The 144,179-nt window shown below is 38.3% G+C and overlaps 1 protein-coding gene and 1 pseudogene across 2 annotated transcripts; one reads left to right on the top strand and one right to left on the bottom strand.

The window, feature by feature from the left end:
• Window positions 1-54,086: 54,086 nt before the first annotated feature.
• LOC102280795 (large ribosomal subunit protein eL32-like) lies at window positions 54,087-54,521 on the bottom strand (annotated as a pseudogene).
• A 30,569-nt stretch (window positions 54,522-85,090) lies between these two features.
• SPPL2A (signal peptide peptidase like 2A) lies at window positions 85,091-141,189 on the top strand. Of its 2 annotated transcripts, XM_070377892.1 has the most exons (16): window positions 85,091-85,384; window positions 104,471-104,586; window positions 104,889-105,071; window positions 105,988-106,077; window positions 106,537-106,670; window positions 110,750-110,901; window positions 114,845-114,941; window positions 115,372-115,473; window positions 117,348-117,429; window positions 117,966-118,040; window positions 121,540-121,596; window positions 121,792-121,845; window positions 122,282-122,384; window positions 125,962-126,036; window positions 127,469-127,629; window positions 137,339-141,189. In XM_070377892.1, exons 2-16 carry the CDS (start codon window positions 104,536-104,538, stop codon window positions 137,411-137,413), a joined length of 1,491 nt encoding a protein of 496 aa, XP_070233993.1. In that variant the 5' UTR covers window positions 85,091-85,384; window positions 104,471-104,535; the 3' UTR covers window positions 137,414-141,189. The 2 variants fall into 2 exon arrangements, with proteins under 2 accessions (XP_070233993.1, XP_070233992.1); XM_070377891.1 differs by lacking the exon at window positions 121,792-121,845 and having other exon boundaries at window positions 85,094-85,384; window positions 104,467-104,586.
• The last annotated feature ends 2,990 nt before the right edge of the window (window positions 141,190-144,179 follow it).

Genomic DNA, 144,179 nt, shown 5'->3' with positions numbered 1-144,179 from the left:
GGTAAAATATTGTACAAGTCCATCTATTTTTATGATTTACTCCCAAACGCTCCATGTTAGCTTGTTTGGGGTCCTCCCAGGACCCCTCTCCTTCCCTCTTCTTTCTTTGCCCACCCCTTCGCCTCTCCTTTCCCTAGTGTCCAGCTGTCCTCCATGAATGTTGCTGTAGCAGAAATCTCAGAGACTACAGAAAAACTAAAAATCCAGTCAAAGAAGAAATTGATACCAGAGAACAGAAACTTTCCTGTTAATCATATTTCTTAGAGGGCACAGTAAGACTGGGCAAAGGAGGAAAGAGAGAGGAAAAAACAGACTGGTAACAAGAGCAGGAAAGGAGTGAAGAAGAGAAGAAGCAGAAAAGAATCCACCAGAAGTGGGGAAGCATAGAATTCAACATCCCCCCAACCCTCTGAACCCTGCTGGGAAAAGAAGGTAGAAGGACAGAATTATTCCAACAAACCATGAGACTATAACAAGGGAATTTGAACAGAAAAGAGAAAAGGAAGCCCAAAAGAAGAAAATTATTCTCAGGGAGAAGAGTATCAGGTAGCATTGCAGTAGGCACTGTGATAAACTAAAGTTATGATACAGTATAAACTGCTGAAATAGATTAGTAAGAGTATGTGATTCGTACCAATTACTGGAAAGTAATATAAATCACTGTTATAGATTGTACTGCCAATAAATACTCTATGGCCAATAAAATATAGAAAAGATATTTGTTTAAAATGTAGTTGACTTCTGTACAGCAAAGGAAACCGTAAACAAAATGAAAAGACAACCCACAGGATGAGAGAACATATTTCCAAATGAAGCAACCAACAAGGGATTGATCTCCAAAATATACAAACAGTTCATGCAGCTCTATGTCAAAGAAATAAAAATAACAACCCAATCAAAAAAAAAAAAAAATGGGCAGAAGCTCTAAATAGACATTTCTCTGAAGAAGACATACAAATGGCCAAAAAGCACATCAAAATTACAGAGATCACTTCATGCCAGTCAGGATGGCCATCATCAAAAAACACGTACAAATAATAAATGCTGGAGAGGGTGTGAAGAAGGACACCCTACTACACTGTTGGTGGGAATGTAAATTGGTATAGCCACTATGCAGAATAGTGTGGAGGTTCCTTTAAAAACCAAAAATAGAGCTTCCATATGATCCAGAAATTCCACTCCTGGGCTTATAGCCAGAGAAAAACATGGTTCAAAAGAATATCAGTTCAGTTCAGTCACTCAGTCATGTCCAACTCTTTGTGACCCCATGGACTGCAGCATACCAGGCCTCCCTGTCCATCACCAACTCCCGGAATTTACCCAAACTCATGTGCTGAGTTTGGGTAAATTGAGTTGGTGATGCCATCCAACCACCTCATCTTCTGTTGTCCCCTTCTCCTCCTGCTCTCAATCTTTCCCAGAATCAGGGTCTTTTCACATGAGTCAGCTCTTCAAATCAGGTGGCCAAAGTATTGGAGTTTCAACTTCAACATCAGTCCCTCCAATGAACACGCAGGACTGATCTCCTTTAGGATGGACTGGTTGGATCTCCTTGCAGTCCAAGGGACTCTCAAGAGTCTTCTCCAACACCACAGTTCAAAAGCATCAATTCTTTAGCGCTCAGGTTTCTTTATAGTCCAACTCTCACATCCATACATGACCACTGGAAAAACCATAGCCTTGACTAGACGGACCTTTGTTGACAAAGTAATGTCTCTACTTTTTAATATGCTGTCTAGGTTGGTCATAACTTTCCTTCCAAGGAGCAAGCGTCTTTTAATTACATGGCTGCAGTCACCATCTACAATGATTTTTTGATATATGCACCCCAATATTCATTGCAGCACTGTTTACAATAGCCAAGACATGGAAGCAGTCTAAATGTCCATCAACAGAAGAATGGATAAAGATTATGTGGGACATATATATAATGGAATATTACTTAGGCTTAAAACGAATGAAATAATGCCATTTGTACCAATTGGATGAACCTAGAGATTATCATACTAAGTGAAGTAAGTCAGACAGAGAAAGACAAATATCATAAAATACCACTCATATGTGGAATCTGATTTTTTTAAATGATACAATACAAATGAACTTATTCAAAAAACTAAAACATACTTACTGATACTGAAAACAAACTTATGGTACCAAAGGGGAAACGTTGGGGGGTGAGATAAATCAAGAGCTTGAGATGAACATATACTACAATATATAAGACAGATAATCAACAAGGACCTACTGTATAGCACAGGGAACTCTACTCAGTATTCTGTGATAACTTACATAAGAAAAGAATCTTAAAAAAGAATGAATATATGTATGTGTATGTGTATATATATATATAATTGAATCATCTTGATGTATATCTGAAACTAACACAACATTGTTAAATCAACTATACTTCAATACAAAAATTTTAATGTGGTTGGGTCTCATGCTTTTACACTCTATCCATGTTGTAGAAAGAATGAAAGTAGGAGATGAAGAAACACACATTACAATCTGCCTGTTCCCACCTCTAAGGAATCAAATGGCACTCTGCAATCACTTGTAAGTAGGAAGACAGGCTTTTGATGGACACCAGGTATGGGAGTTGGAAAAATGAAGGAATTGGAGGAGGAATCACAACTAAAAGGTATGGACTGGGATTCACAGAGGGAGAAGAGTAGCCTAGATGGAGCAGCAATCCTATAAGGGACCAGACTTTTTCTAGTGGAATTTCTTTAGCAGTAAAACTGCTAATTCCTAGTCTAACTTGTAATCTACACAAGCCCATTTGCCGACCTAAATTCCTATGGAAATATCACCACCCAAATCCTCAGTCTCTTCTGACACACATATAAGATGTCTTTCTCTGAACCTGGCTAACAACAGTAGCAGGCTACCTTATGTCTTGATCTCCCATCCCCACCAAGACTATTTCAGAAACTAACACAAGGGCTAGCAACCAGGATAGTGAGCTAAGTTTGAGAGAGTTATATTCTGCATCTTCAAACTCCCCAGAAAACCACAGAGGTAAACTATTTCTGTTTCATATTCCAAAAGTACCCTATGACTCATTCCATTCTTCTTTCCTGATGGGTCCTCTTTCTGCTTACATCCATCTCAAGCAAATTGAACCTTTGTTACCCCACTGTAAGCATGAATATAGGTTTCTCATGTAGTACTGTTTTGAGATTCATCAAGATAATTTCACTCCTGTCTTGCTGCTCTGAAATTATCCATCTTATGGAAAATTGAATGTAGGTGCATTATCTAAAGGTTGAATAAGGTGCCAGTGAAAAGTGAGGCCATCTTTTGTTGGCTGGGGAGACTGGGCTTTTTTCTCATATGATTCAGGTAAATACCTCTGTCACCAGGCTTCTAGGCAGCTTTTATGGCCATAGGTTATCTGCTTATGCCCTGTCCAAACATGTTATTTGTTCAGTTGGGTCCAAATCTCTGTGACCCCATGGACTATAGCCCGCAAGTCTCCTCTCTTCATGGAATTCTCCAGGCAGAAATACTGGATTGGGTGGCTGCCAACAAAAGAGAAAACACACACACCCCCCCCCAAAAAAAATTCTAGGCTCCTCCATTGACCTCAAAACTGGCACTTGATGACTTCTGGGTTCTGACCTCACCTGCAAGTTCAGAATCCTAAAGCTGTAGATTCTACCTTCACATCCCATTCAAACAGTGAAGCAACATTCAAGTCTCCATTTTTCTAGATTATTGTGTAAAGCAACTACAGAGAGAGAATTTTTGCCTACAGGGCAAAACCCTTCAACTTTCACTGTGAATAGAGCCAGTGAGACTGAGCAGAGAACATCTTCCTCTGCTACTTGCTAGATTTTATAACAAGAAGGTGAACAAGGAGAGCCACAGGGACAGTTACTTTGTATAAATCAGGAGCATCTGGTTTCTTGAGATTGGAAAGCAAACTTGGGAGAGCCAATATTACACTTACAAATACTCAAATTCAGAATAACTAGTACACAGTGAACCTCTATGTTGTGAGGTTAAGAGGGATTTATCCTTTTGTTTGTATGTGAAAATTAAATAATAACAAATTCTATTTTGTGCACATGTATGAGTGCATGCTAAGTTTTTTCAGTCATGTCCTACTCTTTGCAACCCTGTTGACTGTAGCCTGCCAGGCTCCTCTGTCCTTGGGATTCTCCTAACAGGAATTCTAGAGTAGGTTGCCATGCCCTACTCTAGGGGATCTGTCCCACCCAGGGATAGAACCCGCATCTCCTGTGGCTCCTGTATTGCAGGTGGATTCTTTACCTCTGAGCCACCAGGGAAACCCTTTGTGTACATATTACCAAATAATATGTCCTAAATCCAGCCCACTATATTTCCCTTGAATTTTTAAATAGGCAGCTAGGTTTCATTTCAGTAGCTTCCCTTAGTATAAATATGCTCACAGCATTACATCCACATTTCATTACTGGACACTTTATCATTTTGCTCTTGATTTAATAGATTAGAATTTAACTGTTCATGTTTCTTTATTATAATCCTCTCCCCCTCTAAATTTGGAACAATAAAGTGTATACAGAGAAATGCATTATTTTAAAATAACAACAAAGATTGTAACTTCCAGTCAATGAAAACACCTTTCCTCCCATCCCAAACATATAGGAATAAAACATGCATAGCAATACAAAAATATGAAGTATAATACATCAGTTCAGTTCAGTTCAGTCACTCAATCATGTCTGACTCTTTGTGACCCCATGGACTGCAGCACACCAGGCTTACCTGTCCATCACCAACTCCCGGAGCCTACTCAAACTGATGTCCATAACATTGGTGATGCCATCCACCATCTCATCCTCTGTCATCCCCTTCTCAACACACCTTCAATCTTTCCGAGAATCAGGGTCTTTTCCAATGAGTCTGTTCTTTGTATCAGGTGGCCAAAGTATTGAAGTTTCAACTTCAACATCAGTCCTTCCAATGAGTATTCAGGACTGATTTCCTTTGTGATGAACTGGCTGATCTTGCAGTCCAAGGGACTCTCAAGAGTCTTCTCCAATACCACAGTTCAAAAGCATCAATTCTTCAGCATTCAGCTTTTTTATAGTCCAACTCTCACATCCATACATGACTACTGGAAAAACCATAGCTTTGACTAGATGGACCTTTGTTGGTAAAGTAAGGTCTCTGCCTTTTTTTTTTTTAATATGCTGTCAAGGTTGCTCATAGTTTCTCTTCCAAAGAGCAAGCATATTTTAATTTCATGGCTGAAGTCACCATCTGCAGTGATTTTGGAGCCCAAAAAAGTAAAGTCTCTCACTGTTTCCATTGTTTCACCATCTATTTGCCATGAAATGATGAGACCGGATGCCATGACCTTAGTTTTCCGAATGTTGACCTTTAAGTCAACTTTTTCACTCTCCTCTTTCACTTTCATTAAGAGGCTCTTTAGTTTTTTTTTTTTTTGGCTTTCTGCCATAAGGGTGGTGTCATCTGCATATCTGAGGTTATTGATATTTCTCCCGGCAGTCTTGATTCCAGCTTATGCTTCATCTAGCCTGGCATTTCTCATGATATACTCTGCATAGAAGTTAAATAAGCAGGGTGACAATATACAGCCTTCACTTCCTCCTTTCCCGATTTGGAACAAGTCTGTTGTTTCATGTACAAGTTCTATCTGTTGCTTCTTGACCTGCCTAGGTTTCTCAGGAGGCAGGTAAGGTGGTCTGGTATTCCCATCTCTTTAAGAATTTTCCACAGTTTGTGGTGATCCACACAGTCAAAGGCTTTGACATAGTCAATCAAACAAAAGTAGATGTTTTTTCTGGAACTGTCTTGCTTTTTTGATGATCTAATAAATGTTGGCAATTTGATCGCTGGTTCCTCTGCCTTTTCTAAATCCAGCTTGAATATCTGGAAGTTCACAGTTCACATACTGTTGAAGCCTGGCTTGGAGAATTATGAATATTACTTTGGTAGCGTGTGAGATGAGTGCAATTGTGCAGTAGTTTGAGCATTCTTTGGCATTGCCTTTCTTTGGGATTGGAATGAAAACTGACCTTTTCCAGTCCTGTTGCCACTGCTGAGTTTTCCAAATTTGCTGGAATATAGAGTGCAGCACTTTCACAGCATCATCTTTTAGGATTTGAAATACCTCAACTGGAATTCCATCACCTCTACTAGCTTTGTTCACAGCAATGCTTTCTAAATCCCACTTGACTTCGCATTCCAGGATGTCTGGCTCTAGGTGAGTGATCACACTATAGTGGTTATCTGGGTCAGGAAGATCTTTTTTGTCTAGTTCTGTGTATTCTTGTGCCTCTTCTTAATATCGTCTGCTTCTATTAGGTCCATACCATTTCTGTCCTTTATTGTGCTCATCTTTGCATGAAATGTTCCCTTGGTATCTCTAATTTTCTTGAAGAGATCTCTAGTCCTTCCCATTCTATTGTTTTCCTCTATTTCTTTGCACTGATAGCTGAGGAAGGCTTTCTTATCTCTCCTTGCTACTCTTTGGAACTCTGCATTCAAATGAGTATATCTTTCCTTTTCTCCTTTGCCTTTAGTTTGTCTTCTTTTCTCAGCTATTTGTAAGGCCTCCTCAGACAACCATTTTGCCTTTTTGCATTTCTGTTTCTTAAGGATGGTCTTGATCACTACCTCCTATATAATGTCATGAACCTCCGTCCATAGTTCTTCAGGTCTAATCCCTTGAATCTTTGTCACTTTCACTGTATAATTATATAGGATTTGATTTAGGTCATACCTGAATGGTATAGTGGTTTTCTCTACTTTCTTCAATTTAAGTCTGAATTTGGCAATAAGGAGTTCATGATCTGAGCCACAGTCAATTCCTGGTCTTGTTTTTGCTGACTGTATAGAGCTTCTCCATCTTTGGCTGCAAAGAATATAATCAGTCTGATTTCAGTATTGACCATCTGGTGATTTCCATGTGTAGAGTCTTCTCTTGTGTTTTTGGAAGAGGGTGTTTGCTTTGACTAGTGCGTTCTCTTTGCAAAGCTCTGTTAGCCTTTGACCTGCTTTATTCTGTACTCCAAGGCCAAATTGCCTGTTACTCCAGGTATTTCTTTTGGAAATGCAAAAGTATTTCCTACTTTTGCATTCCAGTCCCCTATAATGAAAAGGACATCTTTTGGGGGTGTTAGTTCTAGAAGGTCTTGTAGGTCTTCATAGAACCGTTCAACTTCAGCTTCTTCAACATTACTGGCCAGGGCATAGACTTGGATTACTGTGATATTGAATGGTTTGCATTGGAAATAAACAGAGATCGTTCTGTTGTTTTTGAGATTTCATCCAAGTACTGCATTTCGGACTCTTTCCTTGACTATAATGGCTCCATTTCTTCAAAGGGATTTTTGCTCACAGTAGTAGATATAATGGTCATCTGAGTTAAATTCACCCATTCCAGTCCATTTTAGTTCACTGAATTCCTAAAATGTTGATGTTCACTCTTGCCATCTCCTGTTTAACCACTTCCAATTTGCCTTGATTCATGGACCTAACATTCCAGATTCCTTTGCAGTATTGCTCTTTACAGCATCAGACTTTACTTCCATCACCTGTCACATCCACAACTGGGTGTTGTTTTTGCTTTGCCTCTGTCTCTTCATTCTGGAGTTATTTCTCCACTCTTCTCCAGTAGCATATTGGGCACCTACCGACCTGGGGAGTTCATCTTTCAGTGTCATACCTTTTTGCCTTTTCATACTGTTCATGGGGTTCTCAAGGCAAGAATACTGAAGTGGTTTGTCGTTCCCTTCTCCAGTGGACCATGTTTTGTCAGAACTCTCCTCCATGAGTTCTGCCTTTGCTCTTGGATGGCCATCTTAGGTGGCCCTACATGACATGGCTCATATTTTCATTGAGTTAGACATGTGATCAGTTTGGTTAGTTTTCTGTGATTGTGGTTTTCATTCTGTCTGCCCTCTGATGTATAGGGATAAGAGGTCTATCAAATATCATAAATGCTGCTGCTGCTAAGTCGTTTCAGTAGTGTCTGACTCTGTGCGACCCCATAGACAGCAGCCCACCAGGCTCCCCCGTCCCTGAGATTCTCTAGGCAAGAACACTGGAGTGGGTTGCCATTTCCTTCTCCAATGCATGAAAATGAAAAGTGAAAGTGAAGTCGCTCAGTCATGTCTGACTCTTCACGACCCCACGGACTGCAGCCTACCAGGCTCCTCCGCCCTTGGGAGTTTCCAGGCAAGAGTACTGGAGTGGGGTGCCATTGCCTTCTCCAAAATATCATACCTAGATAAGTTCAAAAGCAAGATAGGGAAGTCTCTGGATGCTAAAACAGAAGCAGAAACTAAAAGCCATGACAAGAGAGAAGTGAGAGCAAAGGCAGTTAACTGTTTAGGTGTCTTTGTATAAATGAGAAAATGGACCACCCTCTGAGTAGATTCACCCACATGGCCGCAGGACTCAAAGCATGGAGCTCAAGCCTGATTTTGCCGCAGTACACCACTTTGCCCAGGTGCCCTCGTGTAGGACATAATCTGTACAGTTTTACTTAGTGGCCCTGATGAGTGGAAGCTGAAGCTAACTCACTTAGAGGGGTTTTGAAACTGGAAATTTCAAAGGGGGAATAGAGGGATAGAATAAGTTCATCTTTGATGAAAGGGCCCTAAATCTTAAGTCATAGAGATCAGGAAGCTGATTGTAAATCAGTGCTCATAGCAGCATTATTCACAATAGCCAAAAGTGGAAGCAACCCAAGTGTCCACTGAGGGAATTCTGGAAAAACAAAATGATATATACATACATAGAATGTTATTCAGCCTTGAAAAGTAAGGAAATTCCTGAAGGAAATGCTGCTACATGAACAAACCTTGAGGACATTATGATAAGTGAAATGAACCAATCACCAAAACACAATACTGTATGATCCCTTAAAATAGTCAAGCTCATGAAAACAAAAAGTAAAATGGTCACTTCCAAGGGCTTAGGGAAGGAAAAATGGGGAGTTATTGTTAATGGGATGGAATTTCACTTTGGGAAGATAAAAGTTTTAGAGATGGAGGTGGTGATGTTAGCATACCAGTGTGAACATAGTTAATGACATTGAACTGTACGCTTAAGTACTGTACACAACTTTAGAACTGTACACAACAGTTAAGAGAGTAAAATTTTGTGTATTTTTGCCACAAGTTCTAATAAAAATTATTTTAATAAATAAATACAAACTTTAAAAATAAGATCATAATATTAATAAAAGAAAAGGAGCTGAAACCTAAGTCCCCACATAATGCCAGGAGCAAAAAAGAGGCTGCCCTTGAAGTAAATCTAAAGTACTATGGACTTTAGCAGAAGTAACAAGGAATCCTGCTGTGAGCCTGTGTGTGCATGCTCAGTCACTCAATTGTGTCTGACTCTTTGTGACCCCATGGACTGCAGCTTGCCAGGAAGGAGGGATAAAGCACAGAGGATTTTAGAAAGTGAAACTATTCTGTATGATACTACAATGGTGGGTACATTTGCCAAAACCAATAGAGTGTTCAACACTGAGAATGACCCCGAATGTAAACTCTGATCTTTGGGTGATAATATTGTCGCTCATCAGTAGTAACAAACATACCACATGGTGTAGGATGTCAACAATAGGAGAAGTTATGGGTGTGTGGGGACAGAGGGTATATGAGAACTCTGGACTTTTCACTATAAATATAAAATAGTTGAAAAAATAAAATGTATTTTATTAAAATAAAAAAACTACCAGAGAGAAAAAAGAAAATACTTATGAGAATGTCATCTGAGAGATAATAGACTCTTCATCAAAACAGTAGATTTTAGAAAACAATGGATTAATATCTTCAAAGTACTGAGGAAAAATAATAGTAATGTAATCTATATACGGAGAAGGAAATGGCAACCCACTCCAGTGTTCTTGCCTGGAGAATCCCAGGGATGGGGAAGCCTGGTGGGTTGCTATCTATGGGATCACACAGAGTTGGACATGACTGAAGCTACTTAGCAGTAGCAGCAATCTATCTATCTATCTATCTATCTATATATATATATATCCTTAATTAATAATGAAGCCAAAATAAAGACTTCTTCAGACATTTAAAGACTAAGGTAATTTACTGCCCAGATCTTCATTGAAAGAACTGCAAAACTTTCTCATTTAGGAAAAATAAAATTAAAACTTTAAGAAGCTCCCATTGGCCAAATACAGGAGAAAAAGTGGGCATCAAATAAAATATTGACTGCATTAGACTAAAACATGCTAAATGTATAAAAAATACCCAAGTTCATAATTTTTCAGAATCAAAATCAAATAAGAGATACAATCACACACAATTTTCATGCATTGGTCATCATAGAAACCTAAGGTACAAATGCTTACTTTGAAAATTGGCAATTAAAAATAATAAGATTTATCCTGCCTTTCCTGAAGGAGCTATGCTTCATGATAACCAAATAGTTGATGAGAGAAATTTCTTCACAAAAAACTTCAGTTAATAAATATAAAGCAAATATAGAATTAGAAATTCTCCAATTTTCAAACTAATCAAATAGTTGATACAAGCAAAGCTAATCAATGGTTGAAACCCTAAATAGAAGGTTGATGGAGAACTTTACAATGAAGGGATCAGACTGTCGCACTCTGAACCGACTGATCAATCTTAGCACCACTGATAATGATACAATCAGACATGTTCAGTTCAGTTCAGTTCAGTCGCTCAGTCATGTCCGACTCTTTGCGACCCCATGAATCATAGCACACCAGGCCTCCCTGTCCATCACCAGCTCCCGAGTTCACTCAAACTCATGTCCATCGAGTCGGTGATGGCATCCAGCCATCTCATCCTCTGTCGTCCCCTTCTCCTCCTCCCCCCAATCCCTCCCAGCATCAGGGTCTTTTCCAATGAGTCAGCTCTTTGCATGAGGTGGCCAAAGTATTGGAGTTTCAGCATCAGTCCTTCCAGTGAACACCCAGGACTGAGCTCCTTTAGGATGGACTGGTTGGATCTCCTTGCTGTCCAAGGGACTCTCAAGAGTCTTATCCAACACCACAGTTCAAAAGCATCAATTCTTCAGCGCTCAGGCAGCCCAGCTTTCTTTATAGTCCAACTCTCACATCCATACATGACCACTGGAAAAACCATAGCCTTGACTAGACGGACCTTTGTTGGCAAAGTAATGTCTCTGCTTTTGAATATGCTATCTACGTTGGTCATAACTTTCCTTCCAAGGAGTAAGCGTCTTTTAATTTCATGGCTATAGTCACCATCTGCAGTGATTTTGGAGCCCCCAAAAATAAAGTCTGATCCTGTTTCCACTGTTTCCCCATCTATTTCCCATGAAGTGATGGGACCAGATGCCATGATCTTCATTTTCTGAATGTTGAGCTTTAAGTCAACTTTTTCACTCTCCTCTTTCACTTTCATCAAGAGGCTTTTTAGTTCCTTTTCACTTTCTGTCATAAGGGTTGTGTCATCTGCATATCTGAGGTTATTGATATTTCTCCCAGCAGTCTTGATTCCAGCTTGTGCTTCTTCCAGCCCAGTGTTTCTCATGATGTACTCTGCATATAAGTTAAATAAGCAGGGTGACAATATACAGCCTTGACGTACTCCTTTTCCTATTTGGATCCAGTCTGTGTTCCATGTCCAGTTCTAACTGTTGCTTCCTGACGTGCATACAGGTTTCTCAAGAGGCAGATCAGGTGGTCTGGTCTTCCCATCTCTTTCAGAATTTTCCACAGTTTATTGTGATCCACACAGTCAAAGGCTTTGGGATAGTCAATAAAGCAGAAATAGATGTTTTTCTGGAACTCTCTTGCTTTTTCGATGATCCAGCAGATGTTGGCAATTTGATCTCTGGTTCCTCTACCTTTTCTAAAACCAGCTTGAACATCTGGAAGTTATCAGACATGTTAGGCCTTCTGATTTGATACAATATGAAGTCCAGTATATGGCACCAACTCTGAAGTATTTTTGCCAGAAGTATTGAGTCTAACTGTGCCTCCCTTGGGCTTCCCTGATGGCTCAGACAGTAAAGAACCTGCCTGCAATGCAGGAGACTTGGATTCCATCCCTGGGTCAGGAAGATTCCCTGGAGAAGGGAATGGCTACCCACTCTTAGAGTCTTACGTGGAGAATTTCATGGATGGAAGAGCCTGGCAGGCTATAGTCCATTTGGTTGCAATGAGTTGGACACAACTGAGAGACTCACACTTTCACTTTTTTTTTTTTGCCTCCCTTAACCTAGTTTCCAGAGACAGGAGTACATGACAGATTAATAAGGTAGATGATCCCAGGTGCCAGCAGACAAATTCAGAATGTGGGACATTGTACAAAACAACTCATCTAATTTATTCTGTAAATTAATGTCATATTGAAAGGAAGGAGAAGAAGGAGGAGATAACTTATTAAATCAGTTTTCTCAACCAAAGATGATTTTGTCCTCAGTGGGGGTAACAATGTCTGGAGAAATTATTGATTGTCACAATGTGAGGGGTGCTACTGGAATCTAGGAAGCAGAGGTCAAGTATGCTGCTGTACATCTTACAATGCACAACACATCCTCCACTCCCATCCCTATAAGAATTATCTGGTCTGAAATATCAATAATGCCACTGTCGAGAAACCCTGAACTAAATGAGATGTTTTAAATTAATTAATTATTTTATTTTGGCTGTGTTGGGTCTTCATTGCTGCTCAAGAGATTTCTCTAGTTGCAGAGAGCAGGGGGCAACTCTCTAGTTGTGGTATGTGCTTCTCCTTGCAGTGGCTTCAGTATTTGAGACATACAGGCTTAGTTCCTCTGCAGCACGTGGGATTCTCCCAGAGGAGGGATTCATCCCGTGTCCCCTGTATTGGCAAGTGGATTCCCAATCACTGGACCACTAAGGAGGTCTCTAAAGAGATTAAAGAGACACCAATCTAATTTAGTGTCTGGGTCTTTTTTGAATCCTGGTTTAAACAAACCAAAATCACAAAGAGACATTTTTTAAGTACTCAGGGAAATTTGAATATAGACTGGGTATTAAATGATACTGAAGAATTACTTTGGTTATGATACTGATATTGTCTGTTGTATATAAGAAACTGTGTCTAATTTTTAGATATCCATACCAAAGTATGTAGGGATAAAATGGTATGATATCGGGTATTTTCTTTAAAATATCTCAGCAAAGAGAGAGAGAATAGCTAGATTATCTATGTATAATAAAATATTGATAATTCTAGAATCTTGGTGATGGCTTTGTGAGAGTTCCCTGTATCTTTGTGTATATTTGACAAAATTTTCACATAAACACAAAGGATATTCTTCAGAAAGAAGGAATTTAGCAAGGAACAATGGTTGTTATTCATGGAGGAATCCTACTGGAGTGTAAGGATTAATAGGATTCCGGTTTAAACCTGAATGAGTAGAGTAAGCAGTTGGTGCCCTTGCAGATCCTCATTTGGCATAACAGTGGCCAGGTGCTTAGAATCGCAATTCAATGAGAAGAAACAAGACCTCCATGCTCACCAAAAATATATCTGAAAAAAATGGATTATGATGGGTTCATTCTAATTCAGAAGCAATGGTTATACATATCTGCTGAAGAATTTTTCTCACTTCACTTCTGTAGTAGAGGCTTTTGAGAAATTTGAATACTCTTAAAAAATTTCAATATTAGGAAAAACCATTGAGCCAGCAAGGAAGGAATCTTCTACTGTGCTTCTTGTTTGTCTCTATTCTCAAAGAAACTGTCATTCTTTACATCTTAGTTTATTTGATGACTGTACCTCTCAGAATATTAAGGACAGATGATTTTCTATTTGTGATTTCCCTTAGCTTGTTACCATGCAAGGTCCAGACACTTAATATGACTTCAATATTGTGGGTGCAGTGTTCCTCATGATTGATGTTAACATGGATATCAAGTCAAAGACATACTTGGACTGGCCAAATAGAATCTTACTGTCTGCTGTAAAGTGCGGAAAAGCTCATTTACCTGCATTGCATAACTCAAGCCTGGACCATAGTATGAGTGATTTTCACTGGTGCAATGTGTTGGATAATAGCCTGCAAAATGAACTTTCCAAGTTCTAATCCCAGTACCTGTGAATACGATTATTGGAGGACGGAGGGAATGAAAAGTACCCACCAAACCGAGAGGATGTCTTGAGACCAGAAAAGGAGGCAGACAGTTCCATATAATGAATAGATCAATATACCATTGGGTAATTTATAGGATGACTTCCCAGGTGGCACCATGGTTAAGAATCCGCCTGCTAATGCAGGAGATGCAAGAGACTTGGGTTTGATCGCTGGGTTGGGAAGACCCCCAGGAGTAGGAAATGGCAACCCACTCCAGTATTCTTGCCTGGGAAATTCCATGGTCAGAGAAACCTGGCTGGGCTACAGTTCATGGGGTTGCAAAACAGTCAGAGATGACGCATCAACTAAACAACAACAATAACAAACTTATAAGATGGGATTTGCTGGACAACGATTTGAAACATTTGCAGCTGCACTCTGCACTGTGGAGAGGGCACTGGGACATTTTATAGTTAACCTAGGGAATGGGGATGCCTGCTTGGAAACAGGAAATGCATTCCAGGGTCAAGATGACTGAATGAGTAACCAGTCTTAGGCGCACCAGGAATATGTCAACAAGTCTTCATCATTGTTTGGGAACTAATGAAACATAGAAGCCACCTACTCCTGATGATTATTAAACAGTATCTATTAACTACAAAGGTCTTGACAACAGGGCAGTGATTTACCACACAGTACAGTCCTGAGTAGGGTCGGCAGGGAAACAGGAGAAACTGCATGGGCCTCAAGATGCCGTCAGTTATGCTCACACCCATATAGCAACCTTATTTGGAAATATGGTCTTTGCAGATGTAATTAAGTTAAGAATCTTGGGGTAGGATCATCCTAGATTGAGGGTAAGCTCTAAATACAATCGTTGAGTCCTTATAAGAAAAAAGAGAAGGAGATTTGAGACACAAGAGAGACACAGGAAAAGCCATGTGAAGATGCAAGCAGAGATTGGAGTTATACACCTCAGGCGAAGGAATTCCAAAATTTCCAGCCACCATGAAGAGTTGCTAATAAAAGATAGGAATGGGGCACAGAACGGACGCTCCCTCAGAGCTTCCACGGGAAACCAACCCTGCAAATACCTTGATTTTGGACTTTGGGCCCAAGAACTATGAGAGCTAAATTGCTGCTGTTTTAAGCAAACCAGTTTGTGGTAGGTAATTACAGGCAGATTCTCACACAAATACCCTGATGAATGAAAACAAATAACTCTTAGATTCTTAGATGGCCTCCATTTGGTCATGTATTCACTCATTTTCTCATTCATTCATTCATCAAATATCTATTATATACTTGGCTGTAAAATATGACTGAGACTTTCTAGATTCTTTGACACTTTATTATCCAGGGTAAATCTGGTTGCTACTAACTCTGTAGATGGGAGAGAGCTTACTGTAGATATATGTACTTCAAAAGAGCTGTCATCTTCTAAATTCTTCATGAGTTACCTTCATATCCTGCCTAACAGTTGGCTAACAAATGGCAATAACAAGAAATAAAATGAGATTTTTCTGTTTTCTCAGAATGTCCTTTAAGGGCATAAAGTTGAAAACAAGGGGTAATAAATACTCCCACACTGAGAGGAAAGGTGCTAGATACATCTCTGCAGGATTATGAAAAGATAAAACCCTTACCACACATACTCTAAATATGAGGGGAAAATGTTCGTTAGAAAAACATCATTGAAAGGAATTCATAGACTCAAAGGTTTCTGTTCTTGGGAACACTCCCTACAGCTGTGCTAAGTGTATATTGCACAACCACAGGGGGCACCGTTCACCTCACAGTCAATGGAGATTTGTATAGTACTACACCAGTTTACCAGCAGATGGCAGTAAAATATCTTGCGGAGTAAGATATTTTTCCTAATTCTCACAAGGGTGTATGCCCTAGCAAAGGTGCTATTTTTTTTCAGTCTTCTGTATACCCTCCCCCAAGCCAGCTATGTAGAGTTCAAAGAAAATTTCACAGAAATCAGGATAGCCTGCAACAGGAGAGACTAACATATTAGTCAGTCCCTGAATGAATGCTGGCTAAGTTACAGAAACTCTCAGGCCTGCACCAAGCTGTTTACTATCAGAGCAGAGCCTGGGAATCCTGGGAGAGTCTGATAACTGTCCCAGGAGTCTTGGGCTTAATGCTTGCTCTATATCTGGAGAGGTCTGAAGGCAGGAGACTGGCTAGAGCTACCATGATAGAAGTCAAGGGGAGGGGAGTCAGAACTTGTCAAAAACTGCTCTTCTACCACGTGGCATGGCAAGAATACAGGAATTCACCAGGCCAAACGGACACCTGGGTACAGGTAGCCAGGTGTGAGCTATCTGAAAGAACCTTGTCTGAGAGAAGTGACAGATCTCTGAGTGACAGTCCCCACCTCACCAAAAAGAGGGAATGCACAACAAGAAAACAGAAAAGGCGAGGGGAGATCACTAAAGGTCACCCAGAGAGATCACCTTAAGCACAGAAAAGTGTGCGGAGGTCCAACGCAGGTTTGCCAAAGAACCCATAAAGTGCTGAAAAATATTTGCTCACATACTGTTATAGAAGGCATTCCACAGCCAAGAGAAAACTATAAACAGCACCAGCCTTTGCTCACTGACCTGTCATCCATTCATCCCTCCCTGTTCTGGAGAAGTCAGAAACTGCAAAAGAGTAGGGGCAAGAAAAGTGAAAAATAAACCATGTCCCACCTCCCCTTCCTCAGTGTGGGTTCCCATGGCACCAATCAAAGCCTAAGGAACTACTTCCCACTGTATAACCTTTTGTTCTGTCTGAAGAGAATCTAGATTTTTATTTGTTAGTCTCCTTTCCCCATGCAACTCATGTGCATTAGGGGAAGCTAAAGATCTCACTACCAGCAACAACCTACACTCCACCATCCTAGCACTAGTTCTCATACTCTGAAAACTACAAAACACTGTTAAAATTGATTTTTTTTAAAGGTCTGACTAAATGGAAAAGCATCTTATGTTCATGGATAGAAGACTTAATATTGTTATCAGTAAGCAACGCTCAGGACTTCCCTGGTGGTCCAGGATGTCCCAATGCAAGGGGCCTGGGTTTGATCTCTGGTCAGGGAACTAGATTCTACATGCTGCAACTAAGAGTTCATCCCCCATGCCACCATGAAGATTCCGCATGCCACAGCTAAAAGACCCAGTGCAGCCAAATAAATAAATAAATAATTTTTTAAAGAGTAAGCTATTCTCCTCATACTGATCTACAGATGCAACATAATCCCTATCAAATCAAAGTTGGTTTTTTTGCAGAAATTGACAAGTTGATCCTAATTTTCATATAGAAATATAACAACCTGAAATCACTAATCTTTGTTAAAAAAAACAAACTTGGGGGACTTCACTGGTGGTCCAGTAGTTAAGACTTGTCACTTCCACCACAGGGTAGATGTGGGTTTGATCCCTGGTCTGGAACTAAGATTCCCACACGCTGCCAGGTGTGGCCAAAATGTAAAAAAAAAAAAAAAGAAGAAGTTGGAGGACTCATATCCTGATTTCAAAACCTACTACGAAGTTATAGTAATCAGACATTGTGGTACTCGTAAAAGAACAGACATAAAGATGAATGGGATAGACTAGAAAGCCCAGAAATAAATCATCTCATTTACAGTCAGTTGATTTGGTACAAGATGACAAAACAATTCAATGAGGAAAAGATAGTCTCTTCAACAAATGGGGCCAGGACAATTGGATATCCACATGCCAAGAGTTAAATTGGACCTCTTCCTTATACCATACGTAAAAAATAACTGAAGATGAACCATAGACATAATTATAAGAGCCAAAATGATAAAAACTATTAGAAGAAAATAAAAGAATAAATGTTTATGACCTCAGATTTTGCAAAGGTTTCTTTGATATGACACCAAAGCACATGCAGCAGAAGAAATGGATAAAATTGGACTTCATCAAGATTAAAAATCTTTATGTTTCAAAGGATATCAACAAGAAAGTGAAAAGACAACTGACAATATAGGAGAAAATATTTGCAAGTCATATATATGATAAGAGACTTGTATCTAAAATATATAATGAACCTTTACAACTCAATGAAAAGAAAACCACCCAATCTTAAAATGAGAAAAATCTGATGTAAACAGACATTTCTCCAAAGACATAAAAATGGTCTATAAATACATGAAAAGTTGCTCAATATCATTAGCCACCAGGGAAATGCAAATCAAAACCACAAAGAAATATCACTTTACAGCCACTAGGATGACTACAATAAAGAAGACATAATTATTGACAAGGATGTAGAGAAATTCAGAGCACTCATATATTGCTGGTGGAAATATTAAGTGGTTCAGGCACTTTGGAAAACAGTCTGGAAGTTCCTCAAAAGGTTAGGACTAGAGTTATCACATGACCCACCAATTCTACTCCTAGGTATATACCCAAGAGAAATGAAAAATATGTCCACATGAAAGCTCAAACACAAATGTTCATAGAATCATACATAATGACCAAAAAGCATAAACAACCCAACTGTCCATTAACTGATGAATAAATAAAATGTAGCATTCCATACAATGTAATATTATTCAATCATAGAAAGGAATGAAGTACTGATATATGCTACAACATGGATGAATCTTGAAAATGTTATGCTATGTGAAGGAAGCCAATTACAAAAGCCCACATGTTGAATAATTTCATTTTTATGAAATGTCCAGAATAGACAAATCTATAGAGAAAGAAGGAATAGTGATTGCCTAGGACTGACAGCTTAGGGGAAATGGGGAATGACTATTAATGAGAACTTTTGGAGGTGATGAAAATGCTGTAAAACTGACCATGGTGATGGTTGCACAACTCTGTAAATATACTACTAGGAATCACTCAATTGTTCACTTTAAATTGTATATCTCCATAAAGCTACTATGAATATATCTATGTGTGTGTATAAATTGTTGGATCCATCCCCAGAGATTGGAATTTAATTGGATTGGGGCATATTAGAATTTTTTTTTTTTCCAATGTGAGTAGAAATCATACACGATAACTATTTGGAGATACAAACCATGTAACATTTTAAGATGTTTTCTTAATTCTATAATATTAATGGAAGTAAAACTTAGATTACTTTCTTGCTAACCTCCTTCTTAGGATCAGTGAGTGACCATTAATCCAGGATGGTCAGTGTTTAAAAGTTGATTGATTACTTCTGGTATAGATAAAGAGAATACCAAACTTGCTCTAAGGGTCACCATAAGTATAAAGTGACTTCAGCCCACTCAACCTTTATCCTCCAGGGTGCTGGCTCCTGCTGTTGTTCAGTCACTAAGTCATATCTGACTCTTTGCAACGCTATGGACTGGAGCACACCAGACTTCTCTGTCCTGAACTACTGAAGCTGAAGCTGAAGCTCCAATACTTTGGCTACCTGATCCAAAGAGTCTATTCACTGGAAAAGATCCTGATGTTGGGAAAGATTGAGGGCAGAAGAAGGGGGCGACAGAGGATGACATGGTTGGATGGCATCACTAACTCATTTGACAAAAGTTTGAGAAAACTCAGGGAGGTAGTTCAGGACATATTAGAATTTTTTAAAACTTGTTAGGTGATCCAAATGTGCAGTGAAGCTTTATAACAATTGAGCTGAGCTAATCATAGTTAGTTTTCCAGGGACTGGTTTAGGCATGGGCAACTCTGGCCAATAAGATATAAGAAATTTGCCTGGGATTTCTGGGACAGCTTTCTATGAGTTACAGGAAAAGAAACCTCCTCTTCCTCTGAACATTATATCTGGAATTGCAGCAGCTGCCTTGCAATCATGAAAGGAGTTAGTCCAAGGACAAAGTTAACAAACTAAGGATGGCAGAGAAGAAGAAATATGTAAAACAATCTGGGACTTCAGTTACTTAATTGACCCACTAAATTAAGCAACCCTTAAATCACCTGAATTCTGAAACTCCTTATTTTTCAAATTTCTTCATGGGTTTTCTGTTGCTTGTAGTCCAAAGTATCCTCACATACTGAGGCACATTTAAGTGGAAAGTGAAGAAGACCAGCCTATGAAAGAGAATGAGAAGGAATGGACAAGGAAGCAGAGAGAAAACCAGAAGAGTGTAGTATCATGAGAGCCAAATACAAAAGACAGTTTAAGAAAGAAGGAATAGTCAACAGTGTAAAATGTTTCAAAGTAGTTAAGATGAGGTTGAGAGTCCTGTGAAATCTAATTCATTTTGGCTTTTATCCAGCTGCAACAGTACCTTGGCATAGTTGACCTCCACATATAGACCTGCACCATCCAATACAGTCTCTAGAAGCCACAAATATCTCTTTAAGTTTAAATTAATTAGAATTAAATAAAATTTAAAATTAACATACTCAGTAATGTTAGCTAGGATTTCCATTTGGGCAACAATCATGTGTTAATCACTTAGTCGTGTTCAACTCTTTTGTGATCCCATGGACTGTAGCCTGCCAGGTTCCTCTGTCCACAGGATTTCCCAGGCAAGCATACTGGAGTGGGTTACCATTTCCTTCTCCAGGGGATCTTCCTGACCTAGGGACTGAATCCAGGTCTCCTGCATTGCAAGCAGATCCTTTATCATCTAAGCCATCAGAGAAGTAACAGTCATAGTATTGGGCAAATATAAAACATTTCTATCATCACAAAAAACTTTCTTGGATGGCCATGAGCTAAACAGTTTGGAGCTTTTGACTTCTAGCCATTCTGAATCCCCGGAGAAGGCAATGGCACTCCACTCCAGTACTCTTGCCTGGAAAATCCCATGGATGGAGGAGCCTGGTAGGCTGCAGTCCATGGGGTCGCTAGAGTCGGACACGACTGAGTGACTTCACTTTCACTTTTCACTTTCATGCATTGGAGAAGGAAATGGCAACCCACTCCAGTGTTCTTGCCTGGAGAATCCCAGGGACCGGGGAGCCTGGTGGGCTGCTGTCTATGGGGTCGCACAGAGTTGGACACTACTGAAGCGACTTAGCAGCATTCTGAATCCCAAGGTCAAACTTGTTATTCCTTCCATTCACATTTCTCTCTCTAAAGCCTAATCTTTGGAGAGCAACCACTGTACTATCCACCTTAATTTTCAGAGATAAACATAATTATTCATTCTTTCTTTCTGTGTCAGATAGTTTTTATTTTTCCTTCAGTTGTACCCTCCACTCTTTTTCACCCTCCTCTGTACCCCAGGAGGCAGATCAACAGCTTCCTTCCTTCTAATTTCTAGTAGGTTTTGGCCAAATGGGAAGCACCCACAGAAGATCAGGGGGCGGAGGGAGAATGACACCAGGGTATTTACGCCCTGGCCCACTCCCTAAATGATTGTTGTGTATCAGGTATGTCCCTCCATTTAAGGTCTCAGCCTCAGTCAAGTGGCTCTCTTCATTTATCCCTCTATCTCTAGCATCCATCTAGCTCCAGATACTCTCACTCTCTACTTGAAGCCTTCAAGTACTACTGAACAAGTAGTACTGCTGTTATCAGTCCTAAGGTACTACTCTCTCCCTTGTGATTTTCCTGCAACATGCCCACACCTTTTAAAATACTCACTTTATTATACTCTCCTACCATTATTATGGGCTTCCCTTGTGGCTCAGCTGATAAAGAATCCACCTGCAGTGCAGGAGACCTGGGTTTGATCCCTGGCTTGGGAAGATACCCTGGAGAAGGGAAAGGTTATCCACTCCAGTATTCTGGCCTAGAGAATTCCATGGACTGTATAGTCCATGGGGTCACAAAGAGTCGGACACAACTTAGTGACTTTCACTTTCACATTTCAACATTACTATAATTTGAATGTATAGTGGAACCCTGGCTCACAGACTTTCTTATATTCATTAATTCTCCAAGAAGATGGACCTATAGATAATGTGACCTACTCTCTCATTTTTGCTCAGGATTAAGTACTTTGTTAATACAAGAGTTCAGTGTTAAAATCAGGACAGTTAACAGAGATGGCTAATTATTCTACCTGCAAATATCTTTTAATATCATATTTATCCACATACTAGTATTTAAAAATTCCTGGATACAAATAATTATCACTCCTTTATAGAACTACCTGTTTAATTTTTGCTCCTTTCTATCCTGATTTTAAATTGAGATCTATTGGTTACTGTCAGATTTTTTTCCATCTGCTTATATTCAATGCCTTTGTTTCTTGCTGTTTTGTGCTTTGATACCCCAGTGGTATCTTCTTTCCAATGTGAGTAGAAATCATACACGATAACTATTTGGAGATACAAACCATGTAACATTTTAAGATGTTTTCTTAATTCTATAATATTAATGGAAGTAAAACTTAGATTACTTTCTTGCTAACCTCCTTCTTAGGATCAGTGAGTGACCATTAGTCCAGGATGGTCAGTGTTTAAAAGTTGCTTGATTACTTCTGGTATAGATAAAGAGAATACCAAACTTGCTCTAAGGGTCACCATAAGTATAAAGTGACTTCAGCCCACTCAACCTTTATCCTCCAGGGTGCTGGCTCCTGCTGTTGTTCAGTCACTAAGTCATATCTGACTCTTTGCAACGCTATGGACTGGAGCACACCAGACTTCTCTGTCCTGAACTACCTCCCTGAGTTTTCTCAAACTTATGTCAAATGAGTTAGTGATGCCATCCAACCATGTCATCCTCTGTCACCCCCTTCTTCTGCCCTCAATCTTTCCCAACATCAGGATCTTTTCCAGTGAATAGACTCTTTGGATCAGGTAGCCAAAGTATTGGAGCTTCAGCTTCAGCATCAGTTCTTCCAATGAATATTCAGGGTTGATTTCCTTTAGGATTGACTCGTTTGATCTCCTTGCTTTCCAAGGGACTCTCGAGAGTCTTCTCCAACACCACAGTTTGAAAGCATCAATTCTTTGGTGCTCAACCTTCCTTATGGTCCAACTCTCATATCCATACATGTCTACTAGAAAAACCATAGCTTGACTATACAGGCCTTTGTCAGAAAAGTGATGTCTCTGCTTTTTAATATGCTGTCTAGATTGGTTCCTAGTTAGAAGATAAATATCCCCCTAAATGGGTACCATGTTTTCTAGGGACTATTCTCATTTTTTATTATTCTATATTTGACCCCAGAGACCAAGACCCCAGAACTATAAATAGGAACTGAAATGGGATGCATTACTGCTTTAGCCCTGAAGGTGAACCTGCGGTTGAATAGGACTTAGGGAGGCCCTGGGAATGACAAGTTCCCCCTTTTCTGGAAAGATTGCACAACCTTCCTGACTCTTCCTGACACTACTGGGTATTATCTACTCAAAAGATCAAGTAACACTACTTTATGAAATTTCTCTTAGGAGGAAAATCTTGACTTTCCACTCTATGATACTTCCTTTTCATTTTATTTTATTTTTTCCCTTTCCCCAGATAGAGGCTTTGTTTCCTATCTTTTCTCTTTGCTGAGAGCTAGAACTTCTACCTATCAGACCAGTTGATCAACCAAAATCTAAGTATATGCTCCTCTGCTGAAAGAATGTAAAAATTCAAGGAGTTAGAAACCCTTATGGGGTATACTTGCAGGGAAGGAAGAAAAAGTTTCTTCCCAGAAGCTTAGTAAGGCTTAACTCACAATTCAGGCTGCCCTCCCACTCCATGGTTCTTGATTGCATATTTAGAATCACCTGAAAAGATTTCCACTTCCAGACAAGTGAGTCAGACTACCTAGTGTTGATAAACCCAGGGTGGTTATTTTTCAATCACTCTCCAAGTGATTCCAGTGCGCAGACAAGGTGAATAATCCCAGCCTTACATGTAAGACTATAAGTTCATATGCATACTATGACTGTCTCTATGCGTAAGCAGACGTCATTGTTCAACCTAAGAAACACATGGAAAGACTTTAATTCTCTTTGTTTCTCACCATATTAAAAAAAACTCCCCAAACCAACACTGCTCAGCACGGCACCAGGGGACTGACACAGCACATTCCTGACAACCGTATGCTGAGGTCCCTCTGAGTCATGCACAGGTTTTTTTCATCAGTCCTATTTTCTTCCCACAAGCGGGCACAGGAGCAGCTGTCTACGTTTAGATTTAGGAAACAAAAGGTGTGGATTCTAACCTCACTCTGCCCCTAAATAGTTGTGACACCTGAGGCAGGGCATTTAATATTTCTGAGACTTTATTAAATGGCATCATTTAACTATCTGGCCTATCTACTTCACAGACTTGTATGAAGATTAAATGAAATGTCAAAATGATGCATTTTTGCAGTGTTTACAAAGGAATACCATGTACTCATTGCAAAAATGAGATAACTCTGTACAACAAACACAGGATGATGCTAATAATATATTGTTAGGTGAATAAACTAAGTTACAGCACAGTATGCAGGGTATGATCTATCTAAAAAATATATGAGGAGATGTTTGTTAGTGCATAAATAATGTCTAGAAGGATACATTCCAATTTGTTAACACCAGGATTGACTGGGGAGACTTATTTTTCATTTGTACATTTTGGTAATATTAGAGTAGTTTAATGATAAACATATATCATTTCCATAATTTTAAAATACATACTAAAGTGCCAATCAAGGGGAAAAAGAGGTGGTCAGGCTATTACATCCTAAAGTTAGTAAACAGTCAAAGAAAATGTAATTGCCTTAAGGTCATTCTGATGCCTGCACCCAGACAAAACAAGCACCAAAGTGAGGAACAGTCCAAATATGTTTAGTTCTCACTGTCTATTATCAACAACCTTAAGAATTCCCAAAAATAAGAGTTGGCAGAGCTGAAAATAGTCAAGGGCTCTGGTTTCCAGAAAGAAGGAAAGAATAGCTTCTGGAAATTGCAAACCACAAAGCTTCAGACTGATCAGTAAAAGTCTAGAATGGATTGTTAAACAGTTGGTTTGTGAATATTTAAAAAAGTCACGTGGTGATTATCAGCAGCCTACGTGGATTCACTAAGAACACACCATAACAAAATAATTCTTTTTTTTTTTTTTTTTGGTAGAGTAACTAGATTAGTAGCTCAGGGGAATATCACAGATTTCAGCAAAGCTTTCCACATATATTTGGACATTGTATCCAACAGAGAGCCAGATGCATGAAAGAGAATAGGTCATTTCAGGATGTCATAAAGCATGGAAGCAGGACTAACATGGCAATTTCAGAGTCAGAAACTGACTGACGTGGCTAAGGCTTTGGTGAGTAAGAAAAAATAGGTGGAGGTGAGATCACAGAGGATACGAAACCAGGAAAGAAGTCTATATGCTTTGTATGATAGAGAAGGAATCAATCAGGTTCTGCCTGTAAGCATCAGAAACCAACTCTTGCGAACTTCAAGAGAGGGATTCATTGGAAAGATACCAGGATTGCCTAGAATCAATGCGATGGCTAGAAAACAGAATTTGGAAACATTAGAAAGCAGTGTGGCCTCCAAGGGCTAAAAAGCAGGAAATAGAAGAGTGGTCTTAAAGCAGACCAAAAGCAGGCTTCCTTTGTGGCTCATCTGGTAAAGAATCTGTTGGCAATGCGGTAGACCTGGGTTCGATCCCTGGGTTGGGAAGATCCCCTGGAGAAGGGAAAGGCTACCAGCTCCACTTTTCTGGCCTGGAGAATACCATGGACTAAAGTCGGTGGAGTCACAAAGAGTCGAATACGACTGAGCGACTTTCACTTTCTTAAAGTAAGCCAGAGCTACTTGCTGGTGTGAATGAATACCTAACCTTGTTTGATCTCTTTGTCACATTGCTAATGATTCAAACAGAGGGATAGACTGGTCCGAAGCCCTAGTATGTAACTTGGGTCACATACCCTTCTCACAGCTGAAGAAGGTGAGTACTAGATTAACAGTTTTGCCAAATCATAGCCAATGGGAAGAGATAATTCCTCAAAGGGAGTTGAGGTGTGAAAGAGAAATAAATGCTAAGCAGCCAAAAGACAACATATTGGCACCACTGGGGGTTTTAAGCAAGGTAGCAATATGATGAAAACAATGCTACAGAGAGATTTGGCAATTTGCAAATGGACCAGAGGGATGAAAACCTAAAGGTGGTGGGTGGAGGGTGAATAGGTGAAGCACTGAGAATGTTTAAGGTAGTGAAATACTCTTGCATGATACCATAATAATGAATACATGTCATTATGCACTCATCCAAACCTATAAAATGTACACCAACAAGAGTGAACCCTAAACTATGGACTTTCAGTTATTATGATGTGTCAGTGTAGGTTCATTAATTGTAAAAAACATACCACTCTAGTAGGAGATGCTGATAATAGGGGAGGCTATGCATATGTTGGGCAGAGGGTTATATGGGAAATCTCTTACCTTCCTCTCAACTTTGCTTTGAACCTAAAACTACTCTTAAAAAAAAAAAAAATTGTCTTAAAACAACCTAATGAGTTCTCCGGGTGTAGAGTGTTGCAATGAGAAAAAGATAACACTGATAATCAAGGTAAAAGCAGCAAGTGTTGATAACTGCTGAGATATTAAGGAAAAGGAGAGGAGAGAATCGAAGATGACTATAAATGTTCCTCTCAGAGACTGAAGGAATGATGGTGATAGAAGCAAGAAATCTTAGAGCAGTATCTAGGTTGAAGGTGAAGACAATGCTCATGGTGTTAAGTTTAGCTAATAGTAAAAACGTGCAGTGGGAGGTGAGAAGATTAAGTAGTACAAGAGAATCTTGTTGGAGATATAGATGTAGGTAGATTTGGCATAGAGAAGACTATTGAAGCAGATAAGGCTGTCTTAGAGAATAAAGTGGTGAGCAGGAAGGGTGAAAACTCTCCTCCAAATTACAGGAAAAAAAAAGAGAATTTCCCAAAAGGAATCAGTAAAAGAGGTTTGGGGAATTTAAAATGAGGACTTCTATATTGTGAACTTTTTTTTTTTTTGCCATAAGCAGTATTATATTTTTCCATTTTTATTCCTGATCTGTTTTCTCCCCTCTACCCCAGACATCCACTCTCATCATATGTCCTTAAATATGTATATATTCCTGTAAAATGTGTGGGGGTTTGTAGAATTGTGTGTCTGAATGTAAATAAATGGTGTTGTGCTGTAGAACTCATGTTATTTTTTCTCTCACCGCATCATGTTGCTGTAAGCACAAAAATTGACATGTAGTGAAGTGTAAAATATGCACCGAATGTTAAAAATTCATGCAAAAGCAATGTAAAATATCTCCTTGGTTATATGTTGAAATGAAAGTATTTTAGATAAGATATATTGTCAAAATTAATTTTACCTGTTCATTTTTACTTTTCATAATATGGCTATTAGAAAAATTAAAATTTCATAAGTGGCTCACATTTGTGGCTCATATTACTACTGGGCATACTGTTATAAAGATAAATTCTTAGTTGGTTTCAAACACTGGAAATATTGTCTTTCACTCTGTGCTCCATCTTAAGTTTGTTTATAGTGTCTTTTAAGAAATCCATCCATTTTTCACCAGACTACCACATTCTGCAACTCTGGGAGAAGCATTCACATCAAGACCTAGGTAAATGGTCCCCCTGGAGTTGCACAGTGAATAACATATACAGCCATACATAGCCCTGATTTTTTTTTTTTTTTTTTTTTTGTGGATTGTACTTTGTGTATCTTGTTTAAAAAGTCCTTCCCCACAACCAGATCACGATGATATTTTCCTGGTATTATTTTTACAGTTAAAAAAGAAAAACAGGATGATGTTGTACCATAAAGAAACCATCAAGAGAGTGGATTTTTTGGCATCATAAAGATGTCAATGTAGATTTTTTGGCATCATGAAGATGACTATAGCAGAAATCATTTATATTAGATTTTATAATTTGACAGCAATGTTATCTTTCTAATTCTGTTTTGGATAAGCAAATGTTAAAATTTGAATTTCAAAAAGCATGTTAACAGATGATGAGGAAGGAAGGCCACAAGCATGCTGAATGACAGGCTGATTCCAGTTTTTAGTCTAAATATCTACTGAAGTTAATTCTCACGATAGGTAGATAACTTTGATATAGATCATTAAAAAAAAAAACAAAACACTGGCAGTAACTGCAAAGATCCTAAGATAATGTTTGGATTTATACTTATGTCACTCTGAAACATCATTTTGGCACATCACTTGCTTCCTCTGGCAAGTCACAGGTCTCCATTCCCTATCAGATCAAATCCAATTGCTCAAGTCTGTCAGTGGAGACACCTGTAAACTTACCTCATTTGATTTCCCATTTCTCTTATCTCCCCAACAGATTGTATATTCCACATAGATAGGTACCATGTCTTATACCTCCTCACCAATATCCTGGGAGATGTCATGATTAAAAACTGCAGCACCAGGTATTTAGGACACTCTATTTCTTTTCTTTTTTTTATTTTTATTTTTTATTTATTTTTTTTAAAATTTAAATTTATTTATTTTAATTGGAGGCTAATTACTTTACAATATTGTATTGGTTTTGCCATACATCAATATGAATCCACCACAGGTGTACACATGTTCCCCATCCTGAACCCCCTTCCCACATCCCATCCCATACCATCCCTCTGGGTTGTCCCAGTGCACCAGCCCCGAGCATCCTGTATCATGCATCAAACCTGGACTGGAAATTCATTTCACATATGATATTATACGTGTTTCAATGCCATTCTCCCAAATCATCCCACCCTCTCCCTCTCCCACAGAGTCCAAAAGACTGTTCTATACATCTGTGTCTCTTTTGCTGTCTCGTGCACAGGGTTATTGTTACCATCTTTCTAAATTCCATATATATACGTTCGTATACTGTACTGGTGTTTTTCTTTCTGGCTTACTTCACTCTGTATAATAGGCTCCAGTTTCATCCACCTCATTAGAACTGATTCAAATGTATTCTTTTTAATGGCTGAGTAATACTCCATTGTGTATATGTACCACAGCTTTCTTATCCATTCATCTGCTGATGGACATCTAGGTTGCTTCCATGTCCTGGCTATTATAAACAGTACTGTGATGAACATCGGGGTACATGTGTCTCTTTCAATTCTGGTGTCCTCGGTGTGTGTATGCCCAGCAGTGGGATTGCTGGGTCATAAGGCAGTTCTATTTCCAGTTTTTTAAGGAATCTCCACACTGTTCTCCATAGTGGCTGTACTAGTTTGCATTCCCACCAACAGTGTAAGAGAGTTCCCTTTTCTCCACACCCTCTCCAGCATTTATTGCTTGTAGACTTTTGGATCGCAGCCATTCTGACTGGCGTGAAATGGTACCCCATTGTGGTTTTGATTTGCATTTCTCTGATAATGAGTGATGTTGAGCATCTTTTCATGTGTTTGTTAGCCATCTGTATGTCTTCTTTGGAGAAATGTCTGTTTAGTTCTTTGGCCCATTTTTTGATTGGGTCGTTTATTTTTCTGGAATTGAGCTGCAGAAGTTGCTTGTATATTTTTGAGATTAGTTGTTTGTCAGTTGCTTCATTTGCTATTATTTTCTCCCATTCTGAAAGCTGTCTTTTCACCTTGCTTAGCCGAAGAATTGATGCTTTTGAACTGTGGTGTTGGAGAAGACTCTTGAGAGTCCCTTGGACTGCAAGGAGATCCAACCAGTCCATTCTGAAGGAGATCAGCCCTGGGATTTCTTTGGAAGGAATGATGCTAAAGCTGAAACTCCAGTAATTTGGCCACCTCATGCGAAGAGTTGACTCATTGGAAAAGACTCTGATGCTAGGAGGGATTGGGGGCAGGAGGAGAAGGGGACGACAGAGGATGAGATGGCTGGATGGCATCACTGACTTGATGGACGTGAGTCTGAGTGAACTCCCAGAGATGGTGATGGACAGGGAGGCCTGGCGTGCTGCGATTCATGGGGTCGCAAAGAGTTGGACACGACTGAGTGATCTGATCTGATCTGATCTGATAGTTTCCTTTGTTGTGCAGAAGCTTTTAGGTTTAATTAGGTCCCATTTGTTTATTTTTGCTTTTATTTCCAATATCTGGGAGGTGGGTCATAGAGTATCCTGCTGTGATTTATGTCAGAGAGTGTTTTGCCTATGTTCTCCTCTAAGAGTTTTATAGTTTCTGATCTTATGTTTAGATCTTTAATCCATTTTGAGTTTATTTTTGTGTATGGTGTTAGAAAGTGTTCTAGTTTCATTATTTTACAAGTGGTTGACCAGTTTTCCCAGCACTACTTGTTAAAGAGATTTTCTTTTCTCCACTGTATATTCTTGCCTCCTTTGTAGGACACTCTATTTCTTAAGTCAACTAAAATTTACTCAATTATTTGAGTGCTCTATGCTCTATGCTTTGCATGAAATGACTAAATTTCACTTGAGCAACCATTTTCACCTTGAACTAACTCACCTGACCTCATACAAAGAAAAATACTAATGGCAAAAGCAAGTAGAAAATAACATGTTCAAAATGAGATATCAAATGATAAGGTATTTAAAAGTTGAGGTCAACCTCAGAACTGCTAATATGCCCATTACAACCACAGAAATATAGGTTTACAGTAGTAAGTATTGTAGTCTTCTTCAAACCCTTTAATTCAAGAAAGAAGTTGAAAGTTTACAAAAAGTCAAACGTAATGAGGATAGGCTTACCTCGGACCAAGTTTAGGACGTTTAGAGATTGACGTCATTTATTCTTGATTAATACTGGGAATTCTATCTCACTTTAGGTATTAACACTTACTAGAATTTATAACAGTTAAGTCCAAATTAAAAGCTGACCCTTCTTTTTTTCTCAGCCTCTAGCTATACGCTTAATTATGACTGTGTAAATGTATAATTTTCATTTTTAAGAGTTTGTGATACTCGTAGTACAAGTCTGGGCATCATGTTAAGAAAAAAAATGTTTTTGATCCATCTGATGACAGCTATAACTTCAGTGTTTACTGGAAAAATTTTCAGAAGCAAGAATTTGTCTTTCAACATTATATTTGACATTGAATAGAAATGCATTTCCCAAGGCAAAATGGAAAGTTACACACTTTTTAAAGTTTAGCTGTGATTTTTCCCAAATTCAGTGCTTATATAGGTCCACTCTTCCTTCTGTATTCATTATCCTTGCAAAGCACGTTCTTCCATAGTTCTTTCACCCCGTGTCTATGGATATGGGACCTCCCTACTGATCCAGTGATTAGGCCTCCATGCTGCCATTGCAAGAAGTGCGCATTTGATCCCTGGGGTTCAGGAAACTAAGGTCCCATATGCTGTATGGTACAGCCAAAATTTTTTCAAGAAAGGATCTATGGATGACAAACTCTCTTAGTATTCATACATATGAAAAAGTCTTTGTGTTTATTCTTCAGTGATAGGCCTGGTATAGATTTTAAATTTGACAATTATAAAAAATGAAATTATACAGTCACACAATCATATTGAAATCTCAGCACATTGAAGATATTATTCTACTGTTTTCTAGCACTTATTTGCTGATGAGCAATCCGATTGTTTTTCCTCTCTAGTCAATCTCCTTTTAATTTTAGGTTACACACATTTTTATGTTTGTTTCTTGATTTGGGCCATCCAAATTTAGGGTAACTCTCACTCTGAACAGTACCCCTGGTCTCCATCACTTGCGTGTCATCTTGTTTTCATCCATGGCGAGCTGGATCACGATTGCCAGGCTTTCCTGGTCCCCATTCTTGGACAGTGTAGTAGTTTCACAGCTCCCTGCAGGTGCAGGACCAACAGCCTCAGCTTCCATGCCTAGATGTGCCCAGCCCAAAGGCATAGGTCAGTTTGGTCGCTCTCATGGGCAGCAAAGTGTCAACTCCTTCTCCCTGCTATGTCTATAGATTTCTGGAGAATTTTTTTCCCCAATTTTGAACCTGGGTATATATTTCTTAAGTTATTATTTAGCCTAACATTCTGTGCACTGAATAGGGTAAAATGTTTCTATTTCAGTTCATTATCTTGGCTGAATTCCTCCACACTACTTCTTTTAGTTTGGTTCAGATGATCTTGAGAAACCAGAGAGTAGATCCAGAAGCAGATATTAACTGGTGCTTTCTGTCTGTTTGCCTTTCCATGCTGGAAGTTCTTAGTTAACTATCAAAACCATTGAAACAATATTGAAAAATAGTTTTTTTTTATTTTATTCAGAGTAGGTAACTTAAGGACCACAGTGAAATCTAAAGTGACAACTATATGACAGTAGAAGCACATGAAAGCATTGGCAGTTATACATGAGTTCAAGTGGAAAATTGATCTGGGGACACAAAAATTTCTGAGCTTTTATACATGAGTTATACATGAGTTCAAGTGGGAAATTGATCTGGGGACACAAAAATTTCTGAGCTCCATAAATTCATTTAAATAATTCCTATTAGTTAAAACCAAATCAGAAGGGAATAAAAGCCAATCCTCACATCAAAATTAATGCAATGAATAATCATCTTTTCTGAAGCACTGATGATAGGCTAGTCCAAACAGAAGACTGTCAATCTCATATTGTGGTCTACATTTAATAAAGTCTTTGTTTTCAAGTGCACAAATACTAGAATTCAGTCTAAGATTTACACACTGCTGACTCAAATATCATCAACTTGTAGCTTTGAAGTTTTGTCTGCTGGTCCACAGGGCGTGTGGACATGGGGGTCTACACAAAAGTTCACCAAAATTTTCTCAACAGTATTTTGGATATAAATCAAAGAAATACAAACTAAGAAATCTTTGAGATACTATTTTATATCTATAAAATTAACTTAAACACAAAATCAATACTTAAGACTAGAGTAAATTCCATATTCAAATCTTACTGATAAAACCCTACAATACTTTTGGAAAGTAATATAGCAACATAGGAAGCAAAACCCACAATGTTTATTTCTTGAAACTTTAAGACCACTTCAGGGAGTTTATACTATGGAAAATAATTTAACCAAAGGTTAAAATTATAAGCATGAAGCTGTTTATATGGAATAGTGAAAAACCAGAAACAAATGTAAGTTATGCTCTTCTAAGTTTCAAGTCATGTTAAATAATGGAAATTTATTGAAAGATAATAGCATGGCTTATAGCAACATCACAGTTCCAGAACTGCAAAGTCTTAAAGTATAAGACATTAAGTTGTATTGTCATCAGGAAGCAATATTAACATCTCAATCCCAACTTTGGTACTCTGCTTTTAAGGAGATTTAGATACTCTTTAACTTTGCTTCTACTATTTCTACTACTACCAAACTATTTCTCTTATGTCTCAAGCTCAAATGCCCTCAAAAAGAGTATCTGATAGGTTTGGACATTCACTATGAATATTGAAGTGAAGGGGTCTTTGTTCAGCAGAGCTCTTGTACAAGACTATATCAGAGATCTCTGACCAGGATCCAATGTCCATAGCCCTAGTCCAATTAATAGTAGCAAGGACAGCAAGTTTGTACCAGATGCTTTTTCTCTTTAGTCTTGAAGTTACATTATTTTTGCATTCTGAAAGACAAAATTAAAAGTTTCTTAATAAGTAGTATTTAGTTATGCACTTAACACAAGTTGCCCTTAAGTGTTCATTTTTTAAATAAAAACAAGACCATACTTGGTTTATCATGATTCATATTTGCAGAGAGACTTATGAAATAAGAAAAGGTTATAGGCCAGCAGGGAGAGATTTCATTATGTAACAATTATTGCGATTTTATGGTAAGAAAATATAGTATATTTATTTCTCATTTCTTAGGTCTTAATCTGTTCCTAATAATAGACTTTTGCAAAAGTAATTGTGGTTTTGCATTGTTGAACTTTGCTATTTGATGTTTAAATACATTCTTATATAAATGTGGTTATGTTATACACCGAGCTTCATTTTAATACACATTTCTCACTTTATTGTTTTTTTTTTGCTAATGACTTACTACTTGCTGTTTATTTATGTATTTTAGACTATAGAAATTATATGAAACAAAAAGCAAATTTGAGTATTTTTTTTAATTCAAGTTCAAAATGAATAGTAAGACAGCAGAGACAACTCACAACATCAACAAAGCATTTGGCCCTGCTAATGAATGTACAGTGCAGTGGTGGTTTAAGAAGTTTTGAAAAGGAGAGAAGAGCCTTGAGGAGCATAGTGGCCAGCCATCAGAAGTTGACAACGACCAATTGAGAGCCATCAGTGAAGCTGATCCTCTTACAACTACTCGAGAAGTTGCAGAAGAACTCAGTGGTGACTATTCTACAGTGATTCAGCATTTGAAGCAACTTGGAAAGGTGAAATAGCTCGATAAGTGGGTCCCTCATGAGCTGACAGCAAATCAAAAAAATTATCATTTTGAACTATTGTCTTCTCTTATTCTACACAACAACAACGAGCCATTTCTCAATCGGATTGTGAGGTGCGATAAAAAGTGGATTTTGTATGACAACCATTGACAACTGGCTCAGTAGTTGGACCAAAAAGAAGGCTCCAAAGCACTTCCCAAAGCCAAACTTGCACCAAAAAAAGGTCATGGTCACTGTTTGGTGGTCTGCTGCCCGTCTGATCCACTATAGCCTTCTGAATCCTGGCAAAACCATTGCATCTAGGGGTGGGATGGGGAGGGAGATGGGAGGGAGTTTCACAAGGGAGGGGATATATGTATACCTATGACTGATTCATGTGGAGGTTTGACAGAAAACAGCAAAATTCTGTAAAGCAATTATCCTTCAATAAAAAATAAATTAATTAAAAAAATACATCTGAGAAGTATGCAGAGCAAATCAATGAGATGCACCAAAAACTGCAATGCCTGCAGCCAGCACTGGTCAACAGAAAGGGCCCAATTCTTCTCCACAACAATGCCCCACTATAAGTCACACAACCAACACTTCAAAAGTTGAACAAATTGGGCTACAAAGTTTTGTTTCATCCACCATTTCACCTGATCTCTGGCCAGTCAACTACCACTTCTTCAAGCATCTCAACAACTTTTTACAGGGAAAATGCTTCCACAACCAGCAGGAAGCAGAAAATGCTTTCCAAGAGTTCAATGAATCCCGAAGCACAGATTTTTACAGTACAGAAATAAACCAACTTATCTCTCATTAGCAAAAATGTGTTGATCATAATGGTTCCTATTTTGATTAATAAAGATGTGTTTGAGCCTAGTTATAATGATTTAAAATTCACAGTCCAAAAACACAATTACTTTTTTATCAACCTAGTATAAATTCTCAAACTACAGCTACAGGAAAAGACAAACACTTGTCAGATAGGAAGAAAGGCTGTCAAGAAAGAAGTACCCGAACAGTATCAGAGCAAAACATGTCTAGAAAAAAGGTCCCATGTTATGCATGGGCAAGACGAAAGAAAACACATAACAGCTATGCAAATATACTCATTAAAAATAAAAGCCCCCCAAAACAAACAAACAAAAAACCCTAGTAACAAGGAAAGGAACATGGCAAACCAAATGCAATCTGAAAACTATAATTCAAAGTATAGGGAAAATGTAAGAATTCTTTTTGCTGGCATGTTTATTATAAAATTAACACCTATCATAAAATGATAAAATAACAAAATGAGTTTTGTAAAAGAGAGATCATAGAATTTAGGAAACAAATTAAGACAGTTTTAGTCAGGATCCAATCAGGAGCCAAAAACCATACTAGCTATTTTAACCATGATAATTAAAGAACTGTTGACTAAGTACTGAAGAACTGAAAAGGGAAAAAGAGAACACTAGGATTATAGATAGGTAAAGATAGATGTAGACATAGGTATAGACATATTACAAGAAGGAGCTTCCACGCTTGTGGCTAGGGAACAAAGGGAACAGGTTAGAGTAATTAAAACTTAGAGGCTTTGAGGAAGAAACCCAAGAAACTCAGCACCAGACTTGTGAGAAGGGAGCATTGCTTAGCTGGTTCTAATGTCTCGTAGTTCGGAAGAGGAGTTCAACAAAACCATGACTCAGATATCTAAGGAAGGGGTGTTGACCAGCTGGTGCTAAGGTCTTTGAGGAGCTGCAATGAGGCTAGTTCTGCAAGGTTAAACAATAACTGTAAATGGGATTCTGTAACTATGCTTCTCCTGGATCTAAGCAACACTGCCATAGTGAAGAAGTAAGGCCAGGGTGCCACTGAAAAGAGCAGGAAAACAACCAGAAAGGAGGAAATCCATTCTTCAGTCTTTAAGTCTCTTTCTGACACTATTATAAGCACCTAATAGAGGGAAATTGGCAAAGTAGAAATGTGGTTTGCATGTTCCTAGCTCCAGCATCACAAAACATGAGTATTAAAGGGTGGTATGGAGGGGAGAGGGACTTATATAACTCAGTGGTAAAGAATTCACTTGCCAATATAGGAGACTCAGGCTCAGTCCCTGGGTCGGGAAGATCCCCTGGAGAAGGAAATGGCAACCCACACCAGTATTCTTGCCTGGGAAATGCCATGGACAAAGGGGTCCGGTGGGCTACAGTCCACGGGGTTGCAAAGAGTCAGATACAATTTAGCGACCAAGCACTGCACAGCATGGAGGTGAAAGATGATATTTATTAACTGGCACAAGAGCCAAAACAGTATCATTATAAAATTAATAAATAAATTTGGAATGGCAAGAAATAGATCTAAGGACAGGGTCAGTCAGGATCTAATCAGGAGACACAAACCACACTAGCTATTTTAACCAAGAGAGTTAAAGAATTGTTAACCCTATATCCAGTGCTCTACCACAGTCCTTGGCCCATAGCACAAGTCCAATAAATGTGGAAAGAATGAATGAATGAATGCTCACTGCCACCAATGACCCAACTCACATAGGTTTTGTTAAGGTACAGTAAGTCTAACACTGAATTGTTTGAACTGCTTTTCTACAGTTTTCTTTGAGAATGGCTTCTCCAGTACTTTTATTTGTTTTTAGCAGTCATTCTTTACACTTTGCAGTGATTAACTTGGCAAGACTTCCTTCCATGTTCATCCTGTAGCCCTGTGTAATAGGAATGGTCAAAAGAGAAAAAAAAAAATATATATATATATATATATATATATTTGGCATCTTTTGAAAAATTGAAAGGTGAAAATCCACTCAGACCTTACATGTAAATGTTAGAACTCAGTAGTTTTGGCTTTTAGATTTTATACAGCATTGTTTTGGTTTTGAGTATATACAATATGGCATTAGCAATATGGTTCCAACAGAGAGGAGTTAAATATACATATTATTAAAGGAGACCTGTAGCAGTCAAAGATTTCATTGATTTAATGGCGGTGGACATTATGGGCAGCAGATAGCCATCAGTGATAGCTTGATCCTGAATAGCCAAAACAGACCATATCTGAAACTTAGAACCATCATCCTCTGTATTAAGGGAGACATGGAAAAAATGAAATGGACAGACTCTGACAATAACATGAAGTGCTCACATTCTACATCATCAGTCATGAATCTTATTGATCTTATAGAATGCATTTCGAAATTTTTTCTGTGGTATTCTTTAATTCTAATATAATTCAATCCTCTTTTGTTTTTTCCTACAGTGTGATCTACATCATTTATTACTATCAATGGTACCTCCTTCTTATTCTGTGTAACATTAGTGTGTCTCGCAAGAGAAACAATAAGCAATCAGGGCTTCTTTTATGGATATTTTTTTAAATGTGTATTTTTAGTGTGGGCGGTTTTTGTATCGATTTGATGCATTCCTTCTGTTCAGGTTCAAGATAGGACTTCACTGGAGTATATAAACTGTCACAGTTAAAGCAGAGATTCATTGTTTTACCATGGTAACTTCTCACAGTATAGACTCTATTGAGTGCTGGGATTGGTTTCTCAACATGTTCAGAAGGATACCAAATCAGAAGTCATAGTTTTCATACTGGACTGTTTTTTCATCTTCTTGGGATTCATATAATCCTATTGACTTTGCACTTGGAACAAACAAATGTAAATCAAGTTCTGTGGAAAATATGACCTGAACTAGGATATCTTGACATAGCAGAATACGTGCATCAAAAAAAGTCATCGTGCTCAAATATGCAGTTGCACATTAGCAACTGATAACTGAGAGAGAAAGAGAGCTAGTAAGATAAGAAGAAGTGGGGAGGAAGAAATACATGGCTGCTATTAACACCTCCTCCTCCTACCACAATTATCAGATAAAAACATTATTTCTGCTGTGAACATCATTGATACTTAGCCATGTAATTCCTTGAAGGATAGGATAGATGCACAGTCAGTTGAGCCTACTCTGTTCCCCAGCTTCCCAGATCTTGGAGGGGGAGGTGACAGCTTAGGTTCACCTCAGGACCCCTAGGCGTAGAGCTTCAAGGTAGAGGGAGCATAAACACATCTAGAACCACTGCCCACTCCCCTCTGACACATTTTCTCTTTTCTTTATCCTCTCCTGTTCTTATGCTCTTTCTAGAAAAACTTCTAAAAATTTCTCTGACCCTTGGAGATCTGGGTGTTGGCAAGCTGAGATATTTAGCGTTTCGTGGTTATCTCTCTCTGAATTCTAGGTAGCAGGGATTCATGTTACAGGAACCATATCTCAAGGTTGCCTAGTGTTGCACCACTGGTGAAGGATACACACTATCATGATGGTTTACTGTTGATTTTTCTGACAGCTCCCAGACCACCTGATGGTACATCAATCGCTTGTTGTCTGAGGGTCACTGCTCCAGAATGTTTGTGATCAACTATAGTTCACATTTGAGGTGAGGGCAAGAACTCCATCATGTTCACTGCTTGTATCCCAAATACCTAGAACTGTACCTGGAACTTACTCAGTGCCCAATAAATAGTATTTCTTCTCTCTTAGCTTTATTGTTTCACTAATGGAATTTAATTGGTGTGTTCAAATCTGGGGGCTCAGTGGTAAAGAATCTGCCTGCAATGCAGGAGCAGCAGGAGACACAGGTTCAACCCCTGGATCAGGAAGACACCCTGGAGGAGGAAATGGCAACCCACTCCAATATTCTTGCCTGGAGAATCCCATGAACAGAGGAGCCTGGTGGGCTACAGTCCATGTGGTCACTAAGACTCAGACACGACTGAGTGATTGAGCACATGCAAATTTAGTTTGAAAGTTCCTTGGAAGCTAGGACTATGAGAAAGCCAGCTTCCAGAGAATTCATAACTTTTACACTGTATATAAAATCCACTGAATGTTAGTTATTGAACAAAATCCAATGAGATTTTTTTAAAATGTTTCTGTACTACAAATAATTTTTAATAGTTTTAGCAAGAAATATGTACTGTTAAAAATATTGACATGAGACAACTATATGGTGGCTCTTCAAAAAATTAAATATAAAACAACCATGCATGCGAACTCAGTCGTGTCCAATTCTCTGAGACCCCCTGACTGTAGCCTTTCAGGCTCTTCTGTCCATGGGATTTCCCAGCCAAGAATACTGGGGTGGATTGCCATTTCCCTCTCCAGGGTATCTCCCAAACCCAGGGATTTAACCCATTTCTCCTGCATCCCCTCCATTGGCAGGTGAATTCTTTACCACTGAGCCATCTGGGAAGCATAAAAAAAGACCCATATGATCCAGCAATTTCACTTCTGGATATACACCCAAAAGAATTGAAAGCAGAGGCATGAATAGATATTTGTATATCAACGTTCATAGTAGCATTATCCACAACAGCCAAAAGGTGAAAGCAACTCAAATGTCGATCAACAGATGAATGGATTTTTTAAAATGTGATAATACATACAATGAAATATTATTCAACTTTAAGAAGAAATGAATTTCCAACACATATTTTAATGTGATCAACCTTGAAAACATTGTGCTAAGTGAAATAAGCCAGTTACAAAAAGATGAATAATGTATGATTCCACTTAAATGAGATACTCAGAAATAGTCAAATTTAGACAGAAAGTAGAACCCTGGTTGCCAGGGACTGAGGGAACAGAAATGTGAAGAGTTCTTGTTTAATGAGTACAAAGTTTCACTTTGGAAAAATGAGAACATTTTGTATATGGATGGTGGTAATGGTTCACAATAATTAAATGTATTTAATACCACTGAACTATATACTTAGAAATGGATAAGTGTTATATAACATATATTTTACCACAATAAAAAAATAAAAGCTTTTGACAAAAATTCTTAAAGAATATTGGTCATTTAAAGTATCTGATATTGTTTTAGATCTTTATTTTGTAGCTTTGAACTATGAATAACCTTTTTTTCCAGTTGAGGGGTTCTTAATGTGTGATCTGGGGACACTTGGAGGTCTCCAATACCTTTCCAGGAAACTCATAAAGTCAAAATTATTTTCATAGTAATACAAAGATGCTATTAGTGTTTTTTTAACCTTCATTCTCTCATGAGTAAATATGGGAGTTCTGCAGAGGTCACATGGTATATGTTATCACAAAAGATCGAATTCAGAAGCAGAAACATGAATTTAACTCTATTCTATTAAGTCAGACATTAGAGAGATTTTTTATATGTGAAATAATGCCACTTTTCTCATGAAATTATTTGTTTTGGAAAATATCGTTATTTTCATAAAATAATAATATTAATATGTAATAGAATTATTTATTGTTGTTTCAGTTGCTCAGTCATGTCTGATTCTTTGCAATCCCATGGACTGCAGCATGCCAGGCTTCCCTGCCCTTCACTATCACCTAGAGTTTGCTCAAACTCATGTCCATTGAGTCAGTAATGCCATCCAACCGTCTCATCCTCTGTCACCCCCTTCTCCTCCTCCCTTCAATCTTCCCCAGCATCAGGGTTTTTTTCCAATGAGTCAGCGCTTTGCATCAGGTGGCCAAAGTATCGGGGCTTCAGCTTCAGAATCAGCCCTTCCAATGAATATTCAAGGTTGATTTCCTTTAGGGTTGATTGTTTGATCTCTATAAGTATTTTTAAATTTTCTCCATTTTAATTTCTTACATAGAAAATATAGATTGATAAAATACACATGAACAAAAGCTCTTTGGGGTTCTCAATATTTTCAAGAGTGTAAGTATTCCAAGATGCAAAAGTTTGAGAACTGCTGGTCCAGTCTATAGGGTGATCAGACTAAACCCATTAAGACGCCAGCAAACTGACATTTGTCTCCTAAAATTTTACGCATTACCTCAAGTTAATCAGGCTAATCTCCAACCTCTTCTAAATTCAGATAACCCAAATTGTGCCTGAACATAAACCATTCTTTCAAATATGGGTTAAGTAATACTACTTTCCGATAAATAATTCTGAATTTGCAAACTTCTGGGCCTGACCTCATTGCAGGCCCTGGATCAAAATTCATGCCTGCACATAGAGGATGGCAATTGAATATTCTAACACAAATTAGGGGTTTGGACGATGTGTACTCTTTAATTGTGCACCTTATCTATTTTGTGGTTACTTAAATATAACCCACTAACTACAGAGTTCTTAGTCTACTTAGACATGCAATTTAAAATTCATTATCCAGCAATATAATTCGCAAAGACTGGATAAAGACTAGTTATGCAATAGTGACATCAGAAATATAGTCACGGTTTGGGAAAGGTCACTCAGTCTTCTCTTAGTCTATATAACCATGTTTTGCTTTCCAAAAGATCCTCAAGAAAAGATGTTTCTGATAAATGCTGAGTGAAAAGAAATCTCTTAATTATTTTGCTTTGCAGGAAATCAGGTCTTATCAAATCACCTACAGGCATAGTGGTTAAAAACTTAAACTTGGGTGGTAGACAAATATGCATTCCAGTCTCAGCTCAGATACTTAGCAGCTGTGTGACCTCAGGCAAATTGCTTATCATCTTTTAATCTCCCTTTACCTATTAGTAAAATGGAGACACTAAAACCTTTACTCAAGAAATGGTATGGACCTAACAGAAGCAGAAGATATTAAGAAGAGGTGGCAAAAATATACAGAAGAACCATACAAAAAAGATCTTCACAACCCAGATAATCATGATGGTGTGATCACTCACCTAGAGCCAGATACCCTGGAATGCGAAGTCAAGTGGGCCTTAGGAAGCATCACTACAAACAAAGCTAGTGGAGGTGATGGAATTCAAGTTGAGATATTTCAAATCCTGAAAGATGATGCTGTCAAAGTGCTGCCCTCAATATGCCAGCAAATTTGGAAAACTCAGCAGTGGCCACAGGACTGGAAAAGGTCAGTTTTCATTCCAATCCCAAAGAAAGGCAATGCCAAAGAGTGCTCAAACTACCGCACAATTGCACTCATCTCACACGCTAGCAAAGTAATGTTCAAAATTCTTCAAGCCGGGCTTCAACAGTACATGAACCATGAACTTCCAGATGTTCCAGCTGGATCTACAAAAGGCAGAGGAACCAGAGATCAAATTGCGGATCACAGAAAAAAGCAAGAGAGTTCCAGAAAATCATCTACTTCTGCTTTATTGACTATGCCAAAGCCTTTGACTGTGTAGATCACAACAAACTGTGGAAAATTCTGAAAGAGATAGGAATACCAGACCACCTGACCTGCCTTCTGAGAAACCTGTATGCAGGTCAAGAAGCAACAGTTAGAACTCCACATGGAACAACAGACTGGTTCCAAATCAGGAAAGGAGGACGTCAAGGCTGTTTATTGTCACCCTGCTTATTTAACTTATATGCAGAGTACATTATGAGAAATGCTGGGCTGGAAGAAACACAAGCTGGAATCAAGATAGCCAGGAGAAATATCAATAACTCAGATATGCAAATGACACCACCCTTATGGCAGAAAGTGAAGAGGAACTAAAAAGCCTCTTGATGAAAGTGAATGAGGAGAGTGAAAAAGTTGGCTTAAAGCTCAACATTCAGAAAACGAAGATCATGGCATCTGGTCCCATCACTTCATGGGAAATAGATAGGGAAACAGTGGAAACAGTGTCAGACTTTATTTTTGTGGGCTCCAAAATCACTGCAGATGGTGACAATAGCCATGAAATTAAAAGACGCTTGCTCCTTGGAGGAAAAGTTATGACCAACCTAGACAGCTTATTAAAAAGCAGAGATGTTACTTTGCCAAGAAAGGTCTGTCTAGTCAAAGCTATGGTTTTTACAGTAGTCATGTATGGATGTGAGAGTTGGACTATAAAGAAAGCTGAGTGTCGAAGAATTGATGCTTTTGAACTGTAGTGTTGGAGAAGACTCTTGAGAGTCCCTTGTACAGCAAAGAGATCCAACCAATCCATCCTAAAGAAACTCAGTCCTGAATATTCATTGGAAGGACTGATGTTGAAGCAGCAACTCCAATACTTTGGCTACCTGATGTGAAGAACTGACTCATTTGAAAGACCCTGATGCCGGAAAAGATTGAAGGTGGGAGGAGAAGGGGATGACAGAGGATGAGATGGTTGGGTGGCATCACCAACATGATGGACATGAGTTTGAGTAGGCACTGGGAGTTGGTGATAGACAGGGAAGCCTGATGTGGTGCAGATGGGATCGCAAAGAGTCAGACAGGACTGAGAGACTGAACTGCACTGCACTGAACTGAATGCCTTTATTCAATGGATCAAGCAAGACTTAAGTAATGGGTAAAAGGGGCTTTTCAGGTGGAACTAGTGGTAAAGAACTGGCCTGCCAATGCGGAAGACGTTAAGAGTCGAGGGTTCGATCCCTGGGTTGGGAAGGTCCCCTGGAGAAGGGCATGGCAACCCTTTCCAGTATCCTTGCCTGGAGAATCCCATGGGCAGAGAAGCCTGATGGGCCACAGTCCCTAGGGTCACAAAGAGTCAGACACTGAAACAACTTAGTGCACACACACACACAATGAGTAAAAAGCAGTTAGTTCAGTGCTGGATCCATATTAAGCATCTGATCAATATTATCTACTATTTAAAATACTATTATTGGCCTCCGTTACATGACTGAGCTATTTCTCATTAGAAATAAGAGACAGAAAGCCTAAAGCCTTGTTGTTATAATTTTCCCTCTTTTCTTAGGAAATGCTGAGACTGACATTTCATATTATAACACCTCTGAAATAGGGGTATGTCTTACATTGCTTGATTGACAGGATTTTTTTTCTTAATGCTAAATAAAATAATGGTAAATCTTACGATTCATGGCATCTTAAATTCAATGATATAGAGTAATTGACCTTTCCACTCAAAAATACAAATAGCACCCAAATAATCTCCCAAAGTACACACTTTATTACTGTACTTATCATGGTATCTTATGATTCCCTCTCCCCAGCCCTCACAGGCCTACCATCTGGCACAAGGACGTCACTTAGATTGGTTGAGTCAGTGCACACATGCATGGACTTGATCTGACCTTATTCACCACTCCTCCTATGAGTCTCTGAAAAAAATGTAGCCAAGGGAAGTCTATTTCCCTTTTCTCGGAATCCAACAGTAATTACAAAGTGTTGATGTTGCTTATACTTGTTTCATGCTTGTGAACTTCATCTACCCAACTATAATGTAAGCATCTCAAGATAAGGACTGTCTGAGTCAGATAAGTGGTTTGCCTTCCCTACAGGGCTGGTGATATGGCATATACTTAGTGATCAATTGCCTAAAGGGTTTTTTGGATTGGTTTTTTTTTTTAACACTATATAAGGATATATGCCTGAATTTCTGCGAATCTGACTTCCTTAGAATTTTGAGCAGGGGATTTTTTAAAAATTCCTTCGGGGATTCCCTGGCAGCCCCGTGATTAGGACTCTGTACTCTCACTGCACAGCCAGGTTCAACCCATGGCTGGGAAACTAAGTTCCCACAAGCCATGCAGGGTGGCCAAATAAAACAAAACATGTAAACTGTTGGATCTCTTAAAAATTCCCTTCACTTCTCTGACAATTCAAACTACTTAGAATTTCCTTCTCTACCACTTACTGGTTGTTAACGGACGTTTTGTCTATTGATCAGAAGAGACAAACCTACATTGAAAGAATAGCAAACTGCAGAAAAGATGGTCAGTGGCATAGCTGATGTTGGTGTATCACTCACAGACCTTCTTATCACTTTTGATCACTTCTGGGGTATGTTTCCTAACTTATGTTTGCTTTGCTTCCAAACAAGCTGCTTTGTTTATATTTGCAGAAATGTTGCCCAGGGAAAACAGTAGCCATTGATTAATTGGTGCCCACCTCTTCTGCCTCAAGGCTGGGTAAACCCTGGGGTATAATTTATGCTTCAGAGTTCCTCACAAGATCAAGCTAAGCCCAGGGCTTCAGGAAACATGGGCACTGGCACCCCTGCTTGATTACTTTCCCCTACCCCATCCTACTTCCTCTACACCTTTACAAAGGGGTGTCTTTGAGACAAATAGGACCTGAATTTAATAGTGTCTGAGTTTTTCCATAAAAATAATGGGGGAAAAGTTCTGAGTTATGTGATTTAAAAGTTTACAGTGTAGTAAATCCTTATTTTTCATCCTATGTGTATATTCTTGAGACTCACAATGAACAATAGTATAAAATTGATCCTTGGCTTTCTGTGCACCAATGCCAAACAGAAATATGCAGACAGACTTATGACAAAAGAAAGAGTGACTTTATTTCTTTGCCAGGCAAAGAGGAAACACAGTATCCTGAAGCCTCAAGAACTGTGCCCTCTTACCTGGGGAATAGGGAGAGGTCTACAGGCAGAGGATCAAGGCAGTGACAGGCTTGCATTCTTCTGATAGGTTGGTGGTGAAGTAAGAGTTCCAAAGAATAGCAAGGAGAGATAAGAAAGTCTTCTTAAGTGAACAATGCAAAGAAATAGAGGAAAACAATAGAATGGGAAAGACTAGAGATCTCTTCAAGAAAATTAGAGATACCAAAGGAGCATTTTATGCAAAGATAGGCACGATAAAGGACTGAAATGGTAAGGACCAAGCAGAAGCAGAAGAAATTAAGAAAAGGTTACAGAAGAACTACACTAAAAAAGGTCTTAATGACCTGGATAATCACAGTGGTATGGTCAGTCGCCTAGAGCCAGACATCCTGGAGTGTGAAGTCAAGTGGGCCTTAGGAATCACTACTATGGACAAAGCTAGTGGAGGTGATGGAATTCCAGTTGAGCTATTTCAAATCCTAAAAGATGATGCTGTGAAAGTGCTGCACACAAAATACCTGCAAATTTGAAAAACTCAGCAGTGGTCACAGGACTGGAAGGGTCAGTTTTCATTTCAATCCCAAAGAAGGGCAATGCCTAACAATGTTCAAACTACTCACAATTGCACTCATTTCACATGCTAGCAAAGTAATACTCAAAATCCTTCAATCTAGGCTTCAGCAGTATATGAACCAAGAACTTCCAGATGTCCAAGCTGTATTTAGAAAAGGCAGAGGAACCAGAGATCAAATTGCCAACATCCATCAGACATAAAAAAAGCAAGGCAATTCCAGAAAAGCAGAAAGACTTCTGCTTCATTGACTATGCTAAAGCCTTTAACTGTGTGGATCACAACAAACTGTGGAAAATTCTTAAAGAGATGGGAATGCCAGACCACCTTACCTCCTGAGAAACCTGTATGCAGGTCAAGAAGCAACAGTTAGAACCAGACATGGAACGATGGACTGGTTCCAGATTGGGGAAGGAGTACATCAAGGCTGTATATTGTCACCCTCCTTATTTAACTTATATACAAAGTACATCATGCTAAATGTCAGGCTGGATAAAGTTCAAGCTGGAATCAAGATTGCTGGGAGAAATATCAATAATCTCAGATACGTGGATGACACCACCCTAATGGCAGAAAGCAAAGAGGAACTAAAGAGCCTCTTGGTGAAGGTGAAAGAGGAGAGTGAAAAGCTGGCCTAAAACTCAACAATCATAAAACAAAGCTATGGCATCCTGTCCCATCACTTCATGGCAAATAGATGGGGAAACAATGGAAATGGTGACAGACTTTATTTTCTTGGGCTCCAAAATCACTGTGGAAGGTGACTGCAGCCAGGAAATTAAAAGACGCTTGCTCTCTGGAAGAAAAACTGTGACAAACCTAGAGAGCATGTTAAAAAGCAGAGACATCATTTGGCTGATAAAGAAAGGTCCGTTAGTCAAAACTATGGTTTTTCCTGTAGGCATGTATGGATGTGACAGTTGAACCATCAAGAAGGCTAAGTGCCAAAGACTGGATGCTTTCAAACTGTGGTGCTGAAGAAAACTCTTGAGAATCCCTAGGACAGCAAGGAGATCAAACCAGTCAATTCTAAAGGAAATCAGTCCTGAATATTCATTGGGAGGACTGGTGCTGAAGCTGAAGCTCCAAAACTTCAGCCACCTGATGTGGAGAGCCAACTCGTTGGAAAAGACCCTGATGCTGGGAAAGATTGAGGGCAAGAGAAGAAGTTGGCAACAGAGGATGAAATAGTTGTATGGCATCACTGACTCAATGGACATGAGTATGAACAAACTCCAGGAGATAGTGAAGGGCAGGGAAGCCTAGAGTACTACAGTCCATGGGGTCACAAAGAGTCAGACATGACTGAGTGACTGAAGGACAACGAAAAACACAACCTGGGAGTCTCTCTGCCCTGCCCTTTAGGAGGACACATTCTGCCCTGAGCAGATAATAGGTATCAGGAAACAAGAGGACAGCAAACATTAAGAACTAACCAAATGGCATTTCACAATCAATTCTATTTTATTTAGAAGTGATATTTTTCTAATTTTATTTTTTTATAATATCTGGCTCTTTTGCTGAGCTTCTCATGGCTTTTGGAAACTAAAACAGTAATGCAAAGTGAGTTTTCTGTTCGTGAGTCTAAGCTTGCTCTGCTCTCCGTGCACAACAGGCCATATAACAGAGAGGGAGTGTTGAGGCAAGGAATATGATTTTTTTCGTAAAGCCAACTGACCAAGAAGATGGCAGACTAATTCTCAAAATAAACATTGTGTTGGGTCTGGATGCCAGGTTGTTTTGTAGAACAGAGAGGGGGAGGAGTTGAGGAAGTAAAGAAAATGGCCTATTATCTTGCAAATCTCTCCTGGACTGGCCAACTTTGGGTATGTTTTAATGTCTTTTACAGGGTTATCTCCCTGTGAGCTAAAAAAAAGCCACTTTAACAGTCATGTACAGGGGCAGGGTTCCCTGAGATAGGCCATTAAGTATGACTATAATTACAAAAGCAATGACAAGCAAAGATTAAAGTCAAGGAAACAGATCCAACACAGCCAGAATTGACTCTTCTCTGCAACAGATCCACATTTTGATAAAATGCTACTAGATCACAAAACAGAAATGCATCCTCTAATAGGCTCCAAGTCCTCTCTCGTTGTGTCTCATAATATAATAGTCTTCCTTTAGCCATGGTTTACTTTACCTGTGGTTAACCAAGATCAGAATATATTAAATGGAAAATTACAGAAATAATCCATAATTTTTATGGGCACGATTCTGAGTTGTGTGATGAAATACTGTGCTATCTTGTTCCATCCACCTGTTCCATACACCTGGGATCCAAACTATCCCTTTATCCAGTATATCCTTGGAGTATACACTACCACTGGTTAGGAAAAAAACAAAAATAGCATACATAAGGTTTGGTACTATCTGCAGTTTCTGTCACCCACTGTGGGCCTTGGATGGTATCCCTGTGAATAAGAGAGGGAACTACTGTACTCTGGAGTGTCAGAAACAAACTTCAGTGTCATGATCCACGAGCGGGTTGGAAAAGAATTTTCAGACATGAGACAGAATGAGGGGAAATAAAGTTTATTAGAGTGGGAGACACTGTTAGAACAGCAGGCCAGTTCAAGGGAGAGCCAACGTTGAACACGGGTCCTTAGTCCATTTTTGTAGCCTGGGTACGAGGAGCGGACAGGGGTCTTGTGGGTCATTTGCTGATTGGATGAGGCAGGTATACTGGGTGGGGAAGAGTAAGGCAAATACCTTCTCCCTGTGGGGCGGGAAAGGAGACAGGTTATACTGCTCAGGAGGACCTGAAATCCACTTTTAGTTACAACATGGGGGAGGGAAGGACGATAAGGGTCTGGTTTTTTCGGTTCCTGCATTCCAAGACTCTCCTTGTTTTTTTCTGTTCTTTTGTTCTTGGGACACCACATTCAGGATCTATTTTAGTGACTGGAATAGTTATACAATATTGTACAGTTTGGCAGGCAGTTTCAAAAATCTGTTTCTGAATTTCTTCAAAGCTCTTAGATGTGGTAGCTGAAAGTGTCAGTTCAGTTCAGTTCAGTCGCTCAGTCGTGTCTCTTTGCGACCTCACGGACTGCAAGTGTGGATGGTGATGACTGAGTCTGAATTCTTGTTCTTCTGCTTCTTCTATGGCATGCAGCAAGTTGTTTACTCTTCCTGAGCTCCAGTTTTATTTCCTTAATAAGACTGTTAAAAAGAAATGAATGAGATAATATGTATTCGGTTGGGCAACTGTCTGAGATGTTAATTTATATATTGTTCAGGTTGCTATAGGTATTTCTGCCTCCCCAGTACAAAGAAAGCAACCAATTCTGCCTCAGGGAGTAGTTATCAGCTTTAATATTGCAGGATCAAAATTTAAAGTTTTCTGATACTCTGAACAAAACCTTTGGTCTAATCTTGAAGGTGATATAGCTGGATTGCTCCAGGTGGCAGGAGTCATCAAGGGTTAGGAGAAGAAGTGGACCAACACTGGAGAGAAAGCTATTTGGGAAACACCTCCTCACATTTAGAAGAGATTTCAAAACAGTCAGGGGCATGTGGTCTCTTCCCATACAGTAGCAGGATCCAGGGCCCCTGATGGTGGCCAGCTTGTTACAAAATTGTGTCAAGATAGAATGACAGAACCTATTTTCTTGAACAGATTCTCAGCTTGATTTATAATTTAAAGATATTTAACGTAGGATATATGAACCTCCTCCATTTGTATTCCATATTTAATATTTATATTTATTTTTTTATTTTTGGCTGTGCTGGGTCTTTGTTGCTTTGTACAAGCTTTTAGTTGTGGTGAGCGGGGGCTATTCTTCCTTGTGGCGCACGGGCTTCTCATGGTGGCTGGTGGTTTCTCTTGTTGCAGAGCACAGGCTCAAAGGCCTTTGGGCTGCAGTATTTTGCAGCATACAGGCTTAGCTGATCCAAGGCATGTGGAATCTTCCCAGACCAGGGATCAAGCCTGTGTCCCCTGCATTGGCAGGTGGATTCACATCCACTACAGCACCAGGGAAGTCCCTCCATTTGTATTTTAGTCCTGTGTGTGTGCTAAGTCACTTCAGTTGTGTCTGACTCTGTGCAACACTATGGACTGTAGCCTGCCAAGCTTCTCTGTCCTTGAGATTCTCTAGGCAAGAATATTGGAGTAGGTTGCCATTTCCTCCTCCAGGGGATCTTTGTGACCCAGGGATGGAACCGGTGTCTCTTATGTATCCTGTATTGGCAGGCAGGTTCTTTACCACTAGTGCCACCTGGGAAGCATTCTTGTCCTAGGCCCTGTAAGTATTAGGGGTGGCCTGGGGCAGGAGCCATAAGGACTTAGATCATGAACATCCAACAGTGATAGCTAATGGGTCTGAAGACCAGAGGGCTCATCTCAGAATATTATGCAGTGTGTAGGACCCTGGGATGGTATATGTATGTATGCTTAGTTGCTCAGTCGTGTCCTACTCTTTGCAACACCACGGACTGCAGCCTGTCAGGCTCCTCGGTCCATGGGCGTTCTCCAGGCAAGAATACTAGAGTGGGTTGCCATACCCTCCTCCAGGGGATCTTCCCAACCCAGGGATCAAACCCAGGTCTCCCTTATTGCAGGCAGATTCTTTACCGTCTGAACTACCAGGAAGCCCTGGGATGGTATCAATTCAGTTCATTTCAGTTGCTCAGTTGTGTCCGACTCTTTGCAACCCCATGAATTGCGGCACCAGGCCTCCCTGTCCATCACGAACTCCCGGAGTCCACCCAAACTCATGTCCATTGTGTCAGTGATGCCATCCAACCATCTCATCCTCTGTCATCCCCTTCTCCTCCTGCTCTCAATCTTTCCCAGAATCAGGGTCTTTTCAAATGAGTCAGCTCTCCGCATCAGGGGGCCAAAGTATTGGAGTTTCAGCTTCATCAGTCCTTCCAATGAACACCCAGGACTGATCTCCTTTAGGATGGACTGGTTGGATCTCCTTGCCGTCCAAGGGACTCTCAAGAGTCTTCTCCAACACCACAATTCAAAACCATCAATTCTTCTGCACTCAGCTTTATTTTATAGTCCAACTCTCACATCCATACATGACTACTGGAAAAACCATAGCCTTAACTAGACAGACCTTTATTGGCAGAGTATTGTCTCTGCTTTTTAATATGCTCTCTAGGTTGGTCATAACTTTCCTTCCAAGGAGCAAGCGTCTTTTAATTTCATGGCTGCGGTCACCATCCGCAGTGATTTTGGAACCCAGAAAAATAAAGTCAGCCACTGTTTCCACTGTTTCCCCATCTACTTGCCATATATTTCCACTGTTTCCCCATCTTTTTGCCCCATTTTTAACTGATGGGACCGGATGCCATGATCTTAGTTTTCTGAATGTTCAGCTTTAAGCCAACTTTTTCACTCTCCTCTTTCACTTTCATCAAGAGGCTCTCTAGTTCTTTTTCACTTTCTGCCATAAGGGTGGTGTCATCTGCATATCTGAGGTTATTGATTTTTCTCCCGGCTATCTTGATTCCAGCTTGTGCTTCCTCCAGCCCAGCATTTCTCATGATGTACTCTACATGTAAGTTAAATAAGCAAGGTGACAATATACAGCCTTGACATACTCCTTTTCCTATTTGGAACCAGTCTGTTGTTCCATGTCCAATTCTAACTGTTGCTTCCTGACATGTATACAGGTTTCTCAGGAGGCAGGTCAGGTGGTCTGGTATTCCTATCTCTTTCAGAATTTTCCACAGTTTATTGTGATCCACACAGTCAAAGGCCTTGGCATAGTCAATAAAGCAGAAACAGATGTTTTTCTCTTGCTTTTTCGAGGATCCAGCGTATGTTGGCAATTTGATCTCTGGTTCCTCTGCCTTTTCTAAAACCAGCTTGAACATCTGGAAGTTCACGGTTCACATATTGCTTAAGCCTGGCTTGGAGAATTTTGAGCATTACTTTACTAGCATGTGAGATGAGTGCAATTGAAAGTGGAGAGTGAAAAAGTTGGCTTAAACCTCAACATTCAGAAAACAAAGATCATGGCATCTGGTCCCATCACTTCATGGGAAATAGATGGGGAAACAGTGGAAACAGTGTCGGACTTTATTTTTGGGGCTCCAAAATCACTGCAGATGGCGACTGCAGCCATGAAATTAAAAGATGCTTGCTACTTGGAAGGAAAGTTATGACCAACCTAGATAGCATATTGAAAAGCAGAGACATTACTTTGCCAACAAAGGTCTGTCTAGTCAAGGCTATGGTTTTTCCAGTGGTCATGTATGGATGTGAGAGTTGGACTGTGAAGAAAGCTGAGTGACGAAGAATTGATGCTTTTGAACTGTGGTGTTGGAGAAGACTCTTGAGTGTCCCTTGGACTGCAAGGAGATCCAACCAGTCCATTCTAAAGGAGATCAGCCCTGGGTGTTCTTTGGAAGGAATGATGCTAAAGCTGAAACTCCAGTACTTTGGCCACCTCATGCAAAGAGTTGACTCATTGGAAAAGACTCTGATGCTGGGAGGGATTGGGGGCAGGAGGAGAAGGGGACGACAGAGGATGAGATGGCTGGATGGCATCACCGACTCGATGGCCGTGAGTCTGAGTGAAATCCAGGAGTTGGTGATGGACAGGGAGGCCTGGTGTGCTATGATTCATGGGGTCGCAAAGAGTTGGACACGACTGAGCAACTGAACTGAACTGAATAAATTATATTCCCCCAAAAGTAAACATGACATGTCCTGAATTTCTCATCTCCCTAAACCTAAGTAGCTCGGAAGCAGATTTAACTTCATTTAAAACAAAATAGAGGCTGGATTTTTTCCTGTCTTTCCCCCTGCTTTATCCCTAGCACCTAGAACAGTGCCAATACAGTTTGTTGAATGAGTGGATTCTTGCTTCCAGTGCCAAGGACCAGTCTCACACCTGTCACACTGTGTATAGCTCCTGGTTTTGTGCTGTCATATATTCGGTGTCAATGCTAGGTACTCATTTTTGCCAAATAACACAAGATACCTATTTGTATCTGATGTATCAGATGAGCCTAGAACACCCTGTTTATTTATTAAATCATTTGAGCAACTTTAGCACTGTCTGTTATGCCCAGAAAACTAAGGACTCTGCCTGCCAGTTTCCCTCACTCCTTTCCTATTGAAAGTGCTCATCCCACTTATTTGATGGAGCCTCTATCATAAATCCAGGGTTTCTGGGTCCTGTATGTGAAACCAATTCTGTCTCAGAGACCAGAGCCTTAGGGTTCTAGATTCTTCTCCATCTATATACAACTTTTCTGCTCTTCAGAGTATAATTCTGTTCATTGGTTGTGCCTACATTTAATATAGTATCTGCCTTCTCTCCCATCCCAAATGTAATCCCAGAGTTAGAAATTCCCTTACCAACATCATCAGATGACTGCACAAGAGATACTCTTTGATCTCTGGGCCAGAAAGTGATGCCTCTACTGTCACTCTTCAGGACAATTTATTTAGGGAAGAGTTACAGAATGAGCAAATCCATCTAAAACCAACTTTCTTTCTTGGCAGCTGAGGACTGAAGGGTATTGTTTTAAAAGCCATCTTTAAGGCTCCAGGTAACTCTATGTTTTTCGGCTTCTGCTATCTATAGAGAATACACTTTCTCTCAGAGGACTAAAATACCGTATGGTCTCTATCCTGTTGTTGGGGTATAGTTGTAACCACAGCTAGAATTTTATTAGTCTGAGTTTGATCTTTTCCTGTGTGTGTTCACTAGCTTAGCGATTTAACTGTTCTGAAATTACCAGAACCAAGCTCAGTAAGCTCCTGATTTGTACACTTGGAGGCTCCTTACAGGGTAAGAGCTGTGCTTTTTGGTTCTGCATCCCTAGCACTTTAGTACCCTGCCTGGAATGTAGTATTGTTCCATGAAATCACTCCTAGAGATAGACTCTGTCAAGAACTGTAAAGGGTCTGAGTTTTACCCTACTTGCAAGTTAACAAGTTAGCCTGTCACAGTCTCATGGATGCTACTAGAAGACATAAGACTCCTGAGTCAGAGAGAAAGTAGCTAGTAGCATCTGCCTCTTTAAGTTGGTTCCCCAAGACCTAGTTTTCAGAGGGTGATGGAAATAGGGCCACTTAGCATCTGTACATGAAGAACTCTGAGCTTAGGGAATCAGAATCTTTGTTTTCCTTTGCAGAATTGTTATGGCTTTACATAACCAAATAAAACTCACACATGAGCTCTCTCTTCATTTCTTCACTGTGCCTCCTGGCATTGGGATTGGTGACTCACGCCAGCTGGGCTGCTCTTTCCATGATGGCTTTGAGGTTCTTGAAGGAAATGTGAGTCATCTCAGCATAGTAAAATTTGTTGCACATCAGTAGCACTTCCAGCTTTGTGATGTTACAGACCAGAAACTTCTAGAAGCCACTAAGCAGCATGTGCTTCATTTTCTTGTTGCTACCATGACCAATCTTGGGCATCAAGATCTGGCACTTGAATCTTCTCTGTACCCTGTGGTCAATGTCTCTGGGTTTCTGCCAGTTACGCTTAATTTTGATATATCAGGCTGACTGGTGCTGGATGAAATTCTTGGTCTTCTTTTGGATGAGTTGGGGCTTCATAAAGTGTCTGAAAGCAGTCATGATGCCTGGTTGGAGATGGAAGCTACCTCCTCAGAACCTTTTATAATGGGTAGTCAACATGCCTACCCTTTACTCCAGAAGGACACATTATTGCCATCAAACATTCTTGAAAAGGTAGTCTGGGACAAGGTGCAGTCAGTGCCTCATTTATAAGACATGCAGAGATGGCAGTGGCCCTTGGAGAAACGTCTCAAGAGATGGTTGAAGTGAGACAGAGGTAGCAGCAGTCTGAAGTTCACTTGCTCTTGCCCACCCCAATCTCAGAAGCCTCCAAGAGCAAGCAATTTTTCCAGTGTTTCTGAAAAAAGAAGCACTCTGTTTCTCCTGCCTTCTACTTCTTTGGTAGGCCAATACTCTCTGCCTTGAACGCCTTTTCCTTACTTCTCTACTATGTAAATATTATTCATCCTTCCAGATCAGAGTGAAACCCCAGGTCTCCTGTAAAACATTCCCTGACCAGCCCAACTCACAGTGACTTCTTCTCCAATATTATAGAGTGATTATCATTATCTATATCAATCATATTGACACTTAGGGAGTAACAATAATATCAACAGCTCTAACATTTGTGCATCATTTTACGTTTTACAAAGTATTTTTACACAAAGCATTCCCTTTGACTTTCATAGCAATTTAAGAGACATGCATTGAAACATGTATATTATCATTTGTGAAACGGATCGCTGGTCCAGTTTCAATGCGTGAGATAGGTGCTCAGGGCTGGTGCACTGGGATGACCCAGAGGGATGGGATGGGGAGGGAGTTGGGAGGGGGGTTCAGGATGGGGGACACATGTACTCCCATGGCAGATCCATGTCAATGTATGGCAAAACCACTACAATATTGTAAAATAATTAGCCTCCAAATAAATTTATATTTAAAAAAGAGACATACAAAGGAAAATACTGTATTTTCAATTTACAGATAAGGAAAGGCAGAAATTCAGAAATGTGCCCAAGATTACCTAGTTAATAAACAGGTCATCAGATTTAGCATTAGTTTCCAGGTTCATAATGGCTGCACCATGCCATTTCTTTTGGGTTTCTTTTGGTTTAAAGAAACCCCAAATGAATTTATTTCACACAATGTTAAGTCTCAGAGAGACTTGATAGTTTCCCTCCAGTCAAAGAGTAGAGGAAGAGATTAGAGTTACAGCGGAGTCTAGTAGCTAAGAATCCTGAGTCAGACAAAACTGCTGTGGCAATTTCTTGGGGTCACCAGGTTTCCTTGCCTTCCAGAACACATTTGAGCTAAACCACATTTCCCAGGTTCCCTTGCATCCTAGATTTCTATCAGACTTGGTTCTAGCCCATGGGACGTGGGCAGAAGTAATGTCACTACCTCTAGGTCTGACCTTGAAACATCCTATTCAATCTTCTACGCTCTCTCTCCATCACTCCAGGCTGATTTATGGTGAAGAGATCTTGAAGCTACAATATGCTTAAGTCACAGGATGGAAGGGGCCTGTGTATATGAGTCACTGATTAGAGGTGAGCTGCCTAAGAGAGCCATCTAATGAGAACCATATACACTGCACTTTGCCCCAAACAAGAAACATTTATTGTGTTACGTTGCTTATGATTTGGGGATTGCTAATACACTTGGGATTAAAATCCAGTACTGTAATCTACCAGTCTGGCGTGACCTTCTGTGTGGTACTTAGCCTTTATTTACCCATTTTTAAGATAGAAATAATAACAATACATATCTTATAGAATGCTTCTGAGAATCAAATGAGAGAACACATGCAAAGGACTAAACACAGTGTCTGGCATAGTATAAATACTATTTAATCAATAAATATTAACTTTTCATGTTATTATTTCTAACACATTTTCTGCTGGTTCCTAGCAAAATTTTGAATTTCTGTCTTTCCAACTTGTCTTAGAAGAGAAAAGACAGTCCTTCCTCTCACTCTGATTACTTTATGATAATGAGAATGAGAATGGCTCAGGGTTAGTCAGGGTTACAGTCAGTCTGCCCACAGGCCTCATTTTCTAGGTGTCCTGCCAATCCATTCTTTCCTGCCCCTATGGATTTAAAAGCAGGGGGAAGGGAAGTCACCTGGTTGCCTAGTGGTTAGAATTCCAGGCTTTCACTACTATGACCTGGGTTCAATCCCTGGTTGGGGAACTGAGATTCCACAGGCCACTTGACAAATACATATATATGTACACACACAAATTATAAAGCTATTTCCATTTGAAAAAATCAAAATCTTCTGAAACTTTCTGAAGATCATACTAGAAATACATATTTCTAACTAAAGGTGAAATTTGATCATTCTTAGTCTTAATATTCACAACAAATTCATCAGTTGTGTGGTTGGGTCATTTAAAATGATACAACTAAATCTTTGAAGTCAAAAAATTCTATTCTTTGGGTGATAAGGATGTGTCAGTGTAACTTCATCAGTTGTAATAAATGTATGACTCTGATGGGAATTCCCTGGTGGTTCAATGGTTTGGACTCCGTGCTTTCACCAAGTAGGCCCAGGTTCCATCCCTGGTCGTCATGCAAGCTCTGCAATGTAGCCAAAGTGGAAAAAAAAGTATGACTCTGGTGAGGGATGTTCATAACAGGAGAGGCCAATCATGTGTGGAGGCATGGGGTATATGGGAACTCTCTGTAACTTTCCACTCAATTTTGCTGTGAACACAAAATTACTCTAAAAAATAACATTCTAGTCACCATTACTAATGGGATAATTATGTTATTAAAAAGACATTACCAGAGTTTTGTCTTGAGTTGGTTGGCACAGAGTATTCCCAGTACATTTTTTTTTCTCTAGTTGGTGACAACATAAACTGAAGTACAGATTGAGCCACCTCTCTGACACTTGGGAAGCTGCTGACAGGACAGATGAAGGCCTGTCATGGTTGATTTCATTTTATGACGTGTAAATGTGTCCAGCCCACCCACAGCAGTTCAGGGAATTAAAAAAGGATCCCAAGGGTATGCAGCAAGAACACTTCTTGCATGATCAGATTGGGAAGGTAAAGAGCGCTTCTTTGAAGATTATGCTTAATGGCCCAGGGTTAAATATAGGCCATAGGATAAAGAGCACTTTTCATCCACCCTCCTGTCAATTATCCTGTTGCTTGCTCTCACCTTGTCTCCTGAACAAGGAAACATGGGAAAAGTTATAGGCTCTGAAATCAGTCAGCCTTGATTCAAATTCCAGCTTGACACCTTGGCCAGATTTTAACTTTTCAGACATTTGCTTTACTCATCTGTAAAATAAGAATACCATAGCACTAACCAATGGTGAGTATCTAGGAATTTTTTTGTGCTTTGCTGTTGAAAGATTAAGAACAAGATTTTGTTATAAATTTGGAATAAGGAAAGTATACGAATCCAAAAAATCCCAAGGGACTAATCACAAGACTGGTAACAGGATATTTGAGTACAAATAATCAATTTCTCGATTTCCCCAACCTCTCCTTAACCCCTTCACCCTTCTAATACTAAAAGTTATACACACTGGTTTGGAATATGAAATATTTTATCAAAATATACTCATTTTCCATGTTTTTAAGGAACTGTCATCTTGGGATTGCTGGTGGTTTTTTTCCAGTTGTTTACCATTAAACAGAAAGCCTATTGAGATATTTATAAACCCATTAAATTTGAAAAGTCATTTCTATTTTCTTTTTTTTTTCCTGGCTATTTTCATTTTAAAACTGATTTACCATACAGTCTTATTCTAAGAAAAACTTTCAATGTGCTTACATAAAATATTCTGAAGTTATAATTTAATACACTTTTATCTGGTCCGAGTGCTAAGAGGTTTAGTCCAGTCCAGGTTAATCTGTGTTCCACAAAGCACAGTGGTTCAATTCTGGACCTAAGGAAGGTTTGATCTAAAACTTTGGCACTCTCTACCAGCTCAGAGAGATTTAAAGCCTCGGTTTGGCCTAGAATTGAACTAGTCCCTCCGGAAATCTCCAATGAGAATTTACCTAAAAGAAGATAACATCAGACCGCGGTCTAAGTCAGGAATGAGAATTTTTAACTTTGATGCGTTCTACCTTCATTATTTTATTTATTTATTTGGCTGCACAGCATGAGGGATCTTAGTTCCCCGACTTGGGATAGAATCCAAGCCCCTTGCGTTAGAAGCATGGAGTCTTAACGACTGGACTGCCAGGGAAGTCCCTACCTTCCTTATTTAAAAAGAAATTTAAAAAAAAAAATTTTTTTAAAGTAAATGCCAGATGCAGCAGAAGTAATACTCACACAATACTCATTTTCTCCCATCTCTGTCCAGCTTATAGCAGGTAGTTGGAGCCATGTGACTAGTTCTGGTCAGTGGGCTCTGAGAGGAACTGACATGTTTTGCTTCCAGGCCAAGGAAGAAAAAAACCAGTGCTTGATTCTCTAGATTTCCTTGTTTTTCCACTCTGACTCAAGTGTTCTCATGGATCCTTGAATGATCATGTGGAGGAAAGCCCACTGCCTACCTTTTGGAACAGAAACAAATTTTGTTGTTTTAAACCACTGAGACTTTGGGGGTTGTTTTTCACAAGAATTTAATTTGTTTGTCCAATTCACAACAATTCTTTAAATGCAACCCATTCTTACACTCATCATGCTTTGGCACACAGTGTTCTAATAACTGGAAGGTCCTAGCACCTCAACCATCAATCCAGTTCCAACCACAGTATCTTCTTAAACCTGATTAAAGGCAACATGGCACATCAAGGAAAGGGTATGGGTTTCGGAATTTGCTAGGTTCAGGTTCTAATTTCTTAAAAGCTAAGTAACATAGGAAAACTTAGTTAACTTTTTTTCTGCTCTGGTTTCCTCATCTACAAAGTGACAAAAATAACTTCACTGGGTATTTGTAAGATTAAATCACATTGGGGATATAAATTGCTTAGTGTAATGTTTGGCACGTAGGAAAAATACTAACTATTATTATTTCCAGGCCTCTACCACTCTAAATTCAGGTGTGTTTTCCCCTCACAGAGCACTTCTATTGCAACATTTAGTGTCTTCCATTTATTTTTTGCACCCATGTCTATATCCCCCATTCACCTATGAATAACCAGAAGTTAGCGGCATTGTCTGATTTTGTTTGCGGTTCTATTCCCAGCCTTGAGGTCTCCCTCACCATTTGTCCCTTCTATTGGATGCAGAGGAACCAGAGGAGGATACCAAGATCAGAAAAGGTGCTGGAGCCACCAGATGGAAGGGACTTGAAGCTTGAGTGCCTGAAAGACTGTGTGGGGTAAATTTCCACTTACTTCATTTACCTCAGGCCAACCAATCAAACTGGACTGTGAGATTAATAAGAAATAATTACTGTGTTTGGCACTGGGATTTTGGATTGTTAATCACCTTCAGAGCCTTTTATTCATCCATTCAGGGCTGGGATAAAAAGCACTTAGGCAGCTTTGTACGCCCTAGTCATCACTCCCAATCTGTAAGTGCTTGAAAGAAGTAGATCCTCTTGTAGTGTTGAATCCTGGCTCCTGTTTTTTCCTCCACTTGCTCCCTGACTGAGATCTAGCATGGGACTTGGTCAGTCTGCCACTGGAGAACTAAAGAATTGCAGTTATTTATGCCCACAAGGTGCCCTGTTCTGATAATAAGCAGTGCTTCCTGAGCCTAAGTTCCAATACTGGGTATAAAACTTAGTCCAGCTTTGGAGGTTTTTAGCTTAATATCCCAGAAGCACCTAAGAATGAAACCTTGCTTCATTTTTGCTGTGACTTGCACCAGAGTTATACCCCCTAATCTAGAGGCCATTACCTGCTAATTAACCACGGTGAGCATCAAAAGTCGGCTTTCTGTCTGATTGTAGTTGTGAGATGGGTGGGTCTGGACAAAATATCCTCCTGATGGTCCTCTCCAGCCTAGAGTAACAGTGCAGCTTCACATGGGCGTTCTGAGATTAGCACAGTTTAGGTGTCATCAGGTCTGCTTTTCCATTGGCATTTAGTATTTCAGTGAATGCTTTTTATTGTGACAAATATATTTTAACTGTAGGGTATAGCAAATAGGCTAATGGTTTTAGGGCCTTATTTTTTTTTATGAGGTATGGACATACTACATTTAGGGCATGCTTGGCAGGCACGCACATTATTTTATTGTGCTAAATCAAGTCTACTGGGACCCCAGCTTAACATTTGATGACTTAGTATGCAAGTTTGCCAAGGTCCGAGCAGTTGTCCTATTGCACAGTCACAATGTACACAAGCATTTAAAATACCTTCCTCCTTTAATCTCATTTTTGTCCTGTCGTCTCTCCTAATGTGCCTTGCTTCTATTTGCTGGCTTATATCTTTACTGTCCAGCCAAATAGACCAAGTCATTTCTAAAGAATGACTTTTATTGTTGAGTTTAAGGAAGTTACAAAATAAAATCAAACCTGTTGCAAGTAGGTACAAGTTGCCAATAGTCAATTTTCAGGAAAGCAGCTACTAGAATTAGTCTATCCTATACTCCTGGGCTTCCCTCATAGCTCAGTTGGTAAAGAATCCACCTGCAATGCAGGAGACCCTGGTTCAATTCCTGGGTCGGGAAGATCCACTGGAGAAGGGATAGGATACCCACTCCAGCATTCTTGGGCTTCCCTTGTGGCTCACCTGGTAAAGAATCCGCCTGTAATGCGGGAGACTTGGGTTTGATCCCTGGGTTGGGAAAGGCTACCCACTCCAGTATCTTGGCCTGGAGAATTCCATGGACTATATAGTCCATGGGGTCAAAAAGAGTCAGACATGACAGAGTGACTTTCGCTTTCACATACTCCTGGCAGCAATAATGACAATAAAAGTCTTGCCCCACAGATGTCCTGGAAACACCCAGTTTCCCTCCTGGAAGGACAGAGAACTGCATTTTCACCCAAACTTTATTATCTATACTAAGGATGTTTGCAGATTCCAGTGAGATAGCTAACACTGAGTGTGAACTATATGCCAAACATTGTGCAGCACATTTTTACATACTCCTTTACACATTGCAGCATTTTCACATGGTAGCATTTCACAGCATTTTCACAACTCTTATTATTATCTCCCCCATTTTACAGATAAAGCAACTGAGGTTTGGGTGCTTTAGGTAACTTGGTCAATGTCACAGTGTGTCAATTAGGATGAATTTGACTGAAAGAAATAAACACATATGAGGAGTGGTTAATACCAGTGCCTCTCATATTTTAATATACATAAGAATTATGTAGGATCTTGTTAAACTGCAGGTTCTAATTTAGTATACTGGGAATTGGGGGTGAAATTCTACCTTTTCAATAAGCAATCATGCGAATGCTGGTCTGCAGACCATACACTGAATAGTAAGTGTTTAACCGCAAGAACACTCATTGTTTACTTATTAATGAGAAGCTTGGAGTTAGGCAGATCCCGGATTGATTAAGCAGCTCTACAGTGTCTTTCAGGACACAGACTTTTTCCATTTATCTGATGTGCCATCATAAATAAGTTTTTTTATCCTAGGCCATTTCCTCAAGATGACCATCCCTGCTCCAAAGATGTCACATTTGTATGTGGCTAAAAATGCAGATCATTCCCCCTGAGACTGGGCACATTGCGAGCTCAAAAAAATATCTAGCAAGGAAGATATGGAAGTGGGTGAGAAAGGAGGTTGGGAAAATGAAGGGTAGGCATTAAACTTGTATGGCATAGCTAAGAAATAGTATAGCCAGAATTCAATCCATCTGTGTCCAAAGTTAACTACCTCACATCTCTTGAATTAACTGTAGCAGTTGTTGTTCAGTCACTAAGTTGTGTCCAGCTCTTTGTGATCCCATGGACTGCAGCATGCCAAACTTCCCTGTCCTTCGCTATCTCTAGGAGTTTCCTCAAATTCACGTCCATTGAGTCGCCGCTGCTATCTGACCATCTCATCTTCTGTCGCCCCTTTCTCCTTTTGTCTTCAATCTTTCCCGGCATCAAGTGACTTTTCCAGTGAGTCAGACTTTTCCAATGAGTCGGTTCTTCTCATCAGGTGGCCAAAGTATTGGAGCTTCAGCTTCAACATCAGTCCTTCCAAAGAATATTCAGGGTTGATTTCCCTTAGGATTGACTGGTTTGATCTCCTTGCTGTCCAGGGACTCTCAAGACTCTTCTCCAGCACCACGATTTGAAAGCATCAATTCTTCAGCACTCAGCCTTCTTTATAAGGTCCAACTCTCACATCCATTCATGATGACTGGGAAAACCATAGCTTTGACTATATGGACTTCACTGAGATGATTTGAAATCATCTCAGAAGGCAAAACTGGAATGCCATTGTTTTAAACATGCTCCACTCTGATTTCTTGTACCATGACAGCCTGAAGAATGAATGTACTTTATGTATATATTTTTAAAAAGGGAATGGATCTGTTTGGAACCTAGAGATGAAGAGCCAAATAAGCACAAGTCACAAAGATTCGTCTCAGTAGAAACCTGTTCTTCTGTGGAGCAGAGATAGTTCAGCTGGATTAGATGTACACATAAAAATATCCCTTAAATTAATGTCTCTTGACTCCATGCTCACCAGGAAATTTTCTGGTTCTTCATTTGATCTGCCAAGTAATCAGAAACCAGGAAGGGAGAGGGAGCTCCCCTGAAGTCTACAAGAGTTATTGTTTCTCTGAGAATACAAAGTTCCCACTGGAACTAAATGCTTGCACTTGGATAAAGAGAAGAGCTCAGAGACATAGCCATTTTCAAGTTGAAACTTACTATGCAATAAATGTGGATCCACTGATCATTGTAAAAGGAATACATTGCTTAGAAGACATTGGGAAAACTGGCTCCCCATTTTGGAGAAAATTTTTAAACAAAATTTCACAAAGACAATGTGATATGAAGTTCACATCAATTAGATTGGTCTCTTAGGGAACACATAGGAAGGTATTGACTAGAGCATTGTTTATGGTGCTGAGGAGTTGAAGGTAACCTGGGCGACCATCACTGAGAGAGTGGATAGGTTGAATGTGATGGATTAGAGATACCATATAACAAGAAATCAGCTTCCCTGGTGGCTCAGAATCCACCTGCCAATGCAGGAGATGCAAGAGACACAGGTTCAATCCCTGAGGCAGGAAGATCCCCTGGAGTAGGAAATGGCAACCTGTTCCAGTATTGTTGCTTGGAAAATCCCATGGACAGAGGAGCCTGGCAGGCTACAGTCAATGGGGTCACAAAGAATCAGACACGACTGAGCGACTGAGCACAGATAATGAGAACAGACCTTTAAAATATAGTACTTAATAACAAAAGATACAGAATGCAATATGATTCATGTAAACTAAAAACATAGCAGCACATACAAATATGCAGCTTGTATAACATTCAAATAAAAGACATACATTAAATTACCTTCAAGGATGGGGAATAGGAATGGAGGATGATTATTACAAAAAAAAAAAGAATGGATAGATACATAAATAGGACAGAGGAGTCTTAACAGGACCAATAATGATAACAACCAGTAACCGAATAATGTCATTAACTGAACCTTCTGCACTTGAGATCCAAGTAAGGACATTAGCATATGCAGGCAAGCACATACACAGACATAGTTATCTATATATACATATATAGATATAAATTATTAAAAGTTAAAAATGAACACATGATTCTTGTGTATTCACTACTTTTCTTATGATTTTGTATAGATGTTACCTTCAAAAATGAATCTCAGGGCCTGCAGTGAGTCAGAACCCAGGTGTGGAGACCCAGCAAAATCAGCCCCCTAAGTAATCCACCTTCCTAGTCCACAATCAACGTCTCTCTAACTGTAAGTTTGGAGATGCTAATTAGCTAATTATTAAAGCTGGATATCACCTTTCTGTCTAATTAGAATGTATCGTCCCTTTACTTCAGATAGAAAATTCATTTTTATTTCTACTCAGTTACTGTTTCTTTGTCTAATTAGTTCTTCATTTAATGGAATGAGTTAGACTGTTAATATCTTCTCATTTGCACTGAGTTCAAATTGTCACTGCTATTACTACCACAGGGCTTCCTTGGTGGATCAGAGAGTAAGAATCCGCCTGCCGTGCTGGAGACCTGGGTTTGATCCCTGGGTTGGAAAGATCCCCTGGAGGAGGGCATGGCAACCCACTCCAGTATTCTTGCCTGGAGAATCCCCATGGACAGAGGAGCCTAGCAGGGGCTACAGTCCTCAGGGTCGAAAAGAGTTGGACTCAAGTGACTGACTACCACAGATAATTACTACCACAGATAATTTTCCTGGCCAAGGTAGATTTTGGGGGGGTTGTGATGACAGATATACCTTTTTTTGTGTGTTTTAGAAATAACTCCTGATACTCTTTGAGGGAGTCGCATTTAAGGTGAGGAGACTATAAATAGAAAAGTAGCTCACTGAATTGTAAACTGGCATTTGGAATGGAAAAAAAGGGAGGAGGGAGTGTGTCCTTGAGTGGAAGAGACTTTGCATAAGAGGCCTACTGTTGTTTTAAATTAACCTTGATGCTATGATTTAACTCTTTGCTTCCAAGGACATTAAATAGGTTAATTTCTAACTAATGGGAATCCAAGGGTTACAGGGACAAAATTATGAAAATTCTTATGTCATGCTTGCATTTGAAAATTCTATAATCTAAAGTGCTGAGCAAAGTATCCAGAGAAATCCTTTTTTAGCCTGACTTTTTATAAAGGTAACTTGTAAGATATATAATGAAATTTTTAAGATAAACAGCTGTACAAGAAAAGAGAACTGTCAGACTACCTCCTTGATATAAAAATCCAAATAAATACACACATACTTTCATAAAAACCAACAGAGAACCTAGAACAGCTAAAAATGTAAGTGCCTACATGGTGTGTTTTTTATAGCTACAGTTCAGCTGTAAATTAACATTATGACTTTGTGGCTTTATGCTTTCTTCTTCTTAAAATGCCATTTATATGCATGCAGGTATAGCTCGTACTAGTGACTGATATTCTAGTTTGCCTCTAGGCTAGTCTAGCTGGGAATGAATTTTGTAAATGTCAGAAACTCCAGGCTTTTATCTCAGATAAGATAAATGCAAGATTATAACAAATTCTAACTGTCAACCCTCCATACAAAAATCTGTAAATAAACTCACTGCAGTTCTAGAAATAGAAAGTAGAATCAATTCAATCAAAATGCCAATATGAGGAAATCATTCAATAAAGTGAGTTCTTAGAGGAAGCATGATTTCCTAGACAAACAGAAAGGAAAATATTTGAAATCAGGATTACTAAATCAATGAAAATATGTGCCCCTTTAAGATTTTATTCAAGGATCAAGACGTATTACATTATTTAACCATTTGCTAAAAAAAAATTAATACTCTACATGCTGTCATTTGTTTCCTGGTACTTTCCTACGAAATTTGAAATTGGAGGGGAAAGGCTTAGAGATTATTAGGGGCAGCCAACTCATGAAAATTACTTTGAAAAGATTCTACCTTGCACCTATTCTCCAGGCTTTAGGTACAGAAAGGGTTATAAATAAGTTAACTAATTTATCACCCAGATATTTTGAGTGAAAGGAAACACTGCTAATAAATATATAAGAGTAATAGATATAAATCAAGACTGTTCCAATCAAATTGGATGCATATAGTTTCTCTATTAGTCACCATGATGTTATTTCTGAGGGAGTAGATAGATTCTTAGCTGATGTCTGAAATTCCACAATCAAAGCTTTATTTCTTTGCCTTAAACCAACAAGGGATTGATTCAGTTTCCATAAAATTACTCCTAGGAAAAGTAATTTATATTTTAACATGAATAAACCTTTCAGATTCTTCCCAGAGGGAAAGTTTGGAAGGAGAGGAAAGGCCAGTCTAGAATTCTGGACTGTGTTGGACTGAGGTTAAAGAGAAAATACATGACATGAGGGTAGCTGGAGAAGTCTGAGGATGATCCTGACCTTAAGACCTAGCCTCAACTCAGAGAGTCACCCACAAGGAACCATAGTGGCCAGCCAAGCCTCAATGGCCCAAAGGATCTATGCTCACCTATCCCTAAGGGACACATCTCTAGCAGAATATAAAGAATGAACTCCCACCTGCTGATGAATCACCTTGCTCCAAATAAGCTAGCTTACAAGCTCACAAGATAACTGCCATTTTTACGAAGTTTAGAGACTCCTTTATCTTCATCACACAGAACCAGCTAGAGAAAAGTCCCTGGTCAGACCACCAAGTTTTGATGGTTCCACACCCTGACATTCAGGAAGCACGAAGAAGTAGGAGGTGAAGAATTCCTGAGTTAACCCTTCAAAGCATCCTTTCTTTTAAGGGATTGTTTTGCATTTCTTGACTCTGAGCAATTTACATCTTAGATTTAATCACTATTTAACGTGAATCCTTAGTATTGAAAACAACCACAAAATAAATAAATGAATAAATTAAAGTCTCTAGGCTGTAATTTGGGCCATTTTTGACCAGTAATTTGCATTTACCTCATCCTTGCTTTTCACAACAACAGGTTATACAAGCCAGGTAATAGCCAGTGACCACTCACTTTTTATGAATATATAAATGAACTGGAGGATGTCTGTGGAGAAGATTATAGGTTTCATGTAAAGCTGCTTTCAGAAATAAGGTCCTGAAATAGAAACTTACAATCTGAGCAGAAATCAAATGGCTCCAGGATGCTTGTGCCAAGTTGTCCTTGCCCAAATGTCTGCTAGGGCAAGTACACCGTCCATAAGTCACTGGAGAAATCAAAGAGTAAATAGAAAATACCTGAAGAAAAATGAAAATAGAAACACAACAACCCAAAACTATGAGATGCAGCAAAAGCAGTTCCAAAAGGGAAGTTTATAGCAATACAAGCCTATCTAAAGAAACAAAAAGAATTTCTAATAAAAATGCTAATGTCACATCTAAAGAAAGTAGATAAAGAAGAACAACAAAACCCAAAGACATAATAAAGATCAGAGCACATAAATAAAATAAAGGCTAGAAAAATAGAAAAAAATCAATGAAACAAAGAGGTTGTTTTTTGAAGAGATAAACAAAATTGATAAGCTTTTAGCCAGACTCATCAAGGGAAAAAGAGAATGGCCCAAACCAATAAAATTAGAAATGAAAGAGGAGAAGTTACAACCTATACCACAGAAATACAACAGATCGTAAGAGATTGCCACCAACAATTGCAAACCAATTAAATGGACAGCCTAAAAGAACTGGATAAATGCCTTAAAATGTACTATCTCCCAAGACATAATCAGATGGAAATAGAAAATATAAAGAGATGGATTACCAGTAATGAAATTGACTCAGCAATTTAAAAACTTCCAACAAACAAAAGTCAAGCACCAGATAGTTTTGCAAATGAATTCTACAAAATATTTAAAAAGGAGTTAACACCTGTCTTTCTCAAACTATTCAAAAAACTGACGGCAAAGGGACACTTCTGAACTCATGGCCTCTATGAGGCCATCACCCTGATACCATAACTAGGTAAAGACACCATAAAAAAGAATTATAGTCCAATTCCATTGATGAACACAGATGCAAAAATCCTCAACAAAATATTAGCAAACCAAATTCAACAGCATATTAAAGGATCACACACCACGATCAAGTGGGATCTATTCCAGGGAATTAAGAGTGGTTCACAATTTGAAAGTCAATCAGTGTGACACAGGATATCAATAAACCAAAGAATAAAAATCATATGATTTTCTCAATAGATACAGGAAAAGCTTTTGACAAAATTCAACATCCATTTATGATTAAAAAATTCTCAACAAAGTGGGTACAGATGCAACATATTTCAACATAAAGAAGGCTATATATGACAAACCCACAGCCAACAACATTCTCAGTGGTGAAAAGCTAAAAGAATTTCTCTAGATCAGAAACAAGACAAGGATGTCCAATCTTGCCAACTTTATTTAACATAGTATCGGAAGTCCTAGCCACAGCAATCAGAGAATAAAAAGGGATCCAAACTGGAAAGGATGAAGTAAAACTGTCATTGTTTGAAGATGACATGACACTATATATAGAAAATCCTAAAGATGCTGCCAAAAGTTATTAGAAACAATAAATGAATTCAGCAAAGTTGAAGGATGAAAAATTAATATACAAAAATCTGCTGCTTTTCTATACAATAATAACAAACTATCAAAAAGAGAAATTAAGAAAACAATCACATCTACAGTTGCATCAAAAAGGATAAAATACCTGGGAGTAAAGCTAACCAAGAAGATAAAAGACATGTACTTGGGAAACTATAAGACACTGAGGAAAGAAACTGAAGACAGTACAAACAAATGGAAAAATATACTATGTTCATGGATTAGAAGAGTTAATATTTTTAAAATAACTAAACCAACTAAGGCAATATACAGATTCAATGCAATTCCTATCAAAATGCCACTGGCATTTTTTGCAGAACTAAAACAATTATAAAATTTGTAACACAAAAGACCGTGAACAGTCAAAACAATCTTGAGAAAGAACAAAGCAAGAGGTATCATGTACCTTGATTTCAAACTACAGTACAAAGCTGCAGGTGCTCATGCGTGCTGTCATGTCTGACTCTTTGCAACCTTTTGGACTGTAGACCACCAGGCTCCTCTGTCCGTGGGATTTTTCAGGCAAGAATACTGGAGTGGTTTGCCATTTCCTCCTCCAGGAGATCTTCTCGACCCAGGAATCAAACTCGCATCTCCAGCATGGCAGGCAGATTCTCTACCCCTGAGCCATCAGGAAAGCCCATAGTACAAAGCTACAGTAATCAATATAATCTGACACTGACACAAAAATAAACACATTGATCAGTGAAACAGAAGAGTCGAGAAATAAACCCACACACATATGGTAAATTAATCTATGACAAAGGAAGAAAACATAGGCAGTATGCTCTGACATCAGTCTTAGCAATATGTTTTTGGATATGTCTTCTCAGTCAAGGGAAACAAAAGTGAAAACAAGTGGAACTACATCGAACTAAAAAAGCTACTGCACGATGAAGGAAACTATCAATAAAACAGATAGGTAGCCTACTGAATGGGAAAAGATATTTACAAATAATATATCTGATGAGCGGTTAATATCCAAAATACACAAAAAACTCATACAATTCAACACTAAAACAACAAACAACTCTCAAACTGAGCAGAGGGAATTCCCTGATGATCCAATGGTTAGGACTCTGCACTTTCACTGCCGAGGGAATGTGTTCTATCCCTGTTAGGGAATGACAATTTCATAAGTCATGCATCAAGGCCCCAAAAATTAATAATTAATTAAAAAATTAAAAATGGGCAGAGGACATTAATAAATGTTTTCCAAAGAAGACTTAGAGATGGCCAACAGACATAGGAAAAATGCTTGACACCACTAATCATTAGGGAAACACAAATCAAAACCACAATGTGATATCACCTCATACCTGTTAGAACAACTATCATCAAAAAGACAAGAAATAACAAGTGCTTGTGAGAATGTAGACAAAAGAGAACCTTCTGTTGGTAGGATTATAAATTGGTACAACTGGAAAACCTCCTTTTGGTAGGTTCCTCAAAAATTTTAAATAGAACCGCCATATGATTCAGAAATTTCATTTCTGAGTATTTACCCAGAAACACTAATTCAAAAGAGATACATGCATTCTAGTGTTCACTGCAATATTATTAACAGTAGCCAGAATACAGAAGCAACCTAAGTGTCTATCAACAGATGAATGGACAAAGAAATTGTGGTATGTATGTATGTGCATACATATACACACACACAGAAATACTACTCAGTCATAAGAAAGAAGAAATTTTGTTATTTACAACAACATGGATGGATCTAGAGGATAGCAAACAAACAAAATAAAATGAAAACAGATTTATAGATACAGAGAACAAATGGGTGATTTCCAGCAGAAGCAGGTGAGTACTGGGCATAACAGGTGAGAGATTAAGAAGTACAAACCTCCAGTTACATAACAAATGTAATATACAACATGAAGAATGTGGCCAATAATATTATAATAACTTTATATGGGGGCAGATAGTTACTAGATAACATGGTAATCATTTCCTAATAAATACAAATGTCAAATCATTATGTAGTACACCTGAAACTAACATAACATTGTATGTCAATTATATTTCTAGTGTTAAAAAATGCACCATCCATGAAAAGGCTAAGAACCGGGACCCAGCCTATAGTTAACCCACCTTGGTCACTGCCTAGAGCAGCTCCATCCAATAGAAACTTCTGCAATGATGGTCATCTCCTATATCTATGTTGTCCTACATGATAACTGTTAGCCATTTGTGCCTGTGGCACACTTGAAATTTGGCCACTGCAACTAAGGAAGTAAATTATTAGTTTATTTTATTTTAAATAATTTAATTTTATTTAACTTAATAGATTTAAATTATTTATGTTTAAACTAATTTAAATAGCCATCTATAACTAGCAGCTACCAAGGAAAGTCTAGAGGTTAAAGCAGCTGAATGAAAGCAATTTGGAAGTCACCTTTGAATTCAGCAGAGAATCTAACAAGTTAACATTTGATAAACCATATTTTAACCCTGTAAAAAACTGCAGTTGCTTCTATTAATTTCTCTCAAGTCTTGATATGGCCTTCTAGACCCTTCATGGTCTAGCCTTCTCCCCTCCCCTGCTTCTTCATCCATTCTTCTAGGATCTCAGCTCCTAGGATTCTACTCCTCCCTTACTTAGCTCTAGCCCTAGTGGCTCCTTGCAGCACTGCTGTTTCAGGGCCTTTCCACTGATACTTCTTTCTGTCTAGACCACTCTTTTCTTAGCTATATGTGTGGCTTACTCCCTCCCATCCTTCAAATTAATGCTAAAATATTATGTTCTCAGCGAGGACCTTCTTGATCACTTTATTCAGAATTGCAATGCCCACCACCACCCGGACTCCTTATCTCTTTTTGCAACTTTGTCTCTTTAGTGTTTATCTCCTAATATATTTGTAACATAATTCACTTACTTATTTTGTCTGTCTCCCCAGTTAGAATATGAGTTCCATGAGGGCAAGGATTTTCATATTTTTGTTCACTTCTGTAGTCCATGGTATGCTCATAAATATTTGCAACTGGCTCTTTGCAGGGGGAAATGCCCTGATTTGTAGTATTTGTCAATTTCTGTATTATAAATACACCTACTATTATGACCAACTTAGAGAGCATATTGAAAAGCAGAGACATTACTCTGCCAACAAAGATCCGTCTAGTCAAGGCTATGGTTTTTCCTGTGGTCATGTATGGATGTGAGAATTGGACTGTGAAGAAAGCTGAGTGCCGAAGAATTGATTCTTTTGAACTATGGTGTTGCATAAGACTCTTGAGAGTCCCTTGGACTGCAAGGAGATCCAACCAGTCCATTCTAAAGGAGATCAGCCCTGCTGTTCTTTGGAAGGAATGATGCTAAAGCTGAAACTCCAATACTTTGGCCACCTCTGCGAAGAGTTGACTCATTGGAAAAGACTCTGATGCTGGGAGGGATTAGGGGCAGGAGGAGAAGGGGACGACAGAGGATGAGATGGCTGGATGGCATCACCAACTCGATGGACGTGAGTTTGAGTGAACTCCGGGAGACAGTTATGGACAGGGGGGCCTGGCGTGATTCATGGGGTCGCAAAGAGTCGGACACGACTGAGCAACTAAACTAAACTGAACTGATGACCAATTTCAATTTACCAAGAAGAGTTGGTTACCCAACATGAATCTAGGAAGAGATATGGTCAATCAGCCTACAATTCAAGCCAGCCCCAACATATCACTAAATTATACCCCTGTTTTAAAACACTTAGAATTTCTCAGACAACATTTCCTACACTTTGCTCTTGATCACCTGGGGCTCTTAAAACCAGACTAAAACCAAGGCAATCCCCTCCCTTGGAGATTTTGATTAAGAGGCTCTGGATGGGAACTGGGAATTTAATTTTTTTAAATTGAAGCATAGTTATGTAAGTTTCAGATGTATAGACCCCATAGTGATTCAATATTTTTGCAGATTATACTCCACTATAGTTTACTATAAGATAATAGGTCTAATTCCCTGTGCTATAACAACGTATCTTTGTTGTTTATTTTATATGTAATTGTTTGTCTCTTTTCATCCTATACTCCTAATTTATCTCTTCCCCCTCTTCCCTCTCCCCTTTGATAATTACCTGTTTTTTTCCTGTGTCCATGAATCTGTTTCTGGTTTGCATATGCATTTATTTGTTTTTATTTTCAGATTTCACATGTGAATGATATCATATAGTATTTGTCATTCTCTGACTTATTTCACTAAGCATAATATTCCATTATAGATAGATAAATAATGTGTATGTTTTAATCCAGTCATCTGTTGATGAGCATTTGGGTTGCTTCCATATCTTAGCTATCGTAAACAGTGTTGCCATAAACATTGGGGTACATGTATCTTTTCAAAATAGTGTTTTCATTTTTTTCTGAATATATGCCCACGAGTGGATCATATAGTAGCTCTATTTTTAGTTTTTTAAGGAAACTTCATACTGTTTTCCATAGTGATTGCACCAATTACATTGTGAATTTATATTTTTAACAAATAGCCTGAGTGCTTCTTATCATCAAGGAAGCCCAATTCACATCCACCTTCCACTCGGGTTATTCCCTCCAAAGCTGAAGACCAGCCCTGTGCCAGAGGATTTGGTGAAACCAGCTCATCATCCAAAAAAAAGTACAGAGACTCAGTGGGAAAACTGACAACCCTTCAACATACCTCTTTTACCGCAGGACACGGAGGCATGAGAGTACTGCAGACATGTTTTGAATCTAGACTGACAATAGTTCCAGTTCTCTAACCAGCAAGTACAAAATACCACTGTAACAGCAGGGCTTATAGAATTTTGTGTTCAAGAGTGATGTTTGAAAAGAAATATATTTTCCTTTTGAAAATGTGCATATTCAATTTCTGTATTCACTACAACTGAGGAGAAGTCACAAAATAACCAGATCATACCCTGTTTTTATGAAAGTTTACTAGGTCTTAAAATGGTTAGTGTCTATTACTGGATTAAATTACCTATTAGATTATAAAAAACAATATATTCAGTGAAACCTGTGCCCACTCTGCAGTAAGCACCAGAGATAGAATTCACAGAGAATAAGACAGCCTCTGTCTGGCAGTCTCCTGGGGACACATTTGAGTAAACTGGCAATGCAGAAGAATAAACTAATTAGTAGTTTAGAAGGAGGTGGTTGTTTTCTAGAGGAGGAATCTTCTAAACTGAGACCGAGGAGTGGGTGTTTTCCAGGTTAAGGCATAGATGGTTGGAAACAGGTATTCCAGGAAAAGAGAACAGAATGTTCAAAGGCCAAGAGATAAAGAAAACAAAGTTCAGTATGATCAGGGATATGATAAGACCTTAAGGCTAGAGGAGGGAACATTTCATGCAAAGATGGGCTCGATAAAGGACAGAAATGGTATGGACCTAACAGAAGCAGAAGATATTAAGAAGGGGTGGCAAGAACACACAGAAGAACTGTACTATACTTGAAGAAAAAGTTAATTTATAGATGTAGAGAGCTCTTTGTCTTCATAAGTTGTAAAATGCTTCTCTCACTCTTTCCTATTTCCTGTGCTCCACCTTTTCGTTATTGAATTTTAAACTCCTGGCCTTAAGAAGGAAATCTTGCCATTTGTGATAACATGGATGAATCTTGAGGACATTATATTAAGTGAAAAAATTCAAGCAGAGAAAGGCAAATACTGTATGACCTAACTTACATGTGGAATCTAAGAAAGTTGAACTCAAAGAACTGGTAGATTGGTGGTTGCCAGAGGCTGTAGGGTGGCAGAAATAGGAAGGTATTGGTCAAAAGGTTCACACTTTCCAGTTACAAAATGAATTAGTTCTGTGGTTCTAATATTCAGCATAGTAACTATAGTCAACAATATTGTATTGTACACTTGAAAGTTGCTAAGACAGACAATCTTAAATGTTCTCACCACCAAAACAACAAAAAGCAAAAAAAAAAAACCATTAAACATTGTGGTAATTATTTCACAGTATGTAAAAATATCAAGCCATCATATTTTTCACCTTAAAGGTAAACAATGCTTTGTCAATTGTTATCTCAATAAACACTGTGGAAATAAAGAAGTCAGAAAACAGCTACTCTTAGGAGTGAATACTGCTGCTGCTGCTGCTGCTAGCGAGAAGCAAATACAACAGGGATTTCCGAGGCGTTAGTAATGCTAGGTTTCTTGATTAGGTGCTAGATACACAGATGTGTAGGACCGAGATGCATGCTTGCATTATGTACACTTTCCTATCTGTATACTATACTTGAAGAAAAAGTTAATTTATAGATGTAGAGAGCTCTTTGTCTTCATAAGTTGTAAAATGCTTCTCTCACTCTTTCCTATTTCCTGTGCTCCACCTTTTCATTATTGAATTTTAAACTCCCGGCCTTAAATTTGTGTCTCATGACAATGGGTCACCACCCTAAATACACTTTCATTTAAATTTATGTTCTCATCTCAGCTGATCCAAGTGGCTGGAAATGACCGGCTGCAATTGCTGACGGGTTGCACAGTAATGCCTATGCTGGGCTGTGGATATCACACAGCCTTATCATCACAATCTCTGGCATGCACACCTGACACAGTATGCCAGGTATAGGTTAATGAAAAACAAGAAAAGATGGGGGAAAAGCTCAATACTGTCAGGGCTTGTTAATGAGAAAATATAATTATATACCTTGCATTTTAAGCATATAACTTATGGAGGTCAGCCTACACATTGGGATTCCTGCTAGTTTCCTGCTAACTCAGACAAATGATAAAACATTGATTTAAGATGTTAATTTTTTGTGTATGAATTTGTATCATCTTTTATCTGGTAGTGGGGAGGACACTTGTTTATGACCAAAAGTATCCCTTATTCATCTTGCACATAATAGAGGCTCATTAGAGTTTTGCTGTTGAATTGCACTATTAGCCAAGAAGTCCTGAGTCTGGTTTCTTCTGAGCAGGTAATAGTTCATAGAATCCCAGCAAAATGGAGCCAGAAAGGTCATGTGGAAAGTACTCTGTTGTATAATGTATGATACTTAGAGGCTTGATAGTATCCTTGTGCATCAAAGAGCATCTGAGGGTGATGGGTTCTTAATCTGGAGGCTCCTGTAAATAAAAGTCTTTGGTTTTAAGAGCCCAGAGTAGTCTCGACATGTCAACAGATAATACTGTAGTTTCCAAGCAAGAATACCACATCAATTAATTCACGTGGAGCCAGAGAGGGATTTTAGCAACATGTGAGTCAATCTGCTCTGCCTGGGAAGCTTGGAAATGAGCTGGTCTTTACCTTTCCCAGAAACATCTAAAATCAATCACCACTCCTCTCAGTCACACTGATTTATACAGACCATAGCACCCCTTGTTACGCCTCAACACCAAGAACAATACAACCCTAGTTTACAAAACAATTCTTTTATATGAATAAATTATATATAATAATAATATATATAATTTTATAATCTTAAAGATATATATATACCTTTAAGGATATCTTATATCCTTATCTTTTCATTTTTAGTGTAGAAATATGTTCTAGAAGGAAAAAGAAATCAAGCTATTATCAGGGACTCACTTGTAAATTTAAACTGTTCAGAAAGTTGTACAATTGAAAAGATATTTCTGAGATTTAATAAGTCTTAATGAACAAAATGATATGTCTTAATATTGAATCTGTAATTTAAGTTTCTTCCTCCTTGGTCCCAGCAGTGAGGAGACTTTCAGATTTTCCCAGGCAATTCAGAATCTGAAGAACTGATTTTGTTTGAAAAATTAGATCCAGCTATTTCTTAAAAGACTAGGTTTCTTTAAGATTTAGATGATGCTAAGGAAGTAATTTAGTTGAACCAAAAAATATTCAAAACCACAATACAGGCTGTTAATTATTCTCAAATTTTATTAATTTAGGAAACATTTATTGAGAACCTATGATAATATACATGGGAATCCAACTGGCAGATTCCTGGTGCTTCCTATTCTGCCCTCTTTCCAGAATCCTATCTAACTGGGTTTAAATTCTTGCTCCATATCTTGCTGGAAGATCTCATATGCATAATTTGATGTCTAAATTTCCTCATCTGCAAAATGGGAACAATAATTTACTTCATAAAGTTGCTTCATATGAATTAAATGAGATAATATATACTAAGTACCTAACAGAAGTAAATATGAGCTTTAAAAAGATAATTAAAAATAGTTTTTATAAGAGATTATTATTAAACTTTGCATGATATTACATTCAAGAAGTTCCCTTGCTGGGACTTCCTGAGCAGTGCAGTGGTTAAGACTCTGCACTTCCAGTGCAGCGGTGTGGGTTCCATCCCTGGTCAGAGAACTGAGATCCCACATGCTAAGTGGTGTGGCAAGGGTGAAAAAAAAAAAACACAAAATTCCTTGCTGACAGCTTACAAAGATTTCCTAAGAGAAGGTGACCAGAGCCTGAATTTTAGTTTCTCACCTTGTTCACATGCTCCCTCAAAATTGTGAGCTTCATGAATTCTTAGAATATTTCCATCTGTTAACTACTTCTCTTCTCATGCCCTAAGATTCAAATTAATATGTAAATTTACCTCACAGTAAGAAGTGTCTACCATGTTTCACTTACTAACAAAATTCCAACTGGGAGGCAGCTCTGTCAAGAAGAGTAATAAGTACATGTTGAACAGGCAAACAGAAGATCTAGTGATGAAACCATAGCTGACAGCTTGTGTCTCTGCTCCTAGTCCCCTCCTGTGACCCAGGAAGCATTCAAATCACATGTTCTGCTCAAGGATAAATACCTCATAAACAGGTATTAGAAGAGCAAACTGTTTAACCAAAGCCATGTAGTCACTACAGAAAAACAATACCAGGAAACTGAGCAGTTTTAAAATCTATGGATGAGATAATTATTGAGCTGAAGTGGTAACTTGATTACTCCTATCAAAAGACTGATAAGCCCAAAAGTAAATTCAAAATGGGTTAAAGACAAGAATAAGATCTGAAACTAAAACTCTTAGAAGAAAAACTCTTAGAAGCTTCACAAGAGTGGGCCTAGTAATGATTTTATGGATATGACATCAAAAGCACAAGGAACAAAAACAAAGTGGGACTATATCAAACTAAAAAATGTCTGCACAGCAAAGGAAACAAACAACAGGGTGAAAAGAAACTTATGGGATGGGAGAAAATACTTGCAAACTATGTATCTGATAAAGCATTAATCTCCAAAATGTATAAAGGACTTTTAAAACTCTATATAGTTAAAGTGGGTGAAGAACTTGAACAGACATTTCTCCAAAGAGGACATACAAGTGCCCAACCAGTGTATGACAAGATGTTCGATATCACTGGCTATCAGGGAGATACAAATCAAAACCACAATGATGTACCCCTTTTATATCTGTTAGGATGGCCATTATAAAAAAAACCCAAAAGCTAACAAGTGTGGAGAAATTGGAAGAGTTGCACACTGTTAGTGGAAGAAGCACAAGCTGGAATCAAGATTGCCGGGAGAAATATCAATAACCTCAGATATGCAGATGACACCACCCTTATGGCAGAAAGTGAAGAGGAACTAAAGAGCCTCTTGATGAAAGTGGAAGAGGAGAGTGAAAAAGTTGGCTTAAAGCTAAACATTCAGAAAACTAAGATCATGGCATCTGGTCCCATCACTTCATGGGAAATAGATGGGAAAACAGTGGAAACAGTGTCAGACTTTATTTTGGGGGGCTCCAAAATCACTGCAGATGGTGATTGCAGCCATGAAATTAAAAGACACTTACTCCTTGGAAGGAAAGTTATGACCAACCTAGATAGCATATTGAAAAGCAGAGACATCACTTTGCCAACAAAGGTCTGTCTAGTCAAGGCTATGGTTTTTCCAGTAGTCATGTATGGGTGTGAAAGTTGGACTGTGAAGAAAGCTGAGTGCAGAAGAATTGATGTTTTTGAATGGTGGTGTTGGAGAAGACTCTTGACAGTCCCTTAGACTGAAAGGAGATCCAACCAGTCCATCCTAAAGGAGATCAGTCCTGGGTGTTCTTTGGAAGGACTGATGCTAAAGCTGAAACTCCAGTACTTTGGCCACTTCATGCGAAGAGTTGACTCACTGGAAAAGACCCTGATACTGGGAGGGATTGGGGGCAGGAGGAGAAGGGGATGACAGAGGATGAGATGGCTGGATGGCATCACCGACTTGATGGACATGAGTTTGAGTGGACTCCAAGAGTTGGTGATGGACAGGGAGGCCTGGCGTGTTGCATTTCATGGGGTCACAAAGAGTCAGACACAACTGAGCAACTGAACTGAACTGAATGCTTTCTTGGGTAAACATCTAGGAATGAAATGGCTGGATCGTACAGTAGGTATATGTTTAACTTTGCAAGAAACTGTCAGTTTTCCAAAGTCACGGTACCATATTACATTCCCATCAGCGATGTATGAGAGTTCTGTTTTCTCTATATCATTGCCAATATCTCATATGGTCAATTTTTAAATTTTTGCCATTCTAGTAGGTATTTACTTTTTAAAATTTGTATTTCTTTAATAACTAATGATGTTGGGCATCTTTTCATGTTCTTATTTGCTTATACAAGCATATTTTTCTCTCTTTGGTAAACTGTTCAGATATTTTCTTCATTTTTCAGTTGGGCTTTTTGAGTTCTAATTATTGAGATATGAGAGCTTCTTATATATCCTGGATATGTCCTTTGTTGGATATGTTTTACAAATATTTTCCCCTAGTCTATGGCTAGCCTTAACTTCTCTTAACATTATCTTTCAAAGAGAAGAAAATTTTTATTCTGATAAAGTCTAATTTATCAATTTTTTATCTTTTATAGTTTCTAGGTTTTGTGTTTTATTTAAAAAATCTTTGCCTAACAAAAGGTACCAGAGAAAAAGGAGAAAAAGATTTTCTCTTGGAAACTTTTTGGTTTTAGTCTTTTGCATTTAGGTCTATGATGTATTTCAAGTTAAATTTAGAATATGTCATGAGTTAAAAACTGAGCTTCATTTGGGGGGAGTTTTGTTTTAGGAGGCATGGATACTAAATTTTTCTAACACCAATTATTTGTTGAAAAGATTAACCTTACCCCCACAGAAGTACCTTAGCACCTTTGTAAAAATACAATTGGCCATATATGTGTAGGTCTAATTGCTGCTGCTAAGTTGCTTCAGTTGTGTCCGACTCTGTGCGACCCCATAGACGGCAGCCCACCAGGCTCCCCTGTCCCTGGGATTCTCCAGGCAAGAACACTGGAGTGGGTTGCCATTTCCTTCTCCAATGTATGAAAGTGAAAAGTGAAAGTGAAGTCACTCAGTCATGCCTAATTATGGACTCTCTATTCCCTCTCATTGATGTATGTGCTTGTGTTTTGGTATTAGGGTATGCTGGATTCAAAATATGAATTGGGAAGTATTACCCTCTCTTCAAGTTTTTTAAAGTGTTTGCATAGAATTGACATTATTTCTTCCTCAAATGTTTGGTAAAGTTCACTCTTGAAGCCACCTGAGCCTGAAGTTTTCTTTGTGGGAGGGCTTTTGATGACAAATTCAAATTTTTACAAAGATCTATTTCTTTTTGAGTAGTTTATTTTTCAAAGAGTTTCCCATTTCACTTAGGTGGTCAAACTTATTGGTATAAAGTTGTTCATAATATTCACATGTTATCCTTTTAATGTCTTTAAGATCATTAGTAATATTCCTTTTATCATTCCTGATAATTTGGATCTTCCATATTTTAGTTTTTTCAACTCATCAGTTTTCTCAAAAAGCCGGTCTTTTGGCTTCACTAATTCTCCCATTTTTTGTTTGTCTGTTTCTTTGTTTACTATTTTGTTGATTTCTGCTGAGATATTTTAATTTCCTTTCTTCTGCTCACCTTGGATTTAATTTGCTCTTCTTTTCTAGTTTATTAAAATAGAAATTTAGGTTATTGATTTTAAATGTTTATACCATTCTATTATAAGTGCTACAAATTTCTTTTAAGCACCCCACAACTTTTGGCATGTCATGTTTACATTTTCCTTTAGTTCAAAATGTTTTCTTAATTCCTTGTGATTTCTCCTTTGGCTCATGGGTAATTTAGAAAAGTCTGGTTATTTTCTAATCATTTGAAAATCTTCACGGTATCTTTCTGTTATTAATTTCTAATCTAATTCTGTGTAGGCAAAGAACACATTTGGATTATTTGGAACTTTATTGAGATTTGTTTTATGACCAAATGGTCCCATGTAGACTTGAAAATCATATGTATTATGCATATGTTGGGTGGAGTGTTCTATAAATGCCAATTAGGTCAAGTTGGTGGATAATGTTGACCAAATCTTCTGTATTTACTGATTTTCTGCCTACTCGTTCTTTTATTTATTGAGAGAGAAGAGTTGAAATCTTTAACAATAATTGTGGATGTGTCTATTTATTTCTTTCAGTTTGATTAGTATTGGAGAACAGGGTTTGGTTTTTTATTTTACATCTGATTCTAACATGCAGGCAGCTGTAAGGGGTGTTGCTCTATAACCAATAGTTCTCAAACTTCAACATGTAGCAGAATCGCTTAGGGTGCTTATTAAAACACGCATTGCTAGGCACTTCTCTGAGTTTCTGATTCTGCAGGTCTGGATGAATTCGCATTTCTCACAGTTCCCAGGTAGTGTTGATACTGTGTTCAAGCTGATACTGCCTCAAGTGTTCAAGAGGTCATGTTTTAAAATCACCTAATAAGCCAAAGCTTCTCAATCTTATATTCATATTAGAACCACCTGAGGAGTTTTAAAAATTATGATACACAGACTACATCCAGACCAATTAAATATAAGATCTGCATGGGGTAAAGGGAGTCGTGGGACCATCAGTATCAGTCTGACATCAGTATCCTTTAAAGCTCTCCTGTGTGATTCAATAAAAATAATCAAGATTGAGAATCACTGTGTGTGTGTTAGTAGCTCAGTTGTGTCAGACTGTTTGTGGCCCCATTGACTATAGCCCACCAGGCTTCTCTGTTCATGGAAATCTCCAGGCAAGAATACTGGAGTGAATTGCCATTTCGTTCTCCAGGGGACCTTCCTTATCCAGAGATCCAACCTGAGTCTCCTGCATTGCAGGGAAATTCTTTACCATCTGAGCCACAGGGAAGCCCTGAGAATCATTGCTCTATACTATGCCAATGATCTAGATTGCCCAAGGAAGTCTGTGGGGCTCGTGACCAAAATTTCATCAATGTCCTCTGAGTAAGAAACACTGTGGCACTACCAGGAAATTGCAGGTTGTATGAATGATCTTTAGTAAACTAGGGTAGGAGACAGTGTTAGCTCCTCCTCCTTTGCTTCACCTAGCACATTTGTAAAATGGGGCCTATAGTTCCTGTCCATTTCCTAGAACACAGAAAGATTCTGATGACCAATAGCATTCTGTCTTTTATCATTGGGAAAAAAATTTCAATTAATCTTTAATTAATGATATTTGTTTTCCATAATGAGTTTTTATACATAGTTTATCTAGAGAAGAAAAATATTGACTAAAATTTACCCAACATAACTTTAATCCTTCCTGACACTTCCAAGGTAGTTAACTGTGTAACAGAGGTATACTCCAAATCCTTTAACAGTCATTCCAATAGTAAAGTTATTAAACTCTTTTTAAATTTCCATTAACCCTTCCATTTTCCTTCATCATGCACAGGGGCTTTGACCAATGAGAAAAAATTCTAGCAGAAGAATTATGACAAACAGTGCTAACACTGCAATAGCACAGCCTTCTATTTTTTTCTCCTCCTCTCCCTACTTTTTTGTTTTAAAAAAATGGAGTAATTACACTCAAAGTACAAATCCTGTAATTTTTACAATACTCATATGAGACAGTCAGAACAGGTTTTACTGTCCATATCTTTCAGCTGAAAAAAACTAAAGCAGGTAAAGAGAGACTGCACAAGCACTAGCCTATACCACAGGTTCTTTGAATGCAGGTACAAAATTTTCCCCAACTGAGAGGAAAGAAAAATGGCGTAACTCCAGGACAGGAGTTTCCAGGCAGGAAAACCAGAGATTTTCAGATAGCCTCAGGAGCCATCCTGGAGATTCACAGGCAAAGGGCCATTATGGGCAGAATGGAATATTTAGAGATGAAGTCATCTAATCACAGTCATTTTGCAAAAGGGAAATCTGACTTGCCCTAGGCAGCTAGAAAATGTGAAGAGACTCTGACAGACAGGAGACCTGAGTTCTGGCCTCATTGTGCCACTAAGTCTCAGACTTAGCCATTAACCTACAGATATTTGCAATAGAATGTCCTACAAACATTTCAAACTCAAGTTCAAAATTATTTCTTCCTCCTCTCCCATCCCCAGTCTCTTCCATCTCTTGTGATGATCATCTCAATAAAAGACCCAGGGCAGGGTCCTGAGAACCATCCCTCTCCTCATCTCCCATGTCCCCTCAGTTACACCAAATCCTGCCTTGAGTCTTTGGATCTACCATCTCCCTCTCCTTTTCATTTCTTCTGCCACTTCTGTCTCAGTTCAGGCCCTCACTACCCCTGCCTGGGTTAGGTTACTGGTGGTGGTGGTGGTGTTCGTTTAGTTGCTAAATCATGTCCGACTCTTACGACCCCATGCACTGTAGCCTGCCAGGCTCCTCTGTTGTCTAACAGTTCTCCTGGCTTCTACTATTGCCCTGTTTCAATCCATCTGCCACTCTGCCTGCCACCACAGTGAGCTTTTAAACAGAAATTGTCCATCACTGCACTTTTCACCACCAACTAGCTGAAGCCTAAAATTCCAAGCAGGATTCTCCCATCTAGTTGTGATTTGGCCTCTGCCTTCTTCTCTCACTTCATCTATCATCACCCATAACTTCAGCCAAGCTTGAGTTTTGCAGTTCCTCCAATGTCACCTTTGGCTTTGACACTAATGGTTCACTCTTCCTGGAAGTCTCCCCCTTCCCCTACCCATTGCCTGGCTAAAATTAACTCAGCCTTCTAGACTCAGCTTAAGTTGAAATTTTTCCTGGCACCCCTTTAAGTGTTCCTTTGATACTCCCATAGCATTTTGTGCAAACAAAAGAGTCATTAGTCACCTTGAACTATTTGCTCACACATCTCTGTCCTTCCGTAAACCCTGAGTGTGGGATGGCAGGGACAGCATTGTATTCAGTGTTTAGTATTGAATATTCATCCAACAAATATCTGAGGACCAACTTTATGCCAAATGTTGTAATGGATAGAGGAGTGAACAAATCAAAGATACTCCTTTCTGTCAAATGGGAATCAGTATCATAAATAAATAAAGAGGTAAATAAGAGAATGCAAGAGTGAAAAATGCTATGCAGAGAATTTAAATAACTCATGAGATATGACAGTGACTGGGTGGTTACTTTAGATTATGTCAAGAAGTTCCCTCTGAGAAAATGACATTTAAGCTGCTAAGTGAATGCCAGAGTGCTGAGTATTCAGAGAGAAGAGCATTCTAGCTGGGAGAACTACCAGTACAAAGACCAGAATAAAGGGGGCCCACGTGGCTTAAAGCAAGCATGGGAAAAATCATGAAGATGGGGTCACAGAAGAAGGCAGGGATGATGTTACATAAACGTCCTCCAGAGTAGAGTTTTTATTTTGTTCCAAGTGTGGTTAGGAGTGACATGATCTGACTTACATTTTCAAAAAGATCTCTCCAGGACAGCTGGGTGGATAATGGTCTGTGGAGAGTGGAAACTGAAACCAGTTTGGAGGAGAGAAACATCAGTGGCCTAGATCACAGCGATTTGGGAGAAGGTGACCTGATTTTATTGCAGCCATGAAATTAAAAGACGCTTACTCCTTGGAAGGAAAGTTATGACCAACCTAGATAGCGTATTCAAAAGCAGAGACATTACTTTGCCAACAAAGGTTCGCCTAGTCAAGGCTATGGTTTTTCCAGTGGTCATGTATGGATCTGAGAGTTGGACTGTGAAGAAAGCTGAGCGCCGAAGAATTGATGCTTTTGAACTGTGGTGTTGGAGAAAACTCTTGAGAGTCCCTTGGACTGCAAGGGGATCCAACCAGTCCGTCCTAAAGGAGATCAGTCCTGGGTGTTCATTGGAAGGACTGATGCTGAAGCTGAAACTCCAATACTTTGGCCACCTCATGTGAAGAGTTGACTCATTGGAAAAGACTGTGATGCTAGGAGGGATTGGGGGCAGGAGGAGAAGGGGACGACAGAGGATGAAATGGCTGGATGGCATCACCGACTCGATGGACTTGAGTTTGGGTGAACTCCAAGAGTTGGTGATGGACAGGGAGGCCTGGCGTGCTGTGATTCACGGGGTCGCAAAGAGTCGGACACGACTGAGCGGAACTGAACTGACCCGATTTGGGACACAGCATGAGAGTGCCTAGGACTGCTGAAGAGCAGATAAATTAAGACTCAGAACATGTAGGATTCTGGCTCGAACACCTGGGTAGTTACTGGGGAAGAGAACAGACGCTCCGCAGCTTCAAGGAAGAAGGCCTTGAAAAAGTCCCTTCGCCTGCCAGAACTTGGGGACAGTTCAGGTCAGGCAGCTGGATAGAGACACGCCCAGACACTCCGCTTGTGCCCGCCAGCGTCGGGAAGCTCCGAGAGCCTGGCGGGAGGCGCGCGCCGCCCCGGACTCCACATGGCTCGTGGGGGTTTCCGCGTCCTCCGGGCGGGGCCGGAAGAGGAAGTCGGCGCTGCAGCGGCGGCTCCAGCAGCCGCGGCGGCCCCACTCAAGGTCCGCGGTCCGACCCTGTCCCGCCCGGCCACCGAGGCAGCGCCGCGACGGGATCCGGAGCCTGCCCCGTTGAGCCTCGACGCGCCGCCCGGCGCCTACCCGTCAGTTCGATGGGTCGGCAGTCGCCGCTGTCCCCCGCCGCGGCCGCCCTGCTCTGGTGTTTCCTGCTCCCTCTGGTAAGGGGGGCGGGAGGGTTCTCGGGCCTCCCCGGGGCGGGGCCGGGCCCCCTCCCTCTCCCCCTCCCCTTCCCCCTCGCCCTCCTCTTCCTCCTCCTCCTCCTCCTTCAAACCTCCCTCAACCCCGTCCCTGCTCCGGGTCGGCCTCCCTTCTCCGTCTCCTACGCGGCCTGCCGCCGTTTTTTTCTTTCTTCCCCTGACTTACTCGCTACTCCCTCTCCTTCCAGCCCCCATTCGCGTCGTTTGAGAGCTCCCAGTACCTATCCCAGAGAAAGCCATCTGCCCAACCCCTAATACTATTTTGACCTTGATGCTTCTCTATAGGTTTTCACAGTTCCAGGCTATTTTTAATTGACCTCTGATTTTATTGTCCAGCCTTTCTTACAGCTGTTTAACCTTTACACACCGCCACCGCCCCCCCGCCCCCGACCCTGCTCCGCCTCAAGCCCTAACTCTGAAAGAAGGAAAAATAGTATACCTGATCCCTGGATGTTTAGCGGTTCAAAGACTGCGCTTTAGTTTTGTTGCTCTTAAACAGATTCCCCGCCCCTGTGTTTTCTGCTTCTTCTTAGTGTTCATTTGATTTCATTCTGGGGTTTTTTGGTAATATAATAATTCAAAATAATTTTTTAAGAAATACACCGGAGTAATTCTTTTAGTGGTTTTCAGTTCTCTGCCTAGTTTAAAGGCAAGGAGAGCCAGTTAAGAAATAACAACAAATATGTGTCCTCAAGTTTGTTTTCATAATTAGAGAAACGTAATAATGTCTTAAAATTAAACACCAAGTAGTTGGAGCTTCAGTAAGTGGTTGGGCAGGGCACCGGTGTTGTCTGTTTCAGTTTTTGTTTCTTGTAGACTTCCCGCCAGGGAGTTTTAAGTTGGAAGCTTTTATGAGCTTTATATAGAATTGCTGTGGTGTATGTCTGTCTAGTTCTTTCCATTAGAACGTGTAACTTTTCTGAAATAGTATATTTTGCTTACTCTCCAGTTTTTAAAGAATTACTACTAGTGAATGTATTCAGTGTGAAAGTGAAAAGCCAGATTAGAGCCCGAAGTGTCCTTGGTGTTTTCATAACTGGAGAAGGCAATGGCACCCCACTCCAGTACTCCTGCCTGGAAAATCCCATGGACAGAGGAGCCTGGTAGGCTGCAGTCCATGGGGTCGCTAAGAGTCGGACACGACTGAGCGGCTTCACTTTCACTTTTCACTTTCATGCATTGGAGAAGGAAATGGCAACCCACTCCAGTGTTCTTGCCTGGAGAATCCCAGGGACGGCGGAGCCTGGTGGGCTGCCGTCTATGGGGTCGCACAGAGTCGGACACGACTGAAGTGACTTAGCAGCAGCAGCAGCGGACGGTATTAGGAACATGAATGAGGGAATGTATCTAAAAATTGTTAGGGATGGCATGTGGGGAGCAGGATATAAAGAGAATAACAAAGTAGTAGTGTTGGTCTGAATCTTTGAGATGTTGTTTACTTTGTAATTAGACGTGTCCAAGTTAATTCAAATAGTATGTATATACACATAAAACTATAACGTAGGTATGAAGTTTTTTAGTGGTTTTGCACTCATTTTTATTCGAACTTATTAAGCTAATTGTAAGAATATATACCTGTGTATAAATTCCCACCTATCCTTTCTGAATGCAAATGAATAATAATAAGTACATCAGTTGCTCATAAACTCACACTGAAATTCTTTTTTAATTAATTTATTTTAGTAGAATAATTACTTTACAATATTGTGATGGTTTTTGTCATACATCAACAAGAATCAGCCACAGGTATACAGGTGTTGCCCCATCCTGAACCCCCCTCCCTAAAATTCTTACTAAACTCACATAGAAATTCTCATTAAAAGCTCAAATGCCTCTTACAGGAAAAACATAAACAAACTTTTCATTTAATTTCAAGTGCTTCACAAGCCTAAAAGTTTGTCCCAGTTCTAAATTGTAGCTAGTTTGTCTCCCATATTCTAGATGTTATTCTTTTCATATTACATGTATGTATTTTGTCATATTTCAGTATATTAATCTTTGAGTTCAGTACTCCCTGGTTGCAGGGTTGTTATGGGGACTTCATAACATTCTTTCACTCCACAAATAGCATACACCTCTTATATGCAAGGAGCTGTGCTGGTAACTGTAATAAACTTGACAATACGTTTTTAAGTTGAAAAGATCTGTTTTAGCGCCAACTAGTAGTATTGATTTTCTGTTTCTTACTGATTTCTCAGTGGATTTGTTTTCTTCTTCACTCTTTCTTCCTTTAATTTCCTGAAATAATCTCTTGTTCCTTTCCTTTTCTGAGGAACTCAAATAAATCTCACATCCTTTTTCTCAGCAGGGAGCTCTCTCTTCTGTTTGCTGGATACCTAGTTCCTTTTCTTCTCTACTTTAACTTTTAACTTTTAATTGTTGCTGTTGTTATTTTAACCATTTTCTCCCTGACGCCTTTGTTTACTCCTCTTCCCTATTTTTACAGCTCTGGTGGCCTCTCTTGAGATCATTGAATGAATGATGCCAGCTTAATAATTTCATTTCTTCTTTCTGGGCTTTTGAAGCAGGCCCAATGGGGCCTCTTTTCTCTTGGTCATGTTAGAACAGGGTCATCATCCTCTTCTAGAAGCAGCACTTAATCTCCAGAAAGTGTCATATCTTTGTAGAAGAGGCAGAGGGTTTAGTATTGGAAAGGCCCTTTAACATCTGAATGACCTTACTGTGTGTCTTGCTTGCTCAAGCTACAGCACGTCTGGCTGTTTTAGCGACTTCTAAACCCGTTAAACATTTGAGTCTAGACTTGAAGAGTGCCTGGCAGGTAGTTAATTCTCTCTTGTCTTTGCCATAATTCCATAGTACATTTATCTTTCCTCAGTCCAACTTCCACTGCTAGCTCCGACTGTCTCAAAGTTCTGTTTCAAAGAGAATGAATGAAATGTAGCCTGGATCTGTTTTCTAAAATTGTTTCAAAGTTCTCTGAAGAATCCTGAGTCTTTCTCATAGTGTTTTATAAAAGTTCTATTCATGTTTTTATTACTTCAAATAATTTGAAGTGTCATATTGATCTTGGGTGGTCTCAGCCTGCAGTGACTTGAGGCAGGATCTCCATTCCTGGCCAGAGATGGAGGTTGGGCAGCAGAGAGTGCTGCTGCTAGACCAGCACTAGAGAGAGTCCCTACCACTAGACCACCAGAGCCAGTGGCCAGTGGCAAGGCCCTGTCCTGTCAGCTGTGTACAAATGAATTTCCACATAGAAACGGAAAGTGGTGAAACAAGTGAAGTGTTTACTAGGAGGAAAAGTGTACGTGAATACAGAGGCAGGCTCAGAGAGTCAGGCCCTTGTGGTGGTTTGAAGCACTTTTATGGGGCATTTCTTCTGGGTTTCCTTTGGCTACTTAATCTTGCTTTTCCTGGTTCTGAGTCTGTATTTGGTATATCTCAGGGTCCTCCCATGTGTCCATGTGCATCTCTTAGCCAAGCTGGATTCTAGCAAAGAGGCCTATGGGTAGTTGACATCACTTAAAATGAGGTAGTGGCCCCTCCCTTTTTGACCTCCAAAGAGCCTTTCTGCACATGTGTAGTCACAGAAGTCTCCTTGACTTCAAGAAAGAGAATATGGGATCTTCAACTCTTATCTAGGTAGTTGCTCCTCAGTCATCGTGATTTTATGGAGTTTCTGTCCACAGGGGAGAAACTATTCAGCTGGGGCCCATCTGTCTCCTTCCTGAAGTGATCATCAGGATCTCCAGCAGAAAACTCTCTTGCTGTAATCTTCCTTCCTTTGATATACTGTACTAACTCAAAGAATCTTCTTTAATCCCTTCTCTGTCAACTTCCTGAGGAAAGTAGTTGTGTTCTCCTACCCAACCTATCAGAGACATGCTTAGCTGCTGTAGTGAACTGAATTGTGTCCTCCCAAAATTCATATGTTGAAGCACCAACACCCAATGTTGATAGTATTTGGAGATGGGGCCTTTGGGAGATAATTAGGTTTAGATGAGGTCAGAGAGTGGGTTTCTTGTGATGGAGTTGGTGCCCTTATGAGAAAAGACACCAGGAAGCTCACTGTCCTTGCCTTTCAAGAATATAGCACCTACACATACATTTCCTTAGCATCTCAAAATAATCCTGAGAGGAGTTTCTGGAAGATTACAGTTTGTCCTAGACCATATAGAAAGTCATCAAAAAGAGGACTAGAACCCGGGCTTTCTAGACATCTTTTTATATTTTTCCACTAAAAAATTTGTTTTTTGTTTTGTTTGTTTATTTATCAAAAATAGATCACTAGACTGATTGGATAAATTTGTGAATTTATTTTCACAAAAAAGGTCTAAAGATAGGAGAAGTCATGTTTATTATGTGTGTAATCATTTTTTATGATTACATTTAAATTTTATTAAAAATTTACCTGCAGTTCAATCTGTTTATAGAAATCTAGACCATAAAGCCTTCTGGTATGGACACTTACCCCAAAATACTAAATTTAAAAAAATGATTACCTTTAGGCCAGAAATTGCCAAACATTACCATGTCCTGTGGACTTAAATCAACTTGATTTATGGCTGGCCTTTTAGGCATTTGAGTTTATGACTTCTAGTATAAATCACAAATTCTATAATAGTTAAGTAGTAAGATTACTTAAGGAAAACCAAGGAGAAGTCTGGATCTAGGTAACAAATAGGATATAAGCCCCATGAAGGAGAAATTTTACCTAACTGATCCTCTGCTGTCTCCCATAGCACCTCATAGACTGCAGAGTATTGAATGGATGAAATAGTTACCTTGTTACTTCCCTGCCCCCTAGTATATCTTAGCCTGTTACATGTCCCCAGATTCTCCAAGTCTAAGGAATGATTCTGGGAATCTGCTTTCCCCATGGTGGCACAGAGACTCTTCTGATTCTCTGTAAATCTCTGTTGGGTGCCCAAGCTTCCATTGAGCCACTGATTAAGTAATTAAGATTTCACTTCATCTCTGAGGATCTTAGTGTACTTGATTTCAGTGCATCATTTCCTTAAACCTTGAATCCTGGAAGTAGTAGAAAGAATATAAGATTGATGATAGGATTTATTAGGGAGGAAAGAGGCATAATAGTGAGTTTGAAAATTACTTAGATCTGACTTTGGAACATCTATCATTCAGACACATAACCTCAATTCTGCCTTTCCTGTAGAGGTCATTTCAATTCTTACTGTATTGCTATTGACCTGAAACTCATAATCTGTGTAAAGAGAAAGAAGTTTGTAAAGAAAATGATACCTTCTACATTGGTCTGATATAAGGGTAATGTGCGGATGACTATTATTCCTGAGCATTTAACATTCAATGATTACATTGTAACTTTTAATCTTTTGGTTTAGAAATAAAGGGGTTTTTTTTAATTGCTAGTTCTCATTTTAAATAAATTCTGTTTGTTAGCAAAACTTGCTCCAAACCTCCAGCCCTCATATGCAGTATTTAAAATTAGAGGAATAGTTTAATTTGTAGATTTTATGAAGAAAGATCACAGGGGGAGTTAATGTGAGAGTTAGTCACATTCACACATTTTTCTTTCAAACCAGAGGATTAAGTATGTCTAATGGATAGCAATGCAAATAATGTGAAACAGGTTTAATTGACAGACTGTGGAGGTGGGTGGGGGAGTTGGGACCCAATGATACACATGGATAAGATTTTTGAGTGAACTTGTGGATGAAATGGTGGAACTTCTGGCCAAAACATGAGCATTGACTCTACCAGTACTCTAACTACGTACTGCAGTTATAGTGAGACTTTAACTTCTTAAGAAAATTCCTGGGAGGACCTCAGTAACATCTGGAAACCTGGTGAGTTTCACTGCTGTTTCACTGCTATCGGTAACCACATACTCTGTAGACAACATCAGAGCATCACTTGGAAGCTTGTTAGAAATGCATAATCATGGCCTCCTCCTAAGACCTGCTGGATCAGAATTTGATTTTAATAGAACATTAAATTCAGGAAGCACTGATCTATAATAAAGGATAAGAAATTGCTGCCCAGATTAGAGCATAATCTCTAGGCAAAAAGAATCATGCTTGACTAATTTGTTAAGGCTATTTGTTGTTATTGTTCAGTCCCTAAATCGTGTCTGACACTTTGTGACCCCATGGACTGCAGCATGCCAGGCTTCCCTGTCCTTCATTATCTTCCAGAGTTTGCTCAAATTCATATGTACTGTGTCAGTGATGCCATCCACCCATCTCATTCTTTGTTGTCCCCTTCTCCTCTTTCCTTCAATCTTTCCCAGCAAAAGGATCTTTTCTGATGAGTCTGTTCTTCGCATCAGGTGGCCAAAGTATTGGAGCTTCAGCTTCAGCATCAGTCCTTCCAATGAATTTTCAGGGTTTATTTCCTTTAGGATTGACTGTTTAGATTTCCTTCCTCTCCAAGAGACTCTCAAGAATCTTCTCCAGCACCACAGTTCAAAAGCATCAGTTCTTTAGCACTTAGCCTTCCTTATGATTCAACTCTCAACATCTGTACATGACTACTGGAAAAACCATAGCTTTGACTATATGGAACTCTGCAAAGTGACATCTTTGCTTTTTAATATGCTGTCTATGTTTGTCATAGCTTTTCTTTCAAAGAGCAAGTGTCTTTAATTTCTTGGCTGTAGTCTCTGTCCCCATTGATTTTGGAGCCCAAGAAAATAAAAGCTGTCACTGTTTCCACTTTTTCCCCATCTAATTGCCGTGAAGTGATGGGACTGGATGCCATGATCTTCATTTTCTGAATGTTGAGTTTTAAGCCAGCTTTTTCACTCAGCTCTTTAACTCTCATCAAGATGCTCTTTAGTTCCTCTTTGCTTTCTACCATTAGAGTGGTATCATCTGCATATCTGATGATATTTCTTCCAGCAATGATTCCAACTTGTGTTTCATCCAGCCCAGCATTTCACATGATGTATTTTACATATAAGTTAAATAAGCAGGGTGACAATCAGATTAGTCAAGCATGATTCTTTTTGCCTAGAGATTATGCTCTAATCTGGGCAGCAATTTCTTATCCTTTATTATAGATCAGTGCTTCCTGAATTTAATGTTCTATTAAAATCAAATTCTGATCTAGCAGGTCTTAGGAGCAGGCCAAGACAAGGAGTACAGCCTTGACATACTCCTTTCCCAATTTGGAACCAGTCTGTTGTTCCATACCTGGTCCTAAACTGTTGCTTTTCAACCTGCATACAATTTTCTCAGGAGGCAGATAAAGTGGTCTGGTATTCCCATCTCTTGAAGGATTTTCCAGTTTTTTGTGATCCACAGAGTCAAAGGCTTTATCATAGTCATTGAAGCAGATGTTTTTCTGGAATTCCCTTGCTTTTTCTATGATCCAGTGGATGTTAGAAATTTGATCTCTGGTTCCTCTGCCTTTTCTAAATCCAATTTGTACATCTGGAAGTTCTCGGTTCACATACTGTTGAAGCCTAATTTAAAGGATTGTGAGCATTACCTTGCTAGCATGTGAAATGAATGCACTTTTTGCAGTAGTTTGAATATTCTGTGACTTGCTCTTCTTTGGGATTGAAATGAAAACTGACCTTTTCCAGTTCTGTGGCCACTGCTGAGTTTTCCAAATTTGCTGGCATGTTGAGTGCAGCACTTTTAACATCATCTTTTAGGATTTGAAATAGTTCAGCTGGATTTCCATCACCTCCACTAGCTTTGTTCATAGGCTTTTAAGGGAATTAAATGTATACAAGAGTAAAAGTTAACACTGTATTTTTCAAGCTTGATCTTGATCAAGTGAAAATAGACCAATTGGCAAACTGAAAAGATGGCATGGATTCATGATGGTGTGTATGTTAGATAAATTTTTAGCTAGAGAATTGTTATTTTGAAAGGAACGTGTAAAGACTTAAATTTGGAAAGTAGGTCCAATGCTGCTAGATACCTTTTGAAGGAGAAAGATAGAAGGCAAACCAAACTCTGAAATGCAGTCAAAGAAGAATCCTCGAACTGTGCTGTTAGCTTGGACAAGAATAGAAGGGCCTGTTTCCTAGATTAGTATTGGGCTGGTGAGTCAGCATCAGGAGACCTTGTGAACAGAGGCCAGGAATACAAACGCCTGTGCTTGGGACTACCAAGAGATTGGAGTATAAAGCAAGGATGTAGCCTCAAGAGACAGGGACATGAAGGTCAGCGCAAGACTGATTCAGTGTAAAAACACAGATGAAGTACAGCTCTTTTTGTATGTCCTTTTGTTTAAGGTCTGATTGGTCTGGGGGAAAATGGGGAGATCATGTACCTGCGTGAGTATAGTATTTTCCATTACAGTTGGGTTATTTTTTTAGACTTGCAGTAATCATTTGACACTTGTCATACTAAAAGTTATTTAGGAAAAAAATGATCAAAATAAGCAACTATAACATTAAGATAGACTTGGTCTTCCCTGGTGGTCTAGTGGTTAAGAATCCACCTGCCAATGCAGGAGACATGGGTTCAATCCCTGGTCCAGAAAGATCCCATGTGCCATGGAGCAGCTGAGCCTGTGCACCACAACTACTGAGCCAGTGCTGCAAATTCTGCAAGCCATAACTGCTGAGCCCACGACCCTTAGAGCCTATGCTCCGCAACAGGTGAAGCCACTGCAGTGAGAAGCCTGAGCACTGCAATGAAGAGTAGCCCCCACTCACTAGAGAAAACCCACAAGCAGCAACAAAGACCCAGTGCGACCAATTAAAAATAAAGAACTAAACATTGTTTTGAAAAGAAGATGATATGGAATATGATTGAAGTCAAGTGATCTGGATAAAGTAAATTTGGCAATGTTCATGAGCAACAGACATCCCATGAAGTTTTATGTGAGATACATTTTAATCAGAAAAACAGGAAGTACTGCTTTACTGGTTCACACTGTGGTCTAGTAAACTTGCTTCCCTTGCACGTGAACTCAAGCAAGATGTGGAATATAAAGACATGGATGTGAGATTGATGATTCAACGGCCATGAAGAACACTTGACTCCATTACTAATGGTTGTAGGAACTGTCATTAAGACGGAAGGTTTAGGGTGAGCATTTAGGAGCACTTGTCATAGGGAAAGGAATTCCATGAAACTCTAGAGTCCTAGAAGTGGGGTTACTTGGAAGAGTGTAAGGAGAGCTGGACTGTAAAAAAAAAAGCAGAGCACCAAAGAATTGATACCTTCAAACTATGATGCTGGAGAAGACTCCTGAAAGTTCCTTGGACAGCAAGGAGATGAAACCAGTCAATCCTAAGGGATCAACCCTGAATAGTCTTTGGAAGGACTGATGCTAAAGCTGAAGCTCCAATACTTTGGCTACCTGATGCGAAGAACTGACTCATTGGAAAAGACTCTAATGCTGGGAAAGATTAAGGGCAGAAAGAGAAGAGGGCATCAGAGGATGAGATGGCTATATAGTATTATTGATGCAGTAGACATAAACTTGGGCAAGCTTTGGGAGATGGCAAGGGACAGGGAGACCTGATGTACTGCAGTCCGTGGGGTCACAAAGAGTCATGCATGACCAGGCGACTGAACAACAGCAATAAGGAAAAGATAAGTTCGAGTTTGGGATATTTAGGATGTGGGAGGAACTAATTGGGTATTAGAGAAATTTGAGTAGTGGTAGGAGACCCATTCCCAGTATCATGGCAGAAAGGGAGTTAACAGCTAATGCAGAGATATATGTGGCCAGTATTAATGCTGGAGGGGGATCTAGCTGCATAAAGGAACTTGAAGAACAGCAGAGTTGAAAGATGGCTGGTCTGGGTTTTAGAGAGCTCTGTTCTAATCTGGCCCCCAAGACCACTTGATTTTGATCATTTTGGACCTGTTTGAGCAATGAAGTAAAGGGACTAGATTTTGTTACCCTAAATCCCTTCAAGCTCTTGATTCTAAGCTTTTTATTAAGAGGATATTTTCATTACTGGTTGAAAATATAAACATTTTTTAAAGAGTTGCATAAAGTTACAGAAGACCACCCCACAATTGATTACAAAGGAAAATTCAGATGTTTTGAAGCATGTCTCTTAACTGGCAAGATGTAAAGGAAGGTATCCTTCCACCATAGGGTCTTTCTCAGGTGATCTAGTACTAGCACGGGTGGACCACAAATCTCACCTGATTTGATATTTGTAATGTTTGAAGGGACACTGCGTTTCAGGCCTCTGCTTCCTAACGTATTTGGCCCACAGTGATGTGGTTTCTGCCAGTTGGCCCTTGAACTGCGTGGTTTTGAACTGTGTGCGTCTGATTACACTTGGATTGTTTTCAATATGTATACTATGCTTGTGATCTACAGTTGGTTGAATTTGTGTGGAAGCAAATCTGTGGGGTATGAACATACCTGAATTTCGTTGTCTGTCCTGGAACCAATCTCCCTGTTACTGAGGGATGACTGCACTCTTGTTCCCTTATTGCTTTTGCTGCTCAAGGTTGAGTCCATAGAGCAGCAGCAGCAGGATCACCTGGGTGCTTGTTAGAAATGCAGAATCTCAGATTCCACCCATACCCACTGAATCAGAATCTGCATTATAATATGATAACTAAATAATTTGTATGCACATTAAATCTTGAGAAGCACCATCCACATAGCTTTGGTTTTGTGATTGTTGTTGTTTAGTCACTAAGTCGTATCTTTGACTCTTTTTGCGACCCTCTGGACTGTGTAACCCACCAGGCTCCTCTGTCCAGGCAAGAATAGTGGAATGGGTTGCCATTTCCTTCTCCATGGAGCTGTGGTATTCAAACTTTAACAAGCTTCAAAATTTCTGTAAGGGCTTATTAAAAGTAAACTTCTCATTGTTTCTGATTGAGTAGATCTGGAATAGGGTCCAAGAATTTGCATTTCCAGCACCCTGAAGTGAAAAGTGAAAGTGTTAGTCACTCGGTTGTTTCCGACTCTGCAACACCATGGGCTACAGCCCACCAGGTTCCTCTGTCCATAGAAATTCTCCAGGCAAGAATACTGGAGTGGGTAGCCATTCCCTTCCCCAGGAGATCTTCCCGACCCAGGAGCTGAACCTAAGTCTCCTGCGTTACAGGTGGATTCTTTACCATTTGAGCCACCAGTGAAGCCCTTCCAATAGCCTAAGAACTACTAAAGCTTTTACTAGAGACTCTGTCTTTAATCATATTCTGTTTGTGATTATCTGTTTCAGGTTTGTTTTTAATCTTCCCAACAAGACTATAATTGCTTATTTAGTGTTTCTTAGGGGGAGGGGCAGCTTTATTGAGATATAATTTATATACCATAAAATTCACCCACTTAAAGTGAACAATTCAGTGGCTTTTAATACATTTACAGATAGGTGCAACCATTACTACAGTCAATGTTAAAACATTGACATCACCTCAAAAAGAAACCAAATAGAGCACAGAGGATTTTTAAGATAGTGAAACTATTTCTTTTTCCATGTGATACTGTAATGGTGGATGCATGTCATTGTATATTTGTCAAAACTTACAGAATATAAAACACCAGTTCAGTTCAGTTCAGTCACCGAGTTATGTCCGACTCTGCAACTCCTTGGCAGCACACCAGGCTTCCCTGTCCATCACCAACTCCCAGAGCTTACTCAAACTCATGTCCATCACGTTGGTGATGCCATCCAACCGTCTCATTCTCTGTTGTCTCGTTCTCCTCCCACTTTCAGTCTTTCCCACCATCAGGGTCTTTTCCAATGAGTCAGTTCTTCGCATCAGGTGGCCAAAGTATTGGAGTTTCAGCTTCAGCATTAGTCCTTCCAATGAATATTCAGGACTGATTTCCTTTAGGATGGACTGGTTGGATTTCCTTGCAGTCCCAGGGACTGTCAAGAGTCTTCTCCAACACCACAGTTCAAAAGCATCAATTCTTCAGTGCAAAGCTTTTTATAGTCCAACTCTTACATCCATACATGACTACTTAGAAAAACCGTAGCTTTACTATGAAAAACCATTACTACAGTCAATATTAAAACATTGACATCACCTCAAAAAGAAACCAAAAAGGTAGAGAGAGCACAGAGCATTTTTAGGGCAGTGAAACTATGTCTTTTTCCATGTGATACTGTAATGCTGGATATATGTCATTATATATTTGTCAAAACCAGTAGAATATAAAACACCGGGGGAGACTGTAAACTATGGACTTTGGGTGGTAACAAACTGTCAGTGTAGATTCATAGATGATAACAAATGTTAATAACAGAGGTTGGAGGGAGGCTATGAGTTTGTGTGGTAAGGAAAGATGTAGGAATACCATACTTCCTGCCCAGTTTTGCTGTGACCCTAAAGGTGATCTGAAAAATAAAGTCCATTTTAAAAAAGGGAAGAAAGAAAGAAACTTCATATTCTGGAGCTATCACTCCCATTCTCACCTTCTACCAAGCCCTAAGCAACCACTAATCATCTTGTATTTCTCCTGCATGGTACAAGTACATGGCAAGGTGCTAGATATATTATTAATAATAACAGTTACCGTTTATTGTGAGCTTAATATGTGTTAACAGTTGCACGATCTAACTTAATCATTGTGACAGCTCTGTGAGATGTGGACATTTTTGTCATATTAGAGTTGAAGAGGGAATTCCCTGGCCATCCAGTGGTCAGGACTTGGTGCTTTCACTGCCAGGGCCCATGTTCAGTCCCTGGTTGGGGAACTAAGATCCCTCAAGCCATGCACCACCCCCCCACCCCCCACAAACAACCTAATGATGATGCCCAGAACAGGTTACATGACTTGTAACATAGCCAGTAAATGGTGAACTGCCATTCTATCCCAGACCTATACTTCCAAAAACACATGGAGTCTATTGTTGATAAACTGAATTTTCAAAGCTGTATAATCTCTATGAGAAATTTTACCAAACTATTAAAATGTAGTGGAAATGCTTAAATTATTTGGGTATATTAGCTTGTTCAAGAAATTTACTGCATGTTCCATAACCAGTACTATTCTACAATTTTGTGTGGGTGTCCTTTCCTCGCTTATACTAATCTTCCACTAAAATTTGTGTTTGCCTTAGTAATTCCCATATCGGTGAGTTTTGCTTATGTCAGTAGTAGTTTTCTACTATCATAGGAAGATTGTAGTCCCCCTGTAGCAGTAAATGTTACTCATAGTTGGACATCTTTGTATTTTCTTATACTTTTAAGCTTTTTAAAAAATCCCTTAGCTTTTGTAATTATAAAAGTAATGCTGAATATCATACATATTTTTATATACATGCATACAATACCATATTTTGTATAAAAGGAAATAGTGTATATGTATCAATATGGAAAATCTGACATATAAAATTTAAATTTTATGGCTTAAAGACTTGAATATAAGACATGACACTTTAATTCTCTTATGAAGAGCACATCGACAAAACATTCTCTGACATAAACTTTACCAGTGTTTTCTTTGGTCAGTCTGCCAGGGCAATAGAAATAAAAGCAAAAATAGACAAATGGGATCTGACAAACTGACGAACTTTTGTACAGCAAAGGAAACCATAAACAAAATGAAAAGGTGAACCTGTGGCCTGGGAAAAAGTATTTGCAACTGAAATGACCTGCAGAGGTTTAATTTCCAAAATATACAAATAGCTCATGCAGCTCAGAAACATTAAAACAAATAACCCAATTGAAAAATGGGCAGAAGAGCTAAATAAACATTTCTCCAAAGAATACATGTGGGCTACATACAATCACATGAAAAGATGTTCAACATTGCTAATTATTAGAGAACCGCCAATCAAAACTACAGTGAGGTACCTCTTTACCCCAGTCAGAATGACCATCATTAAAAAGTCTACAAATAGTAAATACTGGAGGGGATGTGGAGAAAGGGGAACCCTCCTACACTGTTGTTAGGAATGTAAATTGGTGCAACCACTATGGAAAACAGCATGGCGATTCCTCAAAAAAACTAAAAATAGAGTTGCTATATGATCCTGCAGTCCCACTCCTGGGCATATATCCAGAGAAAACTATGATTCAGAAAGATGCATGCAACCCAATATTCATAGCAGCACTATTTACAGTAGCCAAGACATGGAAGCAGCCTAAATGTTCATTCACAGATGAATGGATAAAGAAGATGTGGTACATATAAACAACAGAACAGTACTCAGCCATGATAGAGTGAAACAATGCCATTTGTATCAACATGGGTGGACCTAGAGATTATACTAAGTAAGTCAAAAAGAGAAAGACAGATACCATACAATGTATGATATCTGGAATGTAGATATGTGGAATCTAAAATATGACAAAAATGAATTTGTCTATGACACAGAAACAGACTCATAGACATAGAGAATAGATTTGCTTAGCAGAAGGGGTGTCGAGGACAAAAGGATTGGGAGTTTGTAATTAGCAGATGCAAACTACTTTATACAGGATAGACCACAAAGTCTTCTTGTATAGCACAGGGAACTATATTCAATATCCTCTAATAAATCATAATGAAAAAAATGTATATATGTAGAACTGAATCACTTTACTGTACAGTAGAAATTAACTCAGTGTTGTAAATCGATTATACTTCAATAAAATAAATTTTAGAAAAGCTACACAGTAGTATATATAGTATGATCCCATATGTGTAAAATAAACGATGTATATGTTTAAGATTTGTCTATCTTTCTATCTTAAATATTCATAGATAGTATCTGGAAAGACATAAGAAAAGCCCTTAAGGGGTGACTGTGGGCAGGATGGCAAGAGAGGGATTTCATACCTTTTTGTTTTCTTTGATTGTGTTTTCCTTTTTTAATTTTCTCTTTCCAGTCTTTTTACATCTTCATCTTTGCTTTTGTTTTCCTCTTCTTTTGTTTTTTAAACAGGCTGATGTGTTTCTCTCTCTGTCATTCTTTAAGTTTACATAAATGTACAGGTACATATAGGGACCTTTATTTTTATGAAAATAGGAAACATTGTAAATATCTTTCTGGAATTTGCTTTTCTCACTATGGATATGTATTTCTATAAGTAGATCAAGTTCTTTCTTTTTGAAGCTGTGTACAATACATACCATAATGTAATGGATCCTTATCTGTAGAAGATGTTGTTTTTTGTTTTTGCTATAAGAGATAATATTGCAGTGAATATCCCTGTACATTTATCTTTCTACAATCTTGTGCATTGTGTAATAATAATACAACTGTAGGATATGAATCAGAGAATTATATATATTAAAAACATTTGATCGGGGGATGGGAGGAAGGCTCAAGAAAGAGGGGATATATATGCACATGTAGCTGATTCACTTTGTTGTAATGCAGAAACTAAACAACATTATAAAGTAACTATACTCCAATAAAAAAAGTTTGATTGATATTGCCAATTGTCTGTTGTAAAGGTTATACCACTTCAGCAGCCTTAGACACAGTTAAAACCAAGTCAGTCAGTTCAGTCCCTTAGTCATATCCAACTCTTTACCACCCCATGGACTGCAGCACGCCAGGCTTCCCTGTCCATCACCAACACTTGGAGCTTGCTCAGACTCACAGCCATTGACTTGGTGATGCCATCCAACCATTTTATCCTCTGTCGTCCCCTTCTGCTATCAGTCTTTCCCAGCATCAGGACCTTTTCTAGTGAGTCACTTCTTCATATTAGGTGGCCAAAGTATTGGAGTTTCAGCTTCAGCATCAGTCCTTCCAATGAATATTCAGGACTGATTTCCTTTAGGACTGACTGGTTGGATCTCCTTGCAGTCCAAGGGACTCTCAAGAGTCTTCTCCAACACCACAGTTCAAAAACATCAATTCTTCAGCCCTCAGCTTTCTTTATGGTCCAACTCTCACATCCATACATGACTACTGAGAAAAATAATAGCTTTGACTAATCAGCAAAGTAATGTCCCTGCTTTTTAATAAGCTGTCTAGGTTGGTCATAACATTTCTTCCAAGGAGCAAGCGTCTTTTAATTTCATGGCTGCAGTCACCATCTGCAGTGATTTTGGAGCCCAAGAAAATAAAGTCTGTCATGGTTTCCATTGTTTCCCCATCTATTTGCCATGAAATGATGGGACCAGATGCCATGATCTTAGTTTTTTGAATATTGAGTTTTAAGCCAACTTTTTCACTCTCCTCTTTCACTTTCATCAAGAGGCTCTTCGGTTCCTCTTTGCTTTCTGCCATAAGGTTGGTGTCATCTGCATATCTGAAGTTATTGATGTTTCTCTCTGCAATCTTAATTCCTGTTTGTGCATCATCCAGCCCAGCGTTTCTCATGATGTACTCTGCATATAAGTTAAATAAGCAGGGTGACAGTATACAGCCTTGACATACTCCTTTCCTTATTTGGAACCAGTCCATTGTTCCATGTCCAGTTCTAACTGTTGCTTCTTGACCTTCATACAGATTTCTCAGGAGGCAGGTCAGATGGTCTGGCATTCACATCTCTTTAAGAATTTTCCAGTTTGTTGTGATCCACACAGTCATAGGCTTTGGCGTAGTCAATAAGCAGAAGTAGATGTTTTTCTAGAACTCTCTTGCTTTTTCAATGATCCAGCAGATGTTGGCAATTTGATCTCTGGTTCCTCTGCCTTTTCTAAATCTAGCTTGAACATCTGGAAGTTCTCAGTTCATGTACTGTTGAAGCCTGCCTTGGAGAATTTTAAGCATTACTTTGATATTGTGTGAGATGAGTGCAATTGTGTGGTAGCTTGAACATTCTTTGGCATTGCCTTTCTTTGGGATTGGAATGAAAACTGACCTTTTCCAGTCCTGTGGCCACTGCTGAGTTTTCCAAATTTGCTGGCATATTGAGTGCAACACTTTCACAGCATCATCTTTCAGGATTTGAAATAGCTCAACTGGAATTCCTTCACCTCCACTAGCTTTGTTTGTAGTGATGCTTCCTAAGGCCCACTTGACTTCACATTCCAGGATGTCTGGCTCTAGGTGAATGATCACACCATCGTGGTTATCTGGGTCATGAAGGTCTTTTTGTATAGTTCTTCTGTGTATTCTTGCCACCTCCTCTTAATATCTTCTGTTTCTGTTAGGTCCATATCATTTCTGTCCTTTATTGACCCTGATCCTGGGAAAGATTAAAGGCAGGAGGAGAAGGGGATGACAGAGGATAAGATGGTTGGATGGCATCACCGACTCGATGGACATGAGTTTAAGTAAGCTCCAGGAGTTGGTGATGGACAGGGAAGCCTGGCCTGCTGCAGTCCATGGGGTTGCAAAGAGTCGGACACGACTGAGCAACTGAACTGAACTGAACTTGCATGAAATGTTCCCTTGGTATCTCTGATTTTCTTGAAGAGATCTCTAGTCTTTCCCATTCAGTTGTTTTCCTCTATTTCTTCACATTATTCACTGAGGAAGCCTTTCTTATCGCTCCTTGGTATTCTTTGGAACTCTGCATTCAGATGGGTGTATCTTTCCTTTTCTCCTTTGCCTTTAGCTTCTTTTATTTTTCCTTTTTCATTTGCTTTTGGTTAAAACCAAATCCTGATTTAGATACAGTCCTTTCCAAAAGGAGCTTAGGAGAATTACTGGTTCTTATCTGTGACAGGTAAAGGATAAATTCAGCCTGGAAACAAGGAAGTCCTCAAAGACTAATGGGGTCTTGTCAAAAGGATACAAAGAGCAAGGTGGAAGAGGCCATATTTGCAAACTGACCAAATTGGGCATAACTTGAACATCAAATAATCCCAAACAATAGATTCATTAAGAATTTAATAGCTCATTCCACCTCTGCTGTCAGAATCCAGTCAGAGCCACCAATATTTAGCTGCATGAAAACTGCATTTCTTTTTTCCAGAAATAATTTCCTTATGTAACATTTTATTTAATCTGATGGCATGTTTGAAGAATTCCCTACACTTGCTTAGATCCATAAGCCAATGAAGTCCCAAGTATGCCAGAAAGCCCTCAAACCCAAATGTTCACAAGAGATTTTAGGTAGGAGAGCATGGATTAGAGCATTTCTGTACTTCGTAGATATTTAGATTGACTTCTATGTAATTACCAAAATTACAAATTTACAAAATTAATAGATCAAAAATGGTCAAATGTCGGTGCATACTTTAGTGGCAGAGGCTTGATAGTACACCATCTTTAACTGCCAAACAATCTTTTTTCTCCCTTTGGTTGTAGTGTAAGATTTTCTCAAAGGAGAGAGGAAGGATCTGGATTGATCCAAATTTAAAGGGAATTGTGATGCGGAGTACTATTCTAGTTATCTTGGGCTGTTTCTTCATATCATAGGCTCCACTCCCACCCCCCTACCCCCGTGTACTATGGTTTTTCTTTTTAGTCACTTAATACCTCTTGTCTCTCTTCTTTCTCAGTAGTGGGAAATGAGGCATAAGGAAAGAACATTCTTCTAGATCTTCCTTTTTCACTTTAAACTCTAGATTGGTCTTTTTGAATAGATTTTTTGCAGGGTCTTGAAAACTTGAGATTTCTAGTTTCTCTGGTTCATTTCCAAAGATAGCACTTAGAAGTTTACCCTACAACGCAGGAGACACTTGGAAGATCCTACGTGCCACAGAGTAACTAAGCCCCTGTGCCAGAACTACTGAGCCCACGTGTGGCACCTACTAAAGCCTGCATCCCTCAAGCCTGTGCTCTGTCACAAGAGAAGCCACCGAATGAGAAGCCTGCACGCTGCAACTAGAGAGTAGCTCCAGCTGCCAGAGCTACAGAAAAGCCTGCCCAGCGACAAAGACCTAGCACAGCCAAAAATAGAAGGAAAAAAAATTTTTTTTATAGTTTATCCTAGTAACTCATAGAATATGGAAGGTAAAATAGGTTAAGGGATTTCAGGTGCATTGTCTTTTATAGAATATGAGTAATGAAATAATAACTCATAAGAGATTGGGAAGTAAAGTTTCAGGGTGTGAAGGGAGTATCAAAGTTATAACATCATAACAAGATTCCTCCCTGGGATATGGCCCTTATAACATGGGCCATTAAGAAAGTGACTTCCTTAAAGAACGTTTTCTGAGCAACCATGTAGTTTTACTGTTTCCTCAAAGAAGTTCATTGGAGGACCTTACCCCTTAAGGAAATGTGGTCAAACCTGTATATAAATAGCTTTATTAAAATCTTTAGTTCTTGGCAAGCTGAATCATTGGCACTGTGAAAATTATTGTTTGTGTCCTAGACAGCTGCTCACGAAGCAATCCTCCATGCCTCTGGAAATGGCAGGCCTTCACCATCTAAGGACTACTGCATGCTATATAACCCTCACTGGACATCTCTTCCAAGTACCCTAGAAAATGCAGTAAGTAAATCACAGTTTCTATTTATAACAAAATAGTGAATGGTGAGAATGAGTGGTTATAATGTTTCAGTGTGTAACCTAATTGTAACATTACGATTAATATTTATTACTTTTGCTTTAGTATTTTTCTCTTTATGAGAAAAACAAGTTAGAAAATTTAAAAATACCTACCTCAAAGCCTGACTGTCATCAAATGTTTCTGATTTAAAGGAACTTGTGTTAAACCAATGTTGATACTCTCTTTGAATGCCTTTAGGGTGAAATATGATATATATAATATTAAAGACATTTCTTCTTTCCAGACTTCCATGAGTTTGATGAATCTGACTACCACCCCACTCTGCAACGTTTCTGATATTCCTCCTGATGGAATAAAGAACAAAGCAGTTGTGGTACAGTGGGGAACCTGCCATTTTCTTGAAAAAGCCAAAATTGCACAAACAGGAGGTGCTGAAGCTTTGTTGGTTGCCAATAATAGTGTCCTAGTAAGTTACTAAACTATAATAATTTCTTTTGCGTTCTTGATACCAAATTTTACAGGAACTGAGCCATATTCTTTGTGTGTGGTTTGGGGCTGAGTGTTTTGGGGGTTTTTTGGGTTTTGTTTTAAACTTTTTGTTTTTTATTGGGATGTAGCCGATTAACAAACAATGTTGTGGTAGATTCTGAACAGTGAAGGGTCTCAGTTCAGTTCAGTCACTCAGTCGTGTCCGGCTCTTTGCAACCCCATGGACAGCAGTATGCCAGCCTTCCCTGTCCATCACCAACTCCCAGAGCCTACTCAAACTCATGTCCATCATGTCGGTGATGCTATCCAACCATCTCATCCTCTGTTGTCCCGTTCTCCTCCTGCCCTCAATCTTTCCCAGCATCAGGGTCTTTTCCAGTGAGTCGGTTCTTTGTATCAGGTGGCCAGAGTATTGGAGTTTCAGCTTCAGCATCAGTCCTTCCAATGAATATTCAGGACTGATTCCTTTAGGATTGACTGATTGGGGTCTCAGCCATACATATACGTGTATCCATTCTCTCCCAAATTCCCCTCTCATTCAAGCTGCCACATAACATTAAGTAGGGTTTCCTGTGCTATCGGGGCTGAGTTTTGAATAATCTGATGGTAATATTCATAAACATTCTGGTTATAATAGGTGTTTAATTGGAAAATTTTGTTTCTTTTCCACTCCTAGAATAGACAAGATATGTTAGGAACGTGTGTGCGGGTATAAAATATCAGTTTAAAAAGATTCCAGTTTGAATCCTTTTTAATATTATAATATTAAGAAAGAACACATGAAACATTGTTTTATAACTTTAAAAAGATACTTGTATTTAATGAATGATTTGTAGTTTATTCTGTAAATACACTAGTAGTTCATAAGTTTTCATAATTTTTTTTTCTTTTAGTTTCCTCCCTCAGGGAACAAATCTGAATTTCTTGATGTGAAAATATTGATTGCATTTATAAACCACAAAGACTTTAAAGATATGAAGCAGGTAAATTAATAATTATCTGTTAGATAAAGTTTATAAATAGTACAATTCTGTACTTTAATCCACTGATATTTAAATTATTATATATGTTCCATTTGCTAGTAAGATGGAACTTGCTAGTCTTATTCACCCCTCCCCATTTAGCACAAGGTGTTTCAGAGTCTTGATGTTTGAGAGGATATTTCTTTGTTTCGACCTTTTTAAAATCTTTGTATCATATCATTTGTCTTAATTTTAAATCCTTGAACAAAATGTCAATGTGTGAAACACCACACTTTTGCTTTTAATAAAACAAAGCCTCATAATTTTGACAAGACTATATTATGTTGTCAAAATAATTCTGTTATTCTTGACTGTCTTATATATCCTGTCCATTCCAGAATGAAATTGGAATATTGCTGCCATACTCTATAGTAAAAAGAAAATGAATTCCAGTGTATTAACTGTTATTTTGCATTTCAGACTCTCGGAGATAACATTATGGTGAAAATGTATTCTCCATCGTGGCCTAACTTTGACTATACTATGGTGGTTATTTTTGTAATTGCTGTATTCACTGTGGCATTAGGAGGATACTGGAGCGGGCTAATTGAATTGTAAGCTTAATTAAACTTCATTGTTTTTAAGATAAATGGTTAAAAAATTATTGTCTTTAAACATTTTATCATGTACCAACACTTAAAGTTCCACTTGTTCTCAGAATATAGTGCTGACAGCATTAGATCGCAGGTTTGTCCTCTCACAGACCTTCAACTTTTCACTGAGAGGAAGGGAGTTGTAGGTTCCTCTTGTTCTTCTGCTGGCAAGGAAACATTGAAGTTTCACCAAAGGCTCTTAAATTAAAACGTTTTATTACCTCACCCAGAAAAGGTGGAGATAGTTAGCATCCTAATGTACCTATTCGCTTAGATTGGAAGAAAATAAACAGAGTGGGAAGTTTTTCAGCTCCTCCTGAGTTGAATCATTACAGTGTGACCTCACCATTCTATTCAGTGTTTTAGGAATTGGATATTAATTAAGCATGTCCATATTTTAATTTAAATATAGAAATCTCAAAGGTACATGAAATTTGGATTTGTCTATTTAATAACAACCTAAAGCCAGTGTTCTTACAGTTATGTACCTTTTGCTGTAGATTAAAGCAGGCAGTGTAGTTTAGAAGAATCAGTTCATTTTCATAACTCTGAGTAAAAAATTGTGCTCAGAGCACATTATTTTGTGCATAAAGGACAATATGTTCACCTTGTGAATTGATCTATAGATTCCACTAAAAAGGGCTTATTTGACGCCAGCTAAAGCTAATAAGCTTATTTGTAATTTCTTAAAATACTAAAATTTGATTGACTTACAGTAAGAGAAATCTAACAAGCATAGATTCCTCGAGTATTGAGCTTAAAATATTTTACATATTTGGAAAACACATTTTAGCATGTGTTAGTCACATGTCTTCACATAAGTAAGCATTATATTTTTCACTATTAACTTTATAAAGCCTAGTATGGAAGATCTCCAGAATCATTTTCTAGATCATATGCTAAAATGTTATAATTTCTGAAAAGCTACTGATTAATTGAAAATGTTTTCCATTTAATATAGATTCTCACTGTACTTACATTATTATGTAAATTGTGTCTTTTCTAGAGTAGTGCTGCTCAAGATATAATGTGAATACAAACTGTCTTGAGATCTCATTCAGTTCAGTTCAGTCGCTCAGTCATGTCCGACTCTTTGCGACCCCGTGAACCGCAGTATGCCAGTCCTGCCTGTCCATCACCAACTCCCGGAGTCCACCCAAACCCATGTTCATTAAAATTTTTAAAAATTCAGATTTAGTAGGCTTGGAGTGAATGCTGAGATTCTGCATTTTTTAACAAACTGGTCCATGAACTTTGAGTTAGCAAGGCAAGCTTAATGTACCTGTCAGGACAGGCTCCTCCTCAAGAAAATTGGAGGTGGGAGAGCAGTACTTGTATGTAATCATAAAACATGATGATGGACAAAAACAAAAAATGTATTGCCTTCAGTAAGTAGGTTGGGGGAAGAGATATCTTTTACTTACAGAGTTAAGGATTTTGAAATTGAAGTGACCAGTTCTAAAAGTAGGTTGTGGTGGTGGTGGTTTAGTTGCTAAGTCGTGTCAGACTCTTACGACCCCATGGACTATAGCCTGCCGGGCTCCTCTGTCCATAGGATTCTCCAGGCAAGAATACTGGAATAGGTTGCCATTTCCTTCTCCAGGGGATCTTCCCTACCAAGGAATTGAACCTAGGTCACCTGTATGGTAGGCAGATTCTTTACCAACTGAGCTACAAGGGAAGCCCAAAAAGTAGGATAAAGATAGAAAAAACAAAGTGTGTATGTTGTGGGTGGGAGTGACAGTATAGAGAAAGAGTATTAATGATAAAATGGAAAAAGTTTCATAAAAAGTAGAATTATTGACATAAGGACCATTTACAATAGCATGACTGGATTTTGAGGGTATTACTTATGCTAAGTGAAATAAGTCAGACAAAGATAAATACCAGAACATCTCATTTATGTGTGAAATCTTTAAAAAAAATGAACTCATAGGTGCAGAGAACAGATTGGTGGTTACCAGAGGTGGGGAGGTGGAGGGTGGGAAAAACAGGTGAAGGTGCTCAAAAGGTACGACTTCCAGTTATAAGATAAATAAGTCCTGGTGATGTCCAACATAGTGGCCATCGTGCATGATTCTGTCCTCATATTTGAAAGTTGCTAATAAAGTAGTTCTTAAGAGTTCTCATCACAAGAAAAAAAAATCTTTTTAACTATGTACTGATGAGTGGGAACTAAACTTATTGTGGTAATCATTTTGCAGTATATACAATTATCAAATCATTGTGTAGTACACCTGAAATTAATGTTATATGTCTTCTATGTCTTAATTTTAAAAAATAACACAGGAGCAGTTATTTAGCAAGTAAAGAGAGTTAGACTGAAAGAGAAGGGAAAAGAGAATATGGCTTAGGGAAGGAAAAGTTTACCAGAACAGGACCTCATAACCCAGAATTAACCTGCCAAATGAAAGATGTACTTTATGCAAAAAGGAAAAATGCTTAAATTCCGTATAAAGACTTTTCAGTAGAGAGTTAAACTCCTGTTATAATGAGCCCTCATATAACTGGTGAAGAAGAAAATGGCAGTCTACTCCAGTATTCTTACCTGGAAAATCCCAGGGATGGAGGAGCCTGGCAGACTACAGCCCATGGGGTCTCAAAGAAGTCAGACACAACTGAGCAATTGAGCATGCATGCATGTAACTGGTCCTCATCATAAACTCAAGATGGCAGAAAAGAAAGCTTAGCTTCCTAGTGCCTGTGGCTCTCGACCTGATTTGAATACAGTTTTTTTAAAAAAGATGAGTTGTATTATTTTAACATGATATAAACCTAGAATATATTTTCCTTCAATAAATTACATGGTATAAATTGAATATGAATATATAACCTTTTGGTTATTGTGCCCTATATGGGTTCTGTGATAGAAATGACCTTAAATAAATGTTTGCAATGAATTTATCCAAAGGTGGGCATGTTTTCCCACTCAAGTACCACTTTTGTTAAAACTCTGTTAATACCCTGTAATCTGGCTCTACAGTTTCAGGGAAATACTGTGTGTTCCTCCTCAAACCTCCCTGCTCCTTTCCCAGGCAGCCTCCCTAGAGTCCCAGATGCATGGAATAGTAACCATCCTGATACCCAGTTTTCTGATAAGAAAGTGGCATGTTGATAAATAAGCAGTTTAGCAAATGTACTGGTTGATAGAAATAAATCTTTTTTTAACCTAAAGTTCATATTTAGCCCAGACCTGGTGAAAAGGATCAGGATATAAAAAAAAAAAAAAAAAGGAACACCATTTTACACTTAATCTTAGCCAAAAGGCCAAGAAGCGATCGGAAATACCATTTTAGTAGACCAGAGTTGAAGGGACTTGTGCTGGAAGAGTACGTTAGTGGCTTCTGTATAACTGGGAAGAGACAAGGAGACAGAACTGAAACTGACTGTTCAATAAAAGAAGCTTGTGACCCTTTCCTCTTCAGCTCCTGTGTCTGCCTTTCACTATTTGTGTGACCCCAGAAGGGGTAATGGGAGAATTAGAAAGAATATTTTGCTACCTTGAATCAAGGTGTAGGACAAAGCTATGTCTTGAACTTCTTTTGAATCCTTCATAATATGTTGATTAGCACCAGACTTACAGTAAATACTGAGCTGACTGATAGAATAAGTTAGTGTTTGACATTGAAGAGAAGCTAATTTTAAAAGTAGTTTACTATCTGCAAGTTGGTAATATTAACTGTAGTGTATAAAAAGAATTGGTTTTTATTTGAAACATTACATCAGTGTAGTTTCCAAATTAGATAATATAAACATCACCAAAAACATTAATTTTTTATGTAATAAATATCTTCTGTTTCAACAGTTTTGTCTCCAGAAAAAAAAATAGTTTCATAAGTTAGTGGTTAATAACACACCAACTCTGAAGGGTAGAATTATAAAGAGTTTTACTTCTAGATTAAGTATTTCTTCATGGTGTATAACTTTTTAAGTATATTAACTTTGTAATCAGAAACAACTTTAAGTTAGTATTACAGATAGATTTTAAAAATAACTGTACATGGCAGAGATTGCTGAAGTTTCTGTGTGTGTTTATGCAGGGAAAACATGAAGGCAATGACAAACACTGAAGATAGAGAAATGAGGAAAAAGAAGGAAGAATATTTTACTTTTAGTCCTCTAACAGTTATAATATTTGTGGTCATCTGCTGTATTATGATGGTCTTACTTTATTTCTTCTACAAATGGTTGGGTAAGAAATCATTTTATATTTGCTACTTTTTAGCATACAATCTTTTCATTTACTTTGCCAGATTTATCTTTTCCTTTAAGGCATTCAACTGGAAAACTTAAGTGAATAATTAAAAAGTGATATTAACTTTTTAAACTGTCGAAAATGTTTAGGTCCCTGTTACTCTGGGATTAAAAAAAAAATTCTGATTTAAAATATACTGTGACTCAAAATAAGAACACTTCTTCATGGACAACCTGAAAGAATTGCTAGGGTCCCTAAGTTTTCCTCTCTGTAGATAAAGCGTAATAGACAGGTATCTAAGCAGACTGAGGATTTCTTGGTAGCTATATACAGTTACATGAAATCTAATAGAAGATTATTCAGATTATGAATTTATTGCTTCTGCTTACTCCTAAAGTGTGATTGGTCCTTTTTTTCAGTTTGCAAATCAAAATGTATTGCTTAAATTTTGTTTTACTTGTGTGAACATTTAAGATCATACTGCATCTAAAAACACACAGGTACTTGCTTGTAGTTTAAAGAGTAAATGATACTTTTTCCTTTAGGAAGGAAAGGGTCATGGCTTGCCCATCCCCTGAACACTCTACTTAGTGTTCTGATAAGATGGAAATTTGCCATTTGTGGCCAACATGTAGCAGAAAGAGAAGGGAGCCCAAGAAAAAGAGTGTGCCTAATGAGAATTAGCAAAAACCCTTTGTGAAAACCACCACAGGCTACAAAATGTTTATTTAGAGAATAATAGTATAATTTTCTAGAGTAGAAAACTAAGGCCTCAGGTTAGTTTCACTTTAGTTTTCAATTTCTCCTCTCCTATGGTAGCTGTTTTGAAACCATACTTACATATATTTCCAAATAGAAAAAAATTATTCTTGGAATATCACTCATATTCAATATGTTGTTGGGAGAGTGGATACGAGTGTGGTATTTATATTACGTCATCATTGCACAGCTAATTTTTCTGTTTTAAATTCTCAGCCTTCAATTGTGTGTCTGACCCTCAGTTGATATATTTAGTGGTCTTTGATAGAACAGAGATTTCTCTACTTTACCCTAAAGCACGTTTTAGTTTTTGGTAAGGGATTTCCTTAAACTCATCACTATTTAAAAATTGACCCTGTTTGTAATTTTCAGTGTAGGAGGAGGAAGATCATTTTAAAGCTCTTGGTTATCCCATGATGTGGGGTCTAATTATGACTCTAACAATGGTGTGTGATATTGTAAAATTTAATATACTTTCAAATGGTTCCTTATGGCTAAAATTGATGCCATTTCTTAATACGTTCAATGTATTAAATTGCTAAGATTCTCCATGCCATTTTATGTTAAGTCATGCTCAAGAAAATAACTAAAGATAGTTATATTTACCAAATTCTCTCTCATACCAAATCATTTTCTTAGGTATAGTAGGACACTAAAACTCTGGTATGGCTTCCACAGCATGACTTCCACTAGAGTTTAAAATCTTGGTTTGGAGACCTTTGGTGGATGACTAAACAAACTCAACTTGGCAATCTTTGATTGTCAGTCTTACTACTTAGATTGTCATATATGTGCAATAATAACATAATAAGCCAATGAAAAAATAATTTGTCCAAGATCACCAATTAGAAAGTGATTAATTTACTGCCCCTTATTTACTGTCTCTAGTTTGCTGTCTTTTCTCACATACAAAACAAAGTTATAGTTTTCTGAAATCTAGTGGAATTTGCAAAATTCCATTAAAATGTGTATTTCCATTGTATAATTTCGAGAAATTTCACAAAGCAATACTTTTAGAGCATGATAATTTCTTCCTGTTTTTAACAACAGCAAGATCAAATGTTTTTAATTTTAAGTAATTTTCAACCAAGTATAGCTAAAATAGAAAAACATTAGTGAATTTTAATACCTTAATATCACATCTAGACAATGAGGTTTGTTTAAGTGGATTTGGTTTTACCACATGTAAAGTTATTAGAGATGAATTCCACCATAGGAATATGTAGACTTCATGATTAATGTCTAAGGTAGGTAAAAGTTCTCATCTTTAAGATTTTTAAAAATATTTTAGGGACGCATGTATACCTATGGCTGATTCATGTTGATATATGGCAAAAGCCACCACAATATTGTGAAATAATTATCCTTCCATTAAAATAAATAAATTTTTTAAAAGTAAAACATTTCCACTAAAAAAAAAAAAAAGTATTTTAAGTGGTTTATTAATTCTTCCATTTAAATATAAATGTCTACAACTCATTTTATAGACATCTTTACCAAACATGTGACTTTGAATCATTGAATGATAAAATGCACAGCTACTAACATAAATCTAGCAATGTTTTCTTAGGTCAGTCTCTGAAGGCAAAAGAAATAAAAGCAAAAATAAACAAATGGGACCTAATAAAACTTAAAGCTTTTACATAGCAAAGGAAACCATAAACAAAACTGAAAGACAGCCTATGAACTGGGAGAAAATATTTGCAAAAGATGCAACCATCAGGGGTTAATATCTAAAATACACAAACGGCTCATACAATTCAATATCAAAAAAACAAACAACCCAATCAGAAAGAGGGCAGAAGACCTAAATGGACATTTCTCCAAAGACAACATACAAATGGCCTATAGGCACATGAGAAGATGCTCAGCATCACTGATTATTAGAGAAATGCAGATCAGAACTACATGAGGTTTCATCTTACACCTGTCAGAATGGCCATCTTCAAAAAGTCTACAAATAATAAAATTTTTGAGAGGGTGTGGAGAAAAGGGAAGCCTCCTATCACTGTTGGTGGGAATATAAATTGGTGTGGCCACTATGGAAAACAGTATGGAGGTTCCTTAAAAACTAAAAATAGAGCTGACGTAGGATCCAGCAATTCCACTTCAGTGTATTTATTCCAAGAAAACAAAAATTAAATAGAACCTATATATGCATTCTTATGTTCACTAGGGGCTTCCCTGGTGGCTCAGACAGTAAAGAATCTGCCTGTGTTGCAGCAGACCCAGGTTCAATCCCTGGGTTGGGAAAATTCTCTGGAGTAGGAAATGGCAACCCACTCCAGTATTCTTGCCTGGAGAATTCCATGGACAGAGTAGCATGGTAGGCTACAGTCCACAGGGTCACAAGGAGTTGGACATGACTGAGCAGCTAATACTTTCTTTCTACTTCTATGTTCATTGTGATGTTATTTACAATAGCCAAATTATGGAAGCAACCTAAATGCCCATCAATAGCTGAATGGGTAAAGAAGGTATGAGATATATATATAATAGAATATTACTCAGTCATTAAAAAACAATGAAATAATGCTATTCGCAGTAACATGGGTGAACCTAAAGATTATTATGCTAAGTTAACTCAAACAGAAAGACAAATAATATGACATTATGTATGTGGAATCTAAAAAATAATACAGATCAGCTTATTTACAAACTAGAAAGACAGCCATAGTAAAGAAATTTACAATTAAAGGGGAAAGAGAAGGGATAAAGTAGCAGTATAGGATTAACAAATATACCCCACTATCTTTTATAAAGATAAACAATGAGTATTATATACCACGGAAACTGTATTTAGTATCTTGTAATAGCCTATATTGGAAAAGAATCTGAAGCTGTACACCTGAAACTAATCCAGTATTGTAAATCAACTGTAATAGTAAAATTTTTTAAAAAAGAAAAAAATTGCAGAGCCAGCTTCAGCCCTTAAAGAAATCCTAGTAGTGTGTAGTGGAACTGAAACAACACATGAAATACCACCCTTAAAGCTCAGGATCTAAGTATAAGTATGTTCAGTTTAGTAACCAATTCAGATTATGATATGGTCACTGCATTGAAAGTATTATTATCCAATAAGAAAGCTAAAGAACTAATATTAATTGTATAAAAGTTTTCTTACCATGTTTCCTGATCGTGTTTCCTCTGTTCTCATATAATTTGGTGTCTTTTTTTCTAGTTTATGTTATGATAGCAATTTTCTGCATAGCATCAGCGATGAGTCTGTACAACTGTCTTGCTGCACTAGTTCGTAAGATACCATGTGGACAATGCACGTATGTATCTCTTGTGAGAAAGCCCATAATGGTTTTTGTAATTTAAAACAATACAAGGAAAAATAGGACCTGTGTTGTAAACCTGTGAAGTCCAATATACATGTTGCTATTTTAATTAAAAATAATTAAAATTAAATTAAAAATTCACTTGCCCAGTCCCATGAGCCACGTTTCAAGTGCTAATTAATAACCACATGTGGCTAATGGCTGTGGTATTGGACAGCACAGATACAGAGCATTTTCATCAACACAGTTCTATTGAACTGGTGAATATTTTATTATGTATCATTCATTGTAGTTAAAGTCAAGGCTTTAAAATTGAGGTTTCAAAAAACTTTCTTGTCACTGTGGCAAACATTCATTTGTTACATTAAGTGAACACAGTATTTCATCTTTAGGGTAAATTAATGTATTTCAAACTGTCTTTTAGGATTACCTGTCGTGGCAAGAGCATTGAAGTGAGACTTATTTTTCTCTCTGGACTGTGCATAGCAGTAGCTGTTGTTTGGGCTGTATTTCGAAATGAAGATAGGTATGAATACTCATTGTATTTCCTTTTAGGTTAGACTCAGGAGGGGTTGTGTCATATCTTGCCTTGATAATTGTTCATTATGGATTTTTTTTCCCCCAGAACATCCTAGTCTTGAAACATGCCAAATACTTAAATAAAGAAATCTTGTGCTAATGGATTTGAGGTTGTCTAGAGAAGGAAATATAAACTAGGATTTAAACATCTAAACTGAAATAGGCTCCAATAATACACTTATTTATGGTATAGCCACACAGTAAAGTGCAATGCAGCTGTCAAGAATGAAGATTTCTGTGAATTGATATGCAGTGATTTCCAGGATATATTTTTAATTGAAAAAAGCCAAATATGCAAGAATATCTAGCATATGCTACCTTTCATGTGAGAAAGAAAGAAATATAAGAAAATATATAGGTTTCTGTCTATTTGCAGGAAGGATAACCAGAAAATAATTTTAACAGTTCATTAATAAAATTAAAACCCCAAAGGATTTAATAGCCCAAAATTTAGGAGGAGAGTTCATACAATTGTAGGCAGCTCCAAGTATGATAATCAGTTGGTAATTATTCATGCTAGTTGTCAATTTCTGGTAGAGTTTGATGTATAGCTCTCATTTCCTTTATGCTTTAGCTATCTGGAAGTATATTAACATCGTATCCTTTGTTATGAGCTACCTTTGTAAAAAGAGACATGTAAAATTCAAAGATTAAGGATAAAGATGCACTTTTGTCTGATACACTTTCTCCTGAAGCAGGCTTTCAACTTTTTCTTAGTGCAGTAGTCTTCATTATTCTCAGTTCAGTCGCTCAGTCATGTCCAACTCCTTGTGACCCCATGAACCGCAGCACACCAGGCCTCCCTGTCCATCACCAACTCCCGGAGTCCACCCAAACCCATGTCCATCGAGTCTATGATGCCATCCAACCATCTCATCCTCTGTCGTCCCCTTCTCCTCCTGCCCTCAATCTTTCCCGGCATCAGGGTCTTTTCCAGTGAGTCAACTCTGCATCAGGTGGCCAAAGTATTGGAGTTTCAGCTTCAGCATCAGTCCTTCCAATGAACACCCAGGACTGATCTCCTTTAGGATGGGCTGGTTGGATCTCCTTGCAGTCCAAGGGACTCTCAAGAGTCTTCTCCAACACCACAGTTCAAAAGCATCAATTCTTCGGGGCTCAACTTTCTTTATAATCCAACTCTCACATCCATACATGACTGCTGGAAAAACCATAGCCTTGACTAGATGGACCTTTGTTGGCAAAATAATGTCTCTGCTTTTTAATATGCTGTCTAGGCTGGTCATAACCTTCCTTCCAAGGAGCAAGCGTCTTTTAATTTCATTGCTGCAGTCACCATCTGCAGTGATTTTTGAGCCCACAAAAATAAAGTCAGCTACTATTTCCACTGTTTCCCCATCTATCTGCCATGAAGTGATGGTACCGGATGTCATGATCTTAGTTTTCTGAATGTTGAGCTTTAAGCCAACTTTTTCACTCTCCTCTTTCACTTTCATCAAGAGGCTCTTTAGTTCTTCTTCACTTTCTGCCATGAGGGTGGTGTCATCTGCATATCTGAGGTTGTTGATATTTCTCCCGGCGATCTTGATCCCAGCTTGTGCTTCCTCCAGCCCAGCATTTCTCATGATGTACTCTGCATATAAGTTAAAAAAGCAGGGTGACAATATACAGCCTTGACTATTCTACTAGAACAATAAAATATGGAGACTGTAAGAGGTTTTTCTGTTGTTATAACTGCTACTTAATAGTTGAATAGTCAAATCATAGCAATTGAACAGTATTGCTTTAGTGATATTTTTCTTTTGAAATGTTCCACTTAAAAATAACTGAGTAAAACAATAGAGTAATTTCTTTTGATTTTAGGTGGGCTTGGATTTTACAGGATATCTTGGGGATTGCTTTCTGTCTGAATTTAATTAAAACACTGAAGTTACCCAACTTCAAGGTAAAGTAGACTACTTTGCTAGCTAAAGTATTGTTTTCTTTTTAAAACAATTTTATAAAGGTATAATTTACATATAATTAAATGCACCTATTTTAAGTGTATAGATTATTGAAACTTTATAAATATGTAACTTTGTAACCACTATCCCAATCAATTATAAAATATTTCTTACCTCATCAAAAGCTCTATTATGCCCTTTATCAATCAGTCCTAATCCCCAACCGAGGAAACCACTGATTTTCTACATAAAATATTTTTAATCATTCACATAGTATGCCAAATTCATATAATCTGTACAAGACTAAAATAAGGAAGAACATTTCTTTGCTTCAATGATTCTTTTTTAAAAGAATGGGTTGAAGCAGATAAAATTTTAATGTGATTTATAGAATAAAACTACAAATAGCAATAAACATTAAATGCCTTAAAAAATAGTGTTTAAATGTATGTTACATGTTTATTTGTATTTGCAAAATAATATCTCTTAATTTAAATATGAGAAGTTTGACCTTTAAATTTGTTTCTTTCTTCAACAGTCATGTGTGATACTTCTAGGCCTTCTCCTCCTCTATGATGTATTTTTTGTTTTCATAACACCATTCATCACAAAGGTATGATATTTTTTAAATACAGACTGCAAAAAAGAATGAAAAGATGTCATTGCTTCTTTCATTTCTGTAACCCTAGTGTCTGACTAAGAAAGAGCTCAATGCTGGAAGTCTAGAGACCTAAAGTGTAGACCTGTAATTTTATAACCCTGAGCTGCTTAGCCACTTAGCCCTCAGTTTCCTAATCATTTGAGTGAGGGAGTATTGCTAGCATTCTATCCTCTGTTTCTATCAGTAGAATTCTTTCGGTTGCTTCTGCAAAAATCCAACCTAACTTTTCTATATGAAAGAGGTCCTATCTATTCAGAATATGTGCAAAGGCCAGAGAGGAGGGCCTGTCCTCAGGAGAAACTAGACCCAGGGCCACATACTTTTCCTTCCTGCTTCTGTCCACCTTTTCATTGTCTCAGACTGGCTTTTTCTATGAAGTTAGAATCGTAGCAACTTGAAACTCCTAGGTCATCTATTCCTAACTATACCACTAGCTCGTCAGTAAAATCATGGTGCTGTCCTTAGAATAAGGGAGAGGTGTTGGGTAAGTGTGGTAGTCCTTCATTATTGGCCCAGTTTTTCTACCTTGTCCCTATTCCTATCTCATGAATATATTACTAATTATCGCTTAATTCTTCTACTTTTCCCACTTTGAGTCTCATTTTCTAACTTTATCTCATTTTTTTATCCTTTGTCGCTTTCATATATTTAGTATTTTATAATGACTGCTTTTTCCCCTAGTAGTTCTTTGTTCTTTAACCTCTGCATTCTGAAATATCTGCATTTCTGATATTGGCTATGATGGCATAAGACAAACATATGCCCCATTGGGGAGCTAAAATTGCAACTAGGTAACAAATGTAGTTAACTGTCTCAAAACACTAGTACCTTTCCATGCTTTAATGGTGACCACCTGGCTCATTGACTTAATTTGCAATGGTAACCTAAAAAAGCATAGAACTAGTATTAGGAATATAGCAAAAGCTGTTAATTTACTAAAGCATATTTTGAAGTTCGTTCTAAACTTGTTCTAGCTTGTGTCAATTTATTTGATTTAAAAATATTTCTATGAGTCACTCCATCACAGATCTCATAATGAAAATAAAACACCCTCTCTACAAAACCGTTCCCATAGGTCAATGGGTAGTCATACCATATGACTACCCGTTTAGGCTTCCCTGGTGGCTCACGCGGTAAAGGATCTGCCTGCAGTGCAGGAGCCCGAGGTTTGATTCCTGGGTCGGGAAGATCCCCTGGAGAAGGAAATGGCAACCCACTCCAGTATTCTTGCCTGGAGAATCCCATGGGCAAGAGGAGCCTGATGGGTTACAGTTCTTCGGCTTGCAGAGCTGGACACGACTAAGTGGTTAACATTTTCATACCATATGACGCTTACATTGCACGGTGAACATAAAAGCTATAACTAAACTCTTCTAAAAATAAATTTTCCATTATGTTTTAACACTAGTATCACTTTATAAATGCCAAACTTGTCTACCAGCAAACTATGTCCATTCTGTTCACATAAAAATGTCAGGATTTTAAAGGTATGTGTGGTAATAGTAAAGATGTCTTTGAGTCTTCTTTCTTCTGTGCTTAGGAAATTTTTCTTCTTTTTTTCCATCTTTGATCCCACTGACTAGAAATGTGACTTCTAGTAACCTGATCCAATAGAAAAGATTGACGTGCTCTTTGGAGTTCACTCTTGTAGATTTACCTTAACACTGTCTTCTCAGTCTGGTTTGTTAGGCAAATCAAAATGAAAATCAGATACATGATTTCTGATTTTTGTGGTTTTCACTGAAAATTTCAAGAATTAAATATTAGACATTCTAAATAACTTCTTGACCCTGGTATTAGTATATTTTTAATGAGTTGGCAGGGCAGGTAGCCATAGGAGTACAGGTAGTAAGAGCCTGTCTTTTTTTTTTCTTCATCTACCACCATACTTTGTATAGTGTCTTGCAAATAGTAGTTTCTCAGGTAGATATCTTTGAATGTATGAGAGGATGTCAGTAATGGTCTTCAGTTACATGTTTTAAATAACAATTTGAAAATGAACTAAAATAAACTCTTTATCTGGAAATTGAATCACATCATGGGTGTTTCCTGTAAGCAACTGTATTTAATATTAGTTTATTTTCATAGACTCCTGTGATTTAACCCTTCTGTAACCCAAATCTTAACATGAGGAAAGGATTTCTGTTGCCAAGGAATTTATTCTTTTTTCTACTCAACTCGGGTATCAGTGAAATCCTCTTAAAAATAAACTCAAGTAATTTATTCTATGCTCCCCACCCACATGGAAAATAGTATAGCTAATCAATCAAATTCTCCTAAAAATTCAGCATTTATTTATCTTCCCATGACCTGTTTGGGGCATTATTTTAAGTGTAAGATGGTTGCTCATGCAGTCTTACCTTGCTACATCTAAATGTTTCCTCTCTCCCCAGTAGACTTTACTGTCAGGAAAGAACTTTTTAATGAATTTCTCACACAGCCCACATAAAAAGACCTTAGACATGCACAAGGAAAAAATTCTGCTAAGGTTAATGTTTTAATTGGTGTATTAAGAGCAGGCAAAGCTGAAATTGGAGAAGAGTCAGGATAGAGAAATGTTCTCAAGTTCTTTAGGGCTTGATCTTTTCAAGTTTGGCTTCATTGTTAATGTGGTGAGTAGACAGAAGGTTAAATGTATATTTAAATAAAGTCATCTATTTATTACAAATCTGTATATAAAAAATTTCAGTATTTCTTCTGTCCCTGTTCATTGTTATTGCTAAAAATGACTAATGACACATAGTATATGCCATAATATAAGTAAAAGCCCTTAAAATGTATAGCCCATAGAAGAAATGCTAGATATTAGTTGTCAATATAAATCAGTGCTCAAACCTTCAGTTGAATAATTTTTGTGTGGTTTATCTGTAAGTTTCTCTTATTTGTTGAACTCTAATAAAGTGGAGTAGTATGCTAGGTGAAATTTGTTTTAGGTAACTCCAATTTTTGCTATCTGCTGCTGCTGCTAAGTCACTTCAGTCGTGTCCGACTCTGTGCGACCCCATAGACGACAGCCCACCAGGCTCCCCTGTCCCTAGGATTCTCCAGGCAAGAACACTGGAGTGGGTTGCCATTTCCTTTTGCTATCTACAGGGACCATTTTAGGAAAATCAGTCTACAGATGACTTTCCATCAGCTTACGGTAGGCCATAGCTGTGGCAGTAGATCATAAATGTGTGTGTGTGTCCAACTCTTTGCGACACCAAGGACTGGGGCCCACCAGGCTCCACTGTCCATGGGATTTCCCAGGCCAGAATCCTGGAGTGGGTTGCCATTTCCTTCTCCAGGGGATCTTCCCAACCCAGGGATCAAACCCATATCTCTCGAGTCTGCTACATTGGCAGTCAGGCTCTTTACCGGCAGTGCCACCTGGGAAGCCCTAGGTCATGAATACTGGAAGATTGTTCACTTTTAGTGATTGAACAATTTCTTTTACCTTTCTTAATTTTAGAATGGTGAGAGTATCATGGTTGAACTTGCAGCTGGACCTTTTGGAAATAATGAAAAGGTAGGGGTGGCAATTAAGTACAAATGGCTGCCAGTGTATTTGTGTGTGTCCAGTTAATAATTTTGCCTTCCTGTGTAATTCATTGGTCATGTAGTGCATGTTAAGGTATTGTAAAGCTTTGTTTCTCACAAAATATAGCCCTTTTGTTAGTTATTCTAAATTATTAAATACCTATTGACTTGGGTTTCATCCTAGAATGATGGAAACTTGGTGGAAGCCACTGCTCAACCATCAGCTCCCCATGAGAAAGTAAGGATTGTATTTCAGATATGTTCATTGGACTTTAAATCATACCCTCTCAGACAAGACTCTTCTTTGGGGAAAAAAATCTAGATTGTCAAAAAAAAAATCTCTTTCAAGGCCTGAGTCCTCTATTTTTGGTAAAAAGGAAAGAAAAAACGTTAGATATGGGGATACTGGATTAATACTCTTAACTCTACATGTGTGTTGGGTTTTGTTTTTCCATAACTGCATATCTATGTCTTTCAAGCTTTCTATACATTCAGAGTATATATATGTTTAATTTATGTTCTCTGATTTCAAGCTTTTTTCCCCTCATTTTCTAAAATGTTAATTTTAAAACATTAAGTTATTCTAACATCAGTCCTTCCATTTCTGAAGATGTGGGTAAAGATTCCTAAGAAGTTTATTGGTGGTCTCTCTTTTTTTTTTTTTGTAATTACAGTTACCAGTAGTCATCAGGGTACCAAAACTGGCCTATTTCTCAGTAATGAGTGTCTGTCTCATGCCAGTTTCAATACTGGGTTTTGGAGACATCATTGTACCAGGTAAGCAGTTGTTTGTAACAATTTAAGTGAAAATAGACTGATGATTTAAATTGTCAGATGTGCAGTATCATATATCAGATGTTAAAAGTTACCTGCTCTTTAAGTATTTCTGGCTAATGCTAGAGTGACATTCAGTGACAGGAATGGAGAAAAAGTGTTTTGATGGGTAGAAGATAAAGCCCAAATAGTAACAACCAAAGTATATCTCCCAGGGCTCAAAAAATGCCTTAGAAGAAGTAACTAGGCTCAATTTGACCTCTTCCCCAAGAAAGTATATAATAAATCCCCTTTAAAAGTTGAGTTTAATAATGCTAAATATATTATAATTTCTGTTACTTATGTTTTAAAACAATAGTTATTTGTTTAAACTAAGTTATTTGAACTAAGCAACGTCGTGATAAAGAGGAAAACACCATAGAACAACAGCTAGTAGGGCACTATAATACCAAAAAAATAAAGTGTGTGGTGGAATTGATTGCTTTCTACTAGAATGTCTGCTCTAACAGTTAATGCAGTTTGGCCTATTTTCCTCACTGGGCTACCTATAGAATAAACTTAATCCCAGCCCAGGAATAATATAGTATTCAGTTCAATTCATCGCTCAGTCATGTCCAACTCTTTGCAACCCCATGAACCGCAGCACAACAGGCTTCCCTGTCCATCACTAACTCCTGGAGTCCACCCAAACCCATGTCCATCGAGTCGGTGATGCCATCCAACCATCTCATCCTCTGTTGTCCCATTCTCCTCCTGCCTTAAATCCTTCCCAGCATCAGGGTCTTTTCAAATGAGTCAACTCTTCTCATCAGGTAGCCAAAGTATTGGAGTTTCAGCTTCATCATCAGTCCCTCCAATGAACACCCAAGACTGATCTCCTTTAGGATGGGCTGGTTGGATCTCCTTGCAGTCCAAGGAACTCTCAAGAGTCTTCTCCAACACCACAGTTCAAAAGCATCAATTCTTCAGTGCTCAGCCTTCTTACAGTCCAACTCTCACATCCATACATGACCACTGGAAAAACCATAGCCTTGACTAGATGGGCCTTTATTGGCAAAGTAATGTCTCTGCTTTTTAATATGCTGTCTAGTTTGGTCATAACTTCCTTCCAAGGAGCAAATTAAAAATTTCATGGCTGCAGTCACCATCTGCAGTGATTTTTGAGCCCAGAAAAATAAAATCAGCCACTGTGTCCACTGTATCCCCATCTATTTGCCATGAAGTGATGAAACCGGATGCCATGATCTTTGTTTTCTGAATGTTGAGCTTTAAGCCAACTTTTTCACTTTCATCAAGAAGCTCTTTAGTTCTTCTTCACTTTCTGCCATAAGGGTGGTGTCGTCTGCATATCTGAGGTTATTGATATTTCTCCCGGCTATCTTGATTCCAGCTTGTGCTTCTTCCAGCCCAGTGTTTCTCATGATGTACTCTGCATATAAGTTAAATAAGCAGGGTGACAATATACAGCCTTGACATACTCCTTTTCCTATTTGGAACCAGTCTGTTATTCCATGTCCAGTTCTAACTGTTGTTTCCTGACCTCCATACAGGTTTTTCAAGAGGCAGGTCAGGTGGTCTGGTATTCCCATCTCTTTAAGAGTTTTCCACAGTTTATTGTGATCCACACAGTCAAAGGCTTTGGCATAGTCAATAAAGCAGAAATAGATGTTTTTCTAGAACTCTCTTGCTTTTTCAGTGATCCAGCAGATGTTGGCAATTTGGTCTCTGGTTCCTCTGCCTTTTCTAAAACCAGCTTGAACATCTGGAAGTTCACAGTTCACGTATTGCTGAAGCCTGGCTTGGAGAATTTTAAGCATTACTTTACTAGTGTGTGAGATGAGTGCAATTGTGTGGTAGTTTGAGCATTCTTTGGCATTGCCTTTCTTTGGGATTGGGTTGAAAACTGACCTTTTCCAGTCCTGTGGCCACTGCTGAGTTTTCCAAATTTGCTGGCATATTGAGTGCAGCACTTTCACAGCATCATCTTTCAGGATTTGGAATAGCTCAACTGGAATTCCATCACCTCCACTAGCTTTGTTCGTAGTGATACTTCCTAAGGTCCACTTGACTTCACATTCCAGAATATCTAGCACTAGGTGAGTGATCATACCATTGTGATTATCTTTGTCGTGAAGATCTTTTTTGTACAGTTCTGTGTATTCTTGCCACCTCTTCTTAATATCTTCTGCTTCTGTTAGGTCCATACCATTTCTGTCCTTTATTGAGCCCATCTTTGCATGAAATGTTCCTTTGGTATCTCTAATTTTCTTGAAGAGATCTCTTGTCTTTCCCATTCTGTTGTTTTCTTCTATCTCTATGCATTGATCGCTGAGGAAGACTTTCTTATCTCTCCTTGCTATTCTTTGGAACTCTGCATTCAAATGGGTATATCTTTCCTTTTCTCCTTTGCTTTTTGCTTCCCTTCTTTTCACAGCTACTTGTAAGGCCTCCTCAGACAACCATTTTGCTTTTTTGCATTTCTTTTTCTTGGGGATGCTCTTGATCCCTGTCTCCTGAACAATGTCACGAACCTCCGTCCATAGTTCATCAGGCACTCTGTTTATCAGATCTAGTCCCTTAAATCTATTTCTCACTTCCACTGTATAGTCAGTCATAAGGGATTTGATTTAGGTCGTACCTGAATGGTCTAGTGGTTTTCTCCACTTTCTTCAATTTCAGTCTGAATTTGGCAATAAGGAGTTCATGATCTGAGCCATAGTCAGCTCCCGGTCTTGTTTTTGCTGACTGTATAGAGCTTCTCCATCTTTGGCTGCAAAGAATATAATCAGTCTGATTTTGGTGTTGACCATCTGGTGATGTCCATGTGTAGAGTCTTCTCTTTTGTTGTTGGAAGAGGGTGTTTGCTATGACCAGTGTGTTCTGAACTCTATTAGCCTTTGCCCTGCTTCATTCTGTACTCCAAGGCCAAATTTGCCTGTTACTCCAGGTGTTTCTTGACTTCCTACTTTTGCATTCTAATATAGAAGTAATTAATAATGTTTCTCAGTCAGCTGGTAGTGTGTCCTTCTTCACTTTTCTTACTGTCTCCTTGTGTACTAAAGGGCTGTGCCTAGGTAAAGAGTACTGGCTCTTCTGAAAAAGCCCTGTCATTGACATAGTAAAGCCAGATAGAGAAACACATATTGTTGCCATGTGAGCTGGATGGCAAAGTCCAGTGTAGCAGCTGTCTTAGGCCAGTGAGACTCCTTTCACATAATTGATAAGGTAGGGAATGCTTTCTATTAAGTAACCTTAAAGTTCTTGAATATCTTTAAACTTACCCTTCTTTTTACCAGTCCCACAGCATGTGCTATTAAAAGCACGTAGCATAGAATTGGTGAAAACAATATGCTAGCTAATAAAAACTATGTTTTTAATGGCTTAGGAAAATGTTTAATATATGGTATTAAGTTTAAAGAAATCAGCATATAAAATTTTGTCTGGAATTTGAGGTACTTTAATGTTCTAATGATGCAAAAATGAATGTTAAATACAATGCAACATGTACTTTTACCATAGTTAACAACTGAATTTGTATTGCTATTGTTATTTTAAGAATGTAATGTGAAATTTTTTTTAGGCCTGTTGATTGCATACTGTAGAAGATTTGATGTTGAGATTGGCTCTTCTGTATACTATGTTTCCTCCACAATTGGTAAATTTTTGTTTTTTCTTTTTGTTATATTGAGTTGTATCATCCGTAGGAAAAGGTCTAAAAGTAAGGAGTCCTGGATTCTAATTCTTCACTATTAATTAATAAGATGCTTTTTCCATCAAAAAGAGATAATTATAGTTTACTACCTATATCACAAGGTTTTTGAGGATTGAAAAGGAAATTATATATGAAAGAAGATTCTACACATAAAAAGCTTACTAGAGCATATGGCACGTAGGTAGTTGATACTAGTATAATACTAGGTTTTAAAAAAATACTGTATAATATTTACATATTAATATAGATAAACTTATGGGCACAATAATACCTGGGACAGCAGAGGTAGTTGCTACTTGTCTTACTTCTTTTCTTGAAAACAGACAAGAGCAAGCAATAAGCCAAAAAATACTTTTCTACTTCTGAACATATCAAATATATATCTCAAAATCAATACACCAGAATTCTTTATTCTTAGGTAAATGGTCTGCACCAGAGCCATTTAGATACTGTTCTAGAAAGGTTTTTAGTTCCACAGTGGAATTAAATCTTGTAAATTAAATGTACATCAGCAGTTAGAAAAGGATTTTTCTAGAAGTAGTTCCTCTGACAGCAAGAAAGAACAGCTAAATGAGTGAAAGGATGAAGAAAGGGTAGAAATTATAAAGAAATAATAAAAACAGTCTGAGCCCATTAAGTATGATACTCCCTAAAGGCATTAACATGTTAGCATGCAGCAGTAGTCAGTGTGATAGAATAAAGAAACATTCAGTGAAAAGACAGAAAAGACTGTAAATTAGGACAACTCACTTTACTTCACTGGTCCTCCATTGCCTCACTTTACTTCACTATTCCTCCATTGTAACTTTGGGCAACTCACTTCATTGGTCCTCCATTGCATCATCTGTAAAACGAGAAGGTGGACTGCATTGTCCGTAAAAGCCGTACTAGTTCCAGTTTTCTGAGATCCAGTGCTCATATTGAGATGCAGAGTCATTAATAAAAGATCAAATGAAGTTTGATATGCAATCATTGACAATGACCAGGAAGTATATAATCAATATTAGAAAGATTTTTTAAAACAACCTTTGGTACCTGTAGGCACAGATTTTAGTTATCTAAAATGTGGAACAACTTAACATCCTTAATAGTGGCAGATAACTGAGACTTTCTTGAATCATTATCTTTATCAATGATTAAGAATTAATTATGTTATTAATGATTAATTATAGTGGAAATACTAAACAGTTTCCACATTTTTCAAAAGCTCTGTAGAATGTCTCTCCTGACTACTCTCTAGGAAAATAATGAAATTATGAAAAGAAGTCATAGGGCAAAAACATTCTGAGAAATATTTGAAAACCAGTACTTCAGTGAGGGAATTAAAATTCACCTTTGATAGCATAAAAATGACTGATACTTGATATTCTTGCAGCCTATGCCATTGGCATGATTCTTACATTTGTTGTTCTGGTGCTGATGAAAAAGGGGCAACCTGCTCTCCTCTATTTAGTACCTTGCACACTTATTACTGCCTCACTTGTTGCCTGGAGACGTAAGGAAATGAAAAAGTTCTGGAAAGGTAGCAGCTATCAGGTATGTGCTTATATCTTGGTTACTAAGTTATAACATTGCCTAACTTTGGTTGGGAACTGCTTGTATATATCAAAGCTTTATATATTTATTCTCAAAGCTTTTACATGCCTAAAACTTGCCTTGAATTTACCAGAGGGCCCAAAGTTTCTTTCCACCACTACCCCCTTACTTGTCACCTGCTGCATCATCACTTCTCATCCTCACTGCAGTCTGATGCCAAAATTCTGGTGACTCAAGATACAAGTACCAAGAAGCACGGGAGGGCATCAGGGAAAATCAAAACAGCACTTCAACATGAGTTTTCAGAATCCACACAAAAGTCGACTTCATGGAAGATAAGAGCCATGTTTAAGTACTAAATTTTGATGCTGACACCACTAGCTATTTATAGTAAGAGTCCTCAGGTTTTGCAGATAAAAAGTATACTCTCTCCAGCATCTAAATGGGCCTAAGCAAATGGAAATGGGCACTCATTTCAGGTTTAAATGGATCAAGACTGCCTTTTCTGTAAAATTCCTACAACAGAGAATATCCAGATAGCAGAATCTATCATGTTTGAGTTGTTTCTTCATTGAAGTTAAAGCCCTTTGTTCTTTTCCTAAATGTTATCGGTATTCCTGTAAAGTTTGTTTGTTTGCATTGAAATTAAAGAGAGTTGGGAAACTCTAGCCTGTTGAGGTCAGGGTCATGGCATTGATTCCTTCATGAGGCAGTTAACTCTGCTTTGCCCTATTACAGCAAACTGTGTTCCACTATCCACTCTCATGCTTTTGTTTCAGTGATCACATGAACAAAACTAAAGATACTTTGGGTAGATAGCTGTAATTCCATTAGTAGATAAACAGTTCAAAGTTCATATCCATCTTGTGGTTGGTTCTAGTGTCATCTTTATTTAACAAGAGGTGATTCGCACATTAAGTTAGACTACTATTAACATAATTGAAAAAAGCACCAACCTAGAATTCTTTCAGGTAAGTCTTGTAATTTCTTTGAGATTAGGATAGAATACCTGCCCTTCCTACCTCCCAATTCCAGTTTCTCAACTTGTATTTATACACATAGAATTAGTTTATGGCCACAAGGTCCTTGACTCAACTAATAAGGTAGCTTGTAACTTTCATGAAGATGACACTCACATGGAATATTTTACAGATTTTTTTCAAAGTAAAAGTATGTCCTACAGCACAAACTCTAATACTAGTTTTGAAAGTCATATCCTAAGAGGTGCTCTTTGTCGTCATTTTTTTTAAAAATAGTTATCTGTTTCTTCATTTAGCAAATGTTTATTGAGCAGTTCTATGAGCCAGATACTATTTTAGGTGCTGATGATAAAAGATGAACAAGTTAGAACAAGCCTACTCTCATGGCCTCTTGAAAGTTAGAGTCTCTTGGAGGATACAGATAGAGTCACTAACAATAAAGTATGATGAATGTATTAGTTATGGCAGGGTGCCTTGAAGACTAGAAGTGGCACACCAGTGCTTATGGTTTTGAGACAGTCAAAGGTGATGTGGGCAAGGAAGACTTCTTAACAGAATGTTAAGTTTATGTTGAAACTTTTAAGACTGAGCCTTGTGTTCCATGTTGAAAGAACCATGACATAAAAGGCTCAGAGGGAAGAGCTTTGACAGATTTAGGAACCACATGACAGAGTGGCCATTCCTATTGAATAAGAATAGGGGAGTGCAGGAAATGAAAACTGGAGAAGCAAGCAAGGGAAAGAGGCTGTATGGACTTAATAAGCCATATTAAAGAGCTTGGACTCTCTCCTAAGAACATTGGAGACCATTTAAGAGTTTTAAGAAATCTAGAAAATGTATTGAAAGAAGACAAATCTTGAGGCAGCTATTACAATGAAAAGCTGTAGTAGCCAGAATTAGCATGGTACTGAGACTGGTCAAGAGAAATTTAGAAGCATAATAAATGCAGCCTAGTGATAGATTCAGTTAGGGAGAAGAGAATAAAGTAGAATCCAAGGTTTTTGGCTTGTGTAACTGAGTGGGTGGATAGTGATACCATTCACTGAGATTAAGAAGGGCAACAGATTTGAGATAAGATGATGAATTCAGTGTTGGAAATTTCAAAATACCTAGGGGACTACCAGGAAAAGAGAAATCAGCAGTTGAATAAACATCTCCTGATATGCAGGAGATAGGCCTAACTAGAGACAGAAATTTGGGAGTGTTACCAGCATACTCTGTGAGTGAGTGAGAATGTAGAGGGAGAAGAAAAGACTCAGGACAGAACTGTGACCAAGAGATTTCTACTTTTAGGAGCACTTATCTTATTAACTGATCATGAGGTAAATCAGGAGAAGGAGGATGAGCAACACAGGGAAACTTTGTTTAGGGTTGGCATTAAGTCTTTTTTTAAGTTAGAATTTAAATTTGGGACAGCTAGTGAGAGCATATGGTACTATCTTATGGAATTAAGTATGTTTGCTGGTATTTTCATCACCAGTATTTCATTTTTACTTGTAAAATTTTCTTTCTCCTTTAGTACAGCTTTAAGGGTGCGGTGGTTTATTATAAGCACCTTTCCTCCTTTCTCTTTCTATGCTGTTTCCTGAGGAGAAAGGAGATGCTAGGTAAGACTGGACTTCAACCAAAGGATGCATTTATATTCCCTATGAATAAGTGCTGTGCCCTGGACCATCTGAATTTTACTCTTAAAAACTGTGACTTTGAAATGATGATTCTCCTTCATAGCAGCTACTGTAAAGTTTAAGATCATTGGAGCTAGACCCAAAGCCGTAGTAAACACCCTGGAAGGGTGGACTCCAAGGCCTTCCCTGTAAGACGTAGAAGCTAACTAAGATAATTGATTGTAGGAGAATCCATTTTAAAGAGTCTGAAAAGTTAGGACAGTTTTGGTTATACACTTCTCACTTGTAGGGTGGAATCATAATTTCATTGGAGAAGGAAATGGCATTCCACTCTAGTATTCTTGCCTGGAGAATCCCATGGACAGAGGAGCCTGGTGGGCTACAGTCCACAAGGTTGCAAAGAGTTGAACACGACTGAGTGACTAACACACACACACACACACACTGACACACATCATAATTTCATTAGGTAAGACACTCAGAATACAAATACCACATAGTAACAGCATGGAGTCTGGTGTCAGACCACCTAAGTTTGAAGTTTTGTTAATTATTAGTAATGTGACATTAACTCCTAAGTTGCTTCAGTCGTGTCCGACTCTGTGCGACCCCTGAGACAGCAGCCCACCAGGCTCCCCCATCCCTGGGATTCTTCAGGCAAGAACACTGGAGTGGGTTGCCATTTCCTTTTCCAATGCATGAAAGTGAAGTCGCTCAGTCGTGTCCGACTCTGAGCGACCCCACAGACTGCAGCCTACCAGGCTCTTCCGTCCATGGGATTTTCCAGGCAAGAGTACTAGAGTGGGGTGCCATTGCCTTAGGCAAGTTACTTAACATCTCAGTGCCTCAGTTTCCTCCAATGGGATAGGAATCAGCCTACCTCACAGGGTTGTAACAAATGCAAACTGCTTAGCACAGTATCTGGCACATCATTAGCACTATAAATGTATTTGCTATTATTATTTTATGAATTGAGTTTTTTTGTTTTGGTTTAACTTGTTGCTTTGGTGATCATCTTTCTCTTCATTAACTGATTTCCATTTTCCTGTTTTGAATATTAAAACTTTGGATCTTTGTTAAATCTGCTTTCTTAACTTACTTGTGAAAGGCCATCACAAGCCTCAGAGCAAAGATTTTGTTAAAATGGTCATTTTCCCACGGTGCACTAAATTTTAAAATATTAAGAATGGACATTTACTGAACTTTTAGGCGAGCTAGTTGCAGAATATTATAAACTGCTGCCAGGAGACAGTCTATTTTTCCCCACAACTAGGGCTTCCCTCATGGCTCAGATGGTAAAGAATCTGTCTGCAATGCAGGAGACCTGGGTTCTATCCCTGGTTCGGGAAGATCATGTGAAGAAGGGAATGGCTGCCCACTCCAGTATTCTTGCCTGGAGAATTCCATGGACAGAGGAACCTGGTGGGCTACTGTCTACAAAGTCACAAAGACACCACACACACACAGCATTCATAAAAGTTATAGAATGTAATGCCTTCTATTAATGTGAAAAAGAAAATCTCTCATTCCTTTTGTCTAACCTTTAAGGTCCAGGTTAATTTAGCTTGAATGTTGTTATTTGTGGGAGACAGTATTATTATAGACTTTGGCATCAGTTCTGGCAAGTTAATCTCTAAAGATTCCTCATTCATCAAGTGAGGTTGGATCTACAGGCAGGTAGGAGAATCTAATCTAAAGAGATAAATTAGCCCAAGGCTTTTTTTTTTTTTTTTTCTAATTTTATTTTATTTTTAAACTTTACATAATTGTATTAGTTTTGCCAAATATCAAAATGAATCCGCCACAGGTATACATGTGTTCCCCATCCCGAACCCTCCTCCCTCCTCCCTCCCCATACCATCCCTCTGGGCCGTCCCAGTGCACCAGCCCCAAGCATCCAGCATCGTGCATCGAACCTGGACTGAAAGGCAAGTGGATATTGAAATCAGATAAGGCTGGCAGAGGCTTTGGAAGTAGAACAGGGAACCTCAATAAGTCTGGTAAAATAAAGGGAAGCTATGTCTGAATTTAGTGTAGGAGAGACCTGAGAGTCAGACCCAAAGACAACTCTCAGGCAGTTACTGGTTCATCTCTTTGGCTAACAGTTCACTCTTCTCCCCTGCCTCCATTGTCTGTTTCCAGAATATCTCTTATATAACTCCCAGCTCAAAATCTGCCATCTCTAAGCATATATCCAAGAGTTCTCCATTTGAAATTAGGTTCACCTTTCTCCATACTTTCTTTAGACTTTGATGTTAAATACTTATTAACATCTGCCTTGTAGTATAGATACTTATGAAGGAATGCCTCCCCAGGTAGCACTAGTGGTAAAGAAACCGCCTGCTAACGACGACATGAGACATGAGTTCAATCCCTGGGTTGGGAAGATTTCCTGGAGTAGGAAATGACAACCCATTCCAGTATTCTTGCCTGGAAAATCCCATGGACAGAGGAGCCTAGTGGGCTACAGTCCATAGGGTCACAAGAGTCAGACATGACTGAGCACACACACCCTCACTAATTAGCTCCTAGGTGTTAGGAACCCACAGTGCTGATAGCACTGTTTTATATACTGTAAGTTCTCAGTCTATGTTTATTGATATTATTCATGCAAAGCAATTAGAATGTTCAGTCCTTAATCCACTGACCTTTTTAATCACTTTTGTGTGTGTGTATAAATTTCTGGATTGTGTTTTAACAGCCTTCAAACAATTACCAGAATTGTTATAAAGTATTATAAAAGTATATTTTATTTATTAGTTATTGACATTGTGTCCGACTCTTCGTGACCCCATGGACTGTAGCCCACCAGGCTCCTCCATCCATGGAATTTTCTAGGCAAGAGTACTGGAGTGGGTTGCCATTTCCTTCTCCAGGGGATCTTCCCAACCCAGGGATTGAACCCGGGTCTCCCGCGTTGGCGGGCAGACGCTTTACCGTCTGAGCCACCAGGGAATCACTACTATAAAAGTATGGCACTTTTTAAATACTAGACTTCTATATCTCTATAGTCTTTATATATAACCATTTTGCAAGTGCCAAAAGTTTTGGCTGCTGTTTGAAAGAATCAAATGTAAAGCAAGTAATATAAATTAAAATCAGAATCTCAGGTGATGCCACATTTGTTTATGCTGCTATTGTTTGGTTCATTCTAATCCTTGATATTAGAGTTGAGTATAAGAGTAGCAGAAAGCAGGACTTTGTACTGGAAATTTTTAATTCATGGGTAGCCCTGATGACCTTTTTATGTTGTTTTCAAAGGACAAATTATACCTCTTTCATTGCTGAAACTTAGAGACTTCATAGAAATACTTTAGTATTTTACTTAAAGTCTTTCAGCCCTTCCATGAGTTTCTCTGATCAAGAGAAATAATGTTTTCTAATAGGATTTCACTAATATAATACTACTTTGGAAATCTTTATTTTATATTCTTTCCTATAGCTAAAAAGCTACTTACCCTGTATTTTTTATGAACTTTTTTTTCTGGATTGCTTCAAGAGCCACAGTATTCAGTTTCATTTATTTTCTAGTGAGTGTAGAGAAAGTTAAGGTATTCTTTCTCTAGAGAGAAACTTGAAGCCATGGCGTAATTATTCTGGCACACAGAACAATTAATAGAAAATTTTTAGGGGAGAATTTTTTTGCTTTTAATCCTAAATCAGTGGAGTTAGATTTATGCAGCAACCTCCAATGGGTGGGAAGTAAGGTTTCAGTTTGTTAATATTCAGTAAACAGTGGGTTAGTCTCTGCTAAATGTCGCTAGTGCTTCTAATTATTTTTAGAAGTCACAAGCTGTAACTGACAAGTCAAAATACAGAGATACTTAGAACAGCTCTGCTGTAGTATCAGCCGCTCTCCAGTTACTGCAGCAACATGAGCACTTTTATTAGACTGTTTCAGGAGATTGGTTCAGAGCTATCAGTAAATGCTGGGTTAGCTGACCCAATTTCAGAGGACATCTTTCTAACTTGAGCTTGCTTATTTACTATGAAAAAATAATCATTTATTATGACAAAACAATTTACATGAATTTTGCCAGCTAATTTTATTACCTATATTAATTTTTGTTGTGTTTTTAAAAACCTGTTTCAAGTTTGCACTTCTCTGTTTCTATACTGTTTTTATTGAAAAGTCAGTGATGAAAAATAAATGCAGAGTAGAGATACTACTTCTCAGTAAGTTGGTTTTACAAGTTTTTTTTAAATATATCTCTTTATTTAGGAATTAGATTACAGTGCCAATGAGGTACCAAAGAATTAGGAAAGAAGAAGCATATTATAACTTAGAGTGTATAGACTATTATTTCATTAGGTGACAGTTATCAGGATCAGCAGGTCTTGGAGAAGAAAGAGTGTTTCCCCACCATCCATTCTTCAGTTTTGTGTCCCCACAGCTCCAGCCTCTTACACCCAGTGTCTAAACTACTAGAAAAAAAAGGGCCTAAATATATCTTATATGCTTCTCCTTTCCCTGTCATATAAATTGTAACTAAAATCAACTCTTCAACAACTTCATCTTTTCTATTACCTATCTTGATTTGGGATTTGATCCCTTACTCCAGAAGTGATATGATTATGCAAGATTATAGTAATAATCTTAGGGATATCTTTGGCAAATAGAGGACCACAAAACTGATTGTTCAGGGGCTTGAAATGACTCATAGAATATAAGCAGGTTGGGGTTTTATAAGTTGACTCCATCACTTGAGACAGTTATCAACTGAAAGCTTCAGCTCATGTTTGTATTCTTCTTTGGCAAGTTCCAGAGACCCCATTTGGAATTATTCTTTTCTCTGCTTCCTCTTCCAAAAAGCAGTAAAGCTTTTAGACTCAATTTTTAAAAATAAGAATATTTATTTTCCTTGTCTTCTACTCCTTGATGAAGGAGAAGGGAAAAAGTACATCAGTTCAGTTCAGTCGCTCAGTCATGTCCGACTCTTTGCAACCCCATGGACTGCAGCACGCCAGGCTTCGCTGTCCATCACCAACTCCCGGAGCCTACTCAAACTCATGTCCATTGAATCGGTGATGCCATCCAACCATCTCATCTGTTGTTGTCCCCTTTCTCCTCCCGCCTTCAATCTTCCCCAGCATCAGGGTCTTTTCCAATGAGTGAGTTCTTTGTATCAGGTGGCCAGAGTATTGGAGTTTCAGTTTCAGCATCAGTCCTTTCAGTGAATATTCAGGGCTGATTTCCTTTAGGATTGACTGATTGGATCTCCTTGCAGTCCAAGGGACTCTCAAGAGTCTTCTCCACCACCACAGTTCAAAAACATCAATTCTTCCGCACTCAGGTTTCTTTATAGTCCAACTCTCACATCCATACATGACTACTGGAAAAACATAGCCTTGACTAGATGGACCTTTGTTGGCAAAGTAATGTCTCTGCTTTTTAATATGCTGTCTAGGTTGGTCATAGCTTTTCTTCCAAGGAGCAAGTGTCTTTTAACTTTATGGCTGCAGTCACCATCTGCAGTGATTTGGGGGCCCAAGTAAATAAAGTCTGTCACTGTTTCCATTGTTTTCCCATCTATTTGCCATGAAGTGATGGGACCAGATGCCATGATCTTCGTTTTCTGAATGTTGAGTTTTAAGCCAACTTTTTCACTCTCCTCTTTCAATTTCATCAAGAGACTCTTTAGTTCTTCGCTTTCTGCCATAAGGGGTAGTGTCATCTGCATATCTGAGGTTATTGATATTTCTCCTGGCAATCTTGATTCCAGCTTGTGCTTCATCCAGCCTGGCATTTCCCATGATGTACTCTGCATATAGGTTAAGTAAGCAGGGTGACAATATATAGCCTTGACATACTCCTTTCCCGATTTGGAACCAGTCTTTTATTCCATGTCCAGTTCTAACTGTTGCTTCTTTACTTGCATACAGATTTCTCAGGAGGCAGGTCAGGTGGTCTGGTATTCCCATCTCTTTGAGAATTTTCCACAGTTTATTGTGATCCACACAGTCAAAGGCTTTGCCATAGTCAATAAAGCAGAAGTAGATGTTTTTCTGGAACTCACTTGCTTTTTCGATGATCCAGCAAATGTTGGCAATTTGATCTCTGATTCCTCTGCCTTTTCTAAATCCAGTATTTAAATTTAATCACTAAAAATCTTTGACAGTCTTCAGAAAGACATGAAGTTTTTTTTTTCTATTTTTAGGTAGTTTTATATGAAGAACAGGGTAAAAACACTGAAAATATTTAAGCAGTTTCTTCCTTTATCTCCAAATATGATAATATTTTTATGAGAATATGAGAAGAATTAAAGTGATCATTTGAGAAAAGTTTTAACTGGTAATTCTGCTAAAATAGTCTATGCTGCTAAGTCACTTCAGTCGCGTCCGACTCTGTGTGACCCCATAGACGGCAGCCCACCAGGCTCCCCTGTCCCTGGGATTCCCCAGGCAAGAACACTGGAGTGGGTTGCCATTTCCTTCTCCAGTGCATGAAAGTGAAAAGTGAAAGTGAAGTCGCTCAGTCATGTCTGAGTCGTAGCGACCCCATGGACTGCAGCCTACCAGGCTCCTCGGTCCATGATAGTCTATAGCAAATGTATTATTCTTGATTTTGTTTTTAGATATCATTTGACCTTTAAGTACTTTTAATTTCTTTATTCTTAGTAGACATTTTTTTCATACAGTCTTTTAAAAATTTCATATGTCATTTTTAAATTATCCTAAGGTCAATATTCAAAGCATCAACCAGGTTACACTGTCCCTGAACCAGCATAGTGATTTGTGGAACCAGTTTTAGTTTTCCACCTCCAGGAGTGGACACTGCTTGCATCAGGAATATCTTGTGGTGGAGTCTCCACTGCCACACAGGGCGATATTCATATTGGGAGATGGAAGTAGTGGAAGATCCAGAGAAGGCACTTACCACATTGGCCCTGAGTCCAGTGATTAGGCTTCCTGAAGGAGTTGTCACCCTGAGCATGTCCTGAGGAATGTGGCTGTGGAAACCGTACATTGCTCCAAAAAGAGTGCTTGGTTCAATGGAACACTCTGTGTCTTTTTTTAAAAAAAAATTTGGAATCCTTTTGCCAAATTCGTGACTTGGGGCAAGTTGAAAATTTACATTTCCTAACATCTTTTATTTATGCCTAGATGATGGACCATCTGGACTATGCAACAAATGAAGAAAACCCTGGGACTGCTGGTGAACAGATTGTCCAACAATAATATGTGGATGTGCAATAATGTGTTGATTGATTTTCTACAAATTAAGAGTTTGACTTTTTAAATTGACTTTTGAATTGACAATCTGAAAGAAACTTCAACGATATGCTTGCAAATATGTATCTATAAGAGCTGGTACTGACAATTAATTACATGATAAATAATTAAAATACAATTGCTTTTAACTATGTTAAAGTTGTGCCTTCACATTAAATAAAAGCATATGGTCTGTGTAATTTTCAGGATGTATTATATATAGTATATTTTTATAAGAAAAAAAAACTCTTCACCTACCCCTGTACTTGTCTTACTGAAGTCTGTTTCTTTCAACTCTAATGATAGATAAAAGTATTTGTCAAAGTGAGTTTCTGAGCAGATTTTACTGTAAAGAATTATGCAAACTTTTTGCTCTATAGAACTAACTGTTTAAGATCATTTAAGAAGGCAGTTCAGCGGTGGAATTTTGGGCCTTTTATCACTGCAGAGGTTAGAAATATATGATTTGGGAATATAGATAAAAGTGTATTTTTGTAGCATAAGTTTTAAAAAATCCCAATCCTTTTTTAAACTTGAGAACCTAAATTACTTCAGATTGCATATGTGTTATATTAGAATATTTTTCCATTTATAGAGAAACATATAAAACTAGTCATTTGAAAGGAAACAAAAATTGAAATCCACATTTTTCAGTGGTCTTCTGTTTCCTTGAAGATGTAGCTTAAATTTCTAAACTAACCTATAATTCCACTATGGTATTTCTGATCTCTGAAGTTTGGATCTACTAATGTTAAGATTAAGACTTAATATTTTGTAAAAATTATTTTTCTTAGCAAATTATATATTAATACATATGACTTATTGTTTGAGTATTAACATCTCTAATAATCCCTTCCTCTACCTTCCCTCCCCTAATTCCTACTCCTTTCCCCATAGGCGACCACTGTTAGCTTTTTAAAATTTGGGTGAAGCATGGTTTACTAATATACAAACTGTGCTTCAGAGGAAAGAATTGGAGACAGAAAACAGGATACTGGGTGTTAGTCTCAATTTAATTACAAAGTTTGAGTAAATTTTATTAGCTCAATGCAATTGTATCTCAGTTTTCTGCCTGCAAAATGAGTATGTTAGACCAAGTAATCACTCTGGTTCCTTCCAACTTGAAAAAATTTTCTCATTCTTTGTTCAGTCTCATATGTGAACTTGAACATTATCCTGTGAGTCATAGGTCACATTGTCTATTTTCTTTTCTTTTCTCTTAAGAAATCTCCAAGTGAAACATGATTGCAAAGACAGCAAGATTTTGTATTTCTGTAAATAATGTATAAGATATGTGAACACATCTATGATTTTTCATTCTAAGGCCAGTTTTACTGATTAAAAGATAAAGCTAACACCTTTCAGAAATGTTTCAAACCTTTGATGTTTGATCTAAATTTAGCATTTGAGGGAATTAGATACTTTTGATTCATTGATATCTTCCCAGATTGTTAAGTTACTGAGTAATTTACAGATATAGAAGCTCCCTTGAGAGCCCTTCTTTCTACTTAATAGACTTATGGGTCACTTGGTTTATGGCAAATGACAAATAAGTATCTGACAAGTAAGAGTTCATGTTGATTTTGCCTCCATAATATCAAGTTTGAATTTTTTCCAAAGAATCTAATTTATTTGGCAGACTCGGATAGAAGAACAGATTAAGTGCCAGGTGAAAGCTCCCAACTATATTTTCATTTATAATATCAATAAAATGTTTGCCAAAATACAGCTTTTTTAAGTAAAGTTATCTGCACTCTTATTCCAGCTTTAGGATGTTCAAAAACTTCGACCACATTTTGTGAAGAATGTTACAGAAAATTTTATACCTAGAAATCTGGAATTTTAGTTCTTTGATACAAATTCTACTTTATCCAACCACTAGTAAGAAGGTAAAATCTTGTTCTAGTTTGGTATTTAAATCTTACTGATTAAATAGAAAAAACAAAAAGTGAAATTCCTTGAGTTTCTCTGTCTTCAGTATCAACTTTGTATTACTTAATCCTTTCTAGCAACTGAACTGAAAATATTTATAAAAATTACAGTAAAGTGCAGAAATATTTGGGGAATCAAAGTATGAACAGAAGATAGGAAAGATGAAAATTTGCCTTTAGAAGACTATCATTTCTTTCTCAAACTGTAAAAGTAGATGATTTTTACTTCAGTTCAGCAAAGGTAAATATGAGTTTTGTGGGAAAGGACTTTGATAATCTGCTACATTGTTTTCTTCTAGCTTGTAGATTTTTTTTAGATTAGCAATATCTTATTAGTAGACTCAGCAATTTATTTTTCTTTTGAAGGAAGAGTTTTAGCCCTTCTGTTGGCATTCACTGATTTTAGTTACATGTTCATAGAGATTTTGATGAAATGGTACATTTGTAGTAAATACAAATGAGCTTTGCAGTTTTCTTTTGCTCTTTTAATTTCTGCTTTGTGTGCATACGTGCTGAGTCACTTCAGTCATGTCCGACTTTTTGTGACCCTATCGGCCATGGCCCACCAGGCTCTATCCATGAGATTCTCCAGGCAAGAATACTGGAATGGGTTGCCATGCCCTCCTCCAGGGGATCTTCCCGACCCAGGGATCAAACCTGCATTTCTTGTGTATCCTGCATCAGCAGGCAGGTTCTTTACCACTAGCACCACCTGAAAAGCCCAATTTCTGCCTTAGGTATAAGCAAAATTTATTTTCATATTTGAACTAATTTATTTAATATTTGTCTCTAAAATTTCAACCTAATCTCAGTTAATGAGACTTCAAAAATAGAAATTGCTTTTCAAACTAGTGGATTATACTAGTTTGAAGGCTTTGTATTTTCCCATTAACAAGGGGAAATGCTGAATCTATTCAGAATGATGCCAGATAACCAGTTTTGTAGTTTAAAAATTTGTTGTTTTCAGTGCTCTATTTACCTCAGAGGTAACTCTAAAGGGGATAGGGGAGGGTAATGAAAATGAAATCAAAATCTTGAACAAAAATCATTTTATGCTTCCTGCAAGAAAGATACTCTGTAAATTCAGGAGATCTGAATCAAATCACTGAACATTTTGGAATTTGAAAGAAATTATGTGTACTTATGATTTGATCATAAGAGTATTATAGTGGCCATATTACAGTAAAGATTATAAATTTCCTTGTTTAATGTTTCCATAATTAAGGACAGCTTTTGTATCTAAGAAAATGTTCATTGGGGGAAAAAATTTTAAACTAGGTTTTTTAGAATAGTTCTACATTGTTGGCAATTAAGGGACAACTAAAAGAAAAAATGTAGAATATTTAATGTCATTATGTATTTCTTTGATTAGGCATAAAATGCATCATAAACAACTGCTTTTCCTTCAGAATATGGATTTATTTTTTCAATATCTAAAATTTACCTGGTCAGCCTATAGGATTTCCCAGTGAGACAAGTCAGTATAAATTAGGTGGATTTTGCCCCTTTTATACTTTGTTGTCTTTTTATCACATGAGAACCTATTTTAAAATACATGATTGAATTTTTACTTCTTAAATGAAGTTTTGAGTGTGGAATTCTTTTCTTTTAACCCTTTGATATGTTAGTGTAAATCAGTACTTTTATAACACTACTAGGCTTTATTTTTTTATGGAACATGATTTAAAAATTTTCAAAGTGTTAATTTGGCAGTGCTTTAAATCTTCATTATGTGCCAATACTGACAAGAAAAGGTTTTTTTTAATGTATTGAATTCACTATGTATTCAATAAATTCTATTTTAAAATAAAATTTGAGTTTGTTTTCATTTGAAAAATAATTGAAAATGAACTGAAAGCTACTAGATCATGTTCACATAAGATAAAAATAATAATAATCACAAAAATGTGTAGTTATTTTAACTCTGACAAATTATCCATAACCTAGATACCACAAATATCATTTACTAGAAATTTATATTGATACATAATGACCCTTAATAAGTATTTATTGAATTGATGTATGTATAGACTTTTTTTTTAACCAAGAAATTATCATACCCTTTGTAATGACTATCCCTAGCATTTGCAGCTTTGCTGATATTCTCACAAGTTACTAAGATTCCTGCTGCCATTGTACTGTTTTGTTTTTTTAACTAGCATGTGGATGGCCCAGATATATATGTCTTGACCACATGTTAAGAAGTCCTATCCCTTCTATGCATTAAAGTCGCTTCAGTCATGTCTGACTTTTTGCCACCCTCATGGACTGTAGCCCATCAGGCTCCTCTGTCCAAGGGATTCTCCAAGCAAGAATACTGGGGTGGGTTGCCATGCCCTCCTCCAGGGGATCTTCCTGAGTTAGAGATAGAACCCATGTCTCTTCACACCCCCATGGCAGGCAGGTTTCTTTACCACTAGTGTCATCTGGGAAGGGATTTTGTTTCATTCCACAGGTCCATATACCTGAAAAGATGCGTAAGAAACTGGAAAGAGAGGCTGTTTTTAGGAAGAGAGGGAGTATGATGGCTTGAGCACAGCAGTGAGAAGGAGACTTACTTTTCACCATATACTCTTGTACCACTTACATTTTCTGTCATATATATGTGGAGCCCTATACCAAAGTCAGTTCAGTTCAGTTCAATTGCTCAGTCACGTCCGATTCTTTGTGACCCCATGGACTGCAACATGCCAGGGTCACAGAACAAAAATCTCTGGAAGTGACCAAGCCCCATAGCAGCTGTTGCCATGAGCCTTAGTATCTAAACCAGCTGGTTCCCTAACCCCATACTAGGTAAAATTCCCACCCTCTAGCATCCTAGCCAATCACCTAATGTCTCCCTTCCAGGAGGAATTTTCTGTCTTGAGGCTATAAAAATGACCTGTGAAAGGGGTGGGCTTTCCCTTGAGCCAGCCCGCTGTCCTAACAGTGTCTCTCACTCATACACTTGGTTTTCCTCTCATTCTGCCTCATGACTGCAAATTCTTTTCCAACCCCCACACAGACCCCGACAATAGATATTTATTAAGATTCAAAATACAAATCATAAAAAATGCTGAAAAATTACTCCCCTCTTAATAGGTATTCATACTAATAGATGGTTAAGAAAATACTCATATCATTTTCTTTAGGTTCTAAGGTTTGTAAACAGTATAATGTGGGACTAAAGGAAGAAATATTTAACCAATTGTCATGTTTTTTATTTATTTTTTATTATTTTTTGGTCACACCATGCAGCATACAGATCTTAATTCCCTGACTAGGGATAGAACCTGTCCCCCCTGCTGTGGAAGCATAGAGTCTTAACCATTGGACAGCCAGGGAAGTTCCTCAGTTGTCATGTTTTTTATCTTAAAATTTATATTCTTTACAAATTATGCTTATTAGCTTGAAATTCACTTTACTTGGCTAGAAAATAGCAGTAGAACTTAATTTTTAAAGTTCATTCCCATTTCTATAATTGCATGAAGACTCTAGAATAAATATTAGAAGTTTTCAATATTTCTTGTCACCCTTAACCAAAAGTCCCCCCAAAAATTAAAGCAAAAGTGGAAATTCCCTGGTGGTCCACTAGTTAGGACTGAACTGAGTGCTTTCACTGTGGGTCCCAGCTCAGTCCCTGGTCAGGGAACTATGATCCCATAAGCTGAGTGGCAAGGCAAAAAAAAAAAAAGCAAAAATCAAAATAGTGTATCACTGAAGGGCATAACAATGGAAAACAATGTCCAATTCCAGGCAACCCTGATGATAACAAAGTATTCTTGGTAAAAATTTGGAAATTTCAACAACCTGCATATGAGCTCTTAGAGTAGACACTGCACTTGCAGCAATACCCAGATTCAGCAGAATTCTGGAGAGAGCGCTGTAAATGAGAGCAAGGCAGTAATTCTTAACAGCTCTCTTAGGAGGTTGGGGTAAATAATTCTTACCCCTGGCTGAAAATTACTATTTGACATGTTATGTTAAAAACAACTTTCCAATTAAATCATAGGGTCACCTCTCTAGCTAAGTGGGAAAGGTATCAATTGGGTTCTAATTAATAGTTACCTACTAATAGATTCTGCTAGCTTTAGAAAACCAAGTAATTTTTTTTTTACAAATGAATCCTCACTTGAATCTTCAGTTGAATCCTCACTTATTATTTTCTCTATAAAATCTGCTCCAGCCCCTTTCAGTGCAGAGAAATAAAACAGATAAATGGAAGGGCCAAGTCCTCTCTATACTCTTCCAAACATCTCTCAAAGAATTCTAGTACTCATCATCCCCACTGCCAACAACTCAATTGGACTCAATTTAATTCACCTGTACTGTAACAGACTTTTAGTTGGTCTTTCAGATGTTAATGTCACTATCAATTCCCCTTCCACATCATTTGCCAGTGATCTTTCTAAGATGAAAATCTGATCATGCAAATTCAAGTGTTTAAAAAAAAACCTTTAATAGCACCAAATTTGTTTAAAAACGGTCTAGTTTCCTTAATATGGTTTTCTAGTCCCTGTTCCTAACTCCCCTATGCCATGTGCCCAGTCGTGTCCAACTCTTTGTGACCCCATGGACTGTAGCCTGCCAGACTCCTGTCCACAGGATTTTCCAGGCAAGAATACTGGAGTGAGTATTTCTCAGTATTTCTCCCTCCAGGGGATCTTTTCAACCCAGGAATCAAATCCGTCTCTCCTGTGTCTCCTGTATTGCAGGCAGATTGTTTACCCTCTGAGCCATCTGGAAGCCCCCTTTCTAACTTAATTTCCCATTATTTTCCTCTCCTTCATTCCTGCCCCTTACACTCTTCTTCCTAAGAAGCT

Source organism: Bos mutus, chromosome 10 (assembly GCF_027580195.1).
Source record: "Bos mutus isolate GX-2022 chromosome 10, NWIPB_WYAK_1.1, whole genome shotgun sequence".
NCBI lineage: Eukaryota > Metazoa > Chordata > Mammalia > Artiodactyla > Bovidae > Bos > Bos mutus.
Note: the sequence above shows the minus strand (reverse complement) of the source record. Positions and strands in the feature narration are given on the sequence as shown.

What these genes read in the sequence shown, in the direction of transcription:
- SPPL2A (XM_070377891.1), top strand. Translation starts at nt 85,319, where the DNA reads ATGGGTCGGCAGTCGCCGCTGTCCCCCGCCGCGGCCGCCCTGCTCTGG. An exon ending in ATACCATGTGGACAATGCAC is followed by an intron (nt 114,942 to 115,371) that starts GTATGTATCTCT and finishes ACTGTCTTTTAG; the next exon opens with GATTACCTGTCGTGGCAAGA. An exon ending in GTATTTCGAAATGAAGATAG is followed by an intron (nt 115,474 to 117,347) that starts GTATGAATACTC and finishes TTTTGATTTTAG; the next exon opens with GTGGGCTTGGATTTTACAGG.